At 44.1% G+C, this 144179-nt stretch overlaps 2 protein-coding genes and 1 long non-coding RNA gene across 3 annotated transcripts; 1 reads left to right on the forward strand and 2 right to left on the reverse strand.

Annotated features, from left to right (window-relative positions):
• Positions 1 to 14028: 14028 nt before the first annotated feature.
• LOC125085011 (small nuclear ribonucleoprotein E-like) lies at positions 14029 to 14348 on the reverse strand. Its single transcript, XM_047703118.1, has one exon. It carries the CDS (start codon positions 14330 to 14332, stop codon positions 14069 to 14071), a length of 264 nt encoding a protein of 87 aa, XP_047559074.1. The 5' UTR covers positions 14333 to 14348; the 3' UTR covers positions 14029 to 14068.
• Positions 14349 to 33373: 19025 nt separating this feature from the next.
• On the forward strand, positions 33374 to 102286 carry WDR11 (WD repeat domain 11). Its single transcript, XM_047702098.1, has 29 exons — positions 33374 to 33547; positions 34487 to 34598; positions 39262 to 39415; positions 40349 to 40522; positions 42547 to 42733; positions 44857 to 45022; positions 45898 to 46012; positions 46868 to 47063; positions 47567 to 47670; positions 50857 to 51033; positions 54262 to 54346; positions 59408 to 59514; positions 61413 to 61488; positions 65756 to 65864; positions 67911 to 68035; positions 68730 to 68877; positions 74710 to 74816; positions 75673 to 75787; positions 76091 to 76262; positions 83933 to 84041; positions 85117 to 85179; positions 86656 to 86721; positions 87555 to 87732; positions 88331 to 88426; positions 88989 to 89154; positions 89458 to 89555; positions 90008 to 90153; positions 91101 to 91180; positions 92383 to 102286. The coding sequence occupies exons 1-29, from the start codon at positions 33462 to 33464 to the stop codon at positions 92538 to 92540; spliced, it is 3675 nt and encodes a 1224-aa protein (XP_047558054.1). The 5' UTR covers positions 33374 to 33461; the 3' UTR covers positions 92541 to 102286.
• Positions 102287 to 120584: 18298 nt separating this feature from the next.
• LOC125085221 (uncharacterized) lies at positions 120585 to 127168 on the reverse strand. Its single transcript, XR_007122817.1, has 2 exons — positions 126799 to 127168; positions 120585 to 121457 (listed from the first exon to the last, which is right to left on the reverse strand). It is a non-coding gene; the product is annotated as an uncharacterized LOC125085221 (long non-coding RNA).
• Between the last annotated feature and the right edge of the window lie 17011 nt (positions 127169 to 144179).

The following is a 144179-nucleotide window of genomic DNA, read 5'->3' on the forward strand; positions in this document are numbered from 1 at the left end:
CAGGACCCTGGGATCCTGACCTAAGCCGAAGGCAGAGGCTTAACCCACTGAGCCACGCAGGCACCCTGGAATTTATCCATATTATTTTCCCTATCTTTCTGCTAGGTTTGTCTTTTTTAAGTAGGAATTCTATGGATATTCTCGTTACTGATGTCTTGTCAATTATATGCATTGTGAAATCTGTCCTTTTCATGTTCTTTCTTGACTCTTGGCATAAGAATTTATAATTTTAATTAGACAATTTTATCAAACTTGTTATTTCTGGACTACACTTTTCCTATCACTAAAAAGAATCTGTCCCTACTCTATTACCATAACGATATTTGCCTATGTTTTTATTTATTTTTTTTAAGAAGTTTTATGGTTTTGTTTTTGACAGTTGTATCTTTTACACAATGGAATTATTTTTTAGTGTGGTCAGAGATAATGACCTAATGTTATCTTCTTCCAAAATGAAGACATCTCATTATCCTAGAATTACTAGCAGTTTGGTCCATTCTTTTCCATACTGATTTTAAGGCCAACTCTCATGTACCAAGCTCACATACATATGTGATTATGGTCTCAGGCTGCCAGAGGTCTTCCACTGGCCTTTGTATATATCCCCAGTCCAACGCTGCACTATTTTATTTACCAAACCTGTATGGTAAGCTTTGTTATGTAACAAAACAGGTTTTGTTCACTATTCCAAGTTTCTCCCTTCCCATGCATATGGCCACCTTCTTCAAATTTGTCTTAGCATTTCTTCACCCTTGTCAGATTGTGTGAAAAACTTCATTAGGACTTTCATTAGACAATCATTAAAATAATAAAGTGATGTGTCTTCTTTATGATATCAAATCTTCCTAACTATGAACTAGTATTTAGATCTCCTACATCTTACAGTAAAGTTTTTTGTTCAATTTTGGTTTTTTCCCTGCAAATGTCAGTTATGAATATACAGTTTCAGATTTTTTAAATTACATTTTCTACTTCATTGTCCCTGGGACATAAAAATGCTATGGATTTTTCATATCAATCTTCTGTCCAACAACAATATAGAACCACCTTATTTGTTCTAGTGCTTTTCTATAGATTCACTTAGAATTTATGTCAACAGAAATTTTGTCTGCAAATAATGGTGATTCTGTCTTTGTAACTCTTATATATCTAATTTTTTTTCTTATTTTACTGCATGGAGCTAAAACCTTTTATGCGATTTTGAATAGAAGAAGTGCTTGAAGCAATGCAGATGCTGTTCCCGACTTCAAAGAGAATATGTGTAAGGTCCCACTCTTTCAGTATATTTATGCCTATATTAGACAGACTCTCCGTCAAGTAATAATGTTTTCTCCTATTCCTAGATTTCTACTTCTTTTAAATAAAAGAATGTTGAACTTTGAATTTGTCTCTTTCTTTTTTTAAAAAAGATTTTATTTATTTATTTGAAAGAGAAAGAGAGTATGAGTGGGGAGGGGGTAGCTAGAAGGAGAGGGACTCTCCACTGATCAGGGAGCCCACTCAGGGCTCCATCCCAGGATCCTGGGATCAGGACCTGAGCCAAGGGCTGATGCTTAACTAACTGAGCCACCCAGATGCCCCTTTTCTTTATTTGAGATTTAAGAAGCAGTGCAGTAGTGTACTTGGAGAATGGACTCCGGAGTCAGTTCCTGGAACATAATGAATGTTAGAGGACATGTTCTTTTGAAGGCACATTGTTCTCAAAGTTGTTGGTGTCAGCACATTTTATACTCTTAAAAAAGATTAAAGGCCAGGAAGAGCTTTTGTTTTTGTGGGTTATGTATCTTTCAATATTTATCATGTTAGAAATGAAAACTGAGAAATTTAAAAAAATATTTATCGATTCATTTTAAAACAGCAATAAGCCCAATCCACGTAAAGATAAAATTTTTTAACGAAAAATACCATATCGTCCAAAACAAAACCAAGTGGAGTGTGTATATCTACTATACTTACTAAGCTTATCCCAGGGTGTCTTCAAGTATTTCTCAACTACTCACTTGTTCTGTAGAAACTTACATACAGCACCTCCTAGCCTCTAAGGCTGAGTTCAGAACGGACTTTGTATCTTCTGGTTCTCTTATCACACGTCTACAGGGCACTGAATGCCCCAGTTTTTCCATCTATAAAATAGGTTTATTGGTTACCACAGACCAATCCTGATGATGTTTTAATGAAAACCAGGGAGATTGTCTTTTAGGACTAGGTTATTAGTAATGTGGACAGTGACATAAATTTCTGGGTAATGGGGGAAAAAAATCTATGTTGGGCAAAGTATTTGGATTCCTTCAAAATCTTACTCTCTACCTAATCGTTGCTGGAGAATAATACTATCAATAGACCGTAAACAAGAAAATATGCTTCTTTCATCAACTAAACTATGATTTATCTCCAGTCTTACAGAAGGAGAATGTTTATTTAACAAGAACAGTTGTTGTCATTTATCAAAATCACATCTTTTTTTCTGAAATTATTTCTCTGCTCACATTTTTACATAGCCATGGTCACGGCATTTATGAAATGAGTTTATTTTTATTTCTTTGTTAGCTGGATCAATGATCAGATAGCTGGCTTTGAAGGTATTATTTCAAGATCATGTCAAATAACAGAGGGATCCTGTGGGAGGCATTTGTATGAGCTTCCTCTAACCTAACTTGTGAACAGCAGCAGCCAGTGGTCACAGTGGGGCAGGGAAAGCCTTCTCTTACCCACTCAAATGAGGGGTCTCCTCGAAGTTCAGTCCTTCTTGTTTCCACTGAGATCTGTCCTGGTGGAGAGTTGCACCCAGCCACGCTGCAAAACAGAGGTGTTCTAAGCATGATTTAAATATAACCTCCCAAACACACTGTGGTCATTATCTTCAATTTAGGAAAAAATTGACATTGTTCTCACTCTTCCGACTTGGTAGGAACCTGAAAACACGGCAGCCATTAGAACCACTGGATGCTGAGATTCCTGGGCATGATGGCTCATTCTCAACAGGTGAGGATTTCCTACCCATGGAGAAGGGGGACCTGAGGTGTAAGTGCTCCCACAGGCCCTCCTCTCTGCACCCAGCATCTGGGACAGCTGCTTCGCCTTCGCCCTCCCTCAGACACTTCCTTTCCAAGAGTGACTCCTCCCACCTTACTCCAGCTTGGTCTCCTCCTTCCTGTGCCCACACCAGTCCAAGCACATCCCTCCTGGCACTTCTCTTTTCCATTTCCATCAACACTTGATCACTATCTGCTTTGTGTTAAGAGTTAACTGCCATTCATCCAAGGACCCTAGGAGCCACCAAAATGAGCCACCCCCAGCCACCCTTTCCTTTGAGATTCCTGATAAATGTATACAGCAGACAATACAAGTATTGGACACTTGTTGTTACCAATTCAACATTGTCAGAATGCTCATTTCTGCATGGTCATTAGGGTGACCCTGTGTTCTGGTTTGCCATGGACTGAGGAAGTTTCTGGGACATGGAACTTTCAGCTTTAAAACCAGGACAGTCTTAGATAAACTGAAGCAAATTGGTCATTGTGATGGATTCAGTTGTATCCCCCCAAAATGGTGAAGCTCTAACTCCCAGTACCTCAGAGGATGACTTTATTTGGAAATAGGGTCATTCAGTTGTAATTAAATAATTAGTAATTAGGTGACATCATCCTGGAGTAGGTTGAGCCCCTAATCCAATATGACTGGGGTCCTTATAAGAAGGGGAAGTTTGAAGACAGAAATGCACACTGGGAGAGCACCATGTGAAGACGAAGGCAGAGATTGGGGTGATGCAGCAGAAGTCAAGATAAGATCACCAGCAACTCATCAGAGGGTTGCTAGGAGAGAGTCCTGCAAGATTCTCCCTCATAGTCCTCAGAAGGAACCAACCTGCCAACACATTACTCTTTGATAAAAGTCTGGGCTCACAGAGCAAGCATGCTGGATGGCTGCAGACAAGGGAAAAGATGGGTGAACTTTAAGCAGTTGGGGGATGGTGAAGCCACAGGGAAAGGAAAGCTCATTTAGAACTTCCCCAGGCTCAAGAAGAGCTGCGGACTTTTGAGGATTGCATAGGTAAGAGGAACCCAAGTCCTGTTCCCAGGCTGCACACTGGAACTGGGGCTGTGGGTAGGGCTTTGGCAGGACTTCCCATGAGGATGAGTCAGGGATGAACCTCCCCACCCCAGCAAAGATCTCCATGCACACCCAGTACAAGGAAGCTACCAAGGTCAAGGACACCCCAGTGCACTCCTTGAATAAGGACTATGAGCCAAAGGCCAGCACAGCATGTGATGAATGACCTGGACTCTGCCATATCTTCAAGGCCTGGGTGCAACTCAGGAGGGGAAGGAGGGCTCCTATTCCATAGCCAGGATGGAATTTCCTGCCAGTCTGCTTGGTGGGAGCTCAGAGCTGATTGAAGTTTATTTAGAAAAATTAAAACAGTTTGGCAACCGTGGCCATTGCTGCTATAGACATTGGGGTACAGATGGCCCTTCTTTTCACTACATCTGTATCTTTGGGGTAAATACCCAGTAGTGCAACTGTGGAAAGAACCAAGATGCCCTTTAACGGACAAATGGATAAGGAAGATGTGGTCCATATACACTATGGAGTATTATGCCTCCATCAGAAAGGATGAATACCCAACTTTTGTAGCAACATGGATGGGACTGGAAGAGATTATGCTGAGTGAAATAAGTCAAGCAGAGAGAGTCAATTTTCATATGGTTTCACTTATTTGTGGAGCATAACAAATAGCATGGAGGACATGGGGAGTTAGGAGAAGGGAGTTGGGGGAAATTGGAAGGGGAGGTGAACAATGAGAGACTCTGGACTCTGAAAAACAATCTGAAGGGTTTGAAGAGGTGGGGGGTGGGAGGTTGGGGGAACCAGGTGGTGGGTATTAGAGAGGGCATGGTGTCCCAGGGCCCTTTCCTTCTCTCAGCTGCCCAGCAGGTCCTATGGAGAGAGATACTTCTCCCCACTAACCCCGAATAGAAGTCAGTGTAGAGGACTCCTGCAATGCTACAGCTGTGCTCTGAAGTCCAAGGAGAGGGGAGCCTAGGGTTGCGGGGAGGGAGAGTAGAGGTGGTGGGGGGAGAAAGAGGCTGAGGAGCCTGAAGAATGGCAGACAAGAAGAAGAAAACTGATTGGCAAGCCAGCCCTCCAGAGTCCTCCTGAGCCTCTCTAGCACTCCAGGAGGCCACCTCAACTCCAAGGCTTGCATTTCCGCCCCAGCTATTTCTGGCCTCCACTCACAGACCAGGGTGCCCATCAGACTGGATTATAGCCCACAGCTCACTGCACTGTCACATTTGCCATCTGCAAACAGAAGGCAGTGTATATTTCAGCTGTGGAGAGGGAGAACTCAGGGTTTGTGGCAAGTAAAAATGGAACACGGTGAAGGAGAAAACTCCATTACTAACTCTCTTAAGGAGCCAGGATCATCCATCTTCCTCTTCTGGTTGTCAGTGAGTAACTCAACCTACGGCTTCAACCATCTCTCTGAAGGAAAAAGAACCCCCGCATGCTGATTTTCCTCTTTTATTGTAGAATCAAAGGGATGAGTGACAAAGCCCCAAATCAACTTCAATATCTCATTTTTTTTAAACTTTATCAACATCACATCCTCTACACTCGAGGGAGGGAGAGCCCACCTCTTTTTTATTTTTAAATTTATTTTTATTTATTTTTCATTTTGGGGGAGAGCCCACTTCTTTTCATAAGGCCTCACCCCTAGTTGTAGCCTCTTTACCTTTCATGAGGATGTTCTATCTGCTGGGCCATCTTTCCATGATTAGTCTAAACACAGCCAGACACCACAGACCTCTCCACTACCAAATTACCTCCTGTTGTCTTCTGAAACCCCATGAGCTTTAGCCAGGGATTAGATTTTGAGTTCAAAAGAGAAGTGAAGAAAACAATCTGAGGAACAAAACTAGCGACAACGTCTTCTTGTCTTGCTTGCTGTTTGTGTTCATTTCCCCAGAGACGGGGCACGGCAGAGGGGAGCCCCCCTCACAAGCAGGGTGCTAACACACTAGTGAGTCATGGACAGACTGTGAGATGGGTCACAGGCAGCTTCCCCTACTAACAAAAGTCTCTAGATAAATCTCTTCTCTAATAAAATACACTGGATCCAAGGTTATCCTTATAATGAAATGACTTTCACTCGCATTCTGATACAGTCTTTTGAGGGCAAGAAAAGGAGCGGGGAGAGGTGCAGACTTAGTACCAGAAAACACACCCAGAATTTTTGGACCACCTTGGCTCTTCCTCAGTTCAGGACATACCTTTACTGATACCCTGGTAATAATTATGGTGGTTAGATAGGGTCGTAGTAAAAACGTTTTTAAGTTTTTTTCCTCGAAGTCTAGTCATATCCATGGGGGTATACTTATTTTACTTATTTATTTGAGAGAGAGAGAGAGAGAGCATGAGCTGGCGGGAGAGGGAGAGAGAACTGAAGCAGACCCTGCGTTGAGCGCAGAGCGCATCGAAGGACTTGGTCCCAGGACCGCGAGATCATGTTCGTGCTAAAACCAAGGGTTGGTCACTCAACCAATGGAGCCGTGCAAGTGCCCCCCGACCCCGATTGGGTGTGTCTTTAGAATGTGACACCATCTGACTCCCGTCTCATGACAAAAATAGCCCCCGGGCTCAAATGACCTAGAAACATGGACTCCGGATCTCCCAATTTGCTTTGCTCCTTGGAGGCACCAGGCTTTCCACATCTCAATATACACCTCTTAAAAATTACCATGACACATGACCTCCCTCACAGGGTGCTTGCCAAGGTAAGAAGAACTACAGGAGATCCTCCACTTGCCAAAGTTCAAATGATGACCTCTCGGAAATAGCAAGAAAACTGGCTGTAGAGGAAAGGCTTTTCGGCTCTGCCTGATACCAATGGATGGAGCGAGGTGTCACTCATGTGGAGGAGAGGGGGACCCAAGAACAGCCTTTGGGAATCCAACGTGTCCATAAGCTCTTGAAGGAAACATGCACCTTGAAGTTGGAAGGGCTTGGAGTCATTGCCAAGATTTATGTGGTAGCCTTTCATCTTTACCTCTACGCTGGTCTCTGCCATGCGCCTGTGCTTGCCAGCAAACTCCACAGTGGAGGGCTCGTTCATCCAGGTTTATGCCTGTGGTCATGGAATAATTGACTCCTTCTGGAGTCAGTGAGATAAGTTTGTATGATAAAATATCTGGTCACCCTACCCGGTGGGACCCTTGGGAAACCATTCATTTCAGACTCAGCATCTAGTGACTAGTACTAAGACTGTACTTTGCATCCTTGGATATAACACACTGTGTTGGGAGGGAGCAAATGGTATGATTTTTTTTTTATTTAAAAAATTTTTAATTTTTAGAATTTTAAATTTTAAATTTGAAAGAGAGAGAGAAAGAGAGAGAGTGCTCAAGCAGGGGAGAGGCAGAGGGAGAGGGAGAAGCAGACTCTCTACTGACCAGGGAGCCCAATGCAGGACTCAATCCTAGGACCCTGAGACCATGACCTGAGCTGAAGGCAGATGCTAAACCATCTGAGCCACCCAACTGCACTGGGAATGATTTTTCTACTTTGACTTAGAATCCAATGGTGCTTTTGGTAACACAGGGGTTCTCTGCCTCAGCACTACCGATATGGGCACTGGGTAATTCTCTGTTTTGGGGCCATTTTGTGTGTTGTAAGATGTTCAGCAGCATCCCTGGCCTCCCCCTGATAGATGCTGGGAGCCCCCTCCTCTTCCTCACCCCCATTTGTGACGGCCAAAAATATCTCTGAACACTGTCAAAGATCTTCTGGGAGGTAAGACTGCCCCTCTCTGATAAGCACCAATGTATACTTCTTACAGTAAAATTTAGTGTAAAATCTGAGTAGATTCAGCCTGGGACAGTGGTCCCTGAAATACCTTCTGAATCAGGAAATGAGAAACACTTACCTTCAGGGTTTGGCAGAATATACTGGTTGTCCGAAGCTCCAGGTTTAGGGCCAGACTGATTTGAAGGTGGCTTTGTCACATCCTAACTATGTAGCCTTGTAAGTTACTCAGCCTACTTGAGCCTGTTTTCTCGCCTGTAAATGGATAAAAAAAAATATCCCTATCTCCCAAGGCAGTTACGAAGATTAAAAGAGACATGATACAGAAAGCATTTAATGCATCGGAGGCATACAATAAACACCTGTATTAGTGTAACAATGACGATGCTAGATGTTACTGTTATTAGGCCTAGGGCAGAGTCATGTGAGGTTGAATAGGCTGCTATGTTTGGAAGGTACAGAGAACCAGTCAAGTTTCTTAGGAATGGACCCTTTAAAAGAAAAATAAATACACATTGCTTGTAAATATTTGGAGCTCTCATGTAGTTCTACTGGAAGACTGTGTCCTTGGTACCTGATTTGGTAATCAAGTGGGTTCATGCTTATCATATTAAAAGATTGAGACCCATGGGTTTTCAAAATATCATATAGTCTGTCCTCTGTGACATACCCTATCTCTCCCAAAATCTAACCTAAGCCCCCAACAGAGGACATGATCGCTGCATTGCCCACAAGCCCAGGACTAAAATGTGTCAGCCCTTGGTCAGACATGATGGCCTGTACTCCAGTTGGTGTCCCCTTTGTGTCAAAGTCTTCTGTACACTGTGACTCACCATGAGCCATTCCTGGTCCTAGCATATTCCCTAAAACTCAGTCCTGGGCTTTACCTCTGTCCCCGACTGCACTTCTGAGTCTTTACTTATCTCTCTCTGAAAGTCAACATCCACACCTGTAAGACAGAAACAAAAGTAATACCTACTTCTCAGGTGACTACAAATATTAAAGAAGCTAATTAGAGTGCCCAACATCATGCCTGGACATGCCAGTAAAGGCCCTACACACACTTATGTCTGGCCACCTCTCAGAGGCTCATAGAATATTAAATGACACAATGCTTGACAGAGCGCCCACCAGTTCCTAATAAACTTATATGTCCCCTTCCATCTCTTCCCTCTTCTGCCATGACTGGGTCCTTCTTCCTCCAGTCACCTCAGTGAGGAATTTGCTGGGGAGCCCAGGGTGCCTGGACTGAACTTTCTAGATGTCCTCACCATGAGTGCAGGGGAGTCAACCCCTTCACTGTTTTTTTGCAACAAACAGAAAAGGGGTGACAGAAGGAGACCCACCATGCCCCCAGCCTGGACATATTCCGGCACCTCTCTCGAGGTGAGGTCAGCTCTCGAGGGAGGTCTTAGTATCTAGACCCTCTCTTCACTGATGGGAGATCCCACCTTACTCGAACATGCAGCAGTTTGAAAAACTTGTATCAACAGCTGGGCCAACTTAGGCAGTAAGAACCACAGGACTGGCACTCAGGGCCCATGATCCTTGTAGGGACCCATAAACAAGGTTTAAAATCTCTTAAAATCAGAATTTAAGAAAATAAATATAATCCAGCTGGAATTACATTTTTCTTATACCAACACAGTCATAAATATAACTTTTAAAAAATTTTTATGGAGGAAGTGGGCCAGGAAGGTGAAGTGTGTTGGGACCACCAAAATTATCATGTGGCCCTGCTCTAGGGCTAAATGTTGTGCTGGTCCTCGGAAGGAACGGGGTCAATAGGAATCTGCTGCTAGGAGAGAACATGGGACTTTGAGGTCAGGTGCCTGAGCAACAAAATGGTAGATCAGTTTTTCTTCAAGAGCAGCAGAATCACACTCCGTCTTCATGCTTCAGGTCTTCATCTCCCTGCTCTCATCCCTGCTCTGGGAGAGGGTGTTTTTCAGGAAGCTCGATGAAGACAGAAGACAGCCATTGAGGACTCCACTCACACCCGGGGGGCCACTCTGTTACAGATAAACAAATTAAGGATCAAAGAGTCAACTGTGAAAGTGACATCAAGAGATGTAGGGTGATGGGATGGCTGTGTCATGGGACTCTGACGGTGACTAGGACATTGCTGCCCCCTGTGGTCTCCATAAGATTGTCATCAAATCCCCAAATTCAAAGCTTTTCCCACAAAAAGGGAAACCACTGATGGGCTCAGAGTCCCCAGGTTGCTGGCCCCTTTTATGAAGCTCCTGCTTCTGGCCATGCTGGTTCCAAGCCACCCGTGTCAATGCAGAACGTGGCTCCGATTTGATTTGTGTTTCCACCTAAACTCCATTTGCACAAAATTCACTGGTAGAATCACCTTTACTGAGAAGCTGGGTGAGGGGAGATAAGGGAAGGAATCTTGTAACCCCTGAAGTATGAAGATGAAGGCACGTGATTCTGTTTTAATCCAGGCTGCAAAGGGTTGGTGGGAGCAGGGGGTTGGAGTGACTGACTGCTAATGAGTTTCTTTGTGGGAAGACAAACATTTTCTGGTATTGGTGGTGATGGCTGTGCAAGCTTTGCCAAGATTTTTAAAAACAAAACACTGGATTTCAAAAAAACAAAAACAGGGGCACCTGGGTGGCTCAGTGGGTTAAGCCTCTGCCTTCAGCTCAGGTCATGATCCCAGGGTCCTGGGATTGAGCCCCACATCGGGCTCTCTGCTCCGCAGGTAGTCTGCCTCCACCTCTCTCTCTGCCTGCCTCTCTGCCTACTTGTGATCTTTGTCTGTCAAATAAATAAATAAAATCTTTAAAAAACAAAAACAAAAACAAAAAACAAACAAACAAACAAAAAACAAAAAAAACACTGAGACAAGTCCAGTGCAGACCTTGGGAATGGCTGGGTGTGGAGCCTCACAGACCGTCAGGCCCATCTCCCTCCACCTGCCTCTGGGCTTTGCTGGGGTGGCCTCTCCCTCCTGAACACCTTCTCCCCCTGGGGGCTCCTGCAGTTCCAGGGCTATAGGCTCCCAGCTGTGAGGCGCTCAAAGCCAAGTTCTCTTTCCTTAATACTGCACTGAAGTTTTCAGCTTGACTGTCCATGGTCATCCCTGAACTGGACATCATGGCCAGGGGTATGGGATATGCTGATGGGCCCAGGCCCGAGTCCCTGGCAGGGGAGGGGAGGAGGGTTTGGGGGCAGAGGAAGTTGGCAAATCTTAGGCAAACTGAGGGCTTGAGAGTGGGGGATGGGTGCAGGGGGTTGCTGGAGGATAAAGGGAGTGTCCTTACTAGAAGCAGGAATGGGTATTAACCCCAGCAAAAGCAACAGAGGTTGATTTACTAACCCAATGACCTTGAGGAAGTCTCTGTGCCTTAGTTTCCTCATCTGGAAAATGAGAGTAATGGGAATGCCTGCTTTCCCAGGTGATGGTAAGGGCTAGATGAGAGAAAGGATAGAAACTACCAAGATAGAACGTGGCGAGCACAGCTTAACTAGCACCGCCATTATGTGTCACATCTTCTGTTCCTAGACTTCTATAATTAGTCTCGGTTATTTACTTCCTCAATACAGAGTCTTTCTCTAGTTATCATCAATTTTTGCACGCGCTTTAGCAATACTCAGTAAGCTCTTGTTTTTCTGCCTCCGATAGCTATAAAGCCATTTGTAAATTTCTTACAGAAAATTGAGTAAGAACAGTAATAGCCCCAGTAATTATGATGAGATTAGTAGGAAAGAGCTCTAATCCTGGCCAGCCTTTCTCCTAAGTCTCAATTCCAGACATTCTTCATTCTAAAGTGTCCCTACAATCAGAATCCAGAAGCACATGGGAAAGAATGTTCTAGATCAGGATTGTGCCTTGAAAAAACACTGCACCGTCTGGCCATCCCTGCAGTTCCCTGGAGAGTCACACAATCTCTATTGGAAAAGTGGCCACTTGTGATTCTCATTGATACCAGAGCCTCTTTTCCTCCTGGGTGCTCATGCAAGAGAGAAAAGGCAGAACTTCGAGTCGGTATATGTCACATTGTATTAGTGCTTCTTTCTGGAGACAAACGGCTCCATTAAACACTAGGAAAGCCTTCTGATACCCAGACAACCAGCTGAAGACATAGAAATTGAATTCCACACTCATAGCACAAATCTGTCTTTATAATACAGTCCCCAAAAGAACTCAAATGACTTTGTAGGATTCATTTCAGAGATTCGATGAGAAGATATGACTTTGGAGGAGGGGAAAATCGGGAGGATGATTTCATTAGCTTTGTCAGTTTGGGCATGAGGTGATGATAAGAAAGGAATTAGCATCCCTGGGGACTCTTAAGGGACTAAATAAATATTTTAATATAATTTGTGAGACATTGTAATAAGGCCCAGCATGGATAATCTACTACTGTTGTTATGATGTGCTTATGGTTGGAAGTCAAATATCCAAAAAAAAAAAAAAAAAAATAGTCCTGGTTATTATTAAAAGAGCAAAAATACATATCATTTCCCAAACTGTGATTTGTATAGGGGCTGCTGGCCTCAAGGACCAACAATGTGGTGGGCTTGGGTAGAGCTTTCTCAGGCCAATTCTGGGGGTAGAAGGTTGCTTCCATATATCTGGGCAAGGAAAGAGGAACAGCAGTATCTATCCTCTGGAGGGCCTGCTGTCCTTCCTGGTGGGGCAGGTCAGAAAGACAGGAGGCCATACTCCTAATCTGTAAATATCCTCCAGAGACAAAGTGGGAATCTACCCCATGGATGGCAGAAGGGCGTATGTTTTCACCACATCACAGCTGGGCAGATTCTCAGTCAGCTACCTCCATTCCCACATATCACACACATGGGGCCCACAGAGAGGGTCTCTAACCTGCGGTCTGCCAGCAAGCGCTATCCCTTACTCACTAGGAGGTCTTAGGCAAGTTGCCTTAGTTTACTGACCCTCAGCTTCCTCACCTATAAAATGGGAGTGTTTGGGCATAGTGTGCTCTGGGACTCAGTGACATGACCCACTGAGCATGGTGCTCCTGAGAGTTGTCCCCCAGCTCTCTTGTCCTTTCTAACATAGATGAAGAAGGGAGCTCTCAATTCTTCTTTAAACAGCGCTAAATACCATAGGCTACAAATTCCTGTTTGCTATGGGTTTATGAGAAGCTGAGAAGTATGATTCTTTTGAAGAGAACCACATCCAGTTTTTCTTTCCTCTAAATTTCTCTGTGACACTGAGAAGACTCCTGGTCATTCTGACCTCTGGTGACCTGGACAACTTAGTCTTCACAGTGACTTGCCGCTCTGTTGTTCACTGACTCTGATATTCTGAGGGGGCTGAGGCCCTGGAGCGTGGTAAACCTTTCAGGGATTTTTGATTGAATGCCTTCTTTTTCCAGAAATGTGTCCCCATCTACTCAGCTAGATGGGATTTTTTGGTTACTACGCAGCCTGTCTTCCCTGGGCCTGAGATGACTCTTACCGGAATGTGACCAAAGTGGGTGAATCAGGGTTCTTCCCCATGAGCTGTTCTAGAATTGGGGAAGAGGGACAAGAAGCAATGAAATATAGCTCAAAATCTGCTGATAGCCATCTTGCCAGCCATTTTCTAGAAAACAGGCTGCAATGAGAGAGGAAAAAGCCAACTCACACAGAGAAGCAGAGAGCAAAGACCCAGGGAGAGTTCAATCGAGCCCTTGATTTTCTAATCCCAATATCCTAGGTGCTCACTGCATTCCTCCCCTCTCTATAGCTTGGATATTTCCTTCCTTGGATTCTTTCAGTCAGAGAATTCTCTTTTTGTCACTTGCAACCAAAAATCCTAACTTGGAGCCCCTTTTTATTTGACCTAAACACTCCTCATGTTTATTTGGGATGGCACAGTTGTCTTTATTTTGTTTTGTTTTATTATGGTAAGAACACTGAACATGAACTTCTCAAAAAAATCACTTTGAGCATACAATACAGTATTGCTAATGATAGGCACAGTGATGTACAGCAGATCTTTTGAATTATTCATGTTGTACAACCAAAGTGTATGCCCATTGATTGGCAACTCCCCATTTCCCCCATTCCCAGTCCCCGGCAACCACCATCTTATTCTTTGATTCTATGAGTTTGATTATTTTTTTAAACAAAAAACAATTCCACAGCATTTGTTGTCCTCTGGTAATAACATAGAGGTATTCAAAACAATACAAGCAAAAGTTTTAGAACTACATTTCCAACAAAGGACATCTAAAGAAATAAACAACATGACTGTCTCAAGAATTTCTCACTTTGTTGATCATTTCTAGTTGGAGACACTTTAGAGGAGGGTAATATTATCTCCTTTTAGCACGATCCAACCTAGTTGTTTTCTTGACTTTGTTTCAGAATGAATCTCTTTGGCATCACCTAATATGAGGTTCATGTACTCATCAAAACCAGTGATACAGCCCTCTACCTGCATGATTACTTGCTCATAAGGCCTCACCTGAATCTGAGATCTACTTTGCAAGTATCTGAAGATGAGGTTGATGGGCTGAACCATCACCTTCTGCACTCTTTGGCCCAGGCCACAGTGCACCATGGTGGAAACTGACAAAGACCGCCCATGAGTTTGACTATTTTAGGTGCCTCATGAAAGTGAAATCGTGTTCTCTTTGTCTTTCTGTGAATTCCATGAAGTTGCAGGATACAAACGCAACATATAAAAATCAGTTCTGTTTCTAAACCATAGCAAGGAGCCACCTGAAAAGGACATTAGGAAAACATTTCCCTTTAAAATGGCACAAAAAAGAATATAACACTCAGGAATAAATTTAATTGAGGAGATGAAAGATGTGTACATTGCAAGCTATGAAACATTGGTGAAAGAAATTAAAGACACAAACAAATGGAGTGACATCTTCTGTTCATGGGCTAGAAGAAGAATATTATTAAAATGCCTATACCACTCAAAGTGATACAAAGATTCAGTGCAATCTCTATTAAAATCCCTGTCTTCTTTTTTTTTCAGAAATGGAAAGAAATTCTAAAATTCATATGGAACCACAAAAGACCTTGAATAGCCAAGTCTATCTTAAGAGAGAGGAACAAAGCTGAAGGTATCACACTTCCTGATTTCAAAGTATATTAGAAACCTACAGTAAATAAAACAGTATGATATTGGCATAAACACAGACATATATACCAGTGGTACAGAACAGAGAAGCCAGATATAAATCCATGCATATATGATCAACAGATCTCTGACAGGGGTGCTAAGAATACACAATGGGGAAAGGAGTCTCTTTGATAAATGGTGTTGGGAAAAACTGGATATTCTCTTGCAAAGAATGAAATTGGACACTTGTTTTACACCATACATAAAAATCAGTTCAAAATTGGTTAAAGACTTAAACATAAGGCCTGAAACTATAAAATTCCTAGGAGAAAACAAGGTAAAATCTTTGTGACATTGGTCTTGGCAATGATTTCATGGATATGACAACAAAATCATGAGCAACAAAAGCAAAAATAGTCTCATTTGAGGCTACATCAGACTAAAAACTTTTTGCACAGCAAAGGAAGCAACCAACAGAGTGGGAAGGCCATCTATGGGGTGGGAGGAAATATTTGTAAGCTATATATCTGATAAGAGGTTAATTCTCAAAATATATGAGGAACTCCCACAACTCAGTAACAGGAAACCTAATTACCAAATATTCAAAGTGGGCTAACAGCTTGACTAGACACTTCTCCAAACTGGTCTTACAAATGGCCAACAAGTACATGGAAAGATGCTCAACGTCACTGGTCTCAGGGAATTGCAAATCAAAACCACAATGAGCTATCATTCTCACACCTGTTAGGATGGCTCTTATCCAAAACACAAAAGACTGCAAATGTTGGTCAGGATGTAGAGTAATTGGAACCCTTGTACACTACTGGTGGGATGGCATGGTTTTCAATATTTTATTAAGCCTACTGTTACATTAGCCTTGGAATTCAGCTTCTGTTGCAACATGCTGTTACCGCAGGGGAAAACTGTGATTCCCTCCGGAGTACATAATCCTTACGTCTCTGGGCACAAAGACATCCTCTGTCTGAAGGTCTGAAAAAGAAAAAGAAAAAATCAGGGAGCAAGTTACCACTAGCCCAGCAGGTGGAGAGATCGAACTGTCTGGAATTCCTTAGACTACGCAGCCTGTCAGTTACTGTCTGTTAGTGTGGAATTCATTACAGAGTAGACCTAACTTTCTGAGAAGAGAGCATGAATTTCTCCTTTAGCCAGTTTGAAAACATTTAAGGCAGACTTAAAAGTCAACAATGGCTATGGGCTCTGGAGTTCTGCATTCTAGCATGGCCCAGCAGGGTTACCCTGGGGGCTCAGCTCTTAGATTAAGTTGAGTGTTTTGTGAAGCATCAAAGACCCAACATTTCTCAAAAAGTGCCAGGGAGAATCTTGTTTCCCAGGCAACAGCTTTTCTATTGCTGTCCCTCAGCTGGCTCCCACAAATTAATCATGAATATAAATGAAATGCTTCTCAAGGTAAGTCACTGGTGCCCTGCTCTGCCTGTTGTGACAGCAGTGGAAAAAGGAAGGAAAAAAGAAACAGAATGAGGTCTTAACAAAATCAATGGTGCAACTCAAAGCTAAGTGTCCACAGTATAGCTGAGTGGCTTTAACGCTGGTCAAAATAGGGTCTGCCAACCTCAGAAGCACATACTACAGAAGCATTTCCTACCCTCACAGGAGCGGGTGCTTCCTGATAGGAGGTGTTCTTTCTGCCTTCGATGCCATCTAACAGGGAGCGTGGACTGCTCACACACTCTTGTACCTTCAGACGCTGCTCATACCAGTGGTTTAGACCAGGGTTTCACTTTTGAAGTGCGTATTCTTTCCAATGTCAAAACATGTCAACTTGAGTGTTTTGGGTTGTGGTGATAGAAAGTCAACTCAAGCTGGATTAAACTAGAAATCCATTGTTTGCTGAAGAAGAAGTCCAAAGACAGGGTGCGCTTTGGGTGGGTTGATGTAACTAGGCTCACAATATAATTGAGACCCAGGCTGTCTCTGTGATTCTGCTCTGTGGTTCAATGTCAACGGCATCCTAAAGCTGGTTCTCCTTCTCATCCGAGGGTGGCTTCTGGCAGCAACCAGGCTGTGTGTTCTCCCTTGCTCATATCCAACAGAACAAAGGGAAGCCTGCTTCTGGAAGCCTTTCAGAGGAGCAGGGAAGAAAGTTATGGGAAATTTCCAGAAAAACCTTAGCATATTTCATTAACCCGAAGCATATCACAATACCCATTCCAAACTACTTCTTGGTAAAGAGGAAGGGAGTTCCCTTGGACCAATCAGGCACATGCCTAGAGCCACAGGTGGTAAAGTCAGCTTCTCCTGAGTTATGGAGATTTTTGGGGAAGGAGGTAGATAGCTGAATCAAATCCGAGCACTATTAGAAAAGACACAGGACAAATATGTGGCTAGGCAGTCATGTATTTAGCTACTGTTAACCAGCTAAAAGTTTGAATAGCCCACTTTCCTTTCTAGGTTGCAGTTTCAATTCAAATGCCATTTCTTGTTCAATTCTTCAAGTCCTTCCTCTGGACTTGTTATGGATGGAATGTTTGTGTCCCCCTCCTAAAACTCACATGTTGAAATCCTAACCCCCAGGGTGGTGGTGTTAAGAGGTGGGACCTTTGAGAAGTGATTAGGTCATGAGGGTAGAGCTCTGATGAATGAAATTGTGCCCATAGAAGGCACATGGGGAAGTTTGTCCTTTCTCTCTCTAATTATTTCTAAAGATATTTTTATACAGGTATCAGAAAGTATGGAGAATAATACAAGCTTTCAGATACCAGCACCTAGAACTTTCTAAATGTTAGTTCAAATCTTTTCCTTTATAAAAAAAATAAATGATGATGGTTAACATGGAGGATTCTTTCCCATCCCTTCTTCCCAGACCAAGGACTACTGTGAATTTGGTGAGTATAATTCCAGTCCATTGCTTGGGATGCATGTACATTGTTTATTTGTTTTAATCACTTTTTAGAGCCCACTGAAGTTTGTATCTTTTTTCCTCAGCCAGGCTCCAAGGTCTTTGAGCAGTGAGAAAACCACACTTCCAGAAAGCTTACTATGTGCCAGATACCATCCTAAACCCTTTACATACACTATCCCCTCTAATCCTCATAATAGCTTTATTATTTGGGCACTACCATGATTTTAGTTTTACAGATGAGGAAATAGAGGCACAAACAGGCCCAAGGTCAAGCAGCCAGTCAGTAGCTGAGGAAGCCTATGCTTATGCTCACCGTGTGGGCTACCCCCCTTCCCTTTGTTCTTCCTGACTGTTCACGTAGCTATCACAAAAGGCCAGAGACCAGGGGGTTTATAAACAACAGAATGTATTCCTCCAGTTCTGGAGGTGGGAACTCTGAGGTCAGGGCGCCATCTTGTTGTGTGTTCAACATGGCGGAAGGGGCGACTATCTCTCTGAGGTCTTTTTTTTTTTTTTTTTTTTTTTTTTTTAATATTTTTATTTATTTATTTGACAGAGATCACAAGTAGGCAGAGAGGCAGGCAGAGAGAGAGGAGGAAGCAGGCTCCCTGCAGAGCAGAGAGTCCGATGCGGGGCTCGATCCCACGACCCTGGGATCATGACCTGAGCCGAGGGCAGAGGCTTTAACCCACTGAGCCACCCAGACGCCCCTCTCTGAGGTCTTTTTTATAAAGGCACCATCCCACTGATGAAGGCTCCACCTTTGTGATCAAATCACCTCCCAAAGGACCCATCTACTAATACCATCTCATTGGGGATTAGGTTTTCAACATATGACTGGGGCGGGGGGCGGACACACACAAACAGATCATAGCACTGCCCCTCACCTTGAGCTCTTCTACCGACAGCCATCACACTAACCTCAAGCTATGATATTATCCCTGCTCATCCTCTGGGCCTCAGAGGTCTTGACACACTAGCTTGACTCTTTTATCCCCAGAAGGAATGAACTAGAAAAGAAAATCTGAAGAGGATGTTGGTTACTCAATAGCATCCTTTCTGGAATCTTCCTCATTAACAAGGACCACACAGAGGGGATCCCATGCTAGGCCTTGAGGTGAGGGGTACTGGGAGCAATGCAGGGCCTCCTGACTTCTGGCCCCACACCAGGCTGTCTGTAGCTGTGTGCTTGTATCTCTGTGTCAAAAACCATTACGGCAGAAAATAAATAAATTTTAGGTATATCCCATAACAGTAACATACATTAACATGTCATTTTAATAATATTGAAACAATATTATAATCAATATCCACAATATATATGGCTACAGTAATTATAACCGTTAGCACTTTTATTTTTTTATTTTTGTTAAGATTTTTATTTACTTATTTGACAGAGAGAGACACAACAAGAGAGGGAACACAAGCAGGGGGAGTGGCATATGGAGAAGCAGCTCCCTGCCAAGCAGGGAGCCTGATGTGGGGCTTGAACCCAGGACCCTGGGATCATGACCTGAGCTGAGGGCAGACACTTAACGATGGAGCTACACAGGTGCCCCAACAGCTAACGCTTTTATAGAACTTACCATGTGCCAGATATTCTAAGCATGTATTAATTCAATCAGTCTTTACAACGATCTTATGAGGAAGCTGACCCTCATATTACAGATGAGAAAACTGAAGGACAGAGCAATGGAGAAATAGATGTTTATATTGGGGCACCTGAATGGCTCAGTCGGTTGTGCGTCCAACTCTTGGCTTTGGCTCAGGTCATGATCTCAGGGTCCTGAGATGGAGCCCTGTATTGGGCTCCAGGCTCAGCATGGAGTCTGCTTGTCTCCTTCCCTCTGCCCCTCCCCCCACTCGCTCACGGTGCCCTCCCTCCCTCTCTCTAATAAATAGATAAATAAAATCTAAAAAAAAAAAAAAAGAAAGAAATGTTTATATAGGTACTCATATAATGAACTCAACAAATCATGTGTGCCCACTGAAAACTGAAGATACAAAGATGCCTATGGCAGGTTTCTGTTCTCAAGGAGCTTACAATTTTATTCAATCATTCATTCATTCATTCATTCTTCATTCCATACAATGCATTGAGCACTTACATATTGTGCCTATCACTGATCTAGTGAAGAAAATAAGAGACAGATTCCCTTACAACTGGGTGGGGAAGGCACTCAATAAAGAGATGAACAATAAAGAGATAAACATGGACTATGGTGTCAGGAATGATAAGAACCGTGGCGGGAAAGTGGCAGGTAAGGGGGAGGATCACCAAGGGCTCATCTTCTGGGTGCTGGGAGGCCCCTGTGGGGCGGAGAACTTCATAGCAAGTGTGTCTTTTATGTTGTTGAACTCTGTGGAGAAGAGCACACCAGGAACCCCAAATAGGTTCCCCTCCCTGCATCAAGGGGAACGCTCGCCAGAGGAACCATTTGGAGTCCTGGTAGGAGGGAGTTGCAAGGGACCTCTTGTAGGATATGTTTGTGCTGGATCGTTCTAAGGAGGGCTCAGGGAAGCAGGGGCTAGTTCTGGATTGCGTGTTGTCAAGAAGTGGGTCAGTTCATAGATCCAGTGTCTCGCTCTGTTCAGGAGGCTGAAGAATGAAGGTGGCGGGGGGAGGTGGATGGCACTGACAAAGAGCAGCGATCCCCTGAAGGGATCCTTAATCACTTCTGCTGCTCAGGATGGCCTCATGTAGAAGCATTGTCCGTGTGGCTTCTCCTGCCCACAGAAAACACTGTTCATATCCTGATGATCAGAGGGGCTAATTTTCACTTTCTTAAGGCTCACTGTATGCCAGGCACTGTCAGAAACACATTCAATCCCTACAGCAACAGTGTTTAGTAGCTTTTTTTCTCACATTATGAATTAATAAATTGAGGTTCAAAAAGATGATGTGAGTTGGTCGAGCAGAGTGGTTAAGTCTATGTCTGCCAGGCTCCAAAACCCACATTCTTAACCACTCCACCATAATCCTGCTAACAGCAAAGTATAAAGCAGATTGCATTAAACCTTACACATTTCATATTCTCCCTCCCTCCCTCCTTGCCTCAGCACCCCCCCCCCCCCCGTCCACCCCCTTTCCACTCCTTCTCCTACCTAACCATGGAAGTGTTTAGATATGCCATATGCCCAGACCTTGTTGGTCAGCATTTTGAGGGCTAGAGTTTTTTTTTACCAGGCAGTCTTGACCTAAAAGATACTCAGAAGTTATCTCTGAAGGATGGAGAGTTGATGTAAATGCAGGTAGAGAGGGGGTTTAATCACGTCGAATCTTCTGAAAGCTGACTTGGATTTTATGGGCTTTGCTTACTGTGCGCTGTAAATGAATGCCATGAAGTCAGCCATCTCCCCAAACCAGACTGGTGGAAACAATTCTATTTTAGATTGAGAGTGTGCTACATCATGCTTGGAAGACTTGAACTGAGAACAAACTTGGCAGACACACTCCACCTCACCTCTGTCGAGGGTCTCATATTCCCCGTTGTTCTGGGTTATGTGAAGATTGGTAAAGAAATAACGGAATTCTAAATATTTGAGCAACTGTGTGTGTGTGCTGCTTGCAAGTTTTGGTTGAGTTTTTAGGGTAGAGATCATTGGCATTTCTTTGAGAAGTAAGGCTCTGTTCTAGAACTAGGGATCATGCTTATAAAACCCTAGCACGGGGGTACCTGGGTGGCTCATTAGGTGAAATGTCTTCCTTCTCCTCAAGTCATGATCTCAGGGTCCTGGGATCAAGCCCTGAGTTGGTTTTCTTGCTCAGAGGGGAGTCTGCTTCTCCCTTTCCCTCTGCTCCTCCTCACCCTGCTTGTGTTTTTTTCTCTCAAATAAATACATAAAAATCTTTAAAAAACAAAACAAAACCCTAGCATAGGGCCCCCCCGTGACTGCAAAATTCAACTAAAAATTCTGTGTGCTTCCTCTTCTTCCTGAGCCCTGGGTTCTGCAATTTGCTTCTGTGTTTTGTTTTAAAGAAACTCTGCACCTGGGGACAACCCAACTCTCATCCCTCTGGGAAGACACTGTCCTTTCTTGGAGTCCAGCTACTCATTAAACGTCTGTTTAAAACTCCTTCTCAGCAGCTGCTTTAGGAAAACCCAACCAGCAACCAACATCAGCAGAGGCTTCCTGGAGAAATGTCTTTTCAGGTAAGTATGGGGTGATGGATAGAGTTCAATTCTGGTGTCACCTGGGGCTTCTCTTGCTCTGAGTCGAAAGCTGTCTTGCTAGCATATGGGAGATGATGTAGTTCCTTCACCCAGATAATGAATATTGAGATGTTGTCACAGGAGGACTGGGGAGAGATATATGGGTACACCCTGTGATTGGACCCAGAATATGAGAGTATTTGTGCCTCATGAGAGTTATCAAAATTACCCTCTATGATAGAGTCTCTCGATGGTAGGAGGAGATCATGGGGAAAAGGCCCTAAGGATGTCAGCTGACTTCCTTTTTCAGGAAGCCCAGAGCCTGCTTGTCAAGCAGAGGCTCTGATGAGCTCAACATGAACTTCCTCTCTCTGGAGGTGACCCTAACACTGCTATTTCAGCAACCAAATCTAAAGACCCAATAGGGTAAAGTAAGCTGGCAGTAAATTACACCAGACTCATGCCATCGTGGAAGAGCAGAGCTTCTCCCTCACTGGAAGAGGCCTCTTTCTGAATTTCAGTTTGCTTTTCCTGCCCACCACCCTTCTGCTGGAGCCAACCTCCATGACTCACCAGATGTATCATGGTAGCCCACACAACGTCACTCCTGTTCAAGGAACTTCCTTCTTGATGTGAGAAGTGTTCTTGGGAGATACGAGTCTTAGGGTCCATTGTCCCCCTTACAATCCAGAATTCTGCTAGTTTGGAGAAAGAGAGCTGAGCATAATGTCAGTTTGAACCCTATGAAAATGAACATATTCAACCATTTTTTGAAGAAGAAAAATGGCAATTTCACATGATTCAGTCCAGAAACTGGTGAACTGATTCGTTTGGATGAATCCTTCTTCTGAGTGTGCACTGCGGCATTTTGAGGTATAAGAGGGAATGAACCTGCTTGCCAGGAGCCGTTATTTGTAAGTGTATGTGGAGGAAGAAGTGCACATGGCACCCAGAAGAACAGGCCATGGTAGATGCTTGGTGTTTTTCACTGTCTAGCAACAGACACTTTTTTAAAATAAAAAATTATGAATCATAAACATAGTGGCACTAAGCCTTGAATCTGGAGATTCTAGAAAGACTTCCCAGAGTAGATACCAGATCTGATTTTTAAGGGAGGTGGAAGAGCTAGTCAAAGAAAGACAACAGGGTGTCCCAGACAGAAGAAACAGCATAAGTGAATTCCCAGAAGTGGGGAAAAAAGGGGGCATTATCCTGGCTTACAGTGAGATCCACAAAGCCTGCCTCACTGCTGTATCCCCAGTCCTCACAGATGGGTGGATGGTCTCCAGCTGGACCCACAGCACCAGCCCTAACAAGTGCTCTGTGAACATGTGTGACCTTGAATGAGGATGGGTTAGGTAGGGTGGGAGGAGAAGGGCAGTAGGCAGGGGAGAGCACCATTGCCCAGGACGATAGATTTGATCCAAGAGGGCATTGGGAATGCAGGTTTCAGAGCATAAAGGAAATTTTTACTGTACCTGAAACACTGTTTTAGAAGAGTAAGTACTGTTCAGGGATGGAGAATTTCCCCAGTTTAAAAATTGATGTTGTGTTATTATCACTTCCTTGAATCATTACAGTACCTATGAAGAGACCTACTATCTCCTATTTGTAGATTAATGAGCCCTAAGGCAAGTTCTGTAATACCAATATAACGCCGACATGAACATATTACTGTGTAAAGACTGTTCTTATGGGCTAACTAAAGCAGAGAAGCAGTGGATTCCTCAATCATAAACACCATAAACGTCTTCCATGATGGCCGCTCCAACTACCCTTTCTGTTTGGGCTCTCAGCAGTAACTCACATCCCCCACTTCCAGGGCCCCCAGAGAACGCTCAGCTAGGAAAGGCAAGACTTAAAACGAGAACATTTTAATATTGCTGCCATTTTCCAGATGGCAAGTTATGGTAGGAACTAAAACATTACCAACATTTTTTTTATATCTGTGATTTTATACATACACACACACACACACACACACACACACACACACACATAACATATATGGAATCAGAAGCACGAATTTCCATTTACTATACTGCTTCTCAATAAATAGCAGTATGTAGCTCATCAAGTTTTATAAAATGCTCTTTCCACAATTATGCAAGAATCCTTTTAAAATATCTTAAGTGAGGGCGCCTGGGTGGCTCAGTGGGTTAAGCCTCTGCCTTCGGCTCAGGTCATGATCTCAGGGTCCTGGGATCGAGGCCCGCGTCGGGCTCTCTGCTCAGCGGTGAGCCTGCTTCCTCCTCTCTCTGCGTGCCTCTGCCTACTTGCAATCTCTCTCTCTCTGTCAAATGAATAAATAAAATCTTAAAAAAAAATCTTAAGTGAAATTTAAGCCTGATCCAATAGAGAATTAGCTTTTATAACCGCTACATTCTGCCACGAGAAGATTAATGGTCATTTTCCTTCTCCACTTTCTGTTGAAACCCTTGCAAATGAAATATAATGTAGGGAACTTGATACATAGCAAAGTCAGGCATGGCTTTCCTAGTTAATCTGGCTGGAAACCCCCGGGTATTAACTTCACCTTCAAGAGAGTATCCTTCACAGGTAGAAGCCCACTTGTCATTAATCAGCTTGTTTGGCAGCCAATGGCTAGGTATGTCTTGAGGCAGATGCATGGGTCTGGTGGCAGTCTCCCACTGTCTGAACTAGCCTCCCAGGTGTGGGGCTAAATGACTCACAGGGGAGGTGAGTTCCCTGCAGGATCCACATAGGCAGTGACTAAAGATTCTGGGACGTAGCTCCTGCTACACCAATGCTCCCATGGGAACTGGAGCAGGCCAGTGAGAGGAGCAGGCTGAGAGGGGAGGAGGGCTGGTACCTCCTGCAGCTGCCACCTGGGTCATCACCTGAGGGCTTCCAAAATGGCCCCTTTGCATTAGCTTCTGTGACTGACTCCTGGCCTAGAGTCAGATTCACTGTGACCGCTACAGAACACTGCATTGTCAAATGGCAGTGGGACAGTCAAGCAATGACTGTTTTTTCCATTAAAAATGGTAAATTCCTGTATTTCAAAAAAATTCACCAAAAAAGGGCAGATTAAATTAGGAAAATACTTGCAAATGACAGTATCTTGTTCCCTAGTGGAGTATATTTACAAATAATTACATCGGATTATTGAGTGGGAAAGAGGGGAGTAAAATTAGTGCTTATGGTATGACCTCAATTTTATAAAAGCAAAACATGTATATGCATTTTAAAAGGAAGACACAGTCACTTAAAAGAAGCCCATCTTACCAGTGATCATATAATTGATTTTTTTTGTATTTATGCTTTTCTAAAGCTTCCACAGTTTCTATGTAAAGCATTCCCACATTTACTTATTTTGTGATTTAGAAATTTTTAGTAAAACAGAGATTGTTATACTCCCTCCTATGAATTATTTTAGGGAAATAACCTAATAGGATGGAAACCAACTATAGGCATAAAGATATTTACAGCAGCTTTATCTTCATTATTTAAGAAACTGGAAATGACTTCAATATCAGGCAACAGCAGAGTAGCTAAGTAAGTCCACTCTACCAACTACTGTGGAGTCATTCAAATGATAATTATGATGACTACCTACATATTATAAAAATAATTTTGATAGACTGTTCAAAGAAAAAGATCGACAAGATGTGGAGTATTATGCAACTATGTAAAATACATCTTCATTTAAACAACTGGGAGTAAATGTGTCAAGGTGATAATGGATACACCAGCAAGTGAAGATTACAGACACATTTCTAAAAATTATATTTTTCTTCATATTTCAAAAGAGTGAAACAAGCATTCTGAATAAATGCTTTCAGTATAGGTCAGGGTGGTAGGAGCCCCCTTGGTTTTATGTTGGTATTTGAGTCTCCTGATTTAGTCCATCTGCACTCAAGCCTCATCACAGGGCAGATATGACTTACAAGTCAGTCAGTCACCTACCCTGGGCAGAAAGACAAGTGCAACACTTAGAGATTCAAAGTTAACAGAGACAAACCGGCATTTATTTTTAATTACAACAATTAGTGGAGCCTGTGAAAGACCAGACAGCGTTATAGAGTCTGTAAACCTGTTAGAGCGGGGCGCCTGGGTGGGTCAGCGGGTTAAGGCCTCTGCCTTCGGCTCAGGTCATGATCCCAGGATCCCGGGATCGAGCCCCACATTGGGCTCTCTGCTGGGCAGGGAACCTGCTTCCTCCTCTCTCTCTGCCTGCCTCTCTGCCTACTTGTGATCTCTGTCTGTCAAATAAATAAGTAAAATCTTTAAAAAAAAAAAACACAACAACCTGTTAGAGTGGCTCACAATCTATTTCCACCCAAGTCCAAGCTTGTTAAGAGCAAGAAATCAATGGAATCATATTTCCCCCCAGAAATCATGATCATGTACCAGATACAATCTTGTTAGGTTAATCTAATTTATGAAATGCTATTCTGTGAAGACATTGTTAAGGCACTGTTTACTTGGACTAATAAAATCTGATGAAGAAATCAAAAAAGAAAGTCCTCTAGTTTATTCTTCCTTTAAAAACAGCCAATAACTAGATAAACGTGCACTGACAGAACACATGTGGCCCCAAGAATGAGACAGGCTGGCAGGTCAATTTTGTAGACTGGCTGGAAAGAGATAAAGGGCTAGAATGGGATACTGAGAGGCAAAGGGTGACCTGGGTCCTCACCCTTAGTAGCCAGGACAGCCATTACACTGGAGAATCTCACTTGCATTTTTATCCCCTAAAATCACCCAAAGTCACAGATCTCATGTCTGTCCAACTGCAAAGCCCTCCCCATTTCAAACAACACCCTTCTTCCCCTCCTGTGCTAAGGGTCTAAGAAAAGCACATCCCTCACGTGACCTACTTGGAAGAAATGCATTTTGCCATGACTGCTTTTCTCCAAAAACATCCTTTAGTCTAATAAACCTCTATTACCATGTCACAAAGTGCAGCAACTAATCCATTGCACTGTCATAAGTACTTGCAGTTTGTAGACATGAAAGGCCATCAGTAATGACATTGACCAAATAACAAGTCAGCCTGATGGTCATTCCCAAGGAAGGAAGGGGTGGGCAGAAGTGTTCAAGGAAAAATCCGAGGGAAGACAAAAAGATGCCAAGTCGAGGCTGTCAGGCCAGTGCTCCCTTTAATGGGGCACCCATGTAACTGGGTGCATTTCCTTTAAAATGTTTTGACTGTGCTAAATGTGCTCTCCTGGTCCCCATATCATCCCCTGGGAGAATTTCACAGCTATTTCTGTATCTCACGTGGAGTGGCTCTGTGTCCTGGACAGAAAGAACCTTGACTTTGGAGTGAGAAAACCTGGTGGATGGAGTTTCGCCTCTGCCTCTGGCTAGAAGTGGGATCTTGGGTCAGTCACTTAACCTGTCTGAGGTTAAGTTCCTTCATGAGAACATGGAGGTGGTGATACCTACCAGTAAGAAAGCAGGTTGGGTTTGGAATTCAAGAGCTTTTGTTTAAATAATAGAGGACTGCCCGATTGAAAATACGAATGTGTTAAGAAAATAACAAATGCAGTAAATGTCTTGGCATGTATAGATGCCATGGTTGGTGGGCAACTGAGCAACCAACGTCCAGAGATTTTGAGGGAGGACACAGCCTGAGAAGCGAGGCTCAGAGGACCCAGGTCTGGAAGAGACATGCGGTAGCATCATCCTAAAGGCACTCAGGCTGTACCTCCCTCCTTTAGAAGCCAATTCCCGCAGCCACCCAAGGTGAGCCCCAAGCAGCATCTACTATAATAGTAGAGTGTGGTTCTCAGGACAGCCATCCCTGCCTGTGGCTCCTGGCAGAGCACCACATGGAGCTTGCCTGGCAGCTCTAACAGCCCATGTCTTTGGCTGTGGGAGGACAGCTTCACATTTTAGAAAGTGCTGATTTGTAACCCCCACCCCAGGCCCACTTCAGCATGGTCTGTCCAGAACTGTGATTTCTAAACACTGCCTGTTGTGTTCACTATTGGTGACCCTTAAGCCTTTTTTTTTTTTTTTTAATGCTGGTCGCCATGGTTTTGGTATCCTTATGACTGATAACAAATTCAATGCTTCTTTTACCCAAATCCTTATTAGTACTTCTCTCTCTTTTTTAAAAAAATATTTTATTTATTTATTTGACAGACACAGATCACAAGCAGGCAGAGAGGCAGGTGGGGGCAGTGGGGAGGGGGGAGCAGGCTCCCTACTGAGCAGAGAGCCTGATGTGGGACTCAATCCCAGGACCCTGAGATCATGACCTGAGCTGAAGGCAGATGCTTAACCCACTGAACCACCCAGGTACTTCTATTAGTACTTCTCTTGCAGGCTGTCCTTTAAAGAGGGAAGACCTTTCTTCACGTTCAAGGTGTTATAGCTTAGATAGGCCAGTGCTGTCCAGGAGGTCTAGATTCATTCCCAGCTCTGTCAGTAAACAGGAAGGTGCTTAGGAATCTAAGTGCTACATTAGCCTTTAAAAATATATTGTCTATTGTAATGCTCTTAATCATCCAAGGATAATTATTCCCCTGCCTCTAAATAATAGGAGAAAAAGAAGAGGTTTATGGAGGTCAAGTATTCTGTCTGTCCAAGGTCACAAAAATTGCTTTTCTTTTACTGATGATAACTGTCCATGACTCCCCTAGGAGAGGAGGGCCAGGAGAAGAAAATCCAGAGCAAGGATTAAAAAGCTTAGCTAACTTGGAAAGTCCTTATCTCACTGCCTAACACATGATTAAATCCTCAACAAATGAGACTTTGTTTTAGTAACAGAAGGGCATTAAAAAGACCTGTAAAGGATTACATACCATGCTTGATTTCCACGGACTCATGCACATAGGAGAGCTAGAAGACATTTGGACAAGTGTGAAGGTCAGAAATTGAGCATGTTTACCAACAGTGTGCCTGAAGCTGTTCATTAACCTGCCATTTCAAGTGAAATAAATTAAAAGAAAAACACAAATTAAAGCTGTACAAATAGTAAAATAAAAAATAAAACGAAGGAAATAAGAGATCCACAGATTTTTCTCTTCAATCAATTTCATTATTCCTGGGGTGGGGGGTACCCTGTTCTCATACACAGTGTTTCAGCACCAGAATTATGTTCCCTTCCCTTTCCACAATTAGGCCAGAACCAGGTCACTGCTATCTTTCTTAGTTTGGGGAATAAGATCTTGACTGCACTGCTTAAACTTATTGGCAATATTTGCTCAGCCAAGTGGCTCAAATCTATGTTGTCACCTACAGAATAGGAGAAAGTTTTTCAAGTCTAATTAGAGACTATGTATCTAGAGTATACAAAGAACTTTTACAACTCAGTAGTAAAAGGACAACCAAACTTGAAAATGAGCAAAGGATCTGAATAGACATTTCTTCAAAGAAGATATATAATCAGGGATTGAGCACATAAAAAGATGCTCAGTATCATTAGCCATCCGGGAAATACAAATCAAAACCACTTCACACCCACTAGAATGACTATAATTAAAAAAAAAAAAGACAGAGATAAGTAATGTTGGGATGTGGAGAAATTGGAATTTTTATACTGCTGATGAGAAAGTTTCCTCTTTGGAAAACAGTCATGCAGTTCCTCAAGAAGTTCAACATAGAGTTACCATATGAGTCAGCAATTCCACTCCTTAATATATACCCAAGAGAAATGAAAAGACATGTTCACACAAAAAAGTATACAGGAATGTTCCTAGCAGCGGCGTTTGTTATAACTGGAAAGTAGAAACAACACAAATGCTCATCAACGGGGGAGTGGATAAATAAAAGGTGGTATATCCAAACGATGAAATGTTATGCAGTAATGAAAAGGAATAAGGTACGGATGCATGCTTCGACACGAACAAATCTTGAAAACATTATGCTAAAAGAAAGAAGCCAGGCATAAAGGGCCACATGGGATATGATTCCATTCATATGAAATGTCTAGAAGAGACATGTTTATGGAGACAGGAGAGCAGTGGCTGCCTAAGGATGGGGAAGGGGCCAGGGAGGTCGGGAAGAAATGGGGAGTGACTGTTAATGGGGGCAAGGTTTCTTTATGAAGTGATTAAAAACATCATAAAACTGATGGAGGTGATGGCTGCAAAACTCTGTGAACATCGCCAAGTTGTGCATGTTCGGTAGATGAATTATAGAGTTTATGAATCCTATCTCTATAAATCTGTGTTGTTGATTAATCCTGTGCTTCCAGGCAGCTGGAATTCACTGCAGGTGGGCTGTAGAGTGGGTTGTGTCATGGAGGGCAGCATGGTGTGGCCAGTAGTTAACAGCTTGAGTTTGGGAATCAGACTCACCTGAGTTCCAACACTGGCTCTGCCTTCAGTTGGCTGCATAACTTCAGACAACTCTATGAATCTTTGTTTTTGTCATCTATAGGACACTTGTGATCATGGTCTTGTGAATTTGAGTCGATTAAGGGAGATGATACAGGTAAAGGGTAGATTGTAGCACCTGACACTTCAGGAGTCTTCAGCAGTAAGGTATCAACTTCATCATCTTCATCCTCAACGTCTCCATCATGTTCAAATCTATTTACCATCATTTTTTCTGACATGACCTTGGAAAGTTAATGAAGTAAGTGCTTTGTTCAGTTATCTATTATTTCCATCTTTATCCCTAAGCAGAATAGCAATCAGAAATATCACCATTGGGGTAGCTCAGGTCCTGGGATCTAACCACCCACGTTGGGCTCCCCACTCAGCAAGGAGTCTGCTTATCCCTCTCCCTCTGCCTCTCCACCCCTCACCCCCGTTCATGCTCTCTCTCACTCTCTCTCTCAAATAAATAAATAAAATCTTTTTTTAAAGAAATATCACCATTATACACTCGACACTGAACAATGAGGGTTTCGGGGTGCCAACCCCTGTGCAGTTGAAAGTCTGCATATAAATTTTGGATTCCCCCAAACTTCATTACTAATAGCCCACTGTTGACCAGAAGCCTTACCAATAACATAAACAGTTGATTAACACATATTTTGTATGTTATATGTTATATACTGTATCCTTACAATAAAGTAAGCTAAAGAAAAGAAAATGTTAAGAAAACCACGAGGATGAGAAAATACATTTACAGTCCTGTATTTACTGAAAAACATCTGCATATTAGTCAAGCCCAAACTCGTGTTGTTCAAAGATCACTTGTACTCTCATCTCCACCAACTTTAAAAGAAAGAGAGAAAAAAAAAGTTACTCTAGTTTACGGATGCAAGTGATATAGAAGTGGACAGATGCTCTGGGTCCCCATTACCATGCTTTGGAGTTGATGTCTTCTGGCATGGGCATGGGGCAAAATAGTAGTTTTTCAGGCATGGAAGAGGAGTGTAGGTTCTGTCCTATTAAAGAGATCAATAGTTCAATCTGTTCAATAATCTGTCTCCACACTGGCCAACACAGATGCTTCAGAGAAGGCCATAAATACCCATTAACGTATTTGATTCACACTCATACCAAGGGAGACATATCCTTGCCCAGCCTCAGCTGGCTCTCCATCCTTGCCCTGAGTACTCAACATTCATGTCTTCCAGGTAGCTTGCAGATTTAAACTAATTAATCCCTCTTCCTCCAAGAGGGTTACTTGCTGTTCTTCTCCATCTGTGAGCACCATCACTGACTCCTTGTTGTCACCTCAAACCCTGATTAACCTTATGCTTATGGCCATTTAAAACTCCTGCTCCTTTGATCATTTATTGAGGACCAACTGCATATCAGGATGAGTGGTTGGCACTGGGGACAAAAAAAGATTGGGATTTGGTTCCTTTCTGAAAGGAGTTCAAAGTCTAGTAGAGTGTATTTTTTCTCCGATATTGCAGTTGCCTAAAAATATGTTAGTCTCCCTTGCTAGACATACATATATGCAGATAATAATCATGTGGGGTATGTATATTGAAATAACACAGTATAGCACAGGAGAGTGATTTCTCAGAGGTCACTATACATGATCTCCACTCATATCACATTGGCCAGAATTTAGTCCTATGGCTTGATCTAGTTGTAAGGGAAGCTGGGATAACATGTGTTCATTTCATGGAATGACAATGTGCTCAGATACAATTGGTGCTTCTGTCCCTATGAAAGAAGGGGAAAATGAATTTGGGGACCCAGTTCGTAAGTTCTGTCACAGGAAGCATCAAAGAGTTTTAATAAGGGAGTGATACATTTAGACCTATGGTTATTGGCATCTCTGATTGCCCCAAAAGCAGTAGGGAAGGATGTGGGGCAGGACGGGAAAGGGAAGCAGCAGCAGTTGCCAGAGAACAATTAAGAGACAAAACGCGCTCACTGACTTTAACTACTAAGATGCTTTTGGAGATGATCTTTGAGAAAGCTGTTTTCTCAGAGTGAGAAGGTGCACGAAAAACCCCTGAAGTGACAACATCACCAATTATTTTGTCCTTTGTGTCGAATACATTGGAGAAGAAACAGACATCTGCCAAAATTATTGCTGGGAAAAAATCATGGCAAGTGTTAACAGTAAAGGTATTGTGAAAGATTCAAAATGAAGTAAGGATTGTAAGAGAGTCACTAAACAGAGTAGAATGGATGCTGATGCAGAAGTAGTACGACCTCTGCCCCTCTCCTCCTTCAGTCCTCCGAACACCAGGAACTTCTGACTTTTGTCAGTTCCAACTCCATCACCTCCCGGAATGCATCATTATATTTTGAATCAAAATAAGGAGAATATAACACTTGTTAGCTAGATAGCTAATCATATATCAGATGGTGACTGCAAACTCTGCCAGCACCAATCTTAAATCTTTCCCAACAAGTATGTAACCTTGCAGTTTTTGCCTTTTTCAGACTGAGCTCCCAATCCCTGGCAATTCAGAGAATACATTTGATTTCAGCAAACTCTGTGCTCCATGGATTACAACCCGTAAACCCCCAAATAAATGCTTTAGTTGCTTTACACACTCTTCTTATGGATCAACAGTGTAGATGATGCCCTGAGCACAGAGGAGAGAGAGCAGAACGTGCAAAATGAAAGTTGCTCCCCCCACCCCCAGCATCTGGCCTCAGGAGTCATGTATTTTTTCAAGTATTTTCAAGACCAGAAGTGGAGTGATCTCCATATTTAGAAATCGTTTATTTTAGAGCCATTCATCTCATTCCTTCTATCCATTTCACCCCGTCATATTCCTCTATTTGTTCTATAAACTTCTTGAGAGCTGAGGTTCTCTGCTTCTCCTCTTCGCCTCACACCCGATACCTACGACAGTGCCTGGCATTTGGTCACTGTCCTGAGCTAATAGACCAAAGTCAGAAAGGCTAACTGGGGCTTTCGGCTCTTGCTTTTCAGGATTTCCTGCAGGGTACAGAGGCCTACGCAGTCCCAACGTGAAGAAAACAGTGGAAAGCAGCACAGCCCCTCCCTGCTCCGGCTGGCAGCACCAGGTTGGCGGGCGGACTTTGAAGGAGGCTGAAGGGCTGAACCCGGAACCTTTCTTCGGCGGAATCCAAGGTGGTGGAAACTTGCACTCGACGGAACCAAACGGCGGCGCTCACGGAGCCACCCGGACTCTGTTAGGAACGGAAGCGCAGTGGCCGCCGCTTCCTGGTTGCCGGGGGACCGCCGAGGGCCGGGTTGAGCAGAGGCAATGTTGCCCTTCACTGTGAACTTCAAGGTGTCGGCGCGCACCCTCACTGGGGCCCTCAATGCTCACAACAAGGCGGCGGTGGACTGGTGAGGGCGCCGGGCTTCGAGGCCGCCGGGCTGGGCCATGAGTGTGTAGGGGAAGGGGAACAAGAGGTTTCACTCCCTGGTTCCTTTGGCCTCGCCAAGCCTGGGTGCTGCCCTCGCGCTAGAGGTTTTCTTTAAATGCTGGGTTTTTGTTGTTACTATGAAAACAGGAAATGCCCCAAGTGTGAACCTTCCCTGTGCTCTTATAGTTGCCCTGTTTCTCCCAGATGTGTTTCTCTTTCCTCAAGCCTGCTCGTCTTCACCTGCCCTCCCAGCTCCAGGCTCCTCTCCCTCCACCGTCAGCTCCCCTACTCCCTGTCTCCTCCCCAGTTTATCTTTCCCTTTTCTCTCTTTCATATCCCTCTTTCTTACCTTTCGTCATTCCACAACTTGCCAGACCCTGTGCCAGGCGCCTGTACCCTCACCTGTCATCTCACCTTGACCTTTTCACTGTAAACTAGCACTGCAACTCTGGACGTTAATGCTTAGATATAAAGCGAAATTCTGCAGGTGGGGCTGCTGGGAATGTTGGCAAGAGGGAGGAAACCTTCTGTCCAGTGTTTGTCTTTTTATCTGGTTGGAAGGACCAGGACTAGTCACAGATGCTTACGGAACATGATCTCAGGGACTTTGGTGGTGAGTGCTCAGGATTCGAAGTTGAATAAGACAAGGTACATCTCCTTAAAGACAAATAGACAACAGGGGTATGTTTTTACATCTTCAGGGGTGTATGTGCATGTCACATGAAAAACGAATGTCAGCTTTTCTAGGTTCGCTGGACATTTTATTTAAATGGGATAAGGCAAAAAACTGGCCTGTATGCTTCAATAATGATTTTGTTCATGGTAGTACGTATTAGATTTGTGATTGATTCTAGCATGCCTCGTGGCAAGAGAGAAGTCTTTGTTTTGTACTTAAATTTTAATATCACTGTTTTGTTAGGGGCTGGCAAGGTTTAATTGCTTATGGATGTCACTCACTTGTGGTAGTGATCGATTCCAATACTGCCCAGACTCTTCAAGTTTTAGAAAAACATAAAGCTGATGTGGTCAAGGTAAGTCAAATCCCACTTTCACCCTTACAACATATTGCCTATTCTGAAGTTTTAAATATCACTAGATTCTTATTAAGTGATATATGTAAATGTTAAATAGCTTTTAAACATAGTAATTCATTTAGGGTAGCCTCACATTCCCGTATATATGATTTAATGACAATCCAGGATGAGCTATTAAATACTAGGTCTTAGGTGATTTTAAAGATGATGGATAACACCTTTTCCGCCATTTACCAGAACACTCATTCATTCATTAGTTTTGAGCACTTAGTGTATGCTAAGGATATAGAGATGAAAGCCCTCAAGCAATTCTAGTGAGGAACAACAAAGACACAGACATACAGTATGCTAAGTGAATGCGTAGGGACAAAGGAGGCTACCTAACACCTAGTCGTAGGGATCAGGGGAGAATCACAGCAGTCTTTCCAGTTTAGGGACTGGTAAACAGTAGTTAACCAAGTGAAGAATGGGAGAAGGAGTACCACAGGTAAAAAGAAGACTGTACACAATGGTAAGTAGTGGGGTATAAAGATGGCTAGAAGTTGGGTTATGGCTAAAGGATGATGGAAGAGGAAGCAGCCAGGGAAATTCATTGGTCCTAAAAGTGTTAGAAGGTTCTGAAGGAATTTGGATTTTTAACTAGGCAATTGATAAGGCTGTGTTTGTATTCTAGAAAAATTTACTCTGGTAGCAGTGGAGGATTTCTTGGAGAAAGGCAAGATGAGGCAGTGAGATCATTTAGGAGACTTTTGCAGAAATTTTGGCAGGAAATTCTAAGGGCCTAAAATAAAGCTGAGGCAGGAAGGAGTCATGTTCAGGAGCTGCTGAAGAAATAAACTGGATAGCTTTTATAGTAATCAGCTTAGGGAGAGTCAGGGACTAGAATGATTCCAAGTTCTCTTTGAATAACTGAATGATAGTGTTGCTATGACAAGGGGAATAGGTGTGAAATCAGTGAGTTTAAGTTTTCAACATGCAAATCTGAGACGCCTGGTGCAATTGAATTACAGTGATCTGAAATCTTAGGGAAGATTAGAGATCTGGGGGTTTTGGTTTATTTCTTTTTGATAACAGCTTTGTTGAGATATAGCATAAAATTTACCAGCTTATAGTGTACAATTCCAAGGTTTTTAATATAGTCATAGAATTATGTAGCCAGCACTGCAGTTAGATCACACTGAGAAGAAACCCTGCATCTGTTAGTAGCTGCTCCCCATCCCCTCATTCCTGTCATCCTTAGGTATCCAGTAGAATACTTTCTGTCTCCAGATTTGTCTATTCTAGACATTTCATATAAATGAAATGACACAATATGTGTCCTTTTGTGCCTAGCTTCTTGTCCCTTTCATTCAAGGTTCGTTTGTGTTTTAGCATGTGTCAGTACCTTTTTATTGGTGAATAATATTCTACTCTACCAGTATACCTCATTCATGTATTAATGGACATTTGGATATTTCTCACTTTTTAGGCATTATGAATAATGTTGCTGTGAACATTAATGTACAAGTTTTTGTGTGAACATGTGTTTTCATTTCTCTTGGGTATGTACAGAGGAGTGGAATTGCTGACTCATATGGTAACTCTGTGTTTAGCTTTTTGAGAAACTTCCAGACTTTCCAAAGAGGCTCTACCATTTTACGTTCCTACTAGCTGTATATGAGATTCTAGTTTCTCCACATCCTCACCAACATTTGTTATTATCTGTTCTTTTGATGCTAGCCATCCTGTTGGATGTGAAGAGGTTCTCACTGTGGTTTTGGTTTGCATTTCCCTGGTGGTTAATGATGTTGGGCATCTTTTCATGTGTTAATTGGCCATTTGTATATCTTCTTTGAAAATTGTCTATTCAGTCCTTGGCACATTTTAAATTGTCTTTTAATTATTGAGCTGTTAGAATTCTTTATGTATTCTACATAGAAGTCCCATATGAGATGCATGGTTGGTAAATATTTTCTCTCATTCTGTAAGCTGTCTTATACTTTCTTGATGGTGTCCAGTGAAACAATAAAGTTTTTGATTTTGATGTCCAATTTATCTATTTTTCTTCTTTTTCTTCCATTGTTAAGATTTACACCTTTGTTTTCTTCTAAGAATTTTATCGTTTTAGCTCTTGCATTCAGGTTCTTGATCCATTTTTAGTTAATTTTTATATGTAATGTGAAGTAGGGAGAAATGCAGCTGATTTTTACATATTGACCTATGTCCTGTGGTCTTGCTAAACCCATTAGATCTAGTAACTTTTGAGGGGATTTTTTACATAGACAATTATGTTATCTGCAGATAATGACAGTTCATTATTTTTCATTGATAATCTGTATGTCTTCTATTTTTTTTTCTTGTCATATTGCATTGGCTAGGGTTGATACTATAACATATAGGAGTAGTGAGATGATACTCTTGTCTTGTTCCTGAGCCTGGGGGGAAGGCATTCAGTCTCCTGCCATTAAGTAGGCATAGGGTTTTATTTTGAAAAAATATATTCTCCCTCCCCTCCATTTCCCTGATCTTTTTGGCATTTCTGGCATTTTATTTCTTTATGTGGATCCAAGTTTCAGTCTGGTATTATATTCCCTTTGCCTGAAGAATTTCCTTAAAGTCCTTGAGGTGTTTATCTAATATAGGTTCTCTTGGTTTTTATTTGCCTATGAAGATGTTTTACCCATTTTTGATCTTGTGATACTTGAAAGATATTCCACTGTCTTTCAGCTTGCATAATTTCTGAGAGAAATTCTTATCTTTATTTCTCTACGTGCAGTGTATGTTTTCTTGTCTGACTGCCTTCAAGACTTTCTCTTTATCCTTAGTTTTCAGTAGTTTGATTATGATATATCTAGGTGATTAAAAAAATACCACACACACACACACACACACACACACACACTGCTTGGGGTTTACCTGAATGGAATTCAAGCACTTATATACATAGATGAAATCAATTCTTATCCATGATAGTTTTATTCTGTAAAGTTGCTGCAAACACTGAAATTAACAAATACTGGAATGTTGATTGCTCATAGGGGAAATACAGGTTAGGTTCCTGTGAGCCTCTTGTCACAACATTTTCATCAACTGAGCAATATATAACTTTGTTTTGTGTTTGTTTTGTTAATTCATTAACATTGAACTCACAGGCAGCAGCACTACAACTCCTGCCTGAACAGAGCTTATCCCCCATGTTTGTTCCGTAACGCACATCAGAACTTCTCGTGCTTGGGACTACTAGGCAGCACTTCACCATGTGCTTGGGGACCATTTTGAATTTGAACAGTGAAATCATCAATAAAGAGCACAGAAATGCACCCCCCCCCCAAAAAAAGTGGTGCTGTATAGACCACAAAAAAGATATTCGTTTGCATTATGAGAGCTGAAATAAGAACATTTTGTTTCACCTGGGAATACACATGTATGTTGGGTTACTGAAATTTTTCACCACTCTGCATGTGTCTGATTGTGGAAGTGCTGCAAGTACTACTTTTTTAAATGAAATCACAAATTTCAGTGAGTGGTCAAACACATCTGCAAAGAATGCAGATTGAATATACATACACTAAATATAAATGCACACACAAACACACATTCAAACATGTGCATGTGTGCGTGTACACACTCTTACACATTTTATTTAAAAAAAATTCTGGCCTGAGGAAAAGATGTATTATAACAGAATCTTAAGGCTTATCAATACTGATGTTCAGAAAACTTTTTATTTCCATCTTTTTTATGAATTATTTAGGTATACTATAAGAAAGGCACACGCTTCCTACCTTGGCATTACGTATGAGTGTGCGTTTGCATATCTGTACACACGTGTCTGTATACATATGTTTATATATGTATACATTTGAAGATTCTGTGGTGTTGGGGTTCATTTATTAGACATATGCTCGTTGAGCACTAGCTTTGGTGGTGGATAGATCTGGGGATAGAAATGTGAACAAGGCCTGCGTGATCCTACCCAATGGAGCTTATAGTTCGTGGTCGGTGATGGGTCAGAACCGGGTAAACAAAGCCATTACAAATTGTTGTTTGTTAAATGCTTTGAAGAAGACAAACTGGTTGCTGATCTAGAACAGAGGGAAGGTTGTAGCCATGGAAGGCGATGGCTTAGGGTGAAATGAAGACGTGTGTTTTATTCATGACTCTGTCAATATTTAATGCTCAGGATTAACCTGATTTGTGCTGGAATCTTGTGGGTTTTGTTGTAAAAACTCCATTCTTAGGATATTGCTAGAGGTATGAAGCATATTTTTTTTTAAGGAAAAAATTAACATCTTTTTTGCAGTTTCATGAGAAGGACAGCTAAAGGGCTTTTTGCTTGCTTTGTTTTTTCCATTTTTTCCTCTGCAAGGCTTTGGTAGTTTGAAGTTGTCTCCTTTTAATTAGGAGAGCAGAGTACAGAAAACCATTCTGCTTAATAATTTAGGCTTTTAGATGTTTTGTCATGATTAGATTTTATGATTGTATTGCAACTTAAAAAAAAATCACAAATAATGAAAGTCTGACTTTTGAGATGGAAAACAGTTTCCTGTTAATTCTTTCTAAATATTTTTGTGACATAAGTGTAAAATGTAGTATGGGTTCTGGTTGATGTTTTATGAAAATTGTGTTTAGTTTCATCGAATACAAGTATTTACTTGATATGATTTCTTCTTGATACTAGGTTAAATGGGCCAGGGAAAATTATCACCATAACATTGGCTCGCCATATTCCTTGCGCTTAGCTTCTGCTGATGTCAATGGAAAGATCATCGTTTGGGATGTAGCAGCAGGAGTAGCTCAGTGTGAGATCCAAGAGCATGCCAAACCTATTCAGGGTGAGGAAAGACTGTGCTCTGCTAAGTGTTCATATTAACACACTTAGTCTCAGAGTGTTTTTTTTCCCCTTTTAATTTCATCACTTCCCAATTAACTCTTGATTGTGTTTAGCGTGTTTTATTGATCTGAATCTAGCTTTCTTATCCTTATCAATATATTTCCATGCATATTTCCTCAAATCTCAGCTGATTTTTGCTTTAGTAAATTGTATTAATTTTAGCATTGGCCTCGATCAAGCATGATGAGAAAAATTAAGCTGCTATAAAAGTCTTAGAATCTAAGCTGTGATAAAGTATACTTGGCTGAATTGCTATTTTAAATTAACCCTCAATGCTTACTTTCCATTAGTAGAGATGATCCAGATTTTATTTACATTTTCATATAGACTATTTGCTTATGTTACCTAAAACCAATACAGTATTCTTTTGGCTCAGGGCTTTGACTAAGTGGCTGTCTTGACTGAGTGAATTTTTTAAATGACTATGTAAAAAATATTTGTTGAGTACTTTGTACTAGGTACTGAACAAGATATTTATTGTCTTTATTATCGTGTAAAAAAACATGAAACTCTGCAAAGTTCCATTAAGTAATTTCACAAAGATGTTAGGAGAGTCTGACGTTGATCATGGCCAGCACAGTCTTTGATGCAAAGTTTTAAGTAATGATTTGTGAAAATTGTCTTGTATTTTCTTTAAAGTAATTTTAAAATGTTTATCTTGAGATTCTAATGTCCAGACAGCTCATCTTAATATAAAACTACACTTTTCCTGTGCAGTCTTGACATATATACACATATATGGAACACAGGGAGAGAAGTTAGGATTTTAAGAACTTTGGGGAAAAAAACCAAAAACAAACCCTAAATGTCAAGGATACATTAACCAAGTGTTCTGAAGTGATTTCTGAATTTTGCCTTCATCTGGTCTTTACAGATGTTCAGTGGTTATGGAATCAAGATGCTTCCCGAGATTTACTACTTGCTATCCACCCACCAAATTATATTGTGCTCTGGAATGCGGATACTGGCACCAAACTGTGGAAGAAGAGCTATGCAGATAACATCCTTTCTTTTTCTTTTGACCCTTTTGATCCCTCCCATTTAACTTGTGAGTAATAGATTACTTGAGGGAAATGAGTTCTTTGTAATACAGTTAATGCTTTGTGTATAAGATACAACCCATGTCATACAGCTGATGTGTTCCAACAACTGAGCAAAGTAGAGAAGTCATATATCTGGAGCATCTAATACAAATACTAAATCATAATCCCATATCATTTGCAAGTATTTTGATGGCTAGAACTTTAAATCCGCAAGCTGTACCTTCACTGTGTTGAATTTGTAAATAGACTTTGATTAGCTGGAGAGAGAGTTGCTGTGCTGTTCTAATTTGGGCTTAATGAAATTTGTTTTTCTAGGAACACATAAAGAACTTGAGTCAAAGGTTTCGTTTAGTATGTGGCCAAATTCAGTTCTTCCTTCTAAAAAATCATTTAAATTCATGCTTGTGTTTTGAGTGCCATAAATAGATGCTTGTGTGGCACAGAATAAGCCCAAGGGAATTTTTTCTTGCAGAGGTTATTTTTGCCCGTGTGCTCTTAGTGTTTTCACTGAGCCACTGATCTAAAAATGTGATTTGTTTTTAGACACATGTTTTTGTGATTAAATGATTTGGGAAATATTCTTCATCCAATTGTCCAACAGGTATTCCTTGAGCTATTACTATATCCTAGGTATAAAAGGAATGAAGGGGAATGGGAGGGATGGGAATGGGCAGGTTGTTGTATTAGATAAAGTGGTCAGAGTAGGCTTGATTTTGATATTTGATCAAAAATTGGAAAGAGGTAAGGGAATTAGTTGCGGGAGAGAATGTTTCTCCTGAATTTGAATGACTCAGAATTCTAACTTTTATCTACCAGCATTTGTTATTACTGAGTGTATATTTGTGTGCTGAAGAAGGAAGAGAAATGTGTACCTGCAGAAACCCAACTGTGGAGTTACAATGGTGTGTGGTTAGGGGTTGTGTCTATATACACGTATATGGTCTGTGTATGTGCACGTGTATGTACGTGCACTCACTCCTTAGTGTGCTATGAAATGCAGTGCTGTGGGGACACAGAGGAGGGCTGCTTTAGCTGATCCACTGACTGAGGGAGGGCATCACAAAAGAAGAGGAATGAATGAGACCTTGGATGGGAGTCCTGTCATCTGAAAAGGAGACAAGGCCTCAGGCTGACTTACTGCATCTCTGTAATTTGGCTGATGGAAGCACAGTATATTTCAAAGCGTCCGTTCGCCTAACATCTTTGATTTACTCACACCGAATGTGCTAGGGCTGTCATAACTCTTGAATACGTCTTTGCTCCCTGTGCTTAAACCAGCCTCACTAACTGCAGGGAGTCAGGAGAGATGAGATTTCTGTTATCCGTGTATTAGCCCCAGTTTTGAGGGAGATTATTTTTCAGTCATAAAAAGGCAAAATTTGTATTGCTAAATGTAGTGCTGCCTTCTTGAATACTTCTGTTTCCTTTACACGTAGTAAGCCATTGTTGGCTCTCTATTTTTACTCTGGATATAAAGGGAAAAAGAACACTCTTGTACTTCCTAAGGTTCAGTCTGATGCTCCAAAAGAAAAAAGGAAATGTATATTTAGACTGAGTAACTCATGATAATCATAAAAAATTAGTACCACATCAAATATTTGAACTCTGAACTAAGCGTGATATGCAAAGCCTCTTAGTATGGGATTTTATTTTTTTCTTCTGTGAATTTTATATCCTGAAAAGTCTTGGATTTTGAAGTTATAGGATATAATGAGGAAAGGTTTTTAATGAAAGTCCGTGCACTGAATTTATTTGGAAGAACAAACATTTGTTCTTTCTGCTAGTAACCTTCTGGTATCTTTTTAATATAAAACATTAATTTAGAAAGCTGAGCGTGGAGGCCTCTGATGAATTGTAATGGACCACCTGTTTCACTTCAACTTGGAGAATATTTCAATTATGACTACATTATACTGCCAGTTCTATATTATTAAAATTATCATTACCTTGCTTTCAAAATTGTATTGGAATAAAACTCCGTGCTAAACTTGATTAAACTTTAATCAAAGTTTTGCTTCTCTCAATACAGTACTCACCAGCGAGGGTATTGTATTCATCTCAGACTTCTCTCCATCCAAACCTCCTTCGGGCCCTGGGAAAAAAGTTTACATATCCAGCCCACATTCCAGCCCAGCTCATAATAAGCTGGCTGCAGCCACAGGGGCCAAGAAGGCTCTTAATAAAGTGAAAATCTTAATCACGCAGGAGAAACCTAGGTAAGTTACAAGTATAAAACTAACCATTTAGTTCATCCATTTATCATCCCTTCAAGAAACGTCATTTTTGAAGATGTACTAATATTGATTTTACTCTTTACCTCACCCTTTCTCCTTTCCAGTTTTGAATTTATATGGAGGAGGAGAATATTCTCTCTGTCTCTTCGCCAAGGAGGAGGTTCCACTTTGATGTGGCTCCTTTGTTTCCAGTCATTATGCTAACCTCTCCCCCACTGATTTTTACAGATGACAGTTTCTGACTTCTGATTTTTAAATCTGAAAACAGAAAATGAAGATTCCACAGTTGGCAATTGAATACATTAAAAAAAAATTGGGGACAAAAGCTGGATTTTCATTTTAAATACGTTTTCCTGACTTAAGTGCTCTGTCTCATTAGCTAGTAAAATATGGGTGTTTTCCTTATGCATGTAAAGATGTTTCTCACACTGGTTAAGGGCCAGGATTCTAGGGGAAATTATAGCTGTGTGACTCAGAATTCTTTAATCTTGCTCAAATTTCACTCTCCCAATCTCTAAAATGGCATTTTATAGGATTTTATATGGTGGTTGTAAGGATTAACGTACAGTAGCTTAGGTACTTAATGTAGTGGCTAATAATTTTAGTAACCATTTATATGGTAAATGCTACCTATTATAGTTTATTTCAGAAATGGCAACTGAATAAAATTTTATTTTAAGTAACTAATCTTATGCATTGGAAATAGACTTCAGTTTTCTTTCCTAAAGAGCTATGGTTGTTCTTATATTTTTACTGCTTTGGCAGTTTTTTGGCATTCATTTTAAAAAGACTCTTACTTTTAATATGCTAAGATTATTCTGTCTAGATTTTGTGGGTAATTATCTGAAAAATATATGGTCAAATACAGATTGTTCTGTGAGTATATTCTGAATTTATATATAAATATCATTTTTATATATTAAACCATAGGCTCATTAATATCACCAAATTATCCCTTACCCTGTGCCATAATAATTGGATTGCTCCTTACATATTTTAAGAGAATTTTCTATTTATTTTTCATGGTTCTATGTTACAGATAAATCTTTTAGAGTCTGAATTGTTTGAATTGTTTTATATTATGATTTGTGTGTATTATATCTTCTCATATGAGTCATACGTTCATTTTGAGTTTTGGGGAAATGAATTATTAATCCCTTCAAATAGAACTGCTCCAGGTGCTTTTACATTCATTATTACATGGGATCCTGCTATAGTTCTGGGCAGTAATACTGTGTCTATTTTATAAGTGAGGAAATTGAGCTGCACATTGTTTTAAATATGTTCCTCAAGCTTACCCAACTAGGAGGTGGCAGAGCCAAGATTTTAATGCAATCCATGTTCCTCTTTTTAGTCCTCTAATCTAACTTTATTTTATTTTATTTTATTTTTGGCACAAAGAGGTGGTTTTATTAAAGCCTGGGGACAGGACCCATGGGCAGAAAAGAGCTGCCTAACTTTATTCCTATTGAAATAGGTTTAAGAAGGTTATGATTGAATATATGCAAGTCACAAATGGCTGAAATGATTCTTGAGACTCTTGAACTATCTACAATCTTTATAAAGTTTTATCAGTTTTATTTACATAGAAGAAAATACTGTGATAAGTGAATAAAATACCCCACTTTGTTTCAAAAAAGATTTAAGGTGGTTTAGAAGTGAATGAAGGCAGAGGGGAGGAAGTGACATGCCCAAGGTCATACAGATAATCCATTGACTCCTGGTCCAAGGGCCCTAATTGCCCAGATTGCTTTGTTCTGATGCTGTCTTGATTTCAGCAATCTGTTTGGTACTTCTAATTGCAAAATAAAAATAAAACTACTGGTTTTGTCACTTTATAGACTTACTACTTAAATTTTTCAAAAATTTAGACCTGTATCTCTATCCAGTCTGTGCATTACCATTTGTCATAATTTGGGTTTTGGCACATAGTAGAGATCTTAGTTTTAGATGCTAGTCCCTGTTGGTCATTTCAGGAAACAATTGTATCTTCTCATTGACAGTTATGTGGAAAGGACAAAATTCAGTCCTTTATTAGCTTTTTCTGATATGAATAAAGTCTTTGACTTATTTCTTGATGCCTAAAGTATGTTCACTTCTTTCAGTGCTGAATTTATAACCCTAAATGATTGCCTTCAGTTGGCGCATCTGCCTTCCAAGAGAAACCACATGTTGTTACTCTATCCTCGGGAGATTTTAATCCTTGACCTTGAGGTGAATCAGACAGTGGGTGTGATTGCAATAGAACGAACAGGAGTTCCGTTTCTGCAGGTATGTATGATTTAAGAGTTATATCCCCCCAAGTTGGTTATGAATATTATAGAGAGTAAAAACATAATCTTGCAGAAATCCTTAGTTCCACTTTCTCTCTTCTATTTATTTAAAAATTAACAATGTTGCCTGGGTGGCTCAGTTGGTTAAGTGCCTGCCTTTGGCTCAGGTCATGATCCCAGGGTCCTGGGATCACGCCCCGCATTGAGCTCCCTGTTCAGCGGGGAGTCTGCTTCTCCCTCTCCCCTCTCCCCCTGCTCATGCTCACACTCTCTCTCAAATAAATAAAATGTTAAAAAAAAAAAATTAACAGTATTACTGTGTATTCCTATTTTTCTGCACTTTTGATTCATGTGATTTACCTTAGAAATTCTTCTGACTGATCTGGAGATATTTATTGAACTATTTAAGTTACCTGGATAAAGTCAAATTTTTATGATTATGAATGGATGGTCTTTCTTTGTTTTTTAGAGATTTATTTATTATAGAGAGAGGGAGCGTGCACATGCACATGTGTGTGAGTACCAGCAAGCCGGGGGGGGGGGGGGGTTGGCGGGTGCAGAGGCAGAGAGAATCCTGAAGCAGACTCCCTGGTGAGTGTGGAGCCTGATGGCGGGGCTTGATCCCAGGACCCTGAGATCATGATCTGAGCTGAAATCAAGAATTGGCTGCTCAAGGGACTGAGCACCCCCCAGGTGTGCCATAAATGGAGTTTTTGGGTAATTCATTTAATTTTCAAGCTTGGGGATTATGTGTGTATCTTTATTTTTCTTTTTTCTTTCTGTCCATATTCTCTAAATATGAGTTTATGAGCTTCCTGGCATATACTTTTTAATCTATTGTGTTTTCATAATGAACACATTATCTGTTTAAAGGTGATACCCTGCTTTCAACGTGATGGGTTATTTTGCCTACATGAAAATGGATGTATAACTTTACGTGTTCGAAGATCTTATAATAGTGTTTTTACCACTTCAAATGAGGAACCAGGTGAGTTTATATCTTAGAATAATATTAGAATATTTTTCTCCAGAATTTCATAAGCCTTCATGTGGCAGATACCAGCCAAAGCATAGAGTTAATGGTAATCCTGGCCTTGGGAAAGTAGAATATGATTGTAAAATGGGGCATAAAAGAGCATAAAGCCATGGTTAATTTCATGGTTTCATAATAGTGCCCCTCCTATATGCAGCAAAGAAAGTAATATTTTGTAATTACTTAATTTTATCCATGAGCCAAGTAGATATTATCTTTGTGTCTTTTTCTTCAGCACAAGTGGAGCCTTTTAAAATACCTTTATTATTACACCCTTGACTTTTCTGCTTTAGGAACATCCATTGTAAAATGACATAGGTTAATAAGTCTCCAGGGTATTGTCAGTTTTAGTCTTATCCTGGAGAATGAAAGCACTGTGTTGTAAAATGATGTACTTCTAAAAGCAAAAGCAACTTTCACGTCTTTTGTAGAGTACCATTATTTTCAGGCTTACTGAGGCCACTATAAATTATGATGACCTCTAGTGTACTGTACATTATTTAGTCATATCACTGTTGATCCTTTTTCCAAGCTGTTTTCTTTGTTTTAATAATATTAAAAAGACAAACTATATTGATGGTAGTTTTTATTTTGGAAACTAAACTTGGTGTGGACAGCCATTAAATGAATCATATTTATATTCTTAAGAAATTAGTAATACTTGTAAAAGGAGAAGGCATTTTTGACAAACTGTGTGCTAGTGAAGGAATGATGTTCTTTTTAGTTGAGGTTTTATTTAAATTAAAGCAAATAGTAGTGATATTGCTGTGTTGCTTTCTGATATTTAAAAGAAAACAATACTATGTTAAGATCCAGATCCTGTCCAGGAGCTTACCTATGATTTACGAAGCCAGTGCGATGCAATCAGGGTGACAAAAACTGTCCGTCCCTTCAGTATGGTGTGTTGTCCTGTCAATGAAAATGCAGCCGCCCTCATAGTGAGTGATGGCAGGGTCATGATATGGGAACTCAAGTCCGCCGTTTGTAATCGAAATTCACGGAGCAGGTAAGTGAGTCAATAGGATTGTTTTCTGGTTTGCTTTGTTACCTCTTTTTAGAAAATTACTAGAATCAGGCGCCTGGGGGGTTCAATCGCCTTCTGCTCAGGTCATGATCTTAGGGTCCTGGGATCAAGCCCCATGTCAGGTACCCTGCTCAGTGGGGAGCCTGCTTTTGCCTCTCCTTCTGCTCCTCTCCCCTGATGGTGCACGCTCGCTCGCCCGCTCTCTCAAATAAATAAATAAATCTTTAAAAAAGGTAGCAGAATCATGAAAATGGCAGAGACTTAAAAAAAATTTTTTTTAAGTGAGAATTTAGACTTTAGATTATTAGGGAATTATGTAAACCTGCTGGAAATATTTCACTGTGGCAAGATTAATAAATACTATAAGATTAATAAAGACTATAAAAATGGATAGAATGCTATGATCTGAAACTAGTAATTTGAGTTACTAAACTGTGACAGAGGTTTTAAATATGTAAAAACATGTAATTATTATGTCTTTGCAGTAGTTCTGGTGTATCACCTTTATATTCACCCGTGTCTTTCTGCGGAATTCCTGTAGGAGTGCTACAGAATAAGCTCCCAGACCTCTCCTTAGATAACATGATTGGTAAGCTATTTTTTTTCCTCTAACATTTATGTTAGGTATTTTTCTTGAAGGGCAAAATTAATAGTCACTGATTTGCAATTATTATAAAGTCAAAGTTAATATCTGAGAAAACTGGAATGTGGGATCATTTTTTTACTCAATAAATCAGAGGATATGAAATATATAAGCCGAAAAGCATATATTGGCATTACAGTTATTGGAATTAGAAAATGTTCATTCATGAGAGACTCTTGATTTAAATGAAGGAGATGACATTAGGCATTTGAATACTAGATCTGTGCTGTGTCGAGCTATACCCCACTCCTCAGGGCCTTCCTGCGGTCTGGTCCCCTGGCTTAGAACTGAATATGTACTCCTCTTTCTCCCTTTCTGTTACTCCTAATTTAAAATTCAACTCAAGTGTTGCTTTCTTTAGTCTTGTAGCCTGACTTAAATGTTCTTCATTTGCAGTCCCTGATAGTTATCTGTTGTTGGAATGGTGATTCTGTTTGTTTCCTCCAGTGAATTATAAACTCTGTAAGTGTGGGACAGTGTTTGATTGCACTTTGTATCCCTAGCACCCAGCAAAGAGCCTTGTATATTCAAGATGTGCAATGAACATTTATTGAAGACATAAAGTAACACTGCAGTATTAGAAAAAGTAATTTTAACAGCATGATGTACATTTTTAAACTTTCGTGTTGGGGATTCAGCAAATTTATTTACAGATAAAATATTATTTCAGAGGGGCACCTGAGTGGCTCAGTGGGTTAAAGCCTCTGCCTTCATTCGGCTCGGGTCATGATCCCGGGGTCCTGGGCTCAAGCTCCGTATGGGACTTTCTGCTCGGCAGGGAGACTTCTTCTCTCTGCCTGCCTCTGCCTACTTGTGATCTCTATCTGTCAAATAAATAAGTAAAATCTTTAAAAAAAATTTCATATAAAATTCATATATAAAAAACATATATATTAAAGGAAGAATGAAGATTTGTGATTTCAGATATTGTACAACTAGAAGTTGTAAATATGCCAAGCAATTTTGAAGTCTTAATTCTTTTAAAATTGTGGCCGTGGCTTATAAAGGATTTTATTTGTCGTTATTTGTTCTTTCATAATGTAATTGAAGATCAGTATTATTTTGTTTAAATGCTAGATACATGATAATACTAGGAAGGGCATTACCTTATTAATCTTAATCATAAATGGCATTTATTGCATACTTACTACTGTGTTAAATACTGCGCTAAATGCCCTATGTATTACCTTAATAACCCTGCGAAGTAGGTAATATTATTATTTCTGTTTTATAAAGTGGAAACTGAGATCCAGAGAGATTTAAAAAAACTTGCCCCATACCACAGAGCCAAGAAAAGGTCGCCCTAATCTTGACCCTCCTTGGCTGTGGCCTCCAGTCCCGGCTACTCCACTGTGATCTTAGGCAAGGCCTGATCTCTCCCAGGCCTTGGTTTTCTTATGGTTCTTGCCGTTTGTAAAATCCTTCTGTTCAGTGACACTAACTTGTTTATTTAAAGTTCTTTCTCTTCACCTTCCAGACATAAATCTATATGAGGAAGTTTAGACACATACTTGTTTTGCAAAATCCATTTTATCATTAATACAGTTTTCTGAGTTAATTGACCTTGTCTCCACTTAATATAAAATATTAAAGTGAAAAGAGTTATAAAATAAACACTCATGCACAGAACTAATCAGTAATACAGAGCCCATGGGAGTTTGGAATTTCATGCTGTTTAGGTGTCTAAGTGATATAAATTACATTTTTTTAAAAGACAAAAGGATACAGATTGTATACAGTTCCTGACAATGTAGTTGATTTGAAAGCATTAAATAAATAAAGCTCTGTTACCCAAAAACATTTTAATTAAAACTTTTAATTAAACTTTTAATTTGATATTCACAATGTCCTTAGTGATAGTTGAAAGCAATTCAGATAAATATAGAGGCTTGATTTATATTCATTGGGTACAGCCTGCTGCTTTTTAAGGCCTTATCTGCCCTACCTTGTGAATTGCCTCTTATGGAAGAAGTTTGAAGAAAAATGATGGCCGTTCCCGGAGTCCATTCCAAGCTGTGGAGGGTTTGTAAACATGGTACTTGTCTGTTGAACTCCATGTTCCTTTAGACTCCCATCTTCTGTTATCAAAGTTTGACACCAATCATATGATATCATGGGATCTTTTTATTTGGATTAAATTGATGGCCATTTTTTCTGTACATCTTATGAATTTTAAAATAACATTGTTATTAAAACAACTTTATAGCCTCAGAAGGTTACAGTATTCACAATCCCATCACCCGCTTATGGTAATTATTTACATTTTTCCCTTTCACGGGTGTGTGTGTGTTGTGGGTACATACATACTCAGGTGTCCTTTATTATGTATTTTTGACGACTATATCCCAGTATTCAAGAATGGTTTATAGGCAGAAAATTTGTATACCCTTTTTAGTGAATGGTCTGGGTTTTGTTGTACTCATCATGTTCACGTTTTGTTAGAATGGTTTTACTGAAGCCTTTCAGTTTGAAACTTAATAACCTGAGTATAATCGCTGTATCTGAAAATAATGCCCATTTAAGATTTAACTATCAACAGTGAACTTATATATTCTTTATATTATGTATTTGTATATTCTTATTTATGTGTAATTTATGTTGTATATATTATTTATTTGATATCTTTATGTATGAAGTATTTAATTATAAAGCTTAGATTTTGTAATTACATTGACACATTGAAAAGATTTCTTATTAGAAACCTAAATGAGTTCCTTGAACCTACAGTTGGTGATCACCAGTGTTATGTATGGTTTAGAAAGTGTATTAGATTGAAAAGCAACCGTTTAGAAAGGCGGGTGTTAAGGTGGGAAAGTGCTGCAGCGTGCCACCCCCCAGGAGCTGGTCTCTGACCTGGGTCCCCTGATGTGCCTTGTTTGGTGCCTCATACTGGGAACTTTAGCTGACAAAAGTCCCTGAATTCTGGACAGCAGTCCTCCAGAGTAATATGTCGTTTGAGGTGGCAGACAGTGCAGTTTCCATCCTGGAGCCAAGTACAGAGCCATTCTTCAGCTGCGGCCCCTGGAGTGCCACCGGATACCTTGTAGACCTGAAGAGGAGTGCCGGTGCAATTTTCTTTACATTTCAGAATACATTGTAATAAGTATATTTGTACTTTTGCTCACCCCTCAGGACAAAGTGCCATTGCTGGGGAGGAGCATCCCAAAGGCCCCATTCTGCAGGAGGTGCACCTCCGCTTCCTGCTGACGGGACTGCTTTCAGGGCTGCCCTCCCCGCAGTTTGCCATCCGTATGTGCCCGCCACTGACCACCAAAAACATCAAGGTGTATCAGCCACTGCTCGCCGTTGGTGAGTATTGGATCTATTCTTTTCTTAATCCTTCGTGCCTGTTTTATGTTTTATAAGACATTTAAGTTTGGTAGTTATTAGAAAATCCTTTATTTGAGGATAAGGAGGAAGAGGCCCCATGAAATCATATATATACTCATCTGAAAATATTTTTCTTCTTTTGTTTTTCTGTCCTTTTTATTTATTTTTTAAATTTTTTAAAATTTAATTTAATTTAATCTTTTTGTGTGTGTTCCAAAATTCATTGTTTATGCATCACACCCAGTGCTCCATGCAATACATGCCCTCCTTAATTCCCACCACCAGGCTCACCCAACCCCCCACTCCTCTCTCCTCCAAAACCCTCAGTTTGTTTCTCAGAGTCCACAGTCTCTCATGGTTTGTCTCCCCCTCCGATTTCCCCCAACTCACTTCTCCGCTTCATCTCCCCATGTCCTCCGTGTTATTCCTTATGCTCCACAAGTAAGTGAAACCATATGATAATTGACTCTCTCTGCTTGACTGACTTCACTCATCACAGTATTAACTCATCCACCTGACACCGGGTGATAGAGATACTGACCACAATGGGTACCTTTCTGAAATGTTAGGAGAATAATCTCTGTGTGATGCTAAATCCAGCTTCCTTGTGTTTTTTAGTCCTAGTTAGTAGTCTAGTAATAGCAATGTTCTTCATTTGCCAAGAATTGTATATTGAACATTGTTTAAAATGGCTATGGTCTCTTTAAGATTTGCCTTTTGGGTTGAAATTGCATAGTTTTATATTATTGATAGAAAATTGGTCTTGGTTTCAACCTCCTGTCATTAATTTCATAATAATGTGAGTAATCTAATCTCCTTCATAGATAAAAAAAAAAAATTTTATTTGCTATTATGTACAGAAGGTTAAAATGGATTTCTCAAAAATTTCAAAAAGTAGTATATTCATTTGAAATTGTCAACATTGTTTCTTAAGATGCTGTTCTTTCTGGCTTCTGGCTTTCTCTCTAGGTCTATAACATGATTTGTGGGTTGTTTTTGTTTTTGTTTTTTTTTCTAAAATGAAAGCCTCATCCATATTTATTTTGTTGCTAGTAGGTCTCAGTTAGCTAACAACCTACTCATGAGTACTAAAGGCTCACTTGAGTAATCGGTTTTGGCAGTATTCTGATTTTCCCAGTTTTTCCATTACTGTCTTCTGAAAGTGGTTTGCATTTTAAAGTTTGGTAGTCTGTGTGTACATGTGTCCAGATTTATATAAATGCAGATAAATATTTAGTTTTTGCTTTAGAAACTATTGACTTATATTAAACCTCTTAGAGAAATTTTAATTGAAATTTGTTAATGTACATTATAGTATATGTATATACAGTGTCAGTATACCTAAATTGTCAGTTAGGATTTTGTCAATTTCTTGGAGAAAAGTACTTCTTGCCATAGCTAGATAATTGAGAGCTAAGTCAGGGTCTGAGATTTCTGTTGTAGAATAAGCTGTATTTTACTTGTATAGTGTGATGATCAAGTCATTTATTGAATTTAGTATAATCACAAAGTAAAAAGAAAAAATATAAAAAAAGTTCCTAAATTTTTGCACTCACTAGGGCAAAGAGTCAGAGTTCCACTATGGAATTAACTGCTCCTTGTGGAGCCCCTAGAATATTAGATCACAGGTTCGGCATCATTAAAACCTACAGAATGTAGGGGCACTTGGGTGGCTCAGTCATTTAAGCATCTGACTCTTGATTTCAGGTTAAGTCATGATCTCACTGTCATGGAATCGAGCCCTGCATGGAGCTCTGTGCTATTCATAAAACCTGCTTAAGATTCTCTTTACTTGGGGCACCTGGGTGGCTCAGTTGGTTAAGCATCTTCCTTCAGCTGGGGTCATGGTTCCTGAGATCCAGATCGCATTGGGATCCCTGCTCAGCGAGGAGCCTGCTTCTCCCTCTCCCTCTGCTTGTGCTCTCTCACTCTCTCTGTCAAATAATAAAATATTAAAAAAAATTCTCTCTCCTTCTCCCTCTACCCCTCCCTTTCATCCCCCCCCATTGTGCAAGGGTGCGAACATGCGTGCATGCTGTCTCTCTCTCAAAAAAAACCCCAAAAAACCAACCCCCTCAAAAAGCAAAAAGCTTGCTGAATGCAAAAATCATTTTATTATGATGATCTGTTAATTGAAAAGTTTTAGTAATTCTTTAGATACTGTCTGTGGAATAGATGATAAATGTAAACAAGTATAATACTATATTTTTCTAGAATAGTTCTGTAAAATATTTAATGAAGCATTTAGCAGCAGGTACACTAAAATTGGAACTTGCCTAGTGTTTTTATCTCTATTACTATTCTATCATTTCTACATTCTGTCATTCTGCGTGAATCCATTCATTTTTTAAAAGTCATGTGCAGTGAGAAAGTGATTGTCCAAGCAATTATACCGTTCACTTTCTTGCTTAACTTATAAAAACATTTTAAGGACTAAAACATTACTTTTCCAAGAATGGCCATGTTCCTCCAGATTAAATTATAGACACACACTCTACCTGAGGCCATGAAAAGCTTTAGACATAAAATAACTACAAACTGAATTACAACAATAATAGAAATAGTGATAAACATGTGCTTAGTTTGTGCCAGGTACTAGAGTAAATGTTTGAACTGTGTCTTCTCATTTACTCTTCAGCAAGTAGATTTTCTGTTATTCCCATGTTAAAGGAATTAAAAACACAGATTTAGTGTGGGCAAGTAATTTGTACGAGTGTAAGACAGAGCCAGAGCTTGAACTCGGGCTAGTTTAACTGCAAAATCCGTAGTTAACCACTACACTTGACCATCTCTGTGATTTTTAGAATATGAAGACAAAACAAAAATCTTTGGAAAGAAAAGTAGAAAAGATCTGGTTTCTGAGTTCTGCTGAGGACTGGCTCTTGTAAACATTACTAATCTGAAAAAGTAGAAGTTCCCATGTGTGAAAAAGCTTAGCAAAGTGCTTCTTCAAATTTTTTGTGTATTGAGTTAGATGTTGAAGTCTTTTGTGAAAATCTGTCCCTGGATTTAGGAAGATCTCAGAGCACACGAGACTAGGCCCATTTTTGAAAAGAGAGTAGACAGAGAAATTCACTCTTACACATAGCTTGAGTCCCTTTTATAAAAGATAGATTTATAAAATTATTAAAATCTTGAGAAAAGACTTTTGGGAAAGATCTGGAACTACGGCTTGAGTAATTCTATTCTCTTACATCGTTTTGATAGGTACAGGTAACGGTTCTGTCCTGGTGTACCACCTCACCAGTGGGCTGCTGCATAAGGAGTTAAGTGTCCACTCCTGTGAAGTCAAGTGAGTATGCATTGTGACGTTGAGGACACAAACAAAGCATACTGGAAAGAAGTTCCGGGACACTTTTCTCCATTGAACATTATGCAGTGGTGATTATTTGCCTAAAAGTTTTGAATAATAAACATTCACATTTAAGTAATGGTTATGTTAATCAAGTCTGAACACTAATTGTTTGCTTTGTAAAAGGATATCATACAGTGGAAAATTTTGTCTAACTTCTATTGCGGCATCTGATTGTCGAGGATATTTTCTCACTGGCTGTCCCTGTGTTCCTTTGTTCAGATGGATATAGCTTGTTTTTCATTTCTATAAAGATCCATTGGTAGGACTATTCCTGACAAATTTGAATGAAGTCATGTTAATTATTAACTAATCTCATTTGTTCTTTGTTTAAACACCATGAGAAAAGGACCCAACTGGATACCATTTCTAGTTTCATTTTGAGGTGTTGTGTTTGATGAGTGCTGTGCGAGCTGAGGGAAGAAGGTTGCTTGGTTTGGAAGCACCTGCGTCTCCACAGCATTATTTTGTTGGTGGCGGGGCTGCTCCCCTTCCTTTGCTCTAGCCATGATGGATTGTGAAGTTACATGTGATAACATAAATTTATTACATCTCCCATATTTTTGGGTGATCTTTTAACAAACGTACAAGAAAGGACATTTTCTCTCCTCTGTACGTTATATAATCACAGGTCTATGCACATGTTAAAATTTGTAGTTAATCCTTCCTAAATACTTTATTCTGAGTAATTGTATTTTCTGGATGGGGAAAGGTTAACCCTTTAAGTATGACAACTGATTGTGATGGAATTTCCAGAAGAGTCTTCATTGCCTTATTCTGTCAAGTATGTTGTTTGTGGTGCAGCCCAGGTAGCTGTCGGTCTCCACCTCCTCCCGAGCCCTCCAGTAGCTCCCTGAGTACTTCTGCGTGGCGTCCTAATGTCTTCAGAGTCACTAGTCCCCTGGGTGCAGTGACACAGGTCTGTGTCTGGGCCATGTCAGACTGCTCATCTTTCTCTTCCTCCATGAGACCCTTCTGCCACTGCTGTTACCTGCTATCTCCCTTTCTTTCCTGTCTACATTGCTTTTCTTTTTTCTTTTTTTTTACGATTTATTTATTTATTTGACAGAGAGAGAGAGAGAGATCACGATTAGGCAGAGAGGCAGGCAGAGAGTGAGGGGAAGCAGGCTCCCTGCTGAGCAGAGAGCCTGATGTAGGGCTCGATCCCAGGATCCTGGGATCATGACCTGAGCCGAAGGCAGAGGCTTAACCCACTGAGCCACCCAGGTCCCCTACATTGCTTTTCTTAACATTTCCTTTCACCATTGGCTTGGTGTATAGTGTTTGCTTTTGTGTCCAACATCCACCAGTCAAATTCTCCATTTAGTCAGTACTTGTTCTGGGGACATGTTAAGTGTTAATACTTTGCATGACCATTTCTTTGACTCCCCACTCCTCTATGTGGTGGGCACTAGTTTTATTCCCAATTTATAGAAGAAACTCAGTATTGTAATCTGTGAAATTTAATCTGGGCCTTCCAGGCTTCAGAACTGACCTTTCTACTTAAAGTGCATTTGCTATATCTCCAGCTAAAAAAATGCACCTCAGGCACATTTTGGCAATGAAATGAAAATGTTGATTGAGCCAGGATTCATGCTAGAAATTTATACCTGCTTCTGGAAAATCAAGTACATTTTCATTTTTTTCTGAACACTGAAGTCTTTAATAAAGACTCAATAGCGAGCTTATCAGCAAGCTATTAGTTTTAAATAAGATTTGTTTTCCTGGAACATTCAGATGGTAGATAGATGTCACTAAATACATGACTTACGCATGCTGTGATAATATTTGTTATTGAGTAATACTTGAAATTATAGTGTTACTTGAGATATGAAATAACGGATATGCTACAAAGGCTGATGTTGTGAATGATCACACAAATGTGCTCCATTTTTTTATGTGAATTTTCCCTCTTAATTGCCATTTTGAAGATAATTCACATTTTATATTCAGAGATGATGCCCAAGAGGATGCTGAAATCCTGCTGTCTTTGTGTTTCAATAATGTGATTATAATATTACAATTAAAAGCCATTATGAAAATTTCACAGATGTGTCATAAAAATTGCTGAACTTATTAGCAATAAACCCAACATATTCTAGATATTTATATGCAAATTTAAGGTCAGCTTTTAAAAAGGTTGCCTTTACTTTGTACTAAACGCGTTTTTTCTTTTTTTTTTTTTTCTTTTTTAAAGATTTTATTTATTTATCTGACAGACAGAGATCACAGGTAGGCAGAGAGTCAGGCAGAGAGAGAGGAGAAAGCAGGCTGCCTGCTGAGCAGAGAGCCCGTGCAGGACCCTGGGATCATGACCTGAGCCTAAGGCAGAGGCTTTAACCCACTGAGCCAGCCAGGCGCCCCCTAAATGCGTTTTTTAAAGATCACCCACATACTCGAATCTTATGCGTATGCCTGGGCAGGGACTGACTGCCTAACTGCGGCTGGTTTTGCTGTGGGTTGTTTTCAGAATCATGTGCTTTAGCCAGTTTGGTGTTACAAATACCTACTGAGCGGCTTCTGTATTCCTGTAAACAAAACCTTTGATGCTTATAATCCAGTGGAAGATACCGAGGAATAAATAAATGGTATGTGGAGGTTTTCTTAGATTATTAGACTTTTTTAGATTATTAGTTTGTGTCTTTTTCCAGTAGGCTAAATTTACAATAATATAGCACAATGCTCTTTTCAGTGTCAGACTTCCTAAAATAGCAGTTTACAGGGCTATCAGAACATTGACTGACTCAGTATTGCTTTTAGTAAATTGATTTGTGCAAAGTACAATAATCTCTGTTTTGTCTATAAATTTGCAGAGGTTAGTTTCATAGAATTATAGAACTTCAAGGCCTTCCAGAGGTGGGTGCTTCCTGCAGCCCCCCAGGGTGGAGAAGTAGCATCTACAGCAGCCCCAGGAGAAACCAGCAGGGCCAGCCTGGGAACCTGTGGGAGTCAGAACCACAAATGCCTGCTGACAGTCTACGCTTACGGTTTTTCACTAGTTCAGAATCCAACAGAGCGATCCTATATCGAGTCCTAAAATGAGCTGCTGTGCTCAGGAGTTTTTTGATAGATCTCAGTGTGTAGGTAAACCCAGACAATAGCTTTCTAATTCTGAGACCCCTGGGTGGGTGCTGTGTTTGACAAGAGTTTTCATTCTTTTCTATAGAGGGATAATCCCACCCTTATCTAATCTTCTTTGAAGTCTGACTTGACTTTTATTTTCTTCAAGTGGACTTGACTTTTATTTTCTTCAAGTCGATCAGTAGGACTCAGATACCAGTAGGACTCAGATACGGAAGCTGCTGCTGGAATCTGCTGGAAGGCGGCATGCTAATAGTGCTGCATTACAAATAAAAGCCACTCCATGTTTTGTTCTGTGCTTGGTCCCTAGCAAAGGTGATGTCTTTGTCTTACAGGCAGCCGGGGAAAGCAGGCTGAGTATGTGTGACACTAAAAATCATAAGGAGGAGTGCAAGGCTTTCCTCGGACATCATTCATTAAATCCAACAGAGTTTACTAAGTGCCTTTCACGTGCTGGAGAAGCAAGATGTGGTACCTCCCTTCAAAGAGAATGCAGCCCAGTGCAGTGTTTCTCAGCCACACTATTTCCGCATGCTTTTTAGGCAACACCCTACTCGCCCTTTGGGTCTCAGCGGGCCCTGGAGGCCAGATTCTGTGCTACTCTTACAAGTCCTGATTGAACTCTGTACCAGTTCTTTTGTAATAGGGAGTCCAGGACGCACTGGTGTAATGCCTTTTTTCTGCTAGATCATAAGCTGCAGAAGGATAGCAGTGAGATCGTTCACAGTGGTAGTCCTGGAGCCCTTGCACAGTCATGTGTATACACTAGGTACTTTCCAGACAGATTTTTTTTTTAAAGATTTTATTCATCTATTTGACAGAGATCACAAGTAGGCAGAGAGGCAGGCAGAGAGAGAGGAGGAAGCAGACTCCCTGCCGAGCAAAGAGCCGGATGCGGGACTCGATCCCAGGACTCCAAGATCATGACCTGAGCCGAAGGCAGAGGCTTAACCCACTGAGCCACCCAGGCGCCCCCCAGATAGATTTTTAAAAATAATGAAGAATGGGTGGCGAGGATTCTAAGTGTCCAGAGATCATGGCGTCACTTTATAGAGCATAGGTGTGTAGATTGGCAGCTACAAGTCTTGGAGAGTATGTCTTGGGTTTCTGTGGGTACACAGATCTGACTGACGCTGCCAGACTTACGTAGAGAGCACAGTACAGAATGATTTTGTACAGTGTTCTCCTTTTTGTTTTGACTCTGATGGTCAGTTTATCCTGTGTCTCCTTCTCTGCCCACCCCACCACCACCCCCGGCCTCCATTCTCTACAAGCCATGGTGGTTAACACTGTAGTTAACGTCAGTGGGAGAAACTGCAGACTCACTTGCTATCAGTCCTCATGAAGGAGACTCCCAGGCATCCAGTTGATAGGTTTCTTGCTGTCCTGTCATCATTTCTTTGAGATTTTTCTTTTGTGCTTTTCTCTAATTAAGACACCCTTTGGAATTGTCAGCCACTTCCAAATCTCATTGCTCAGTTTGAATTGTTTACTTCAGGAATTTCTCCCTCTAACCAAATAGGAAATTTGATAAATTCCTCAGTGTACCCATCTTTTTAAGCAGTCGGGCTCAGAATATTTTAATACCACTCTTTCTTAAGGAATGGAATTCTTGAACACTAATGCAATGTGTGACTCTCTTCTGTGCCAGATTTTGATAGTCATGTTAATGCTGCTGTGAATCCTGGCAACTAAACTCTCTCGCCCCCCATTACATGTGGAGATAAAGTGGTTTTAATTAGAAATAATTTCATATGTATATTGGAAACATATAGTAATTTAGTCTCAAATGAAAGGTTATTTAATATTCTTAATTAACTTGTATAATAGAATTTAGATTGTAGGAAAAACTTATTTTTCAAATAAGTTGCTCAGAAAAAAAGGGTATTTGACCGAACTTTATTTAATATCTCACTTTAGGGGTATCGAATGGACAAGTTTGACTGGTTTTCTTTCCTTTGCTACTTCAACACCGAACAATATGGGATTAGTGAGAAATGAACTTCAGCTGGTGGATCTTCCGACAGGTTCGTGTATTTAGGCTACTAAAAGATTGGAAAGGGTTTGTCATATTGATCAAAGATGTTACTACGTATAGAACGTATTCCAGAAAACTTTCTTTCAACTTGGAAGGTTTTTTTTTTTTAAGATCCTCTTTGTATATTCATTTTGTTGTTGTTTTTCTGTAATAATTGCCCTGAAAAGTCTCCTGGTTGTTGTTTGTATGCATATTGTGTAAACCTGAGTACATGGCAAATGGAGTACCATTAGCCTGAACAGACAGATTCATAAGTACGTAGGGTATCACTTCTACTTTTAAGTACATTGTTATAGATAACCAGAAGCACGGTTTTAACACAAATCTTTGTGGTAGGCTTTGTTAGATTCTCTTCTAAAACTTTTGGCCTTTGTTAGGAAAACCTTTATAAATTTTTAAGTAAGGATTGTCTTTAAGAGCTCAAATTTAAAACTTTTGATAGTCTCTGTCTAAAGAGGGAAAGAGCTTAGAGACTTTCCAGGAGGAGGCATTCCAGTAAAGTAACTTGTTCAGAATTGTTTAAAAACCTACAACTCAATGAATTTCAAAATGAACTTTGAGATAGAATAAGGTGAGAGTTTCAAATTATGACACCTACATGACTTCAAATAGAATTTGCAACAAAATTGTAGTGAGTTTCTTTAAAATGGTGTAGCAATAAGAATATATGTAGATAGTCTGAATCCTAGGATATATGTGAGTGTGCACGTGTGTGTAGTAAATCAAGTTATTTTCTCAATACGTATTTCCAATATATGGTTGTTCTTACTTACTGAGTATGTTACTAAACCTCAAGAATTAACCCCACTGAAATCAGTCCAGTGTTATTCTGGTCTCATTGGAAGTGACCTGCCCTGTATTGGGGTCTCTCTGATGACCTGGTAGCCCAGGGGCAAACTGCTGTTTTCTAGTATCATTCACTTAAAAAAAAAAAAAAAAAAAAATCCTTTTTATTTTTTCCAATCCGCTCAGACCTGTTAGATAACTTAAAATCTTTCTTTCACAGATTTATTTTTAAGCAACAAATTTGTAAGTCATAGTTATTAACTTGCTTAAGTGGGATATTTGAGTTCATAGATTATAGACTTTTCTAGCCTGTCTTACAAGGATGTTCAGGAAAGGATGCGGGTGTTTGGCAAGTAAGAACAGAGGCCCCATTTGACAGCACTGAGGAGTGGGGAGGTGTGCAGGCACTCAACTGTCACTGAATTGAACGTGCTTTCTTTTGCTTAATGTAAATAAAAATGTGGGAAAAGTTACAAAAATGTATTTGTTCAGACGTAAAGTAGAATTTGCCTTTTTTAATTAGAGAAGACCGTTTAGCTTCTTTGGTAGTTAGCTAATTCTTATCATTCCCTAGTTTCAGTGTGTAGAGACCTTTTGATAGGAACAGTTCAAAAGTATTTCAGTTGAGCAATTTGTACCTGGGAGAGAAAATCTTAAATATCTGTTTAAAGAGTGTTTTCCCTGCTGGTTAGTATTTATGAGCATGGGAGTGTTTCTGTAACTTTAAATATACCAGTCGTTTCCCAGTAGACCATTTCTTTACCATAGATGTATTGAAACTCTGGAAATTGGTATTTTTGAATTTCTAAAATATAACTGTTTGAAAGAAACCACTGAAAATATTCAAGAAACTCTGTAACAAAGGAAAATATCACTTTATAAGAGATATTTGAATACAAGTAGTATATTATTGGTCTTCAAGGATGATGCTTTTGAGAATACGTTTTGAATTTAGATTACTTGAAAGAGCTTAGAAGCAAGTAGAAGAATGAATGGGAGAGTAGAGGCAGCACTGATCAGATTCCTTTGGTGTGTATAGCTTTTTGTGTCTTAGATGTTTCATCTGATATTTTACATTTTCTTTAATATTTGCAATTAAAGGTAGGAGCATTGCTTTTCGCGGTGAACGAGGCAATGATGAATCACCCATCGAAATGATTAAAGTATCTCATTTGAAGTAAGTGTGAACCAAAAAGAAATCTGTGGTGTTACTACAATAGAACCTTAAGGATTTTTTTTAATCTTTAAGAAAGGAGGACTGTGCTAGAATGCATATAGAATTTCTTAGTGACAGTAAATGGTGCTTTGCAGCCATTCCCAAGAAAATACTTTGATCACAAAATTAAACTGCTATTGCTTTTAATTACTACTTCTTAGAAAGATGAGATAACTTTTGTATGCATCTTAATATTTTACTGGGTGTGGTGAATTTTGGAACACTGAAAAGAAATAAAATGAAAAAAAAATTCATTATATTGGTAAAACCAGTAATGCTGTTTCGTTCTGCTCTAGCAGTAGGGATGTAAATGCCTGTCACCAAGAAGCTTTGTTATCTAGTGAAATTCATATGCATTTCTATCTCAACATGGGTTTGTTGAATCAAGGAACTGATTTTCTTTGTTTATAATTTAGACCTATTTTAATTTCAGTAAGTTTTTGAGTTTTTCATCCCAAGGGAAAGTACATGTAAAGCAAGATTATTAAACAGAGACTGGATGAAAACCAATTGGAAGAACAAAGAAGGAAGGAGTAAGCTCTCTAAAATAGCTTTCAAAATGCTTTAGCTTTTCTAGGATCTTTGCATTTCCATATAAATTTTAGAATCCGCTTATCAGTTTTACCAAAAAAGCTTCCTGGAGTTTTGAATCCATAGACCAACGTGGGAAAGAACGTCGGAACAAGTGTTGTGATTCGTGCCCACGGCGTATTGTTCCACCTGTTTAGGGATTTAAGCCTTTCAGAAATTATTTCTTCATTGTCATTGGGTAATTATTTTTTGTTTTTTTTTCTTCAGTGCTATTATACATGTATTTTTTCCTTTTTTAAATTTCAGTTACCAATTATTCATTACTGTATACTGAAATAGTTAATTTTTTGGTATTGACCTCGTGACCATGCTAACTTAATTATTATTTCTAATTGCATTTTTCTTGATTTTTTAGTATTTCCTCTACAGACCTACCATGTTATTTGCCAGTAAAGACTCGTCTCCATCTCTGTTTTCCAGACAGTAGGCCTTTTTTCCCCCTTGCTGTGCTATATTGCGTAGGACCGCCAGTACAATGTTGAATAGAGCTGATGAGAACTGACATCTTTGTTCTATTCCTGGATCTTACTGCAAAAGCGTTGAGTCTTTGAACATTAAATATGTTCGTAGGTGTTTTTGTAGGTGACTTTTATTACATTGAGGAAGTTTTCTATACCGAGTTCACTGAAACTTTGTATCGTTGAATAGCTGATGGATTTTGTCAGATGCTTTTTCTGCATTTAGGGACATCCTCATAATGATGGATTTTTGTTTTAGGTTGCCTAATGGGGTGAATTACATTGACCGATTTTTTGTATATTAAACCAGCTTTCCATCCCTCGCATAAGTTCTTCTTGGTGATGATATATTACTAGATTTGATTTGCTGATATTTTATTACATCTGTGCTCACGAAGCATATTGATCCAGTTTTCATGTAATATCCTTGCTGGTTTTAGAATCAGAGTAATGTTGACCTTGTAAAATGAGTTGTGAAATATTCCTCTTGTTTTTTTTTTATGGATGAGTTTGTGTAGAATTGGTATTATACCTTATTGAAATAGGAAGAATTCACCAGTGAACCTACCTGGGCCTAGAACCTGCTTTGTGGAACAGTTTTAAGCGCGTACTCAGTTCTTTCGTAGCTGCAGGACTGTTAAGGTTTGGTTGGATGGTTTCTTCACTGAGTTTCGTTAGTGTCTTTCAAGTAATCTGTCCATTTCATCAGCATTGTTGAATTTATTGATTAAAAACTTGTTCATGGTATTCTCTTAATCTTTTAAGGTCAGTTTCATCTGATTGATGGCTCTTTTATTCCTCATATGTAAATTATATTGGTCAGTTTTATTGATCTTTTCAAAGAAACTCTTTTTTAGTTTCTCTCATTTTTCTCTGTGGTTTTCTATTTTCTTTTCATTGAATGCCATAGGTGTCTTTTTCTCTTTTTCTTGCTTACTTCTGGTTTAATATGTTTTTCTTTCTCTAGTTTCTTAAGATAGAACTTTAGATGATTGAATTAAGGCTTTTCTTTAAAATTTAATATAAGCACTTAATGTCACATAAGCACTACTCTTTGTACCTACATGTTTTGATATGGTGAGTTTTCATTTTAATTCACTTTATAATATTTTTAAATGTCCATGAAATATTTATAGACATTGTTTAATTTCAAAATGTTTAGGGGTTTTCCAGATACCTTTCTGTTAATTTATGGTTTCCATTAGAGTCAGAGAGCATATTTTATGTTATTTTTGTCCTTTTAAATTTAAAAGATTGTTATATGGCCCAGACTGTGTGTGGTCTTAGTGAATGTTCCATATGCACTGGTAAAGATGGTGTATTCTGCTGTTATTGATTAGAATATTTCATAAATGTCAGTTTAGATAGGTTGGTAGTTATTCAGATCTCATACTGATTTTCTGCCTGCTTTCCTGTCTATTACTGAATGATGAGTGTTGAAATGAACTTTATTCTGGGGTTTATTTGAAGAGCTCATGTTCTTGCTTTGGGTATTTTAAAACTCTTTTATTAGGTATATACATATCTGGTATTATTTGTTATGTCCTTTTGATTGACTTCTTTATCGTTGTGAAATGTCCTCTTTATTTTTGGTACTATTCTTTATTCAGAAGTAAGTTGGATTTTTCTAATTTTTATAGCCATTCAGCTTTCTTTGGATTAGTGTTTGCATAGTATATCTTTTTCTTACCTTTTACTTGTGTCTGATCTATGTCTTCACATTTAAAGTTGGTATCTTCTAGAAGGCATGTAGTTGGGGCTTGTTTTCCTATTTGGTCATCTGTGTTTCAAATTGCAGTGTTTAAATTATTCATAGTGAGTATAATTATCAATGTGGCTTATATTTAAATCTATCATCTTGCTAGTTATTTTCTTTTTAATTTAAAATGAATTAATAAGGATAGTTTTTAACTTTTTAGACTTAATTTCTAATATGAAAAATGTCAGTTGTTATAAACCACATAAACAAAAGTTCTTTGGGGGAGGTCCTCAATAATTTTTAAAAATGTGAAAGAGTCTTGAGATACAGGGTTTGAGAATTGCTCAAATTATTTGGATTCCAGTCTCTTCTGTGTCCAGTCAGTCTTGACTCTATACACACCTGCTACGTTAATACCTCTAAAGCAACTGAGCACTTTATCCCCCCTACTTTAAAACCTTCAGTGATCAACTGTTTTCTGCAGAGTGAATCTCTGTACAACCTAGCATGGCATATTCATAATGCGATCCAAAATTCACACTTCGATCTTCTTTCTCATGGTGAATGCTCTTACGTGCTCTACATTTTCAGGTAGCAGGTTCCCCCAATCTGTGTCCTTTCTTGTCTTGGCCATTTGTCACATTTGTAACTCTGCCTAGAATGCCATTGCCCAGTTGTCAAAATAAGTCTCCTCTTTCATAGTGAATCTTTGTAGCATTTACCGGATTCTGTCTTACATTAGTTATTTACATATAAGCCATTAGATGCCTTTATGTTAGCTATAATAAAAAATGTAATATACTGCCTTTGTATAATCCATAATGATATATAAAATTCTTTCATGTGTGCTATTCCCTCCTCCCTTTTTTTATTCTTAGAGCATTTAGTGAGGGAGTAAGACAGATGTTATGAACACCATTATAAAGATAAGTGGAATAAAACTCAAAAAGATTACATGGTTTATCTGAGGCCACAAAATTATCAAGTGGCAGACTTTGTCCTGAGCGAGAGAACCTAAGGCCTTCGGTACGCTGATTATATAGGGATCTTCCTGCTCAGTCACATTTCCTCAGTGTCAGCATGATAGAAACTTTGTGAAAACCTTTATCTTTTCATTTAATTTTTACCATAACCTGCACACCAATCCATTGGGATAGGTAGTGGTGTTCTCATGTCATGTATGAGAAAATGAAGCCTCGGGACGGTTACTATAAATTGATAAATTGGTGAAATGTCGACTTGTGCCTTTTTTTATTCTTTCCTCTGACCTGGGCTCCTTGCTTAATTGTGGCTCTATGGCTCTCAAAGGTCGTCTTAGGGCATTACCTTCTTAATGACTATTAATAATGAGAACCAAATATTAATTTATATGGTCTGTGTTTAGAATAAATCATGTGACTTTTCTGATTTACTTAACTGTTTATTTGTATTATGGCAAAAATTTTGCAAAAGGGGGCTTATTTAATAATGTTTATTTTAGGCAGTATTTGGCAGTTGTATTCAAAGATAAACCCCTGGAGTTATGGGATGTGAGGACTTGTACCATTCTTAGAGAAATGTCCAAAAACTTCCCGGCAGTAACTGCTTTGGTAAGTTACAACTGAACAACTAGTGTATCTAGGCATGTTCGGTATGTGGTGAATATTTTTCTTTAGCTTGAGTTGAAACCATTATTATCATTTATTTCCTTGCTAAAAATGTGTGTTGAGAGAAAGAAGATGATCTAAGTACCTGGCGATAACTCTTATTTTCCTGGATGGGTTACGCAAATATTGCATTAGTGCAATTCCAGTTAAGGTTTTACTTCGATATTTTAAGGAACATGGTAAACATATTCATGTTTAAACATGATAAGCATAAAAAGATTTGTGAAAGAATAAACATCATAAGGGCTACATCAACCTTAAAAAAAGGGAGAGGACAACACTGAGAAAATGGTCTCACTTTATGGAGAAAAATACTGGATCTCTACCTAATACCATATTCAGAAGTGGGCTCCATGGGATTAAAGACCTAAATGTAAAAATATAAAGCTATATAATTAATATAGTAAAAAATGGAAGATAATTTTCTGTTCTGGAGCAGGAAAGGACATCAGAAGCTCAAACCAGATGGCAAAAAAAGAAAAAATGTATTTAATTAATCAAGATTGATGCTTTCTATTCAATGAAGGACCCCAATGTCAAAGTTAAATAGAGAAGACAAGTTGGGGACACCTGGGTGATTCAGTCAGTTAAGCGCCTGCCTTTGGCTCAGGTCATGATGCCAGGGTCATGGGATCAAGTCCCACATCAGGGTCCCTGCTCAGCTGGAACCTGCTTCTCCTTCCCCCACTGCCTGCTGTTCTGCCTACTTGTGCACGCTGTCAAATTAATTAATTAATTAATTCAGTCTCTTTTAGAAAAGAGAGAGAGAGAGAAGACAAGTTGGAAAAAGAAATTTGCCAATGTCTGAAACCAGCAAAGGACTAATCCCTATAGGGAGTTAGGATTACGGGAACTCCTGCACATACACGGTGAAAAGACTAACCCCAGTAGAAAGAGGGCCCAAGTACATGAACAGGTCACGAATGGTGGAGAAACCTAAAAGGCCAACAAACATATGAAGAAATAGTCAAACTCAGCAGTTTTTAGAGATGGGCAAAATAAAATAACCATAAAATAACCAGGATGTAACTTTGAAACTAACAAGCTGGGAAGCCAGATGGCATCAGATGAGGGTGTAGTGCAGGTTGCAGGAATCCTTATGCACTGCGGGGAGGAATGCAGACTGGTGAGGCAGGGCAGACTGACAGCGCCTGGGCAAATAGACATCCCCTGGGCGCCAGCTCTTTAGCCTCTGGTCACAAAGGAGCTTCCATGGGGCTGTTGACTGCAGTGTTGTTTGTCCAAGAGTTTGGAGGCGATCAAGGTGTTCTCTGCTGGGAGAACAGGTAGACTACAGGCTGGCGGATGCACTCGCAGAGTGTCTGGTAACAGGCAGAAGCAACAGAGATGGGCCTGCCCCTGTGCTGAATGAAAAGAGTTAGAAACAGGGTGGGATATGACGAAGCCCTATTTATGTAAGTTACGAATACAGGCATGTAAAATAACTACTGGGAAGAGTTGATACATATGAGAGGATATTAGATTGAATGTATTAGAATAGGAGGGAAGATAAAAGAACAAATCAATCAAATGAGAGATATGAGGTGCCTCTGGAGGACAGTTAGCCATGGTTGGAGGAATGTGATTGTCTCACCCTGTGCACCTATGGGGGACGTCTAGAGGTAGGGAAGAGAAGATACCATAATTGCATTTATTATTTTTGTTTTGTAAAAAAGAAACCAAAAACAAGGCATCAAAAAGTTAGAGCTTTTGGAAGTTTGTCATTAAACTCTTCTACCTTAATCTCTCATTAAAGATTAGAAGTAGAAGGAGGTAGAGGGTAGAGTATTAAAATCGGCCTTAAGCACTAATTAAAATGCATTTGCTCAGCCTTTTTATGAATAGATAAAACCTAAGAACAAATTATAAATTCTTGTGCAGTCATAATAAGTGATGTCAAGCAGTGGCGAGAACGCCTAGCTGTTCTGGAAAGACTGTTGGACAGAAGTAAACTGAGCACTTGTAGGTGTGCCTGTCTTTGCTTCTCAGGAGTGGTCCCCATCTCACAACTTGAAGAGCCTGAGAAAGAAACAATTGGCCACCCGAGAGGCCATGGCCCGCCAGACTGTGGTCTCAGACACAGAGCTGAGCATCGTGGAGTCCTCCGTAATCAGGTGCGGTGTGCTGTTTCCTGCCTCTCTCATTCGTGATACCAGTGTCCTTGTGGGGGAACTTGCCAAGTGCCATCCAAAGGCATCAGTAGTACCTTGTTGTATTTCAGTCCATACCTGGACAACTGAAGAGCTAATTTTATTATTTCATTGCTTAGCGCAGTCAGTAATGTGTACAGTAATAACCTCATGTCAGCATCCATTAGCAAGCATGACCATTCTCACTACCCTTCTGTTCCCTAAACTTCAGCTTCTGGAATTCAAATGAATGTCATGTGAACATCCAGGTAGATCATATTGTCATTTATACACAAAAGCAAATGTGTAGCAAAAGCTAGATTTATATGGACTGTCCCCATTTCTATCCCCACGAGTTTTACAAATAAAAAAACCTCAGCAAGAATGATGGGTGAAGGTAAGGCCTCTCTTTCTGCAGCAGAAACAGTGAACAAGTTTCTTGTGTGAAGTCTAGATGACGACATTTCTCTGTATGGGATAAATGACCTGTTGGGTGTAGTTTGTGCTTTCCTATTATTAGTTGGGCCAAGATTAGTGTCAGTGCTTTTTCTTTTTTTTCTTTTTAGGTAAATAGTTTTGGACCTTTTGTTAATGCATCTGTATTTTGGGCAAGTTAATTAATGTGTGTGTCACTCTAGGGAAAAGAAATATCTTTATCTTATTCCTGTCTATCCCAAAGCTTGTTGCAGGAGGCAGAAAGTAAATCTGAACTCAGTCAGAACATCTCTGCCCGGGAGCATTTTGTGTTTACTGATAATGACGGCCAAGTTTATCATCTCACAGTGGAAGGAAATTCAGTGAAAGATAGTGCTCGGATTCCACCAGATGTGAGTCCAACTCTTGATTACATCTTCATGAAGGGTTCTTCTCAAAGATTTTGTTGATTCCGTTTCCACTGAAGCCATAGTTAAGTTGTGAAGCTATTCCAGGAAGGTTTAACGTAAATAATAAACTTGATTATTTAAGGAGATATTATCATTGATTAAACCGTTAGAGAATAACATGTAACTACTTAGAGTAAATACTTACCATGTGCTACTTATTTTTTTATCCCCTTAATAATCCATGAGGAATTCTTTCCATTTTAACTATGAGAGAATCAAGGGAGACTAAGTAACTTTCTCAGTGTTACCCAGCTTAGTGACATGACAGTTTTTAACTGAGGTCTGTCTGTTTGATTCCATTATCTCTCCTCTTCCTACTTCAGGCATTACCTTGGAGGATTTGACTTACACTCTAGCATCATTTTGGGGTCATAGTAATCAGGTTGTAGGTGCAATAGCATTATTAATATTTACTAATTTATATCTGTCCTTCTAGGACCTTGTGAAATCCTCTGATTGAGGTTCTCTAGTTTGTAATTTGTGTCCACATGTATCTTATAGGTTGTTTCTAATGGATAGATAAGAAGATATTTTTGTTAACTAGTACTGTTCTAATGGTTAAGTGGAGGCATGAGATGATCTCATAAATGTATTTATTTAAAATGTCATCTAAAAATAGACAGTTTTGGTTGAATGTCAACCCCTATATCTTGCAGGTGGCTCAGGACGGTGGCTGGGGTGGGAGGGTCCACTTCCAGGGCGGCTGACTCACCGGCCATAAGTAATGCCGGCTCTTGGCGCGTGGCCTCAGTTCTTTCTCGCAGTGACAGTCTCCATAGGGCTGGCTGAGTGTCGTCACCACATGACAGCTGGCTTCCCCCACAGTGAGTCATCCAGGAGAACACAGAAAAAGCTTCAGAGTCTTTTAGAACCTAGTCTGAGAAATCACACTCTGTCGTTCCCTCAGTGCTGCTGGTTCACGGGTCAGTCCTGTTCATTTGGGAGGTGACTGCCAAGGGACATGAATAGCACAAGGCAGGATCAGTGGGGGGGGTCTGTGAGAGGCTGCTGCCACATTGTCCTTAAAACAACATGAGAAGAGTTGAGGCCATCCAAACCACCTTCTCTACTAAAAATGGAAACTAACATGTGAAAGTTTCATTTTTACTATTTTTTTAAATATTATATAGAACAAGTCATACCTGAGACTTAGTAATGTCTGTTTTGAACTTTCTCTAACGTCACTAGTTTGAAAGGTGAAAGTAGTAATGCAAATATGAAAGGTTGGTATTTGGTCATAATAGGAAAAGGAACTTACTTTACGTGTATCGGAAGAAAAACTGCTAAGGAGAGCAGACCTAAGAGTTGCAGTGTTAGTGTAGCTGTCCTTTGAAATACCAATTTGCTGTCTTAGGAACATAGAGAGTTCCTGCTCTAGAACCGCGGAGAAGGCCGTACCTGAAGTCTTCCAGCGCCTCGCACAGGCAGCTCTGTCTGTGTCTGATCACTTCACACTTGCGATTAGGATGTAGAAACAATCTGGTAATTTTTTGAGATGCCAATTCCTCCTTAACCCAGAAAAAGTTTAAAGCTTTTAGACAGTAGACCCTACTTTTCCTTTTTTTTTTTTTTTTTATTATTTTTTTTATTTTTTTCAGCATAACAGTATTCATTATTTTTGCACCACACCCAGTGCTCCATGCAATCCGTGCCCTCTACAATACCCACCACCTGGTGCCCCCAACCTCCCACCCCCCCCCCCTTCAAAATTCTCAGATCGTTTTTCAGAGTCCATAGTCTCTCATGGTTCACCTCCCCTTCCAATTTCCCTCAACTCCCTTCTCCTCTCCATCTCCCCTTGTCCTCCATGCTATTTGTTATGCTCCACAAATAAGTGAAACCATATGATAATTGACTCTCTCTGCTTGACTTATTTCACTCAGCATCATCTCTTCCAGTCCCGTCCATGTTGCTACAAAACTTGGGGATTCATCCTTTCTTTTTTCTTTTTCTTTTTTTTTTTACAGCTTTATAAACATATATTTTTATCCCCAGGGGTACAGGTCTGCGAATCGCCAGGTTTACACACTTCACAGCACTCACCATAGCACATACCCTCCCCAATATCCATCACCCCACCCCCCTCTCCCAACCCCCTCCCCCCATCAACCCTCAGTTTGTTTTGTGAGATTAAGAGTCACTTATGGTTTGTCTCCCTCCCAATCCCATCTTGTTTCATTTACTCTTCTCCTACCCCCTCAACCCCCCATGTTGCATCTCCTCTCCCTCATATCAGGGAGATCATATGATAGTTGTCTTTCTCCGATTGACTTATTTCGCTAAGCATGATACCCTCTAGTTCCATCCACGTTGTCGCAAATGGCAAGATTTCATTTCTTTTGATGGCTGCATAGTATTCCATTGTGTATATATGGAACAAATAATCCTAAAATTTATATGGAACCAGAAAAGACCTCGAATAGCCAAAGGAATATTGAAAAAGAAAGCCAAAGTTGGTGGCATCACAATTCCGGACTTCAAGCTCTATTACAAAGCTGTCATCATCAAGACAGCATGGTACTGGCACAAAAACAGACAACATAGATCAATGGAACAGAATAGAGAGTCCAGAAAAGACCCTCAGCTCTATGGTCAACTCATCTTTGACAAAGCAGGAAAGAATGTCCAATGGAAAAAAGACAGCCTCTTCAATAAATGCTGTTGGGAAAATTGGACAGCCACATGCAGAAAAATGAAATTGGATCATTTCCTTACACCACACACGAAAATAGACTCAAAATGGATGAAGGATCTCAATGTGAGAAAGGAATCCATCAAAATCCTCGAGGAGAACACAGGCAGCAACCTCTTCGACCTCAGCCGCAGCAACATCTTCCTAGGAACATCACCAAAGGCAAGGGAAGCAAGGGCAAAAATGAACTTTTGGGATTTTATCAAGATCAAAAGCTTTTGCACAGCAAAGGAAACAGTGAACAAAACCAAAAGACAACTGACAGAATGGGAGAAGATATTTGCAAATGACATATCAGATAAAGGGCTAGTGTCCAAAATCTATAAAGAACTTAGCAAACTCAACACCCAAAGAACAAATAATCCAATCAAGAAATGGGCAGAGGACATGAACAGACATTTCTGCAAAGAAGACATCCAGATGGCCAACAGACACATGAAAAAGTGCTCCATATCACTCGGCATCAGGGAAATACAAATCAAAACCACCATGAGATATCACCTCACACCAGTCAGAATGGCTAAAATGAACAAGTCAGGAAATGACAGATGCTGGCGAGGATGCGGAGAAAGGGGAACCCTCCTACACTGTTGGTGGGAATGCAAGCTGGTGCAACCACTCTGGCAAACAGCATGGAGGTTCCTCAAAATGTTGAAAATAGAACTACCCTATGACCCTGCAATTGCACTGCTGGGTATTTACCCTAAAGATACAAACGTAGTGATCCGAAGGGGCACGTGCACCCGAATGTTTATAGCAGCAATGTCTACAATAGCCAAACTATGGAAAGAACCTAGATGTCCATCTACAGACAAATGGATAAAGAAGATGTGGTATATATACACAATGGAATACCTACTTTTCCTTTTTATAGAAGTTTCTTTCGGGATGGTAATTGTGCCTCACAGCCTTTAAGATTCTGTGTATTTTTGTGGAGGTCCAAAGTCAGGGTATAGCAGGTCCCCAGCTGCCTGCCCGAGCCTTTTATTCCACAGCTGGAAGCAGCTTTCTCAGGGAGTGAGCAGCCTAATACAGATGCAGCCTCCAGTGAAATTAGTGCATATTTAGGGAAAATCCCTTCCCCTAAAACCAGCTAGGTTGCCTTTAGGGAAAGGTGTTTGAGCAGCTACTGAATAATACACGAGAAATTGGCTTTGGTTCATTATTTTTATTTTCTGTAATTTAAATATTTCCTAGGGACTGTCCTATAGAATTTAGGCAGAGGTTTTGTTTGATCGTTTTAATCCAATATTTATCTTACTCTCCTCCCAAATGTAAAGTATTAAACATTTGCTTTGAGTTGACTCCCTCTGCATTATGGCCCCAGAGCTATAGAGTATATAAAAATGGTAAAAAGAAGAGGAAGACTTGGCATATTTTAAATTTTGGAGCATCTGTAGTTGACTGTCTTTATTCAGAAAACTGGAACAGTGGGAGGGAATCAGTATCTCGATGTTGCTGTCAGCCTTCTGATCTTTTAAACATCACATTTTATATACAGAAACATAACAGTGTCAAGTAATAATACTCTGTTGAATTTTAATCTTAAATTGATTCTCTTGGGATTATTTGGAGCTACAAAGCAACTTTATGCCACATCCTCTGAAAGCTCCTTGGTATCTGCAAATGGTTGTATCCTATCAACAAACCCTCAGGTAGAAAGGTCTGGATTGTTTAATTATATAGTCATATTAATATGTCACCTACAAGCTGACTTCTGCTCTTATTTAAGCTTTAATTTTTAGTTTTAGAGGTTAGGAAGTAAGATTATAAAATGTGGGAGTTTTCAAGGCTAAAAAAGTAAACTGAAAGGCAAATTCTGAATTAAACATTCTGTTAATGTGGTCAGGAAAATGGAAATAAGATCTTGAAGTGCGGCTTCATATTATATAGAATTCTATTTAACATAATTTTCTAAGTTTTTTATTATTGAATTCTATAAAATACTCATTTTTAATCCAGTTTTTTCTTTTATTTCTTGACTACCACTAGGATTTGTGTAGTATTTGATGCATGGGCCAGTCTATTAACAGTCTGGCCATCCTGGAGCTTTCCCACTATGAACTAAGCATGTGAATTTTTATTTTTATTTTGTTTTATAAATGCAAAAAACAAGATTTCTGTTAAGTAAAAAAGTAGTTGAACAATATTATTTAATAATGAGCAATTTATTGACTGCTGTGTAGCAGGCGTTGTTTTGAGCCCTTTCCTGTATAAATGTATTAATACTAATAGGAACTCCTCAAGTTTCATGAGCTTAACTTTCTTTATTGATGACAAGTCTAAGACTCAGAAAGATTAAGTAAATGTGCCCCAAGCCACACAACAAATATACAGGATGAAGCCCAGATCTGAGCCCCAGTATCTGACTGTAGAGCCCAGGCTCTTAAGGTCTTTCGCACTACCTCTATGCATTTGTTAGATAGAGCTGCAAGCTCCTTTCTCCCCTCTCTCCCCCGCACCTCCCCTTGGACTTACTGCAGTACTGTTTCATTCTTATACTTGGGTTTCCGTATGTCTTTGCAGCGTCTTCTGTGAATTCAGATTGTGCAGATGCCTTTAATCTACAGTATCTCTTTACTGTCATTATTCCAGAAGGTATCAGGGAAGCTCTGGATCCTCTTTTCAGTAGAAAAACTGCTGCACAGTTCATTATGAAACAGCTCTGAGTTTCTTCTGGAACAGACTGATTTATCCTTTTGCAGTGAGTGAGAAGTTGGGAGACAAGGGCCCTTTGGAAAGGGTTTTCTTTTCTTCTCTTTATTGCTTTTAATTTGCTTTCTTTAAGGTATTTCTTCCTCAAAAAGCACCTCTTCTCTACAGATTTAGTTCAGATAACTTAATGGCCATCAAACTGAAATCTCTGGTTTCTTTATGGTTGAAATTGATAAGCTAGGTAGCTCTTCTAGTGTCCCAAGTCTGTTAGTATTTTATGGCATACATACCAAAGCAAAACCATTTATTATTAAGTTTTATTAAAATATCTTTATTATTTTATCACATTTATTAATTAAAAACATTACTCTGCTATGATGGCTTATAAGTAGTGAAAACTATGTGTATCTATTGCTTTTGTTTTCTAGGGAAGTATGGGTAGTATTACCTGCATCGCTTGGAAAGGTGACACATTAGTTCTTGGAGATATGGATGGAAATTTAAATTTTTGGGATTTGAAAGGCAGAGTATCCAGGTATGAATCAAGAATTCAGTATTATTTGGGGGCACCTGGGTGGCTCAGCGAGTTAAACCTCTGCCTTCGGCTCAGGTCATGATCTCAGGGTCCTGGGATCGAGCTCACATCGGGCTCTCTGCTCTCAGCAGGGAGCCTGCTTCCCCCTCTCTCTCTGCAGGCTTCTCTGCCTACTTGTGATCTCCTTCTGTCAAATAAATAAATAAAATCTTTAAAAAAAAAAAAAAAGAATGCAGTATTATTTGGGGCACCTGGGTGTCTCAGTTGTTTGAGCCTCTGACTTTGGTTTTAGCTCAGGTCATGATCTCAGGGTCCTGAGATCAAGCTCCTTGTCAGGCTCTCTGCTCAGTAAGGTGTCGGCTTCTCTCCCTCTCCCTCTGCCCCTACCCATGCTCCTGCTTGTTCTCTCTCTCTCACTCTCTAAATAAAACTAAATAAAATCTTTTAAAAAGATGCAATATTATTTGTTTAAAAAGAAAAAGTAACTTCTTGATATGGATGCATTGGAGGCTCTTGACCTGTTAAGTAGGATCATTAAACATGACCAAGTATAGCTCAGACCCTTGGGTCTCTTGTTGCTCAACTTGGGAGGAAGAGCTTGAGCCAAGCTCTGGGTCATTCATAGGAGACACTTCCCTGCAGGTGGCCCATGACGAAGTGTTGGGGCATTATTCCCTCATCATTAAAGGGCTGACCCTTTCTGTCATATGGGACCCCTCTTCCTGAAAGCAAAATGGTTCTCACGTCACCAGACCTTGTCAAAAGCAGACCTAGAAAAAGTCATCGGACATCGTTTCCAGTGACAAGGTATTACTCTATGTCATATTGGCATCTTGTTTTTTTTGTCTGTTTTCAGAGGAATACCTACACACCGAAGCTGGGTGAGGAAGATTCGTTTTGCTCCCGGTAAAGGAAACCAGAAATTAATAGCAATGTACAATGATGGTGCTGAAGTGTGGGATACTAAAGAGGTAGGCCCAGCTCCATGAGGGGACACTCAAACCAAGCTGCTGGTCACAGGAGCTGTAATTTTTTTCTTCCTTCTGATTTAGAAATAAAGCCTATGAAATGGGTTTTTCAGACTTCTTAAAATGATTTTCTGGCTTTTAATGGTCTCACTGTCTTTGGGATCTTCAAAATGCAGTCTGTATGTGGAAGAGAGATTGCCAAAGGCTGTTCAGTTTTAACTTGCACTGGGTCTTTGCCACTGGCATTGTCTGTGATAAACATCTTCCTTTTCTTTCTGAAAATGACCACCAAATTCACTCTTGAAGGTTCAGATGGTGAGCAGTTTAAGAAGTGGAAGAAATGTGACCTTTCGGATATTGGATGTGGACTGGTGTACATCAGATAAAGTGATCTTGGCATCAGACGATGGGTGTGTCAGAGTCCTGGAGATGTCTCTGAAGTCCACTTGTTTTAGAATGGATGAACAAGAGCTAACCGGTACGGAGTGCCAATGAAAGGCTCAGTGACGCCTTCTTTATTTTGCACAGGCTGCTCTCTTCTGTTTCATTTTAGTCTTACTTTCTAACAATCTGAGTTTAAGGAAATAGATTAACTTCAAGCTTGAGGGTTTTTACCGCTGAGATGCTGGACTCTGTAACTGCAGATGTCTGTCATTCTCCGTCTCCAGGTTGGCAAGTGCTCCTTGAGGAGTGCTTTGTCAAAGATCAGAGGTATTTACATAAAAATGGTTCACTTAGAATTTAAGGAGAACTCAGGGCTGCCTGGGTGGCTCAGTTGGTTAAGTGCCTGCCTTCAGCTCAGGTCATGATCCCAGGGTCCTGGATCAATGCCCACATTGGGCTCCTTGCACAGCAGGGAGTCTCTTTCTCGGCCTTCCTCTGCCCCTCCCCCCTCCAGCTCATGCACACTCTCTGTCTCTCAAATAAATAAAATCTTTTTTTTTTTTTTAAATTTTTAAAAACAGAATTTAGGAGAACTCATCAGAGGACATGAATCTAGTGATAAGGTGCCACTGTTTTTTTAATAATGAGCTTTCTATCTTTTGCAAGCATATATCGCTGGGTGCACCTGGCTGGCTCAGTCAGAAGAGTGTGCAACTCTTCCTCTCAGGGTTGTGCGTTGGAGCCCCACATTGGCAGTAGGATTACTTAAATTAAAAAAAGAAAAGGGCAAGCATCTGTCACTGAAAAGTCACTTCGGAAAGTGTTCTCAGTGTCGTGAATGTTGATGCCTATCTTAAGACTTGTTAAATGGCCCGTCAAAATAAAATTAGATGATCGTGCTATTGTACCTTTTTTGTAAGGTTGTTTTGAGATTATTTTTTACCAGAATGAAGAACATTTTAGTAAATGTAACCTCATATGTGACTTAAAAAAAAAAAAAAAAAGAATAGGGTTGTGAACGCACCCATCAGTCATTTTGAAAGTCGGCTTTTGTCTGATGAAATGCAGTGTTCATCCTTGCAAGATACTTTGGGGTAGAGACAGACATTCTGACCCTCATGGGAGTGAAGCAGGAAACTTCCTACGTTAAGTCTTCTCCAGGCGTCCCTTTGAGTACACACCAGCCTGCTGAAAAGTTTCAGAGGAAACTTTAGTCACTTACTGGGTTTCAGCCTAGAGCTTTCCTCTCTGGGAACTGTGTGTACCTTTGTCGGATTGGTCTTTGGCACCTTCAGGGGCAGTAACATTTTAGAAACCTGTGCTTTCCCCTTGTGTTTGTACTCAAGGCACTCCCAAGTCGCTGCCAGTGCCGGCTGGGCTCCCTTGAAGTTGTGTTAGGTATGCTTTTGTTTTTGTCGATGTCCCAGCTCTGCTAGCAGCTTTGGGACCGCCACTTCCCCCTTTGTGACCTTGACCACCACTCGCCAAAGCCAGAAGCTGTGTGATGCTTTCCTGTGTCTGTGCCTGAGATGCTCAACGGTGCTGCGGAAGTGGCAGCATCTCCTCCTTCTGAAGCAAACTTAGTTATTAAGGAAATGGAGGGAACTTCAAGGGTTGTTTTCCTTTTTTAAATTAGCTACTGGTTCAAGGTTAAAGAGGTGTGTGAATGTAATCAAAATGTTTGGAAAGCTTTTCTACCCCTTTTAATTTAAAATTTCAATCTACCAAGGCCAGGGCAGCTTTTTCTTAAAGTGACTACAGAATTGGAGCCCATCATTAACACTGTGCTTGAACATTTGACCTGCAGATCGATTTTAGATTACATTTTCTTTTCAAGTTTTCAAAAAAAAAATCATTCCTACCCAGTCTGTAGTGCTGCAGCCTCAGCCAGAAAGGGAATATTTTTGAAATAGTAACAGGGAAGTTCAATATTGACCTTTAAACTCAGAACAACATTTGATACATATTAAAGAGTAAAAACTGGTGGTATGTGTAACTGCGGAGTTAGCACACAGATGTCTCTGTGTTCTGTTACATGCTGATTTGATCTTAGAAAGATATGTTCAATATATTTCTATTCTGGGGAATTAGAAATAGAGTTTAGACTTATTGATATGGGATAAAAATCATTTTAGGTCATATGCAGTGATACATTTAATAAATTTTCTTTAATTCTCCTTAATAGCAAGTAGAAAATACCCTAAAATACTGGGTCAAGTCTGTCAGTTTTCTTAGAATAGCTTAGATGGCCTGTTCCTCCCCTTCCGCCCTGTGTTGACATGTGTCTCAACCCTCCTCTAGCTCTAGTAACCAGGAAGGTCAGACACATGTAGATGAGGATCCCTGTTTTTGAGTTGAAGAACCCTTCTTGTCTGCTGCCTTATTTATCAGGGTCATAAAACAGCATAAAAAATCATAATACTTTTTTTTTTGGCAGCCTCTGGAAGGAATCAGAGAGGGTGAGACTTGTTTAATAGCATTCAAGTTGCAGTTTCCACACACTTTACATAGTATCCACAGGGTATTAGAGACTGTCTGTGCAACTTCCTCACAGCTGCTCGGGCCATTGCCTAACACGCCCCCATAGAAAGAAGCTTTCTACAGTCGGATTTATATGCACAGCTTGCCTCTTCATCTGCCTCTGCTTTCCACTCATTTCCACTGGTTTTCATCTGGGCTGTCTGGAAATGTGTCAGGATGTAGAGGTGTTGGGGCCGGGGGACATCTGGGGTTACTAAGCAGCATGCAGTGCAGGGAACGACCTGGGCAATGAGAAATGGTCTTGCCCAAAATGTCAGGTGTGTACCTTATCTTCCCTCTTCCCTCCCGCCACCCGCATTGTATCACAGGGACGAAATTACCCAAGCAGGGTCCCCTCCTTCCCAGACTGCCTGCTTACCGTGCCGTGGGCCACCTCCAGGTGCTGGGGGAGCAGTTTTCCTACTGTTCTTCTTGGCTCTTCGGTTCCTGATTTTCTGCATGGCTGTCACATAGGCAGCCAACAGTCTGGGTGTGTTTCTGTTTAACACCTCAGATAGCTGTAGCCCAGACTATGTAGAACCTGTGGGAGAAAAGTTAACAGTGATGCCAACTGCCTTTTTATTCTAATTGTAATGTCTAGAAGTGAATGAGCGTTTGTAGGTGAGTTTCTCCAGCTGGAAGATGATCACCTATTATTTTTTCATGGCTGTTCTTTGTCTTTGAGGAGAAAGATCTAAATTTATTTGAAGGTAGGAGGGAATAGAGTTCACTCTCAGTTTGTTCATGCTCATTGGGATGCTCTCAGCAATGTTTTGTTTTGGAGAAATAACACATTTGTTTTAAAGATCAGATGTTTCCCTCCGTTTACTCGGGCTTGGTCATTGCTGTCTTGCTCACGTTATGTTAAAAACTCTGGAGTGCTGCTTTCTCAGAACATTCTCTTGTGTCTTTTCACTGTCCGTTGATTAAGAAACTACACATATCACAGAAACTTTCTCTGTTTCCAAGCTTAATTTGTACCATTAAGTTTTTGTCCCCTCACACTATTTCCAAACATTTTGTAAGCTAACACTAGCAGCCACTGTCATCTTGAGAGCTGGAGCGTTCCTTGGTTCTCATCTAGTAAGGATGACTAAAGAGAAAGTGCTAAGTAAACCTGCCTTTATCCTTTCCAGTGCTGGTTTTAATGGTTCTGTAGGTATGTAGGTGAGTCTCATTCTTACCAGGTATATTCTTCCCTTTATAACCTGAATGTAAAAGATAAATTTGACTGAATAGGAAATGGGGAAAAAACAACAACAACAAACAAACCAAAAAAACCTTTCATAGAACAAAAACTATAAGCAAAGCAAAATACATATGATAACCTGGGAGAAGGTATTTGCAAGTCTTTAGTAGGCTGTCCACAGAGAAGAAAAAAATATATACAAATGGCCCTTAAACATATGAAAAGATGCTCAACTTTATTCCTAATAAGAAAAATACAAATTAAAACTATACTAGGAAACTGCTTCTCAACTATCAGATTAATAAAAATTCAGGAGCTTGAAAACATGCTCTTGCAAGTCTAAGAAAACAAGTACGGTCATTCAGTGTTCGTGGAGGAGTTCCTGTAGGAAGGAATCTGGCAGTACTTAGCAAAGCAGCCTGTATATTTACCTTTTATATTCATTGATTCCAATACCAAGAATTCACGTTAACTTGGGCATCCATATATGTGACCATAGCAAAATTGGGGAAAGAATAAATCTGGAAACATCCACACAATGGAGTAGTCTGCAGCACTTAAACAGAATGAGGAATGTCTCTGAACCGTGGAGTGATAGGGTATGAATGGGTGAGAAATGCAAGTGTTCAAGGGTGTGTGGTCTGCAAAGGCGTTTGCTTATTTTACAAAACAAGACAATTTAAAAAACCCAGAATAATCCAAGAACTAAGAAAATGATTATTTATAGAAGGTAGACAGATTAAAAGAATGAGGATGGGGTGAAACTTCAATGAATACACTAATATTATATAGTTTCAGCTTTTGAGTCATTTAAATGTTATACATATTCAAAAAATACAGACTTGAACAGCATGGGGGTTACGGCTGATGAGGTTACATCAGGTTCCTGCTCCTGATGGCCTGCCATTGCCGGAAGCCTTACCGATGACGTAAATAGCCAACAAATACATATTTTGTATGTTACATGTATTACAGGCTGTATTCTTATAAAGTAAGGTAGAGAAAAGAAAATGTTATTAAAATCATAAGGGGTTTTCATAAAATCATCATAATTTGAAATCATAACGGAAAATACATTTATAGTACTGTGCTGTATTTATTGAAAAAAAATCGTCTATGAGTGGACCTGCATAGTTCAAACCCATATTGTTCAAGGGTCAACTGTATAATGAAAACAAGAAGGATGAAAGAAAAAACAAACCCTAAAATTGGACAAAGAGACCATTGAACTTAACCGTATGAACAAATTGGTAAGAATATAGTTCTCGTAACTGAAATGCAGGGTTCTCACAGTGCCCCTTAGTGGTTCATACTTTGAGGATGAAAAAGAGCCGTCTGGGGTTTTCAGCTTCAGTAGTTGGCAGTAGTCGTTGTGAAATGTTTTGTGCATATTATGGACTGGAACAAACTAGTAAATAAATTGCAATTTAGGAGAACCAGAGTTCCTGCTGAGGGAAAAGGGAGACACAGATGTGGGGGTGGAGGGGTGTGAGGAGGAAGAGCTTTTCAGGGTGGGTCTGAATTTGACTTTAAATATTATTTCTTTATTTCCTGGCTGTGTGTACTAATTTCAGGCATAGAAGCAATGACATTTCAGTGGCAGGGAACTCTCTTAGCACCCAGATTTGGTTTATAAATTCTGTTTCTTGACCTAAAAGAACCAGGGCTCCTTGGGCAGTTTGCTCCAGGACAGAGGCGAGAAAGCTGCGAAATGAGTCTGGGACATTTTGTGGTGCCAGCAGCTAAGGAAGGAATTGAAAAACCAGGGAGGGCCCGTCACAAACATACAGAAACGAGCATTTAGAGGCTTCCGCTGCCAAAGCTGGGGCAGTCTGAGGGTCGTGAAGAATAACATTGGTATCGACAGCAGTGTTGGACTTCTTTTTTTTTTAATCCTTTATTCCATAGTAATATTCCCAGCGAAAGAGGAAGGGGCCTGGGGAGGAAGGGAAAGCTCATGTTTACAGAAGAATGCCAATTATAAATGTAGACAGAGTGATAGAATTAGAGAATCACCAATTCCCACTCCTAATGTAAGAGTTGATTCAAGCCAGGATCACTGGTGGGTGTTAGATCACTGGGTGGAAGGGCATTGAGGAATAGGAAATTTGGTCTCACAGTATCTCGCCATAATTGTGAAGGGGAAAAAGATGCCTTGACTTCGAGAGAGCCCATGAGTTCACCTTAACCAGATGACCACATTTCGTGTTACCCGGTGGCTAGCTAACATGCCCCTCTGCCGGGATGCAGTAGGAAGTACGCAACATCCCTTGTGTCCACTTCTTGCCCAGAATGTTTAGCCTGAGTCTGATGCTCAGTGGAGATCATTTCCTACGACACTCAACAGACCAGACTTTTCAAAAATGACAACATTGTGTAAGACCAAAGACAAAAAGATGAGAGGACTGTTCTAAATTAAGGGAGACTCAGGAGACATGAGAAGCCAGTGCAGGCAGAATATAGCCCTCACGATAGGGAGTAACAGAGGACCTCTGAATGTGGACTGCAGTTTAAGTGATTTTAATGAATCAGTATTAAAACTCTTGGGTGCAAAAAAAATATATAGTATTAGAAATATTTCTGGCCATTTTCTGACTCTGAAAAGTCCACATAAGGTATTTTATTTAAGATGTAATACTTAGCTAACTACATACAACCATGGTTTCTAAAGCAGTAGTCTCTAACAGAAAAGTAACGTGAGCCACATATGTTTACATTTTCTGGTACTCGGTGTTAAAAGTGAAAAATGGATAAAATTAATTTTAATAAAAATTTTATTTAACCCAACATATCCAGAGTTTTATCATTTCAACCTGTAGTAGGTATTAAACAGAACTGATGAGATATTTCAGTTTTGCACGCTCAGTTTTCAGAACCCAGGGTGTACTTAACATTGGAACATGGATCATGGGGCGCCTGGGTGGCTCAGTTGTTAGGTGGCTGCCTTCGCCCGGGGTCATGATCCCAGGGTCCTGGGGTAGAGCCCTGTGTCAGGCGTCCTGCTCATTGGGGAGCCTGCTTCCCCCTCTTCCTCTGCCTGCTGCTTCCCCTGCTTGTGCGCTTTCTCTCTCTCTCTCTCTCTCTCTGTCAAATAAATAAATGAAATCCTTAAAAAAAAAAAAGAATCAATTTAGGGGACACATTTTTTCAGCAGAAATACTTAAGCTGCATTTAGATTTTATAAAATTGACAACTGAAAAAGCAGTTATGTATCCCTGAGTAGATGTAAAAGTTATCCAATGACTGAATCAAGTATTTTAAAATTTAAGTTAGTTAAAATTAATTAAGGTTAATTAGTTAAAATTAATTAATGAAGTCCTAAAGAACTCTTTTTTTAGTCCTGAAGAACTCTTTACTGGTTGAGCATCTGACCTGGTGGGGCTGTGTTAGGTAGCCACAACACGGTTGCCTGGGTACTGGGACCTTTGGGCCTTCGGCTTCCTTGAATTAGAATATGTTTAAAAAAAAAAAAAAGAAGCAAATCTTGTTTATTATGTCCTAAGTAAGCCCACTGCTGCATGTAGGGGATGCGAGGGCCCCTGGTCTAGGGGGATAGGAGCTGCCCTTTTAAGTAAGACCTGAGGATGCCTTTGATGAGCGGGGTGACCTGATAGCTCTAGTGACAAGCTCAGGGTTGATGGGCTGTGTTATTTGAATAGTCTCAGAAAAGCAAAGACAGCAAATGGTGTAAGAGGATACAAGTAAATATTATTTTTAGTATTTTAAAATAATGAGCTTTATTAGTATCTGTTGAGTCGTTGCATTAAACCTTTTCACGTAGGATCAGTGTTTTTAAACCATACAGGACACTTAAATTTTAAAAAGGGGAAGAAAGAGCTATTCATCAGTTTGAATGAAGAGAATCTCTGCACGCTTAGCCCGTTTGTCTTTAAGCAGTGACAGCATTGAATGTACTCTCAGCTGCCACCAGACTTAATGCGTCGTTCTTTGTTGACTTTTCCGTAAACTGCTGTAGCTGAAGCTTCACAGCAAACAATAAAATTCTGTTTTATTAAAAGAAAGAACTTACTTAATTTTTTAAAAATTTTATCTAGAGCCTGTGTGGTGCCCCTATCTCCTTGTTCCAAGGGCCTCCCTTGCCTTGAAAGCTTTCTTACTACACCAGCCATGGAATGGACAGTATTCTTTGGACATTTCTCAGGTGTAAGTTTTTACCATTTTTATTTTCCTTTCGTAATTTGCTTGGGGTTAAAGGGCACCCACGAAAACCAGCAGGCGCCTGTACTCGGGGGTTTAAAAGGATTGGAAAAAAACAAGCTGAGGCAGAAATAGTAGATGCACTGAAAGATCCTTTATCCTGCCTTGCTGGGGTCTTTGGGAGCGGGCAGGCGTGGGGCGCTGGGGTTCGTGAGCTGCTCTGGGCAGTTGTAGTCAGAACACGGGGATGGCACAGTGAGTGCGGAGAGAGCCAGTTAGGCCAAGAGGAATTTGAGGCCAGGCTTCAAATTCTTTTTAAAAGCAGTAAGAGGGCTCAGTCGGTTAAGGGACCAGCTCTTGATTTCAGCTCAAACCATGATCTCCGGGTCCTGGGATGGAGCCCCACTTCAGGCTCCACGGAGTCTGCTTGTCCCTCTACCTCTGTGCCCTCCTCCCACGCTCTCTCTCTCTCAAATAAATAAAATATATAAAAGAAAAAAGCAGCAAGAATGAGCTTATTACAGAGATATTTTCTGTTTTATGAATCTTACTGCCTGCCTCATTACAAAAATATATTCACAGTAACTATTATTAGTAGTTATTAGTTAAACCGACAAGCGTTACTGAACTTAGGCCATGTGGAGAGCACAGATAGGCATGGGTTAGGGGAATACAACAAATACTGGGATGAGGTATCTGGATACTTCAGGAAGTATCTTCTTAGAGAAAGGAATGTCCATTTTGCAGAGCAGAAGAGCACATCCCTTCAGTCATTGCTGGGTTTCTTATTAATGTGAATCTAAGCATGATGGTTTTTAGAGCCCGCTGATAAATTTTCTGGTTTCTTGAAAGCCAGAGAGACATTCATTACTCATTCTTTTGTTTTACCTAAACGAGGTGAAAGCAGACATGAAAGGTGGTTGGTGGGTTCTTGAGTAATTGCTGTTTGGTCTTTAGCCAGCTTTTTAAAGCAGGGACTGCTGAGAAGTTATTTCTCTATTGGTACAACTTTTTTTCTGGTGAAGAAATGTGTGGTTGTAAGTGAAAGAGAATGAGCTTATTCAAAATCTTTTCTGCACAGTGATTATCCAGAAAATGAAGAAGTAAAGAATCTCCTTCAAGAGCAGCTGAATTCATTATCAAAGTAAGCATCCCAGCTATGTTTTAATAGAGGGTATGACTATGAAAAAGAAAATGCAGTCATTTAGGCTTTTTTGAAATTAGAGTAGGTTTTGTTTCAGAAAATGTTAGGAGCCCAAGGAGGAAGGTTCTGTTCAGAACCATTCTGTTCGGAAGCTTATTTCCCTTGAGAATCTTTGTGTTGTAGAAAACATAATTATTTAGTAGTTACGGTGACAGCATCTGCCTTCACCAAGATCCTCAGTGTTAGACGGCTGTGGTCCCGTATCAGTGCAGGAACGGAAGCTGTGGTGTGAGCGTCGCCGTAGCTCAGCCTGCCTCGACCACAGATGCCCCACGAAGCTCCTCAGGTGGGAGGCCACGCACAGTGCCGTTCTTCTGTGGCAGCTGCCTTTTCTAAAATAAATTCTCCGCGTCAGGTGCTGTGTGTGCACAGTGCTAAGAAATCAGTATGTTCCCTAGAGCCAAGAGCATTTAAGAGGATGTATTGGGAATAATATTGCAAAGGAAGTAGAAACATATGGGTCCATCAGTTCTTGATTAAATAGAATACATTTTTGCAATCTTAGAATCTATCACATGTAATCACAGTATGTAATACATTTTCCATGTTTTATTGACACCAAATTCAAAATAATTATTGTTTTCTGTATCCAAAAGGTAACATTTATGTTTAAGGAGAAAAGATTTAAAGAGCATCTTTCCCCCTCCCGACCTGAATATTCTGTTTGTGGCTATTTTAGGAGTATCAATTTATAAAAACATGTCTTTCTTCCTTAAATATTTTTTGGAATAGTTTCTGAATCTCTCTTTTCTAAAGTGCATAGTGTTTCTGATGAGTAGCAAAGTCATTTTGCCAACCGTGACATTCTTATTCCTATAGTGAGATAGCTGTTCATGTTTCCAAAACCATGAGTTAAACTCTTGCAGGACTGTAAGCTAGAATCAGAGCCTCACCCCCTGTGATGGTTGACAGGTACCAGTTCTCCAGGCCTAGACCCACCGTGAGCCTTTTAAAACATTTGTCATTTCACGGTCACGGCAAAGTAACTTCCTTTGTCAGTTCTAAGCATACTAACTAGTTCAAAAAGAACGAAATATTTCAGGAATAGCAAAACTTGGGCGCCCGGGTGGTTCAGTTGTTAAGCCACCTTCGGCTCGGTCGTGACCTTCGGCTCAGGTCATGATCCCAGGGTCCTGGGATTGAGCCCTGCATCAGGTTCCCTCCTCCTTGCTCCGCAGGAAGCCTGCTTCTCCCTCTCCCATTCTCCCCTGCTTGTGTTCCCTCTGTCTGTGTCTGTATCTCTGTCAAATAAAGAAAGAAAATCTTAAAAAAAAAAAAAAAAAAAAAAGGAATAGCAAAACTTTAAGTAGATTAACAATTTTGAGTGGATTTCCCCTTTCAAGAGTATACTGATTTATCTCCTTTATTGTTCGATTAAAAAATTTGCCTTCCCTTTGTCTGGATGCCTGTTTTCAGTGACATCAAGAAGCTCTTGCTTGATCCGGAATTCAGTCTCCCGCAGAGGTGCCTGCTGGTTTCAAGGTAACAGTCCGTGTTCTGTGAGAGACACCGCACTTCAGCACTTCAGCACTGCAGAGGAACTCATTTCTCTTATTAAGGGTTTTTAGTTAGCACCAAACAAACCCTTTTAGATTTTAGAACAGCGCATCAGTTCATCCTTTATATTTGCTTTACAGTTAATTTTGAAACTAGTAATACAAATAGGAAAAAAAAAAATCACATTTTAATGTGAGATCTAGGCCTTCTCTACTGAAAAGGCTGCCTCCTACAGACAACTTTTTAAAATTTGTGTTTCAAAATATCAGTTACAAAGAGCATGTCCTTAGTTATACCGGTAAATTATATTTAGAGGCAATAATCTGTACTTCCTCTTTGAATGGTCAAGTTGTCACTTACCAAAAAGACATTTCCATCCATTATGCCCCAAAGAATAAATTGCAGATATTTCTATACCTTATTTAGCAAATTTTCCCAGAGGAACTTCTTCCTTAATGTGAAGCTGTGGTCCAGATTGAAAGGTGTGTGTGCTCCTGACAAATCAGGAGCCCTGACAAATCAGTCCTGACAAATCAGTGCCCAGGCCTTGGAACCATCATGTTGCCCTTAACACAGCACAGGTGGGTTTGGGTGTGAAGGGGCTGTGCCCTCAGGCTCTTGGGTTGTCTGAGACCCAGTAATAGGGCTGGAGAATGGGCTGCTTCCTCTGTCACCCTGCCGGGCACAGGCCAGCATCCCAGATGGTCTTTCATGGGGCAGTGCCGTGCTCCTGGTCCCTGAGGCTTTTATGGAGAGCCCCCGTCCACGCCCAAGTCTGCCGTGTGTGCTCAGTGGGACTTTGCTGTCACCCTTCTCAGGCTTTATGGCGATGAGTCAGAGCTACACTTCTGGACCGTTGCTGCCCACTACCTACACAGCTTGTCCCACGAAAAGCCAGCAGGCACCCCAGCCTCTAAAGAAACTATGCCTCGGGACAAAGTGAACAACCCGCTGGATATATGTTATGATATTCTCTGTGAAAATGCCTATTTTCAGGTACTGTGTTGCATATATTAAACTCTTTAAAGCTCCCATCTTGTTGACTTACGTCTTTGTAAGAAGTATCTTAAATTTGGGAAACTTTCCAGCTAAGTGAAGGTGCACATAATAGAAATAAGTCTGTTGGCGCCACTGCATTAAAAAAGGCCTGACTCGGGACTTGAAAGCTCATAAATGCTCATTGAGTTTTTTAATACACATTAGAATTTTACTATTAAGTCCTTATTTTTTTCTTTGTCTTAAAATTATTAACTTAGAAGATTCACTATTATTCTCTAATTTTATTTTCTATAAATAACAAACATTTCTTTCACTCAATTTGAATTTGTTATTCTGAAAAGGTACTTTCACCCTGTTTTCACTGCAGGAGAGTCCTTCAGTATGTGGAGGGCCGGCTTCTGTACACGGGCAGACTCGCACACAGATGAGAATTCGTTTCAACATTTCTCTAATCAAACTCTTACTATGTTGTGAAGTTGATTAGCTAATAACTTCAGAAGGCAAAATAATATTTATAAAAGGATTTTATTATAGTAAAATTTAACTCAAGTCTTGGATTGACTCAATTTTTTCTTTTTTTCTTTTCCTACCCTAGAAATTTCAGCTGGAAAGGGTGAATCTACAGGAAGTGAAGCGGTCAACTTATGATCATACAAGGAAATGCACAGACCAGCTACTTCTCTTGGGTCAAGTATGCCAGTCTTTACAATCCATTCACGTCTCCTGGAATCGCTAGCTGATGCGTGTTTCAGAGCATCATGTGTATTATGCGCACACGCACGCACACGCACACACGTGTGCATGCGCGCACACACGTACACACATGCTCACACAGATAGTAGATCATAGTATTTCCCTGAACGAATACATGTAAATTTCAGCTTTATTTCAAAAGACCAACAAACCTTGTGAGAAAACAAAAATCTATGGTTGACTAGCTTAGGATTTTGGCTTGCGTAATGTCAGATGAGACCTGACTGTTTGGTTTGTTTTGGTTTTGTGTCTCTGAATTGATGCAGAGCTAGAGTAAGCAGTTTCTTGAGCGTCTGTGTTAACCAGACTGTGGTTTTACCTTTGTTCCAAAGAAGCAGGCAGACACACTGTGGTCACTATATATAAGCAAAGCATTGACAAGCAAATTTTGAAAGTGAAAGTCTTCTCTAAGCTATTAAGTTCAGTGTTCAAGTTATAAATTCACTAAGATTATGGTGGAAGAAAATGGTCTCATAATTAGAAAAACTCTTTCTCATTAGACAGACAGAGCTGTGCAGTTGCTGTTGGAAACAAGTGCGGATAACCAGCATTATTATTGTGACTCCCTGAAAGCCTGTTTGGTCACAACTGTCACCTCCTCGGGCCCCTCCCAGAGCACCATTAAGCTGGTGGCAACTAACATGATCGCCAATGGCAAACTAGCAGGTGAGGTACACTTTGTGGTGTGTTTGCGCGTCCTCTGGACAATCAGGCCCGTTCCCAGCAAAGCATTTGATTATGTAGATAGTTGTTTCCTTTTTTCTGTATGAACCCGTTTCTCGTGTGAAAGGGGCAATAGTCACACTGTCCAAGAGCACAGGCCCGAGGGGATGAAGCCAGGCCGCTGACAGAGCGAGAGCACTGAGCCCGCGCTTTCCCGCTCTGCTGTCGGGGCTGTGGCGGTGCCGCCTCCACTCCTGACTCCGCGGGGCCGTGGTGTCACCTGGGGGCTACCGTTCTGTCTTCCAGAGGGGGTGCAGCTGCTCTGCCTGATAGACAAGGCTGCAGATGCCTGCCGCTACCTGCAGACGTACGGCGAGTGGAACCGGGCCGCTTGGCTGGCAAAGGTAGGTGACTTCCTGAGGCGCCTTGAGCATGTGGGGTAGAGTTCAGTCTTGAACTTGGACTCGTGATTGAGAAGCAGTGTTTTGGCTGCAAAGCTGCTATGCAGATACTTTCTTGCAACTCTAAGGCTCCCTTCTTTATGAAGAAATTACATTTCTTCTTATGGAGCAATGGATGTCTTCGGTAACAAGTAAGTGAAAGCAGCTGGCCTCTTTCCCTTCTGGGGTGCTAGGGTGTGAGCCCAGACTCTGGCCCTGAGATGTTGCCAGGGCCCCGGCTCTGCAGGCCTGGGTTGGTACCGCTGCTCCCCACAGTGAGCAGCAAGGTCCTGGCATGCGCTCGCAAAGCCACGCCTGGCGTTGGTCGCACAGGTGCAGATCCCATGTTGATCCCGTTACGGTTTTCTTTATATAGTGCAGGACGTCTTTGTTTTTGACGTGGGCATCTCTCTCAGGTCCGTTTAAGCTCTGAAGAGTGCGCTGATGTTTTAAAGCGCTGGGTGGATCACCTTTGCTCTCCACAAGTCAACCAGAAGTCAAAGGCCCTCCTGGTCCTCCTCTCCCTGGGCTGCTTTTTCACGGTGGCCGAGACACTTCACAGGTACATCCAGAGTGCTCTGCGCCTTGGTCGGGGTGACGGACTGCTTCGTGCTCTGTTGAGTCTCTGCTGGAGGGATGGAGCACTCAGTGTGCGGAGTGAATGGAGAAACTTACCCTTTAGGGTTATTTAAAAACAAAACAAAACAAAAAAATATCTCTACAGAGAATGGAACAGTCATAGTCCATGTTAAGTTGTCTTCATTTGGCCTAGGAGCTCTGTTTTCCTACCAGTATATTCTCCAAACCTAACAGGTGTCTCTTTAAAAAGAATGTAAAAGAAGTCTTCAGGAGCAGTTGAGAGGAAGGGTAGAGAGCAGTCGGAAGGACGGCAGAGAGTGTTGCCAGTGGGAGATGTCCCCTCTGAAAAGAATACCTCGTACTGAGGGGACATTTTATTGTATTTATCTTAAACTAAGGGATGTTGAGGCAAATATGGCAAAAGACTCTGTGTTAAATCTGGACAGTGGGTATGTGGGTACGTGTCTTATCTCCGTGGATTTGTGTATATTTCAACTATGTTACAGTTTTTGTAAATATTAGTTAGAAAGAGCCTGGGGCTGGGGTGCTAGGTGGCTCAGTCGATTAAGCATCTGACTCTTAATTTCAGCTCAGGTCATGGTCTCAGGGTGGTGAGATCGAGCCCCGCATCAGGCTCTGCACTCAGCATGGAGTCTGGTTGTTCCTCTCCCTCTGCTCCTTCCCCAGCTCTGTCTCAAATAAAAAATAAAATCTTTAAAAAAGAAGAAAGAGCCTGAGGTTAGGGACATGAATATTGTCGCCTGCTTTCTTCTGTGAGCCAGGGCTTGGAAAGGTGCTCGTGTAACTTACTGGCACTCAGGTTTCCAGGGAGAATGGGTACAACTCTTTATTTGGAGATACGCCCTCAGGTGGGTCTTCCCCCAAACGCGGTAAATCATGAAGCCTGACTCCCTGTGTTCTCTTGAGCAGCATGAGATACTTCGATAGAGCCGCCTTGTTTGTGGAGGCCTGTCTCAAGTACGGCGCAGTCGGGGTCACTGAGGACACGGATATCCTTTGTTGGGATGGCTGTGCCAAGGAGGAGACAGACGGCACATGTGGGTTCCTCTTAGTCGTGCCGCCTGGGCAAGACCTGTGTCGTATCAGCGGCGACGAGCCGCACCCGAGTTGCCAGTCACAGAAGAGCGAGAAGTGACCGAGAATCGGGGAGAAAATGGGTGCGTTGGTGGCCTCAGCTCTAAGACGGATGGGGAGGCAGCAGAGGCTGTAAAGGGATGGGACTCCGAATTTTGTGAAGGTTTGTTTGAACGTAAAAAAAGATAAAGGAAATAATTTAGGAAAGGCGTAGGAGCCTGATACTTCAAAACAGTACTATTTAAGAGAATGCACTCCATGAAATTAAAAATATATAAAATATATAACACAATATATAAAAATTTATATATTTATCTGGAATATACATTCTGGAATAAATAAAAAAGCCATTGTTATCCACAGTGACAGTCTAATGTGGAACCAGACTCAGCACTTCAAAGATACGTGTCACGCAGGCAGGGCCCAGTGGCCGGCTGCCAGCGCCTCTTGAGTCCCGCATTTCTCTTTGAAAGGGTCAGTTGCTGAGTTTGCTGAGTCTCGCATGTTCGCCTCACATCTTCATTTCTACACATCAGATACTTGCTCTTCTGTGTGTATGTTGTTTTGTTTGTTATAGAAAATGAAACTGAACTTGAATTTCATTAGTGTCCCATATGCAGGCACTGGTGGAGCTGCCTCTAGTTGGAAGGGGCTGCTTGGAACGTCAGGGAAACAGGGCTGCCCGAAACCCAACGCCTCCAGGCAGGCTTTGTCCTCAGAACCTCTCGCTGAGCGGTGTCTGCCCCCAGACCACCCACGGCTCAGCCTTTCCGATGCCAGACAGTGTGCACGTGAGTCCTCTTTCTTTGTGTAGTCTTTAGTTGTGTTAGGCTTTGACGTAGTCTAGGAGAATGTTAGCTGGATTTTCTAGAAGGAGGTGCTTTGTACTCAGCTTCTGCAAAGTGTAGTGGGTGACATTGCAGACCCAACCAGGAATCACCCTCCCCCAGGAAGGGTGCCCATGCTCAGCTGTGTTGTTCTCGTCTCCTGCTGCCCTCCTGTGGGCCCCCTTGTCCCTCTGAGTGGCCCCACAGAGCTGGTTTTTTCCTGCCTGTGGGAGCGTGGTGGCGTGTAATCACATCTCTCTCTGACCTTCTTTTCCTTAACTGTGGCTTACAGAAACTCATCTCTGCTATATACGCAGATTATGCCCGAAGTTTGAAGAACCTTGGTTTTAAACAGGGAGCAGTTCTTTTTGCTTCAAAAGCTGGAGCAGCTGGCAGAGATTTATTGAGTGAGCTGGGGTCCCCCAAGCAAGAACGGACCGAAGAGTGACCGGTCAGTGTGTGCTGGGGAGCCTGGCCTTGCGAGCAGGACGGGGGCCAGTCTGGCGGTGGTCAAGGTCATGGTGTGGGCTGCTGACGATGCCGTCCCTGCCGGGGTCCCCGTGAGCTGCTCCCCATGTTTCTGAGGCTGCCGTGGACAGCAGCAAATGAGCATTTACAGAGTTAGGAGCAAGTCCCATGTCCTGTGTTTATCTCCGAAAAAAACACGAATGTTTCAGATTTTGAAAGGGTAGAACATTTTATACTTTTGGAGACAGCTTTAAGAGTCCCTGGAAATACTTTTAATTTTTTTAAACTTAAAATTCAGGTGACTGAATTGTTTTTCTCATTGACTGAATGGAAAGATATTTGAAAAATCTAATAATGAGAGAAGTTTGTGAGATTTACTCTCAAATCTGTGCTGTGCCTGTGTTACATACAATCATTCAAAAGGTGGCAGACGTATTTCAGTAGTAAAGATGATTTACCAAAGCATTCCTTGTTTCTTACCTTGAGAACATAGAACTCATGATTCTCTGTTTTAGGCAGTTGCTAAATTTTGTAATTTCAGGCTCGTAGGCTCATAGGGAAATTTTAAACTTTATGTTTTGTTCTAATATGTGGGGTCTTGGGTATTTTGAATTTTAACTCTTGATGTATTATAGTAACCACCTTTTTTAATTCTCTGTGCTTTAATTTTCTGTCTTTGTGTTTGTCCAACAACTAAAGTATCTGAGATGTGACTATTATAAATTATTCCTGTCTATAACTTACCAAAATGATAAATAAAAAGGAAATTCCAGCCAGGCATTTGTGTTCCCCAAGCTGCTGTGCAGGAGGTCAGGGGCCATGCTGGCTTCTCAGGAGTCATTCCAGCTTCTTACCCTCCAAGAAGGAGTCCCAGGATTGGACCAAACGCCCCCACCGTGGGCAGACCTGCCTCAGTTCCCAAGGGAGCAGGGCTCTTGGAGGGAGGTGAGGGAGTGGCATTCCTGTCTCCCCTCCTGGGTGTCCAGGGTGATGCATCTCCTCACACCCACCAGGAGCTAGGATTTTCGAATAGAGTCATGGCCTCTGCCCTTAGGCATCAACCATCCACTCTGACAAGGAACTGAGATCCACGGAGGGGATGGGCTTACTCTAGGAATGCCTGTTCCCAGGCTGGCACTTCGGCTAAAGTTGTAGAAGAAATCCAGGATGCATTCATTAGTCCTGTAACTGGCTCACTTTCTTTCTGTGCCTGGGCGGGTTACCCTGGAATTCCTAAGGGCCACGGGCAAACACAGCCCTCTCTGTATTGCCTGTGGTTAAATGATTGCCCATGTATGTTTTGTTTATGCAGCCATCAGCTACCTAAAGGGAAAAAGAATGCTGGCCTTAGTAAGCAGAGAGGGAAAAAGAAATCTTACTCTAGAGTGGGGTATTTTGAAAATTAAATATGTTTGGATTTGAGGCCAACAGCTAAGTAGTGAGGCACCGCCTGCTGGGGTTGGAGGTGGGCTGGAGGCGGGAACCTGCTGCGTGCCTGACGCCAAGGCCCTGAAGTATGCCCAGCTGGGTAGGACGGCGGTCACTGCTCATCACCACAAGACAGAGACCCGGTCTGTCAAAGTACAACTGGAAGTCCCATCCAGACAACCTGAGAGCCCCTCTCCCTGGGGACCTTATGGGCCGGAAGCTGAGCGTGCAGGGACAGAGGCTAACGAGGATGAATCACGTTCTCAGCTGCACCTCACCTGTCTTTTCATGAAGGATCGTTAGGAACCTCATGTTATTAATGCATGAGCAGAGGAGGCTTCCCAGGGTGAAACCCACAGCCAGAACTGGGATGAGAGTGACAGTGACTTTGGAGCAGCATGGCCCTCTCTGTGGCCGTACCCATGGGATTGCCATCAGGGTCCTGGGCCCTCCCTTGGCAGCCAGTCGAGCGGATCTTGAAGATGTGGTGTGGAGGGGGGTTGCTGGGTGACCCCCTCCTCCTGGCTGGTCTCGCTTTAAGTATTTTCATTGCTTTGAAAGTGGTAGCAGGACCTCCTGTTCTAAAATAGAGCCAATCAGAGCAGCGTCTGTACAAGCCAATCCCGCGCTGCTTCTCCCAATCAGCTTGTCCATGGAACAGACCTTGGTATGAAAACAGTTCCCCTCTCAGCTGTTTGCTGCCTGGAGACGTCACCTGCATGAGGACAGTGTTAGGTGCCGGTGATTACCCCCCTGCATCACATTCTCCTCAGCAGTGGGGCAGGATGGAAGGGGAGTGCTGAGGCGCAAACTTGTAGGTTGTGCAACAGTGAAGCTCTGGCAGGCCAAGGTGCTCCGGGAGCACACTGTAGCAGCCTGCAGGCCTCCAGTTCCCGTTCTGCATGCAATCGATGTGACTGGTCCCAAACAATTTGTGCAAGAGAGGACCCTTGCCATTCAAAGGAAAAGGCATTTTGAGTTGATGACACTTGAAGGTGTTACTGTTTTAAAAGAAGGGAAGGGAAGAAGCTGGGCTCTAGGACTCACATCTGAGACCTGCGGGAATCAGACCAGCTGGGCAGGCCGGAGGGAACTTGGGGAAGCAGATCGTCCTGCTGTCTTTCCTGTCCTTAAAGGATCCTTCTGTGTGTTTGCTTTTCCAGCTGTGCAGGACCCACTGAAAACAACCCCGGAAAGCCCCTCTTTTCTCTCACTCAGGATGTCCCGTGATTCTGAAGCTCTCACATGAGTCCCTTCAGGCAGTTTAAGTATTTTCCTTCAGCGTTTGGCTCTCTTCCGTAAAAAGTCCAAATAAACACTTCTACCACCCCTTACTTTTGGGGGGACCCTGAGAAGAAAGTCAGAGTCACGCTAACTGTTCTAAATACCAGAGAAGGAGAGACATTCTGGGTTCCATAGGCAATTTGGGTGGTTTTAGCTTTCCCTTCTTCCATATTTATTTGACAGAGAGAGAGAGAGCACAAGCAGGGGGAGCGGCAGGAGGAGGAGAAGCAGGCTCCTCGCGGAGCAGAGAGCCCGGCCTGAGCCACCCGGGCGCCCTTCCTTCTTGCGTGTTTATATGTAGCACAACCAAGTGCTGTTAGGGAAGAGGGTTGTTCCAGACCCTGAGATGCACTACTTAAGAAAGACTGGGCTGGAACAGGTAGTTGAGAATTTAAGATCAGATAAAAAGACATTCCTCAGTCACTGCCTCAAAAATGTAGTCCATTTTCTTCGCAGTTAAACGGTATTTTTAAAGCTGAAGTAAAGTGGGCTGATGTGGAGGCAGAAGGAGGAGGCAGAGCGGCGCAGGAAGGGGCCTCTTCACTGTGACCATCCCTCTAGGTTAAGGGTCTGCGGACAGACCTGGGGAGCAAATCCCAGCTCACTGCCCATTTTGTAAATAAAGTTTTACAGAAACAGTCATGCCCATCTGTTCTTTGTGGCTGTTTTCATTCAACAGGGACAAGTAGATGGAGCAGAGACCATATGGCCTGAAAAGCCTACAATACTTAAATGTCTGGCTCTTACAGGAAAGTTTACCCACTCCTGCTCAAGGTCCCACGTGCTTGCTTGGGATGAACTTTCACGTGTCCGGCTGCCCTGTTGGGTGCAGATCGGTACGGAGCCCTTTGCGGTTTGCCTGTAAGCAGGTGCACGTGGACCAGCCTCTTTCCAGAAAGAGGATGTTTCAGTGTCATCCCACCTGGCTCCCCGTAGAGGCCCAATTTCCCATGGCGCTGGGTCTAGGAAACTACGTACAACGTGAACCACCCGGGGTGACCTTAGTTGTATTCCTGACAATTCTGAGATAAAAGGCACTAGTAGATGATAGAAAAACTTAAATCCAAGAGCTGTTTCATATCAACATGTTAAAGCAAATGTCAGTTTTATTCCAGACACCTCCTAACCCGTTCTGCTGTGATAAAACCCTCGTTGTGTTCCAGTCTTCTGACCTCTGAGCAGCATCTTTAAGCCCTACTACTTCAGGCAGGTAGAAGCCCCAGAATACTAACGTCCTAAGCCGGTGGTGGGCCCTGCCGTCACTGATGTGAATCTGTATGACCACACTGGGGAGAGAATCCCGGGCCGGGGAGCCCGGTGTCTGATGCACGGAATCCAGCTGGAGGACCCGGGAAGTGGAACAGAGACCGGAAGTGAAGGATGGACGAGTCTGCGGTATATGATCAAATAGAAGAGCTCGGGAGGAAACTGGCAAACTGCTGCTGGCGGAGACACATGGAAGGGAGTGAGGAAAGGAGGAGGCAGACATGAGTCAGGGATGGGAAATACCTGCGCGACCCTGGTGCGGCTGCTCTGGTGGGTAAGCGCCGCCCTGGGAGCCCACGCGTCTCCGCTCCCAGGAAGCTGCGTGCACATCTGCATGCCCTGCCACGCCGGCTGTACCCTGACTGTCAGCTTCGTGGCCGACAGTCTTGCCCCCGCTCACAGAAGCAGGAACTAAGGTTCAGAGATGTTGGGGACAACTGGGGTGACCCTCTGTCTTGGACTGTCCCCAAATGAGGAATTTCCTGTGACTCTGGATTTGGGATGTGAAAACCGGGATGTGTCAGGTGACACGGGACCGTTGGTCACCCTCCTTGTAAGTGACAGAGCTGGGAGGTAAGACACAGGCCTGCCTGACGCCTCAGCCTGCACGGCCTCCACCTGGTCATGTAAACGTGTGATCGGGGACATTTTTGAGGGCTTCCCTCTGCAGCTGAGCTGCAGTCCTGAGCGCCCTCCTCATCTGGGGCGAGGCCAGCGTCAGTCCGCAAGCTAGGCACAGCAAGGCCCAGCCATCACCAGGGCCAGGATTTAAAGAACTGTCTTCTTAGCCATCAGCTACTAGAAAGAATGTGATTTTCAAAACATTATTTTAAAAAACGTGTTGAATGTTTGGATGCTCCGAGTTGATTTATTGGTCTGAAAGAGGTTATACTGTTTTGGCTGGGGGCACTCTCCCTTTTGTAAGGAAACTGCCGAAGGATGCTCTTGCTCTATTTTCTGTCCTTTTTTTTTTTTATGGAATAGGAGGTCCTTTGGGGGAACTGAAACCTCACCTGTCGGCTGAATCTAAACGTCGGTGTGCAGAGCCCGCTCCATCCTTCCATCACAGGCTCTGGGACAGACGTGGCTTCCTCCTGCCACCTCGGAGGTGGCTCCGTTTCCAGGTATGGTGCAGGCAGAGGACAGCGTTTGCTCCCTGTCTGGTAGGGCAGGGCCTGGGACGGCTGGTCCTTGGAACCCTGGTCTCGGTGATTCTCCTGTTCAGCAGCTCCCACTGCCTGGTCTGCTTGGGAGTCCTGGTGGGATTAAAGTCACTCAACGAATCTCCAACAACCTTGTGGGCCCATGTGTTGTGAACAAAGACTAAGACCAGGCAGGGCTTCTGATGAGTGGTGGGGACGCAGTGTACATTTGCAGAGGGAGAGGGAGACTCCAGAGACCGTTCCACAGACATTGTCCCTTTCACTGGCATTTGCCTCCACACCTTCCTCCTTCCCCCCTCCTCCCCAGTCCCCAATAACTCGGCAGCTGGCCCTTCTAGGTGAGAATTGAGCCTTAGGAAGCTGCTGGAGGCCACTAGGACACTGAACGGAGAAGTAAGTCCCTACTGAGGCAGAGTAACTGGAGCTCACTGCCCCGTTCCCAGAGAGGGGCAAAGGCTAGTTTGATCATCCATAAAGATCCAACTCCCATCCGAAGGCACAGGGCGGGAGCAGCTCACTTCTGCCCTTGGAGAACCAGTGGCCAGATGCGGGGCCAGGGAAAACCTCCCTTTGTGAGCCTGGGTCTGGTCCAAGCATTTGCCGCTTTGTCCCTTTGATCATGTGACTGACCTCTCAGTCTTTTGGTCTTGAACTGTCAATGGTTGTGGCAACTTGATCCTTATACCACAGATGCAGTGGAGGGAAATGGAAGGGCCGTGTTTGGGAGGTGAGTAGCCAGTGGCTTTTTACAGAGTAGTAGCCATGCTTGGAGAGTCTTGGGGCTGCGTGGGCAGCCCAGCCCCTGAGCTCTGGACCCTCGGACCGGGATTGAACCCAGTGGATCCCGGCAGAGAGAGAGCCTACGGCTGAGACACACACAGAGCCCGCAGAGGGGACTGCTGGCTCTCCTGTAGGAGCTGAATGGTGAATGGCTGAATTCTGGGAGATGCATGTCCGTCTCCTAGAATCTCCGAACCTGTCCTTATTTGGAAATAGGGTGTTCGTAGACCTTGATGATTAGATCATCAAGCCACATCTGGTGTCCCTAAGAGGAGAGGACACAGAGACACACAGAGAAGGTGGCCCTGGGAAGAGATTAGATGGATGCAACAGACAGCCTCAGAACACCAAGGAGGGCTGGAAGCCTCCGGAAGCCAGGCAGCCAGCCTCTAGAGCTGAGAGAACACATTTCTGCTGCTTTCAGCCCCCAGGTGTGAGGTGATCTGTTACAGTGGTCCTAGGACACGAACTAGCTGCCACTGACCAAAACCAAGGACCCAGAATTCCTCAGGTACTCCCCGTTGCAGGGCCTGTACCCCCTCCTCCCAGAATAGTAGGAATTCCAGCTCTACTCCCCTGGCGGAGAGGGCCTTTGGCTTGCCTTTGTTTTTCTCAGGCCCTGCTTTCCAGAAAGAAAAGAAAGGCTCCCAGTTGTACCTCTGGACCTAGAAAGTTCATTTTCAAGCAACTTTACCGAGCCAGGCTCTCTGCCTTCTGCGTTCTGCGTTCTGCCCCTGGTCTCAGCAGCTCTCAGCACACGTTGCTGGCTCGTCTTTCCACTGCCTGCTGCTCATCAGAGGGAACTACAGTTCCAACAGTTCCTAAGCCCACAGCCCAGGAAAGTCCTGTGTGGCCGTCAAAACCATCCAGACCCATGACTGTGGCTTGGGGAAGATTCCAGAGGTGGGACTCTGGTGGTTTTACTTTTCCAGGCTTCTAAAACCAAGAATTTTTTTCCCCCAATATATCGCAATCTGTGTTCCTTGGAACCATAATGTCCTGCAAAATATTAATAAACATTTTTAAAGCATCATAATCAAGTAAGTTTGGGAAATGCCAAAATAAATACAGTTAAATAAGTTCTTTTTTATTGTAGACCTTCTCAAGGCCTTTAGTATGCCAGATACATGTTGTACCCCTCTAAGCCAAGGATTATGGAATTTAAGATTCCTAAAGCTATTTGATCACGGTCCTTACCACGTTCTGCCTGCTCCTGCCTGATCGTGCTCTTCTGCACTTTGGCAGTGCGGACCTCCCTCCCTTCCTTCTTTCCTGCCAAGGCTTTCTCTTCCAAGTGCAAAAAAACAAACAAACAAAAAAAAAACAACAACAAAAATAAACCACCCTGCTCTTCCAGCCTGCCCCATAAATGAGTGGATGATGCCATTTTCCAGCTGGGAACCCTTTGCTAAGTCTCTCCCTGCAAACAGTTCACTTTCAAATGACACAAAAGGTCCTCAGTGAACGTCTCCCACTCAGCACCTGCCATTTGCACTTTGTGACCTAATCAACCGGCCAACATACTGGTCGTTTCTGGCACCACGGCGTCACTCTTGCTGTCTCCCATGCCCTTCCTGCCTCAGCTACCCCTCCCCATCTCACGCCTCTGAGCTTACCACAAGATCTCCCGCTCAACTCCGTAATGCCGCATTCTTCAGTCGGTCTCCTCTCCCGGGCTGGAGGCCCCAGGAAGACAAGGTGGGTCTCATCCAGACGGCATCTCTAGCATTTGCTACAGGTGTCCATACACCTGCTGCTTCGGGATGGGTCGGGGTCCGGGACAGCCACGGGCCATGTGTTACTAGAGGGCGAGGTTCCTGCCGTGACAGGCTGTTGGGTCCATATCCTACATTTCTGGGGCCCCTTTGCTTCCTTCTTTACAGATCCACTGTGCTGGTGATGAGTACAACTGCATTGTTTCTCGTGTCCCCCGAGCCTGGAGAGTTTTATGTTTAAGGGGTGTCCCTTCTAAGCACCATGGACTTGCGTTTTTTATTTTTTTTACTCTTTCAGTCGGGAGTCCTAGACCACTCACACACAGCGGCGCGACTCCATGCAATGCAGTGAGTATCCGCCATCTGCACTGTTTTCAACTTTCCCTGTTCATTTTATATCTTTTCCCCCCACTCCCTGGACTTTGGGATGAGTATTTTTTAATATCGCATTTCCCCACTATTATCTTGTTACTTATATATTCTATTCATTTCACAATTATCTGGGGGATTACAACACTCATCCCGACTCGTTATTAAAGTCTAACATAAATCAGTATTCTTTCCACTTTCCGGACAGTGAAAAGGACTTTAGAACGTGCTAATTCTGCTGATCCCTCTTCTGGCTCAGGAGGTATTGTTACCTGTATTTTAATTCTATGTGTTTGCAGACCTCCTCAAGACATAATTACTGTTTTACGTGGTCAGTATCCATTTAGACTTGCCCACGTCAGGATGGGCTCTTCCTGTCTTACCCAACTGCCGTCTGGACCCTCTCCTCTCCCTGAAGAACACCTTCCACTGGGGTCTTTACTCTGTGTCTACCGGTAATGAATTCTCTCCGCTTCCCTCTGTCTACACTGTCTTCGTTTTGCTTCCATTTCTTTTGGGGAACATTTCAGGCATACAAAAATAGAGAAAACAAATGTAATGAACCTCTGTGTACCCATAACCCAGTTTAAACAATCCTCTCTGAGCTCCGTTATTTTAAGGATATTTTCACTGCATGGTCCAGCCTGGTGATCATTTTCTTTCTGAAGACCCTCCATCAGCTTCCCGCGGCCACAGTTTCTACGGAGAAGCCCCTATCAGTCTTTGATATGCCTGATAATCTTTGATGGTCAGATGTTCTATATAAAAAACTTCATGTAGTTTGAAGCTTTGGATGGGGCTGTCTTCCTCCAGGGGTTTTTCCTTTAGCTTTTCCCAGGCAGCCAAGGGAGATGTCCTAGCAATCCCGGGTTACGTTGATCCAGCTGCAGACTGAGATGATCCCAAATGGGCCTTGGGAGGGCTGGTCTGTTTCTAGTTGACTCTATTTTTAGCATAAGGAGCCTTTCAGGGTCCCTAACCCCACTCTGTCCACTGAAAGGTCCACGTAGGTTCACAACCTTTCCGTCACCTCTTAAACACAAAAAACCATTTTAGACCATTCTTAAAGAAAGGGGTAAGTTTCCAGTGTCCCTGGTACCTCCACTGAGCGGGCCACAGCCCACAGCCGGCTAGGCAGGAACTGGCAGGCCAGGCACCTTGCTCCCCACTCAGCAAAGGCGTGTCATGATCCGATCTTCCACCAGTTCCCACGATGTTCCCCTTGCACTCCTCCTCATGGTATCTAACAGGGCACTAGGGCACTTGGAAATGACCCATAGTGTTGAGGTCTATGGCTTTTTTCCCCCCCCTAGATTTGTGGCTATCGTATTTAAAAGATGAGAACATACAGTGTCGCTGGCTCAGGGGTGGGATGAAATGTGCACATGTTTCTACTGCAGCTTGATTTGTGTTGCTTGATTTTAGTATAGACTGAGTTCAGATGCACCAAGACTTTTTATTTTACAGAAAACAGGGTCCCACAGGCTCTAGAACAAATCAGAAAATCGAATGCTGCGAAGGAGGCAGGGAGGGGGTCAGTCACAAGCGTGACCGAGACAGGCAGGGCGCGGTTGTGAGGAGTCTGGGGGCCCCAGGCTCAGGAAGGAAGGTTCGTAGCAGGAAACGGAGGCCCCGAGTGTCAGATCTGAAGTTTCAAAAGAAGCTGAAAGTCCAAATAACCTCACAGAATATCCAGACTTTTAAGTGTTGGCTTGATTTAGGAAAAAAAAAAAAATCCCGTGCAAGCCGAACAAAATACACCCGAGCCGAAATCGGGTGACAGTCTGTGACTCTCACAGTCGTAGAACCAGGAAAGTACCAGCACGGGGCTTTACTTGGTAACTTCCCTATGTTTACAAGCAAAGAGCTGGAAGATACTCAGCTCTTGGGAACACCTTGGTCTTACTGCGCTGCCTGCGGGGCACGGTCCCCCGCCCCCCGCCACGCTTGGGCTGCTAGCCTGTGTCCCAGGTGTTTCTGCCTCATGCCCGGTCACCTGAGCTGTAGGTGCAATTGTAACAATAAGCACGACCCTGCAGCCTTGTGCACTTGGAGGACCGAGGGGCGGGGTGTGAGCGTCTGAGGTCTGCACGGTGCCCAGACCATTTTATCCTGCTGTCAGGGTTGAGGGTACTTTGCTTATCCCTCTCCTGTCCTCCTGTTGGAGTGAGAGCGGACGTGCCCACGCCGACCTCTCCATTCCTCAGAGGGCCCCCACACCGGCTTAGAAGGGGCCGCCTTCCCAACATCGGGGTGCATTGGCCCCTCCACAGCCTCGTGGGCCCATTCTCCAGGCTCATTGCAGGGATGGGGTGGGGGAGGAGAGCACGGGACGCGGTGTCGGGAGTCAGAACGGCGTGCTTCCTGTCACTCGCTGGCGGAATCAGGCATTTTGCTCTGCGATCTGAAATTCCTCGCTCTCAGCATTTGGGTGCAGCGAATGCTGATGGAGTACAGCAGAGTGCAGAGTGCAGTGCAGACGGACGCTGGCTTTCTGGGTGTTCTCCTGCCCCCAGACCTGTCTGTGTGTCTGAGCTCACCCCGCCCGCTGCTCCCCAGCAAATGCTCCCACGCTGCTTCCAGCTAGCTCTTGGCCTGGGGGCAGTTTCCACCCTCCTCACGCCTGCCCCGTGGTCCCCAGGGCCTTGGGGGAAGGCTGTACCTGGTCCTGGACACAGGGCTGGCACATGGCTTCACCGATGATCGGCACAGCCTGTGGGGAGGAGGCTTTGGTCCTTGTTACTGATGTTGACATCTTGAACGCCCCTCAGAGTGGTCCTGGGTGGTGAAAGCCTCGCCCCCACCTCTCTGCTCCCCTCCCAGGCTCCTGCCAGCTCTGGCTCTCGCAGTGTGACCTCACCTCCCTACCCTCCTCTCCCAGTCGCTGCCCTCCTCCCGCCTGGACCTCTTAGATCCAAATTCTCTGCTCTCCTGGCCCTCGGGGCATTGTTATCTCTGAGCATGGGATCATTTTCACTTCAAACCCCCCAGGGCACTGCCACTGTCTTCTTACAGTGACTATATTCTTTTTAATGTTTTTTAAAGATTTTATTTATTTATTTGACAGAGAGATCACAAGTAGGCAGAGAGAGAGGAGGGAAGCAGGCCCTTCGCTGAGCAGAGAGCCTGATGCGGGGCTCGATCGCAGGACCCTGAGATCATGACCTGAGCCGAAAGCAGAGGCTTAACCCACTGAGCCACCCAGGCGTCCTGTGTCTTCTTTTTTAAAAAGAGATTTTATTTATTTAAGAGAGTGAGAGAGAGAGCACAAGCAGAAGTAGGGACAGAGGGAGAAACACGCTCCCCACTGAGCAGGGAGCCCAAGGAGGGACTTGATCCCGTGACCCTGGGATCATGACCTGAGCTGAAAGCAGCCGCTTTACCATGACTGAATCACCCAGGCACCCCAAAGTGACCATACTTTCAATAAGGAAAGTCCCTCCAGTCCAGACTACACTCGGGAGCTGTGGGAGGACAACCTGGCAGGTGTCAGAATGGAATGACACTGGAGGCACCTGCATGGACAGTGCTACAGAGTGGTGTCCGCAGGTGAACAGAGGGCGGAAGAAAGTCTTCACGCCCTTCACGTAAAAAGCGAATTACTAGCTGGGTGTTGGACGTGAAGGAGGACACGTGATGTAATGAACACTGGGTATCATATAAGACAGATGAATCCCAGGTCTGTACTTCTGAAGCCAATAATATATTACATATTAATTAATTGAATTAAAATGAAAAAAAGTTTTAAATGCGAATTACTGTGGTGCCTGGGTGGCTCAGTCGATTAAGTGTTGGGTTCTTGGTTATTGGCTCAGGTCGGGATCTTGGGGTGATGAGGTCAAGCCCCGTGTTGGCCTCCATGCGGAGTTTGGAGCCTGCTTAAGAGTCTCTCTGCCTCTGCCCCTCCCCCCACTTATGTAATTAATATAATGTAATGTAGTATCACATATTATGACATCAAAAAAGTCAAACCTCTACAACAAACTCTTGTTGGCAGTTATGTCTACATGGTGGGATTCTGGGTGGTTTAAAATGTTCACCTTATCAGTATTATCTATATTTTCTAAATTTTTTAACAATAAAATTTTTCCCATAATTAGTAATACTGTATTGTTTAATTCTGATGACAAAAAGACTCAGCCCGCCAATCCCCAACCTGTGCGATGTCTTTCCTGCTTCCTCCTCCTCCTGGTGGGGGAGGGAGGAGGTGGAGTCTCCCGTGTCCCACGCTCCCCCACAGCCCCAGGACCACCTCCCTCAGAGGTTGTGCCATCCATCACAGGGCTTTACAAGCCTCCCTTCTGCTCAGCGGTGCCCTCCTGCCTACCAGCACCTGTAGAACATCCTCATCACAGTTCCGATTACAGCTGGGACCCGCTCGTGTCCGCTAACTCTTTCTCAGGTGCAGTTTCTGGTCTACAGTCTGTCTTCCCCATTGGGCTGCCTCCGCAAGGGTAGGAATCCAGTGCCCCAGGGTTAGCTCCGTCTTTAGAACACATGGTGAGTGCTGAGTAAAGTCACTAAGTGCGCAGGTGAATGCACTCGAATCAGGACTGTCTGAAAGTCCAAATCCCTGTCCCTGATGTCGTTGGCCATAAGATGCATCCCGTTGAAATGCAGAAACCCTGCTGGACAGCGGAGGCTCTTTCTCACCGGCTGGAGCAGCACACCTGTCACCTAGATCAGAGAAGAACTTCTTAAACGTTTGTCCCCAAGGAGTCTTGCTCTCTGCAAAAGCTCCAACCGAGCCCACCTGTGTGATGTGGGGACCCTGATGTTCTCAGAGCACTGGTCTTCCCAAATATGAAAATAAGCTCCTACATTTCTTCATGTCTTAATTTTGAAGGTGTACCATTCAGTTAAAATACATATATACTATTTTCCCTCCGGACTTCGTTTCCAAAGAGAGAGCAAAAGTTCTCCTCCAGCCTGTGCGTCAGCATCACTGGGAGGGCTTACTAAAATGCTGAGCCCAGAGCCCTATCCACAGTTTCTAACAGAAGATCTCAGCAGGAGGCTGAGACGGCTGCCTTCGTAGTCTGTTCCCTGGGACCGCTGACGCTGCTGGTCCTGGCATCCCCTGTGAAGGATCGCGAGCCATCCACTCTGCCCCGCCGACTGGGGGAGGGGAGCAGCAGCCCCGCTGTGTGGCCTGGAGGAAATCCCGGGCCCCTTTTAAGAACCGCCTGGGAAGGTGGCCCGGGGCTGCCCGGTCAGCATGTCCTAGCCAGCACTGGACAGCAGGGGGCAGCAGAGTTTGGGAAATGGAGTTCCTTGGGCGGCTCAACTCCTCCACTGAACTCTGTAGACCACTGGAGTGTCTTCTGCTGGGTCTACCATCTGGCAGCTCCGCACTTCGAAAGACATTAACCAAAGGACCCAAAAAAAAAAAAAAAAAAAAAGTCCTAATCCATTTGCGCTTCCTTGTCACTTGGAGCGGTAAATTGATGCTTCACATGGAAACCTTTGTAGTGGTCACAGGTGGTACTAAACCACCTTTACAGTCCTGCACACGGGGAAAAATGAGGCCTGGAGAGGGAGAAAGGGCCCATGGTCACACACTGCCACAGGCTCAGGATAAGGCCCAGGCCTAGCACTCTGTCCCATTGTGAGTTTTGCGTTTGCTCGTAGAAGAGAACCCAGCCAGGTGGCCTTGAAGGCTAGTTTTCTGCCATGGGTCTCGGGGGTGGAGGGGGGGCGGGGGCTGAGAAGAGGCCTGGGTGTGGAAAGGATGTGAGTGGTTTGAGTTGGGCCCCATGAGTTTAAACCCCCTCCATGTGCAGTTGGAAAAGAGTTCCCTACTAATATTTGCCCCGGGGTCCCCAAACATCTAGTCAGAGACAGCTCATGATTCTGGTCTGGCCCCCGTCCAGCAGGTCTTCCAACAGAACGCCCCATGCTCCTTTCCCAAGTGTGGATCTGCTGGTGTGGGCCCACTCCCCAGGGACTCTGAGTCCCCTGACCCCACTCATCAGGTCTGGTGGTGGCCCTGGGATGTGTGTGTTAGGCTCCCACGAGACTCAGGCCAGTCTTCCCCAGCCACACCTGGAAGAGCAGTGTGTCGAGGTTAAGCCTGGGTGCAGAGAAGACCAGAGCCCAGGCCAAGACTGGAAATCTCCTGTTTCTGGCCTCAGAATCACTCACCCTCCGGAAGGAGCATTCCTTGTTTCTGGTAACTTCCTCCAACTGTCTCTGAGCGTCCTGATGTTTGGGAGGCCCAAGAGCAGAACGTGTGTGCCTGTTACTGAAAAGGCATTAATCAAGATAACAAGCTGGTAGATAAGACATATGTTATTTTTCTACCTTGATAACTACGTCTTCCTCATCATCTGGAAGGCCAGGTTTAAATTTAGAAATCTCAAGAGTTGCCTCTCAGAACAAGCAGTGCAGAGAGCTGGACATCGACCCGCCCCCTTTGAGGTTCACCCCCAGCGCTCTGCTGGGCCACCAGGGGCCACGTGAACGGGTGTGAGTGCTCATGCACATGTACCCGCAGCCGCACACATCCAAGTCCCGTCCATCCCCACCACTCACACAGCCGGCTGTGCTGCCGCCCACAGGAGAGAGGTCCACACAGGCCTGGGGTCGGGTCAAGGCTCCAGGTACCCAAGACGAGCTCTGGGAGGTCAGGATGAAGGGCCCGGGAGGCGTGTCCCTGTCCCGGGAGGCCTTACTCTGGAAGCAGGCACGTCCTCCCCCTCCCGCCAGGGTCGTTGGCCAAGCCCGCCTCAGGGGTGCCCATGCTGCCTGCTCCTCCCTTGAAGACCCCGTGTTCAGTGCCCATCAGCACACTGCACCCTCGAAGGCCCAGCCTCTCCCCTATACGCCTTGGGGTCCCTAAGTGTGGGCATGTCCTCCTCAGCCCCCGGGCTCCCAGCTGCTGCCCTGATTCCCACAGGTGCGATTCTCAGTTCTTTCTGAGAGGAAAAGGATGGGGGGTCAGAGCCCCAGGGCTCAGAGGACCCCATGGAGATTTAGGGAGTCTCTGGGAGGGGTGGTGGTTGACAGGACCATTCAGTGGCCCTCCAGCTCTGCCCCCAGCCCTAGGAAGCTTTCAGAGACCCCTCCCCGCCCCCTTAAGGAGAAGGCCAGATGCATTTGTCACTTCCAAGGCGGCTGGGGCTACAGGCCTTGGGTGGGCTCGTGTCTTGGCCACGCTGAGGCTGGGATGCCCCCGTCCCCCGTCCCAGGCCAGGCCTGGATGCTGTCGGCAGGATGGGAGGTGAAGGGCCTGGGTTATGAAAAGCTCCCAGCACAGCCTGCTGAAGGCAGCACTAGCTTTGGGCACGCAAGGGCTTTCTCGAGTCTCTGGCAGCCTGGCGAGTATTTTAACAAGTGCCGAGAAGATTCAGATGTGCACTAAAGGGTGAGAGGTACAGCTTGGAAATCGTTTTCTATTCATCCAGTCAACTGGTCTTCACCAAGCGTTCCCACCCCGGACACCACCAGACTCCTGTCTCCCGGGACTGAAGAACAGCCAGCTCTCCCCACGCAGATCCCCTCCCTCCCTGGGTCCCAACTGCAATTTCAAGGATGCCCCTTCCAAAATGGCTGCCACCTCCAGGCCCTCTCCACCGCATCCCCTCCTGTAACTCCTTCTTGGCCTTTACCACAGGCACCAGCTAGCTCGTTCTTCTATTTATTTTACTCACGGCTCTGCCTCCCTCTGGAATGTAAGCCCCCCTCCACGGCCCCAGGCAAGGGCCTGATGTGTCAAGACCACTCCTCCCTCGCCAGTGTTGCCGGCATTTAATAGGCTCGGTGAGTATCTGCTGAATGATGAATGGGGCCACCACGACTCAGCGGATGCCTGTCACTTCCCAGACCGAGACAACGGGACACGGCGCCTGCTGGACAAAGAGGGTGTTTGAAAGGCAAGGTGCAGGTGGCAGAAGCCTCGGGTCTTGAAGCCCCAGCATGGTGGGCGGCCAGCCCCTCTCTGGGCCACGCGCTCATGAAAGGCAGAGAGGAAGAGAGACGGAGAGGTTCCCAGACAGGGCGTCCCCCCTCGCGAGGAAGGATTCAGGGCTCAACACGCTTCCTGGGGTCGGGTCTGTACAGGTAGAAGGAAGAGGCCCCAGCTGGCTCCCAGGCTGGGCCAGCCCAAGGCCTGGCAGGAGGCTTCGCTGCAGACCCTGCTTGTACGTACTTGCTCGCTGGCATGCCTTGAATTGTTTTGGCTGCCTTGTTAGCAGATGAAGCTTTCTTTTAAAAAGATGAAGAAGAAGAAAAAAGAACCTCTAGCGAGGGCTTGACTGGAGCTGACCCCAGAGAAGGCGGAGGCCGTTACTGATGGGCGCTACATTTGTCTAATTAATCTTCTTGTCAACAAAGTTGTTCGCTGCCGGTGCCAGCCCCTGACATCACCCCGCAAGCTTGCCACACTGGTTCGTACCCAACTACAAAGGCCGCCTCTGACCTGGCCCTAAGCTCACCAGCCCCCCCACAAATGCCCCCTGGACTGGACTCCGAGGAGGAGAACAGAGGTCCCTCACCCGCCAGCGTAGGGGGACCCCGAGGAATCACAAACCTGGAAGGCTCAGGGGGTTCTGCAAACCTTAAGGAGCCTGATTCCCAAAGAGAGTCAGAGATCCTGGGCTTCAGGTTACATTCGGGACCTCTGCTATCCGCCCTATGGAACTGAACCCAGGCTTTAGGAATTCGGGGCAGTGCGGTCAAAGACCGGTCCTGCAGGCGGGAGTCCAAGGTGCAGACTGTGCGGTTTGTGGGTTTACCTGCGCCCCCTGGTGGCCACTGCCCGCCACTGCAAGAGCCTCTTAAGAATTCTCATGCGGGCTCTCCCGGGACCATCGCCGCCTGCTTTCATGGTCTGGATCCCCCTGCTGATTGCCCGCAAAGCGTCCAGCACCGTCTACACTCACCCTGTTTGTTTACTTGTTAATCAAGCTGCTCACGCACCAGCTTCTTCACCAAGTCGCCCCTGGATGAAATCCAGGGACTCTGATTCCTTTCCCTAACCTCTCATAGAAATTTAACATTTTCTTTAATTATGAACACAGGCAATTCGTCACAGCATATCCGCAGAGCCTGTGACTTTGTCACTGGCAGAAATCATGGCTATTTTCCCTGTTGGTGCACTTGTCTCGAAATACCATGTGTGTGCATCACCATACGGAATAACAATAGTTAGCATTCTGGTCTGTAGATCTTGCTACATCGTGTACTACAGAGAACACGACTATGTCACAATTTAAGAAAATATTTTGGGGACTGTGTTTTAGTATAATTGGTTGCTTCGTAATTCTGTGTACCTTATTTTATGTGTTTGCCAATGTTTTGAGAAGGAGCCCAGGGGTTTCCCCTGACCGCTAAAGGGTTCTCGGGATCCTTTGCCCCCTTTGCTCCTTTCTTCGGGAGAAATAAATCCATTGCCCCACCTGGGGTCGGGGGTGGAGGGTTTGCTTCTTCCACGGAAGACTTCAGGACTGACCAAAGTGTCCCCTCTGAGCAGGACCTCACCGCGCAGTTCCTCCTGCTGTTACAGCCACACGGACCGCCTGAGCCTAGAGCTGGAGATCAAGGGATGTTCCCAAAAGGACGGTTTGGTCCTTCCCCAACCAGGCATCACCCAACTAACTCACTGGTCCCGGAGAGGGTTTGAGCGCGCGGTCCCAGCTGCGCTTCCCACTCCAGCCACGCGATGGCGCTGTGCGCCCGGCCGCGGGCTCCGCGTGTCCAGGCCTGCAGCGCGCTAGCTGCGGACTCCTGGGCCCGGCTCCACGCCCGGGATTCCCGGTTCGGTTCCCGCCTCCGAAGGGCCGTGGGACCCCAGCTCTGGGAAGAATGCTCGCCGAAACCTCGCTGAGGTTAATTGCCCATCAGCAACTCACCGGTTACCGATAGGTTACCATCAGTTCCACGGAGCTGGAGATCAGCCCCAGGGCTGAAGGTCTGGGAACTCGGGGCAGGGGCAGCGGCCCTGGCCTGGCAGGAGGGGCGGGTTCTCACTGCCCTCGGGCTGAAACTCCAGGAAGCGGGCTTTGAGAGCCTCTAACTCACTGCCCAGAACACCCCGTGCCCTCAGAGGGGGCCATGGCGTAGAGGCCACAGCCCTGTCGTGGGAGCGGGGTGGACTTGAGTTCCAATTCCGTCTCAGCCTTTGCTTCCCTTTCATCTTTGCAAAGTGAGGATAACAAGAGTCCCGACCAGTTGGCAGGATGAGGAGATGATGCTAGAAAAGTCTTCCTGGGGCGGGCACCCTGTGCTCAAGTCCCGGGGGGATCTGAAATCATCATCCCTTTGTGGCCAGGCCGGCTTTGGTGTCGTTTTCCCAAACAGGAAGAACCTCCTGGTTGTGAAATTCAGTGAGGGGCATGCAAAGCTCCCACAATGGCAATGGGACAGGTCATCCTGATGTCGTTCCTGAAAGAGGACTGAAGTGCCCGCTGGTCCACGTCCGCTCTGATAACACAGCCCCTCGGGCCCTAGAAGTTCATGCCAGGGAGAAGGCCTACACAGGCTCTCCCATTTCTAGAGAGGACTGGGGCTGTGGGGATTGCTGCTTCTAGAAAGGAAACTCACTAGAAATGAACGGGGAGATGGGTCCTTGGAAAACTGGTTTCTGGTCAGAGAGGGTCAGCACAAACCCAGCTGAAGTGTTTCAGGAAAGTCGTGGGGTGACCTTGTTCTGGCGGCTGCCCTGGCCCTGTCCCGAGGCCTGTTTCCCTGTGCGGTGTCCCCAGCAGACAGCCCCTGGCCTGTGCCTGTGCCTGTGCCTGTAGTCAGTGGGCCGTGCTGGCCTGAGCCCGGCCCTCTCTGAATCGGCCAGGGCCCAGGGTGTCCATAATTAAGAGACACACGTCAAGAATGTAAATTCCTGTGGTTCCCAGCCTAGAAAGGGTTCATTTGGTGCCTCGGGACAATTACAGGCTGAGAGAGTCTGAAAGAGCCTGTGTTACTGTTTAAAGTGTTATCAGTTTAATGAACTGCTTATGAAGTGTTAATGCGAGCGTAAACACGGCATCTGCGCTTGCATTTTATTTGTAGACTTCAAACCTGGTGCTTAATGTTTTGAAAATGCCCATTAATGGTGTAAAATCAAGAATTTCTAGTAGGGAAGAAGGAGATTCTTTTGTGGTGTGTCCCCAAACTATTTCAAAACATATGTAACACACACATACACACACGATCTGGACACAAAGACCAAAAAGATTTTTTTTTTTTTTTTTAATTATAGAAGCAGGAATTTGCAACTCTGTTCTGTGTTGTTGCAATGACTTGGTGTGTTTTTGCTGGAAGAAAGAATGAAGAACTTAAAATCAGAGGTACCATCAACACAAATTTCCTAAAAGTTGTTCTAGGAAATCTGTCATTTCTACCCACGTCTTCCAGGCCAGAAAACAGTCTACAGTAATATTTACTGTGTTTTCATGAGAAGAATTTCCAAGCTACCCCTTGAAGCAATGAAGTTGGATTTGGAGCAAATGGAAACGTTTTGAAATTGCTTATTTTCTTCCAAAATTTGTATTTTTCTTCCTTATTTCCTGTTAAATCAATGGCACTCATTAGCAACCATATTTTTACATTATATACTCAGCAGAATTTTCTCTCCATGACTGTATTCCAAATTAAACTTCTAAGTTTCCAGGAAAAGTGTAACAAATGTTTGAATCAGTCAGAAGTCATACTAATGAGTGAGAGAGAGAAACATACACACAACTTTCTTCTTCTCTTGGATAGCTATCCCTTTTTATCTGCTTCACGTTTTGGGGTGCTTTTCTTCCTTGGATCTTGAAAGGAATGTTCACCAAGCAAGAAGGCTCTGGGAAATGTGAAGATGTCTGAACTCAGAGCCATTGAACAGTTCTGACAGATTCTGGCTTCAGGGAAACAAAGGCAGGATTTGGATGGGGCTGCCTATGACCAGTTGCACAGCATTACAGCGGGAAGGCAGTCCAGTCTGGAAGCCTCATTTTACAGATGTGGCACAATTCCAGAGTGCAACAACAGTGTTCCCGAGATAATTTCGTGATAAAGTTGCAAGTAGAGCCCAGTCCCTTTGCTGAGTGTTCTTGAATGAGCAGCTACTATTTTCAATTTTGGGTGTCTCACTGCTGGGAGACGGCAGAGACAAAGCTAAATGCAAGCTGTTGCGTTCTCGCAACAACAGGCACATGACCCTTAATAAGAAGAAGGTGACAACTCAAATGAATTTCCTGTCGAGGTGACCTCATGAGGCCCAAACTCTCTCTTTACTCACTCTTGTTTGCTTCTCCATCCCAAAGCCCAAGACCAGGATGAGCAGGGAAAAATTAAAAGAGTGGTTTCTCAGGGAAAAGTTGTCACTTGCTCTGATCAACAAGAATTCTAATCGGAGGAGGCCTGAAGCAGGAAGTTTTGGTAGCTTGATCCAGAATATTTTGAGAAGAAACCATAGTAAACGTATTATATTGTTGAGGGAAAAGAAGAAAAACAAAGATATTATAAAAATTTCAACAGCCCAGTCAAAGCATCAGCAAATGGAGGGGGTATTTTATCTAATAAAAATACTATAGATAAAAAACTAGTACATGGTTAAGATCCGTGAGGAAAGGGAGGTCAGTCCACAAATGATGTTAGGACCAACCATGTGGAAAAGATTAAAGATAATTCCTAGTTCTCCCCATATATCAAAATTAAGTCTATAGGCATTTAGCATACACATCGAAGACGTACATAAACTTCAGATCTTGAGAGGGAAGGACTGCGTAGATATAAAGGTTTAGATGTGAGTTAAAAAGTAAGAGAGGATTGTGACGGACCACAGAAACTGGAACTCAGTGTAGCTGTCTGTAACACTGGGAAGATATGCTAAATATCACAAAGAATTGTATTTTGATGTGGAACGCTATTGCAAAAGCTCATAAAAGGGCTGAGATGTCTGTAAGGAAAGGGACAGAGAATGTGAGTCAACGGCAGAAACACACATGGTCAGCAAACATGTACAATGCTTCCGTATTCATCAAAACTGGAGATCCCTTGGGGCGCCTGGGTGGCTCAGTGGGTTAAGCCGCTGCCTTCGGCTCAGGTCATGATCCCAGGTCCTGGGTTCGAGCCCCACATCGGGCTTTCTGCTCAGCAGGGAGCCTGCTTCCTCCTCTCTCTCTGCCTACTTGTGATTTCTCTCTGTCAAATAAATAAATAAAATCTTTAAAAAAAAAAAAACTGGAGATCCCAAGCCAATCATGCAAATTCATGTTGCCCCTTTCACTGTCGTCGGACCTGTGCGGGTGTGCCTCCCCGGTGGGAGCTCATACTGGAGAGCAGCTTTCTGCAAAACAGTGATGTTTCTCAAGAGCCTTAACAATGACGCTGTCATTCCACCATGTTCTCCTGTTGCTCCAAGTGCGCCACAGTCTGCTAAGAGCACGAGACGGACGTATGAGGTTTTCCATCATGGAAAAACAGAGTTAGCCTCTATAGCCAGAAATAAAAGTTGTTTTCTTCCAAATGATGGAATATTATGCACCATTATTATTTTTAAAATTTTTGTTTATTTTGGGGGGGGGCACGAACAGAGAGAGAGGGACAAGCAGATCCCGCACTGAGCGTGGAGCCCAACATGGGGCTCGATCCATGGCCCCGCGATCATGACCTGAGCCACAACCAAAAGTCAGACACTCAGGCGACAGAGCCACCCTGGAACAACAACCCCTCATCGTTATTTTTTGAGATTTAAGGGCATGGGGAGATGGCCATGGTGTGATCAGTGCTACAGGAGAGACTTTGAGTATAAAACCTGTACAGACTGTATATTCTAAAACACTGTAAACAAAGCCAGAGTTTTTAATGGGCAGAGCGAGGGGTTGGGTACAATTTTTATTTTCTTCTTTTATGAGTTCCCCTCCCCACAAATGCAATATATTAATTTAAGATAGAAACCATATCTTTGCAAAGAGCATGGCCTTCTCTGTCTGACCCCCTCATGCAGACTCGGGCGTCGGTGGGAGGGGGTGGGTATTGTCCCAGGCGGTGGGTGCGGGCATGTTGTCTCAGTAGAAACCGGGCCACGCTGTCACAAAGTGGGCCCAGTCCTCCCATGGCTCCTTGCCCAACAGTGTGTTCCACGCTAGCCAAATGCCTCAGGGCAGGTTTTCTTAGCCCCGTTAGGGAGGCAGGGCCTTCAGAACCCCAGAGAGCTGAGGCCCCAAGCTGCCCACGGCCGTCTGTGTGTCACCCCTCAGGAGGCCAGCCACTGTCCACAACACTCTTCTGTATCATGGGAAGAGAGTGCCCAACTAGGGGTCCTTTTGGATGGCTTAGAGGTTCAGTTCTGTTTGTCTACTGTGAAGCTAGAAGTGTCTCGTTCTCTGCCTTGGCCAGAGGTAAGCACAGGTAAACCCCACAGATTTCAGTGCTACCTGGCTCTGGGCTCCATCCCATAAACAGGAAGGAACTTTGAAACACGCCGAGGAGCACCTGTTGGCCCCACAGAGCTGACCTCCTCCAGGCACTGCAGCAGCTCTGGCTAGGGGGTAGGCTGGGGACAGTATACCCCTTGTGTGCGTCTCTTTCCAATTCTACGTTCACCACACTGACGGGTGTGGGGGTATTTATACCGCGGAAGTGGTCAGGGTCCTTACATGGTGATCTGGGGGCTCCAGTGAGGGTGTTTGACTCACACGGCAGAACCGAATTCCCTTTTATGACCCCACACTGAAGTCCGACAGCATCGCTTCCCTGCCTTCTGCTGATGACAAGTCAGAAACTCACCTACTTGCAAGGGGAAGGGGATTAGAGTCCACATCTCAGTGAGAGAGTGTCAAGTTTCTTGGAAAGTAATAGGATAAGAAATAGGAGGAGAGGTACAGCTTTTGGAAAATATAATTTGTCATAGAGTTTTGAAGTGTAATTAAGGATTTTCCTTCAGAGGCTATGGCACGTTTTTCTAGATAGTCCATAGGCATGGTTACTCTCTTTCTCTCTGTTGAGCATGTATCTGATTTCTGAGAACACACAAAATGTATTAAAAGCCAACGCTAGTGAACTAATGGATAACAACAGTACCAGAAAAGACGTTACAGCGGTCATGGGGTCAACTTTCAGATGCATCCTTACCCAGGGCCTGAAGATATTTCCAAAAGAGGATGTCAAGACTCTTTTCAGCTACATCTCAGAAATAAGCACACCGGGGCGCTGGGTGACTCAGTGACGGTCATGCATCTGACTTCTGATTTCAGCTCAGGTCATGATCTCAGGGTCATGAGATCGAGCCCCACATCAGGCTCCACACCAGTTAAAATTCTCTCTCTCTCCATCTCCCTCTGCCCGTCCCCGCCCCTCCCCACATCGCTCCCTTCCCCACTCTCTAAAATAAATAAATAAAATCTTAAAAAGAAGGAAAGAAGTGTGCAAACTTCTAAAAAGACTTTGAAGAGTGAGTTTTTCTGGGCTATTTGTAAATATTACCCAAGTGGCATGTTTGACTATAAAACTTGTCTCGTTGCCTTGTAGTGCATTGCACTGTTCCTTCACAAACATGGAAGTATTCATTATTCATTAGCATTGTACCAGGCACATGCTAGGGACAACGTAAATATCTGAGAGACTGATTTGCCATCCAGAGCAAAAACAGGCCAGCCCCTGGTTCAACTAGATCCTTGATACTAATTGGAATTGGCCAACTATAAAAGAGAGAAGCTGACCATTCCTCTAGTCCAACCTCTAGATAAAATCTAATGTGTTTAGACTGGAGGACTCAGGATATAAATAATGATCTACATTTCTCTTGATACATATTCTTGAGTCCATCTCTTTCCAAAGTCCAAATTCCAAATCTGTGTGTGCATTTGCTCTCAACCTTATGGGAGGACTGGAGTGGGTAGAAGAGTGGGCAGGGACCACAGGAGCTGCCCCAGGTTTCCTCGTGGCTGGAAGTCAGAACCGGATGGATCAATGGCCCTATTTCTCCTTGGGCCACTATCTTTTTTCTTCTTTCTTTTTTTAAAATTTCCAGAGAGTACGATCCCAAATTATAAGATTGGTTTGTGGGTTTAGGATCATGACCAGCGTGTAGAGAGTCTAAAAGCCAATGTCTGAGCAGCTAGGAGGACCCCCAGCGTTTCATTTGAGATTGACACATACCATTAGCATTTGCGCACATGCACGTGTGTGTGTGTGTGTGTGTGTGTGTGTGTGTGTGTAAGTTCCCTTATAATAAATAAGGGTATTATTGCCCCATTTGTAGTTGGCAACCCAGTGGACCTACTCTAGAAGCTAGTATCAAGCAGTAGATTTTTATAAACAGGAAATGAAGGAAGTCAGAAAAACCAACTTTAGGGGCGCCTGGGTGGCTCAGTGGGTTAAGCCACTGCCTTCGGCTCAGGTCATGATCTCAGGGTCCTGCTCAGCAGGGAGCCTGCTTCCCTCTCTCTCTCTCTGCCTGCCTCTCCGTCTACTTGTGATCTCTCTCTGTCAAATAAATAAATAAAATCTTTAAAAAAAAAAAAAAAGAAAAACCAACTTCAAAAGAAAGAAGGCCAGTCATTTATTGAAATAGTGGGGAGAAAAGTATATTATTAAAAGCACAGGATTGGAATGCTGAGTGCCCGGGCTACAGTCTTTGTTTCAGCCCTCCTTGGCTACACGGCCTTGGGTTTGTTACGTGATCTCTACCGGCCTCACCTGGAAAGTGTTGATGTCACACTGTTGTTATAAGGTTCAAAAGAAATGACTCTTAAAGGTCTGTATTGTGATTATATTTAACCATAACAGAAAACAGTGGTTTAAAACAAAAGAAAGATAGTTATTTCCTTCAAAAGACCATGGCCAGGCCATCCAGGCTGGTATATTCCCCACTGTCAGGCTCCTTCTCACCTGTCGCTCTACCTTCTTCAACAAATGGCTTCCACCGCATGGCCCCCTATGGTCACTGAGCCCGGAGTCATCAGACCCTCACTGCGGCTAGCAAGAAGGAACGGGAGAGAGAAACAGAGGCACAGGGCTCATCTGTGCATCTCACTGACCCAGCATTAGTCCTGAGGCCACACCTGGGTACAAGGGAGGCACGCAGATGTTGTCTCTATACTGGGAAGCCACATGCCTCACTTACAACCGTGGCTTCTAGAAGGAAAGGAAAGGGGAAAAGCAGATGGCAGGGTGTGCAATTTGCGGTCTCAAGGGCTTGACACTGTGCTTGGTACTTAGTGGATGGTACAGGCAGACTCATCCTCTCATCAGAATCCCGCAGAGTCGGAAGCAGCAGTCCTGTTTCTAGCCCATCTTAGACCTCCCGTTCGTGCTCGGGACACTTTACTTCTGTGCTCAGGTCCGTAGACAGACTGTGTTGTCTTTGCAGCGTAGTAACAACAATTTAAAAATGAAAAAAGAGCAAAAAGCAAAACCGGGGAATCGACTGACTCTCACGTACCACGTGAGAGAGGATGGGGTCATGAAGATGCTGGTGCAGCTGGCGCCTGGGGAGCCCCAGGAAGGGACTGGGGTGCAGGCTCTGGGGAAGGGGCCCCCCAGCTGAAGGAAGGATCCGTGGGAAATGCAAATGAGAACTGACCTGGTCCTCCCCAATGACACACAGGGTGGCATGTCACCTGGCTTCTCTCCCCCAGCTCATGGAGAAGGTAGAGGGGAGGAGAAATTGGGAGGAAAGGCTGGGACCAGGGGAGGAGGAGCTGTCACCTCTGTAGCCCTGCCTGCTTCTCTCATGACTTTGGCTACTGGGGTTGCAAGTGAGCAGCTGTCCCCAGCCCAGGTGTGAGGGGATAGCCCGGGCTGTCCTAACCTTTTCCATCTCTGAGACTCTGCTTACTTTGTTGGAAGCAGGGGCAAAGGTGTGCTCTTGGCTCCAGCTCAGTCAGCCCTCTTACAGAGACTTCACCCTGTGAACACTGTTTCTAAACCAGCAGTTCTCAAAGTGTGGCCTAGGCACCCCCTGGGGTTCGCCAAGAAACTTTCAGAGGATCCACTATGTCAAAACTATTTTTTAAAAGATTTTGTTTATTTATTTGACAGAGATCACAAGTAGACTGAGAGGCAGGCAGAGAGAGAGGTGGAAGCAAGTTCCCTGCTGAGCAGAGAGCCCGATGCGGGGCTCGATCCCAAGACCCCGAGATCATGACCCGAGCCGAAGGCGGAGGCTTAACCCACTGAGCCACCCAGGTGCCCCAAAACTATTTTTGGGGCTACTACTAAGATGTTATTTTTCTTTTTTTGCCCTCATGGTAGAGTTTTCCACAGGCTGTGTCAGGTGTTATGCTTCAATGGAGTGACCCCGGAAGGAATGATGAGAATCTCCTTGTCTTCTATTCACCCAGATTTCAAAGAGATTTGCAAATACTTAAAATTATGCCACACCTCTCCACTGACATTTTTGCTCTGGAAAATATAGGTTTTTTTTTTTTTTTTCATTAAAAATGTGGTACGTATATTAATATGATGTGGGATTATTGTGTTATTTTTCAGTGAATTAATAAATTTTTAAGTGCTTCATAGATTTAATTTCAAATGTGGCAGATATCAATAGACACAACCCACATTTTGCAAAAGCTCTCTTAGGTCTTCAGTGTTTTTCAAGATGGAAAAGGATTCTGCGGCCAAGGAGTCGGAGAACCGCTTTTCTCAACAAAAGCATTTTTGCGCTACTCGTGTCTCTGTGTACACACACGTACAATTAAAGTATGCTGTCACCAAGTAGCCTACCTCTAGGCGAGAAGTTGGCAAACTTTCCTGTAAGGGCCAGGGAGTAAATATTTTAGGTTTTGGGGCTGTCCCTTTCCCATAGGTACTACTCCACTCTGTGGTAATACAAGGGAATCAGCCATAGCCGATCGGTAACAAATGGGCGTGGCTGCATTCCAACCCCATTTTTATGGACACTGAAATTTGAACTCTGCATAATCTTCACGTGTCACAAAATATTATTCTTCTGCAAATATTTTTCTTCTTCCACATAAATAGATTTATAAATCAGGTAACATCGTTGTTTCCTACTTTTCAGTTGGGAAAATACGATTATCCATGCTACATCAATGCCACTGGTGGCCTTACGATTTAATGAGTGGTAAAAGATCAAGGGTGACATCTGGAGTTTGCTTTTCTGGAAGGGGTGTTTCTGCCTGCGAGAGATGCCTGTGAGAGCCAGCTGAAGGCAGGACAGGGAAAGGTACTGGTTAAAAAAAGAGGAAACAAAAACTCCAGGATCTTGACCCAGGGTCCAAACTGTATAAGAAAGTCCCACCTCTGACTTTCTTCCCATTCATCCAAGATGCACTGCATTTATTGAGTGTTTACTATGTACCAGGGGGATCACAGGTGAAAAGATAAAAAGTTTGGGTCGTCTTCTCTATAGAGACTTTCTGGACCAATTCTTGTGAATACGAAAACTCAGAACCCATGAATAGTGAGGATCAAGGCGTGTCAAGGTGTTGTTGACACCCGAAAAGATGTCGGGAGGGAAACTGGTGTGCTCCTTCTGGAGGGCAGTTGGACACTGCGTCCCTAAAATCTTTAACTCTGACAGCCCAACTGCTGGGAACTATCCAGAGAAAATCATCAGGCAAGAGAGTGAAGGCTGGGCAAGGATGTGCGTCCTTGGGCAAGGATGCTCATCGGAGAGCTGGTATGTTATTACAGAATGCTTGTTACCACCAAGAGGAGTTTATGGAATGACCCACAGCGGAACTGGAGTCAAACAGCACCTACGCTGCGATCCCATCTTTGCGAGTAGATCTGTTCCACTTACGGTGTGTGATATCGACGTACCCAGTATATATGATCGATACGTTGAGTTTCCAGGTAGAAAAAGATCTGGAAGGAGATAGATCCACAAGGTGCCGTGTCTGGGAGTTTGGATTATAGATGAGTTTAATGACGTCTTTGTAGGTCTCAGGGTTTTACAAGTTTGTTTACAATGAGAGAGCTACCTTGATAGCCAGAAATGTACTCTTTTGATAATGACAACTTTGGGGACACTTACTCGATACCAGGGACCGGGCTGTGTTCCTCAACTCTTCAATTCACAGTAAAGCTTGATGAAAAATTAGTTGTTTCTCCTTTATGATTTGTAGTAAAAATAGAAAAAAGTCTCAAGATTCCTGAGCTTCGCTCCGGGGACTTGGAAAGCTCTGGAGGGCCGGCTCCCGCTGACGTGCCTTGTGGCCGCTCTGGGAACCAGAATCATGGGAGGAGATTCTGGCCCAAATCCCCGTTTCTCAGAAAAGTGCTGAGGTCTGTCTGAATCTTCCCTGCCAGGGCAGAATTCCTGGGGCTTGGCCACAGGGGCAGGGTGAACGGATTCAGGCAGGAATTCTGTCTGTCTCCTTCTTTGTTTTTAGAAGAAAGAGTCACTGCCTAAACTGGGTTGAGCCCAGTATTATCTGGTTTTCTTCAAAGGTTGAGCCCAGATGAGCTGATGCTATTTAGTTCTGCGGGACTGTCTGGGGAAAGTGGTTTCTGGGGGAGCCTGTGCTCAGCCCAAACGCGAGTCAGTTGTCCGCAGGGCCTGTCGCTGCGCAAGAAGATGGGCTTAACAGACGCAAGCGTATCGGCGTGAGAGTTTCTGCTTGTAATTTATCCTTTGCAGCAAGCCTACGTCCCCAGCCTGGATTTTTTTCTAACAGTCAACAAATCGAAAAATGACCAAAGGTAATCAGGGGAGCCGACTTCAGGCTCCCGCCGTTTGTGGATCAAACCGTTCCCTAGTCCCGGCCTCTGCAGGACGATGCTTGACGAGTCCTCAGCGTTCCAGCTTCTTCTTTTTCACTCAGCTTCTTAGAAACTGCAGAGTCTGCTAGATTTGAAGCCGGATTTGGCTGCTGTTCCCACTCTGCCACCTTTCTGCCCGTGTGATCTCGAATGAGGTCCCCAGCTCTTTCGGGTCCTCAGTTTACCCACAGGAAAAACCAGACCTAAATATTAGGTCGTGTTTTGATTTGTTGACTGTTCAAAAAAAAAAAAAAAAAAAGACAGGTTGGGACTACAGCAACAAGGTGCCATCCTTGAGACTGGGTGACTCTCCTTCCCACTGAGGTGCAGCGTCTGGCAAGGCAAGCCACAATGTTTGGATTCTGGTGATGTTAAAAGCACCAGAATTAAACAGCTATACGGTTTTCAGCACCAGTGCGCTGAGCTGGGGTATTTCCATGGGCAGGAGCAAGGGAGGGGGGCTTCCCAAATCATACCACACAGGGGTCCCCTGACCTACATAAAACAAGTCAGTACCCCCTGGGGCCGGCCGATTGGAGCTCCTCAGATCACGTGGCAGAATTAGGCATGGTTTATGGTTCTTTTCAGGGAGCGGATTCTCCAAGAACGGTGTAAATGTCAGTTTCATGAAAATCCATTCTCAAAGCCCTGATGAACTTCTCAATCATCTGCTCCCCCTTCCTCCCCCCACCCCAAGCTTTCCCGGAGTGCCTGAGGGGCTTCTGAGATCAGAGAGCATAATTACAAATGCACTGGGGGGCTCTGGGGATGGTTTACAGCTTAATTAGCTCTGTCTCTGCACTCTCTCTGCTTCTCGGCCTTACGCTTGGTGCCGGAGTCCTGACTGCCAAAGCGCTCAGAGCAGGAGCCTCCTGGCTTGCTAACACACTCTCCCTGGACCCTCCCGACGCACACATTCAGGTTGCAATTACGCCCAGTTGAGGAGAGGGAGAGGCCTCTGTTTGGGCATCCGGAGCTGGGGGGGATGGGGGTAGCTGCTTGTCTGAGCCAGCCCGGAGGTGAGGTGCGGTGGAATGTGGAGTGGCGGGGCGCCGGGAGCACGCACCTGCCTGGCCCAGCCCAGGTCAGGAGGCTGCAGGCTGCAGGTGTGTTTCCTGGGGTGCCGGGCAGGGGCCGGGCATTGAAGACACCTGGGGTTAGAGGGACTCATAAACTTGCGGGTGGGTTGGGGGAGGATGGCCCCCCGGCATGAGCACTCTGGGCAGCACCAGCCAGGCCCCTGGAAGGGGCTTTGGGCTGTACAACACCCAGGATCAGTTGTATAATCCCACCCGGAGGGCCGCTGTCAAACAGTATGCTGATTTCTTGGTCATGACTTCCCGGTGGCTGTCACTGAGCTCCTGGCTTGAGCTAAGTTACTCTACCCTGAAGGGAGCTCCCTCCCTTCCCCCTGGAAGAGAAGGGAGCTGGAGGAAGAGTTCAGCTCGGAGGCAGAAAAGAGAAGCCACTAGCTGCTCTAGACGGGCACCATTGCTGCTCCACCGAGAGGACAACGGAAGAGGAGAAAAGGCTTCCCTTCCTGCCCCTGAGCCCCCACAGCCCCCCTGCCCCCGATCCCCACCCTGGGGGTGTCTGTAGGGGCTCTAGAGGGACTGGGCTGACTTAGGACCCGGACCCTAGGGAAAGGCTTAAGCCACACCCCTCCTTCAAAGAGAGGGAGTGAAAAAACTACAAGGAATTCATGTTGAATTTAACGCCAACAGACCATTTCACATTGAGAATCAACCCTTGCTTGACTTCAATATTCATACAGAGACGTGTTCCAACATGAGCGGAGATGGATTTTAACCCATTTGACATCATAGGTGAACGTCTGGCCTCACTGTTGGGGACATGCATCCTCGTCAAGGGACTCTCAGCATCAGGTTCCCACCAACTGGCCCCGCTCATGGGGCTGGCGGCAGACATTGGGCTTCCTCCTTCAGGAAAGAGCAAGGGGAGTGTCAGAGTGAGCGGGAGAGCTTTACAGCCCCTCCTCTCTGGGCAGTAACTCTCCACCCTGCCCCCTGGGCCCCCTTGAGCTAAACCGGGTGGCACTTCCCTGTCTTGTTAGGATTTCCGTCTTGAGCAGGCATCGGCTGGATGCCGGCCACAGGCCTGGTGGGTGGTCTTCTTGAGGTGCTCAGAGGCTGGCAGGGGAGACAGGGACAGCACCCCAAGAAAAGCTCCAGAGATGGGCAGGGGTAAGAAGCATTCCAAGACCCGGAGAGAGCACAAGAGTTCTAGCCGAAGTTGGGGAGACCACACAGAAGAAGTGTCTGTGGCTGGGGCTCTGAGATGATGGGGTGTCCCTGGGCTCAGGCCTGAGAGTGGGTGGGACGCCAGCCAGGGGCTCAGGCCGGACAGGGGGACCATCCCCTGATGGAGGGTTGCTCCAGCCTTTGGGAGGGGATGGCCTAGCCTCCGGGAGCCACAGAGAGAGCCGACAAGGGAACAGACTCTGGTTTCCCTGCTGCACAGGAGAGTCTGGCAAGGAGGGGAGGGAGGAGGGAGGCCGCCTCTGCTGATGGCTTTTTGGCAACATCATTGCTACCCGTGATCTGCAGCTGCGCAGGGTCACGCCGCTATGCATCCCTCCATGCACTCTAGGGCTCCTTTTCCCGCCTCTACACTAGACATTTTTCCATGGAAGCTCTAGCTGGGCTGGGACCCAGCTCTAGAGCCGGTCAGAACCGACCCCCCACCAAGGCCTTGCTGCCCCCAGTGTGGTTCACCCCAGAGCAGGCAGCGTCAGCAGCCCCTGGCGGGCTTGTTAGGAACACGGAACCTCAGGCCCTAGAGCCACTGGATCCGATTTCTCTGGCTCACCAGAGCGATGTGACTTCCCCAGGGTTTCTGGGCCAACAGTAGTCCCTGCCTGGGGCAGCATGATCTCAAGGATGGACCATCCCATGCCTGGGCTCGGACCCCAGAAGACGGGTTGGGGGGTGCAAACCAGGAACTGTCTCCAGGTGCGACGCAAGCCTTCAGCTGAGGTTTTGCCATACTCCGGGCCGGAGGCCAGGTGGGAAGCGCTTGGTCCCTGCCGGGCACACGGCGGCGTCGGGCGCGCAGTCAAGACACACAACGGCCCAGGCATGCAGGTGAGCTCATGGGCCATGGAGCAGCGGCCATTCGTGCCTGGACAAGTTTCCTGGGCTTCCCTGAGGAGGTGGCCCGTGGAGGCGGAGTCCTGCGCCCCTGCCGTCACACTGATGTTACCCACGATTATCCGGATTCGCTTTCCATTTGACCCCAGAGAAGGAGCCGCCACACGAAGAGTTTAGCTGGGTGAAGTCACTGGCCTCGCGCTGGAACAGTATCCACAGATGCAAAGAGTCACCAGTTTCATGTGTATGTGTGGGGGGGGCAGGGGGCACCCCTTGTGGAAGAGGAACTGGCAGGGAGACCCTGCTCTTCTGCAGGTCAGAGCAGGAGAGAAGTTTCGCATCGCATTTAGGGCCTTGAGCATTTGAAAATAATAAAAAGGAAAAGTTTTGAATTAAAATTTATGGTTGAGCCTGCCTGTCTGGAGGAGCTGGCTTAGCTGGCAAACTGACGCCAGCCAGGCTGCAGGGGCTGGAGAAATCGGACTCCGGAGTCCCCCAGAGCGAGAGGGACGCCTCTCCCGCATGGCCCATGAGTGAGGTGGCTTCTCTTGGCCAGCTCCCCCCAGCTCCCCCCAACTCCCCTAGCTCTCCCCAATTCCCCTAGCTCTCCCCAGCTCCCCCCAGCCCCCCAAGCTCCCCCTAGCTCCCCCCAGCTCTCCTCAGCTCTCCCCAGCTCCCCCCAGTTTCCCATCAGTTCTCCCCAGCTGCCCCCAGCTCCCCCTACCTCTCTCTAGCTCTCCCCAGATCCCCATCAGGTCTCCCCAGCTGCCCCAGCTCCCCCCAGCTGCCCCAGCTCCACCCAGGTCTCTCCAGCTCTCCCCAGCTCCCCCCAAGCTCTCCCTATACTGGCCGCTGCTGCAGGAGTGTTTATAAGATGCTGGGGGTCAGGCCGCCCCACAGACCAGGCCAATCTGTGTCTCCGAGGTGGGGGCCCGCTCACTGGCAGGCTTCCAAAGCTCTCTGGGTGCTTTTATGTGACACCAGGGTTGAGAACCTCTGACTAAGGCCGAGGACCCCAGCTGTCCCGTGGCCCTCCCCTCTGCTGGGTGCAGGAGGGGTGACGTTGGACACTGAGGTCTCTGCGAGTTTTCTCCCCCTGGAGAGGAGCCTAAATAAAGAGGGAGGGCGAATCTGACACTTTCATCGTGGGGATGTGGTGTCGACTCGGCAGACGTCCCCAGCCCTCCTGGCCTCTGAGCAACAGGGACCCTTCCGGTTTCCATCTAGACAGCACTTGTCAAAGAACTCGTACACCCATGATCTTAACCCGTGTATTAGTTTTCTGTTGGTGAGGTAACAAATGGTCCCAATGTCCTGGCTTGAAACAACACTAGCCTGTCTCACGGTTCTGTGGGTGAGAAGCCCAACACAGGCATCCCAGGCTCAGCTCAAGCTGGTGCCTGGGGGCAATCCTTCTGGAAGCTCTTGGGGAGAGTAGGCAGAGGCCCTCAGCTCTTCCCTCCACCGTTTCAGCACCCCCCAGAAGGAGAGGGCCGTTGCAAGCACCACCAATGCTTATCCATGGAGCCCCCACCCAGAGCTCAGAAAACTCTTAACTTTGCTTCCCTGGAGCATGTAGGGCTCTCGCTCCATCTCCAACCCGGAGGTTCAAAGAGGACAAATTTCAAGTATTAGACCACCCTAGCAAAATGAGGACAATTACTCTTTCCCGCTTTTGCTTGCATGTTTTTGGATTTTAAGATCAAATAATAGCGTGCCAAGCCAAATCCTTGGGTGTGTTTTGGACGGGTCTGAGCCCTGTTGGCTGTACCGCTGGCCCACTGGAGCCAAGGGACAGGAAGGAGCCCACACATGGAGGCACTGGGGCTCCTCTGGAGGCGATCACCCCTATCACTGGGTGGTTCCTTTTTCTCGCTAGTCTCCGCGGCCCCTGAGGTACCAGGTGGGGCTGGGACCACCATTACCTACAGAAGGTCTGAAGTATGGAAACAGGACTTGTCTCTTTCCTCACAGCCTCAGAAGCTTCTTTACAAAGCCCTCCAGTTCCGAGGTCAAAAGTGTTCACCGCAAGACCTAAGATATCCTCGGAACGTTCCAGGCCCCAGTCAATATTTATGACCCGGGACTTCAGCTCAGGTGGCTTCGGGAGACTGTTTGAGCTGCACTTGAGTTCTGCACACGGATCGTCTGCAGGAGACCTTTTACCCGCTGGCCCCTCTCTCTCTGCGCAATTGGGAATACACTTGACTTTCAAAGCCTCAACTTGGGCCATTCAAAGGAAACGTGCCCACCTCGTTCTTAAACCCTATCTTGTTCCCCTGCGGTCTGAATAAACATTACTCAACAGCCAAAGTTACTCAAGCATCAATCACTTCCACTTCAAGGAGAAGGTAAAGGGAACAAAGATGTAACAGCACAAAAAGATTGAAATTTAACCACCGCTGGGTGCTTTCCAAGCTTGTTCAGATTAGTTCTTCAAAAAGAAGCCCCAGAGAACGGGTTACCTCAAGTTCGCTGAAATTCTCTTCCTTTCAAGGATTACACTTGAGCGTGAAGCGAGTCATTCCGGAAGACCCAGGCAGGTGGCAAACTCGACTAGGATGTGTTTGTTCTCTCTCCCTTCTGGAGAAATTTCCACACACCTCTGACGTTCCTTTTCTCTTTGATGTGCCCTCCCTTGAGTGGCTCTCTGACCCGGCCCCCCACAGCATCTCCCTCCAATACATGTCCTGGTCCATGAGCTTCCGTGTCTCTCTCTTTCTGCTTCCTTCCTTTCCCTCTGCTCACCCGCATGCTCACTGACGAAGGTCCGTGGCGAGCTGCGCACGCAGAGCCAAGGACTGTGGTTTTCCAGCCGCGGCTGCAGACCACCTGCCCTCCACCCAGCGGGATTTTTTAAAGCATGGAGACCCCCCCCCCCAACCTCACTGCCTTGACTCAACTGGACTCCAGGAAGTGGGCCAGGGAATCTGTATGACAAGCTCACTGGATGACCCTCCTACCCAGTTAGGGAATCTGCTTTTCCTGAGGGGGAGCACGGTTTTGGAGTCAGGACAACCCTGGCTGGTTTCTGCGCTTGGCTTACTGTGTGTGGCATGACTTTTTTTTTTTTTTTAATTTTATTTATTTGTCAGAGGGAGAGAGAGAGGGAACACAAACAGGGGGAACAGAAGAGGGAGAAGCAGGCATCTTTTTTTTTTTTTTTTTTTTTTTTTTTTTTTTTTTTTTAAATTTGTTTATTTTTTTCAGCATAACAGTATTCATTATTTTTGCACCACACCCAGTGCTCCATGCAATCCGTGCCCTCTACAATACCCACCACCTGGTGCCCCCAACCTCCCACCCCCCACCCCTTCAAAATTCTCAGATCGTTTTTCAGAGTCCATAGTCTCTCATGGTTCACCTCCCCTTCCAATTTCCCTCAACTCCCTTCTCCTCTCCATCTCCCCTTGTCCTCCATGCTATTTGTTATGATCCACAAATAAGTGAAACCATATGATAATTGACTCTCTCTGAGAAGCAGGCATCTTGCTAAGCAGGGAGCCCGATGCGGGGCTCGATCCCAGGACCCCAGGATCATGACCTGAGCCAGAGGCAGATGCCTAACGACTGAGCTGCCCAGGCACCCTGGCATGATTTTTTAAAACAGCTTTATTGAGATACATGCAGCACACAATCCACCCATGTACTTTGTACACACAGTCCGCTGGGTTCTAGTATATTCACAGAGTTGTGCTATTATCTGTACAATCAACTGTAGAACATTTTTATTACCCCACGTGAAAAAACCTGTGCCCATTAGCAGTTGTTGTCCATTCATCCTTAACCCTTCAGCCCTAAGCAACCACTAGCCTGTCTTTTGTCTCCACAGGTTTGCCGGCAAGAGATGTTTTGTATTGAGGGAATCATACCTCAGGCAGCCATTTGTGTCCAGGGTCTTTCATGTAGCCTCAATTTTTCCAAGGTTCTTCTACATTGTTGCCTGTCACTTCTCCCTTCTTTTTGACGGCTGAGTAATATTCCAGTGCATTGATATACCATCTTACATTTACCCATTTATTCATTGACAGACGTTTGGGTTGGCTCCATTGTTGGGCTATGGCACATAGGGCTGCTGAAAACATTTGTGTGCCACATTTCACTTGGATGCACTTACATTTCTCCTGTCCCTGGGAGTCCAGTGGCTGGGTCATATGCTAACTCAATGCATATACCATTTTGAGGAACTGCCAGATTGTTTTTCAAAGCAGCAGTCCCACTTTACTTTCCCACCAGCTGTGCATGAAGGTTGCGACTTCTCTACAGCCTTCCCAATACAGGGTTTGTCCATCTATTTTTCTTTTTTTTTTAATTGCAACCATCCTAGTGGGTGTGAAGAGGCCTCTCACTGTGGTTTTGATTTGCCTCTCTCTAACAGATAAGGACACTGAGCATCTTCTCATGCTCCTATTGGCCATTTGTGTATCTTCTTTGGAGTAGCTACATGATGTGGGAAGGTCTGTCCTCCTGAGCTGTGGTTTCCTTGCCTGTGAAACAGACAGAATCACAAGGCGATTGGATGAGGTAACGGAGCAGGGGTCCACAAGGCATAGCAAGCACTTAATAAATGCTTACCCTTTCACACCATTGATTTGAAACATAAAAACCTACCTAGGCTCAACCATGATTCCCACAAGTCCCTTTTCTATATGGCTCTGGGTTCAGATTGACCACAGGACACATCTGTGGGAAATTTGGGAGACACGATGGAGCAGCGGCCATGTTATGCTCTTGAAGGTTGGTATAGGGCACTCTGTTGGTCTGGGGCAGCTTTGTCAGTGCCCTCTGGGTCTCCTCCTTCAATGTCTTCAAGTCCTGGACTGGGTGCCTATGACTTCTGTGGCTCAGTGCCCAGTTCCTCTGACAGGGCACCCATGTCCTCAAAGTTGCCCAGGAGACAGGTTTGGGTTCCAGCTCCCCTGGTGGATTCCAGCCGATTCCTTCTCTCCTACACCTCACATCAGCTTTCCTCCCTCACTGCTTGTCTGGTTAACCTAAAATCCACTTCAGGCTCAACACCAGAGGCAACAGCCTTGCACAGAATTTTCCACCAGATTCTGTAAAACCCAATTCCTAGACTAAATCTCTGATTCTCTATCCCTCAGAGGAAATTTACTCTCTGAGTGAATCCTGGGTAATAGGATCACCAAGGACAGTTATCGTGCCTTCCCCTCTAGAGAAAGCAGCAACCAAGACTCGTGAAATGTGGTCTTCCCAGAGAAGGTAAATGTGGTCGCCTGGAGTCCTTCTGGGACTGGTGACCCCATGTCTCCCCAGGCAGAGGGAGGGAGACAGAAACACCACCTGCCCCTCCTGTGTTAATTATTACTGCCAGAAGAAATTATTGCAAACTTAATAGCTTAAATCAACACATATTTATTATCCTACAGTTCTCGAGGTCATAAGTCCAAAGTGCGTCTCATTGGGTTAAAATTATGGAGTCCTCAGGGCCACGTTCCTTCTGAAGGTTCTAAGGAAGAATCTGTTTCCTTGACTTTTTAGCTTCTAGAGGCCTCCCACACTCTTTGGGTCATGACATTTTTCTCCATCTCCAAAGCGGTAGCATCTTCAAACTCTCACAGTGACCTTCCTGCCCTCCCTTATAAGGACTCTTGTAATTATATTATGCCAACCCGTATAAGCCAGAACAATCAGTCCATCTCAAGCTCCTTAAGCACAGCGGCAATGTATTCATGGGCTCTGAGGATTAGGACCACCAGATCTTTGGGGGCTATGATCTCGCTAGCCACCCCCCCCACACCCAGATTTATACTCCTCACCTCCTCCAAGCTGCTCAGTGTCCCTGGAGGTTGACCCATAGCAATTGCATCTAGTGTCTCCCTTGTCCTTTCCTTTCTGGTGGGACTCAACAAATGGAAGTATCAGACAAGATCAGAAAACAGAGAAGATCCCCCAGTTTCTCTCCATGGTGGGCTGTGGTTGGGTGCATCCCTCTCCCAGAGCACATGGCGCCTGGAAGTCCGTCCCTTCCCCTTTACAGCTGCAGACTTGGCTCCACTGGTCCTCTCTCTCTTCTGTCCCCAGATTTAGAGACTGTTAACAGCACCCCTGCCTGCCTTGCCCTAAGGTCCTGTTCCATTCCGCATTGGTTTCCCTTAACTCTGCACACACTTCTTGAAAAATTTCCTGTCAGGGATGCCTGAGTGTCTTATCGGTTAAGCATCTGGCTTTGGCTCAGGTCATGATCTCAGGGTCCTGGGATCGAGTCCCACACTGGGCTCCTTGCTCAGCAGGGAGCCTGCTTCTCCCTCTGCCTGCTGCTTTCCCAGCTTGTGCTCTCTCTCTCTGAGAAATAAATGAATAAAAATCTTAAAAAAAAAAAAAAGAAAGAGTTCCTGTCAGACATAAATATATAGCTGCTAAAACTATAAAACCCTTAGGGGCAAGTCTTCGTGACTTTGGATTTATCGGTAGACTCGTAGATGACCAAAAACAAAACAAAACAAAACCCCCAGAAAACCCCAAACAAAACAAAACACACACACAATTGACAGAAGAAAAAAAGTAGATAAATGGATTTCATCAAAATGAAAAACTTTGGCTCATCAAAGAACGCTAATAGGAAAGTGAAAAGACACCCTACAGAGCAGGAGAAAGCATCTGCAAATCAGATATGGAGAAGAGCCTCATATCCAGAGTATATGAAGAACTATTACAACTCAATAATAAAAAGGCAAAGAACCCAATTAATTAATTGGGCAGAGGATCTGAGTAGGCATTTTCCAAAGAAAATATGGCCAGCAGGCCCATGAAATGATCCTGACCATCCTTATCTGTAGGGAGGTGCAAATCAAAACAGAGTGAGATACACGCACTAGGATGGCTGTCATGGAAACAAAATTAAAAAACCAAGCATGGGTGAGGATGTAGAGAAAGTGGAACCCTCATTCCTTGCCGGTGGGAACATCCAATGGAATGGCCACTGAGGAGAACAGTCTAGTAGTTCCTCAACAAGTTAAACATAGATTTGCCATATGACCCAGCGCTTGTATTGCTAGGTATATACCCCAAAGAATTAAAGACAAGCATTCAAATAAAAACTAGAATGAATGTTTACTGGTAGAATTATTAGCGACAGCCAAAGGGTGGAGGCAACTCAAATGTACGTCAATGAATGAAAGGATGAACAAAATGTGTGCTGGCTATACAGTGGGATATCACTGGGCAATTAAAAGGCATGAAGTCCTGGTAGATGCTACACAGAGATGAGCCCTGGAAAGGGGTGCTAAGTCAAAGAAGCCAGAGAGATGTGGCCACATACTGCTATTATATGATTTCACCTATATGGAATGTCCAGAATAGGCAAGTCCATAGAGACAAGAAGCAGATAAGTGGTTTTCAGGGGCTGTGGGGAGATAGAATGGGAGTGATTGCTTAATACATACATGTTTCCTTTCGGGGGGATGAAAATGTTCTGGAACTAGATAGTGGTAATGGTTGCACAACGTTGTGAACGTACTAAATACCAATGAATCACACACTTTAAAATGGTTTATATGGTAGTTTTATGGTATGTATACAAAAATTCCTTTTTAAATTACTTTAAATATGCCATATGATTCCGGCCAGGGAGAAGTCCCCCTGGACTCTGGAGATCCCACTAAGGTGACCTCACTCCTATGGCCAAACCCTCTACCTCAGCTGGTCCGGCCCATGATGGGAGCCGCTGCTGTTGACTTCCGGAAGGACCCTTCCTGTAAAAATACGTCTTCTCTTGGAAATGTCAATAAATCCTCTGCAGAAGATGGTCAGTTCATCTCAGCAGCCTTTGCTGACCAGAGCATGGCATGGAGAACAGAGCAGCTGGTTTGAGGCACAGATTCCAGAAACTTCTTGAGTAATATTGGAAACATACTTGAGGCCACCCTGGGCACTTTGGACATCCCCACCGGGGAGATGAAGACAGTCTGTTCTATATTCTCCTCCAGGGTCAGGGGTGAGTAAACAAGTAATCTCACACTACCCCCAGATAATCTGCCCAGAGGAAAGATTGTTTTGCTAGAGATGAGGCCTGGGCGGAAGGTTCCAGAGGTCAGCTTGACGGAAAGCTCTTGTTTTCTAAGTCTTGTGGGATTCCTTGTCCAGGACAGCCTTCCCTCACTCCTTATCCCCTCTACACACCCCCTGCCAATAAGGACACCAGGCCCTTTCTGGCTGGTCATTCAGGTGGAGGCCCTGGGTCTATGCTGACATGGCTCCTTGGGCAGGGTCTTGTCTGTCACCTCTCCTTACTGACTCACTTACCCAGAATCTCCAGAAACACACTCTCCTCCCAGGCTCAGGTTAGGCCAATCTTTCCTTGTTTTAAAACATTCATCTCCGGCCATTCACTATTCACTCCATTTTGCTTCCTCGCTGTCAGTTCTCTTTTCTTTCTTTCTTTTTTTTTTTTTAAGATTTTATTTATTTATTTGACAAAGAGAGAGAGCACAAGCAGAGGGAACGGGAGAGGGAGAAGCAGTCTCACTGCCAAGCAGGGAGCCCGATGTGGGGCTCAATCCCAAGACCCTGGGATCATGACCTGAGCCAAAGGCAGATGCTTAACCAACAGAGCCACCCACGCGCCCCTCTCACTGTCATTTCTGACCTGTAGTCAACTGTATTTCTATTTCCTTGCTCCCTGGCTAAGAGGGCTAACCCCTCAGTTCATTACCCATGGATCCTATCAACCAGCTCCATCATGGGAGCAGAAAACACCTGCTTCTAGATGCTTCTTACAGTACATAATACTTGTGTCCTGCAAAAGAGCCAATGCGCAGAGCATACAGAGTGGAGGCCTGCTCACTGTCCAGGGCTGTTTATCACAATGTGACACAGAGTTCAAGGTTTCTGCCAACTGGGCTACTTCCCAATGTGCTGGGGGAGGGGTGCACTTCAAATGCCTAGAGAGACCTCCAATTTATGGGGGTTTAAGATCAAAACAATATCAGAGGGAAATTGGCCAACCCACCATGAATCCAAACTGATTTCAACTCACATAGGTAGAGGAGAAGGGTTCACAGAAAAGGGAATTCCAGATTTAGTGTCTGATGTTCCATCTCCCCAAAACAGGCAACCTCCTGGGCTCTAGTCATGGATTTTTCTTTGCATTGTCTCTCTTAGAGCTCACTGTGCAGATGTTTCTATACTAAATTTCTACCTGACTACCACGAAGCCTCTGTTGAGAGGCACAGCACACTTGAAATGCAGCATATCCCTAACTGAATTCATTCATTCATTCATTCATTCATTCATTCACAGTGCTTCCCTCGTCTTCCTCATTTCCAAACTTCTCTGCATCCTGACCCCTTCTATTTCCTGCCTCCAATGACTACACTCCCCAGCTGCGGCCAACACCAACAGATCCTTGCGTCCTGATTCCCCCTGCTCCAGTCTACCCAAAACCCAAAGTCCAATGGCTCTAAGCTGTCTGTCCCTGCTGTCGGCCTTCAGTTCATCAGCATGAAAAGCCCAGTGCATTCATTCTGCATCTGATATTTCTTAAATATCTATTACGTGCCAGGCATCGTGTTAGGAGCTAGGATTGGAACAGTGAACAAGGCTCTGGGGGCTCACGATCCAATAGGGGAGACAAACAGGGAGCTGCACCATGGGGTAAGGAGTTCAGTAATAGGGAGAGAGGGATTGGGTACGCTGGGGCCACAAATAAGGACACAGCTACAGACTCAGTGGGTCAGGGAAGGTTCCAGTAACTGGCAGGACTGAGTCCTGCTTCCTCAGCGAGTGCACAAGACTGTTCATCCTGGCCTGGGCTCCTGTTCCTAACCTCTGGTCTCCCGTGTTCCAGGAAGCACCTGTTAAGAGCTCCTGTCTCCTTCCAAACAGGCCAACCTTCCTACTGCTAAGCTTCTTTTCTTCTCATTCTTCTCTCTTCCTGGATTATCCTCACTCTTCCCCTCTCCACGGTGAGCCACTACTGAGTCCTCAAGAGCCACAGAAATGCCACCTGCTCCCTGAAGCCTTCCCTGGTTTCTGGATTTGTGCATGTTCTCTTCCTCTCTTTACTGTCCTTATCTGCTTCTCTGTGGCCTACTGGAGGGCTCTGGATACTTCTCCATGCTAAAGAACTCAGGCCAGAACCATATTTTGTTCATTTCCGAGAGCCCCGGAGGACCTACCAACCAGAATTCTCGGCACTCAGGTGAAGGTGCAGACAAATTAAGGAAGAAGCCCAGCAGGATCCTTGTTGCATCCCCACTGAAACATGAATGGGCCACGTAGGGTCGATCTGGAAGGTTCTGCGGGCGCTGCTTGCTTGCTCCGAGACCCTCTGACAACTCATCTGCTCCCGCACTAGTCTGGGAAAAAGTCAAGGGCAGGTCACATGCACCCGTGTGTCCGGAGGGGCCTCAGCCTGCGCTTTGCAGGCCACAGTAAACCCTTCCTGCCCATGACTAAGCAGATACTTCAAAGTCTGTTGCTTTACCATGCGCGCTCTCTCATGTGCCCACGCTGAGACACAACTAAAGTCTTGTACAGACAAGCGCACCTTTCTCTCTCACACATATGGTGAAGGAGAGCTTGCTTTCATTCTAGGCTCATCACTCTCTGTCATCTTTTAAGCCCCTCCTTTTCCGCTTCTCCACACACTGGCAAACCTTCCCTCCTAACCCAGTTTGAACAGACCTGGCCCAAAGCCCAGTCCGGGAGCCCTTCATTCTCTCCCCACCGCTCGCACTTGGGCCCCTCACCTTGGGTTGGCTTTGGAAAAAGTTTAAAAAGCTAGTTTCCTCCATCTTCTTTAATTCTATTTTATTATTTTGATCAGCATTTTTATTTTGTATTAAGCATTCTGCCTTGAACTCTGACTTCACCGGGGGAGGGGAGAGGCCCAGAAAGAGGACTGTTGGTGATGGCTGTATTTGACTACGTGTGATGGTCATGAGTTAGACGTGCGGTTCATCAAGCTTGGGGCTGGGGGTGGGGAGGGAGAGAAGGGCACGAAATACCATAAAGTCACAGTGCAAAATATTTTTGAAGGAGACATCAAAGCCTTTTTCCATGGTGCCTTGCCTTGACCCTGTTTCACACTGGCAAAACACAAACTCAAGTTAAAATAAAAATACCAGGCTGGCTCCATTTCGCCAGTTGGGCCGTTGGGCTAAGTGACCGATTTTATTAAAGGCACCAAATGCAAACATTCCAAGATTTATTTTCCTTGCTTATAATTTTTCTGCCCTTCCACTGGTGGGCTGTTTATTTCTAATAATTTGGTAGGAAAAAACATGCGCTCATACCACTGGAGGTCTTGTATGCCAAGCTGCAAACCAGAGCACATTTTATTGTGGAATAAAACCCTTGGAAAACAGGCTCCAGGGGGGCCTGCCGAGGGCAAGTTTACAAGCATAGTACAATTGACGCCATTATAATTAGTCCCCCCCAAAAGTCTTATTTTTTAGGGCAGAGATCTGAATCTTTCTCTTTGCACATGAATATCTCCGGACTAGAGCAAAAACATTAAAGGGAGTGAGTCATAGACCAGCTTTGGGCTTTAAAGACTAACGCAGATCCTATAAATCTAACCCACATTCTTTTACTGGGAATGACTGACTTTTATGAAAACGGAGGATTGTAAATCAGAAACCTAAATAGCTTATTTTGCAGCAGATAAACACAGATTTATGTAGTGGCTGAGTCCTAATTTAACCCTTTTGTGGGGCCACAGTGGACCTGGTGGGGGGAGGTCTGTCAGGAGTGGGGGTGGGGGGTTTCTTACACAGAGCACTGGTGTTTCTGCCAAAAAGCTGGCCTGTGGAGATGAGAGGTCTCATCTATCTGGAGCGGCTGCAGGTGGGGTCCTCGAGGAGCATGTGTCTCTCTGGCCGATTGTGTTCCCACTCATTCATCTCAACTGGGTGCACCCCCAGCCGCCAGCAGTCGGTCTCTGGTTATTCCAAAGGACAGTCCCCAACTTGATATGGTGCACGCAGAGAAGCTAACTAGAAGGGGATTCTGTGTGGGTGCTTGTATGCAAGGCTGTCCCAGCTCGGGCTTCTGATCCTTCCGCATGTGACTTGTGGCAAGTCACCAAATCTCCCTGAACGTCACTCAACCTTGGCATCCACAAAATGGTCTATACGGAATGTTGCAAGGATGAAACAGAATCAATTATGCTAAGTGCTTAGAACGATGCTGGCCCCTGACAAGTGCTCAAGAGGCTTTAGCCCGTATTGTTACTCCTATGACCAGCACCTCTGGTTTGCTGGTAGACGGCCTTCTCCAACCGCAGGGCGCGCAGCAGTCGCCTGGGAATCTAATGAAAGCGCAGGTTCTGATTCAGTGCACTAGAGATGCCGCGTCTCTAACAAGCTCGCCTGTGGTGCCAGTGTCGCCGTCCCTGGACCCCGCTCTGAGCGGCGGTGATGCAGAACTCGGAATTCACCAACCCAACCGTGTCTACACCCTTTCTCATTCAATGCTCATTCCGGCGCTCTGCCCTGTGGACGAGTCAAGCTTTCTTCTGCAGCGGTGGGTGTTACTGTTACCGCCGTGCACGTGATCCCAGGCTGAGAGGTAGGGCCGGCCCTAAGCGGGGCGTGATCCGGCCGGAGGGGGCTGCCCTGGTTCCCGCGTCAGATCCTTGTGGCCAAGTCCCCGCGCGGCCCACTCCTTCGCTTGCTTCTGGTCCGCGCAGAGCCTGGCCTGCAGGGCCCAGGTGGCCTCGCGCTTCTGTGCTTAAGCTGGGCGCGCCTGACTTAAACTTTAAAGGGAAAGAGGGCCTGGCGATCCGGTCCCGGGAGGGAGGAAGAGAGCATCTATCATTTTTATGTGGCATTTCAAAGGAGGAGGCTCCTAGGCGGCCTGGAGACAAAGGCTGGCGGCAGGGTTAATGGAGAACCCCGGATTTAATCATTAACGCTTAATACTAAAGCAGCCCCAGGAGGCCCGCCCAAGTGGGGGCGGAGGGCGCCCGGGAGGCTCTGGCTCAGTGCTTGGGGGTGGGGGCTCTCCGGGCTTCCCACAGAGTCAGGGCTCCCACGGAGGCAGTGTCTCTGCGGCCTCCTGCTGACGCCCAGGGTAGGTAGATGCGTCCCTTAGGTTCCAAGTGCTTGAGAATCTAGACCGAATGGGGGGCACGGAGGTGGCACCGATCTGGGAAACTGGATCCTTTCCGCCAGCTGGCCTAGCCCTGGGAGGGCGGAGGCATTAGCCCACTTTTTAGGCCAGACCTGAGATATAGGTGCTGGTGCGGAAGCAGCCCAAAGCCGAGGCCTGGTTGCTCCAAGACACCCAGGAGGCCTCAAAGCCAGCAACCCCCATGGAGCCTGGGGCACCTCCCCCACCCCACCCGGCTAGCTCCCAGCACTGTGGCTCCTGCTCTGACATCTGCTGGTCCCCCAGGCCCCATCCTTCTACCTGCCTCCTGCCGGGGCACTCACTGTCTCCAGCTCCCTACCCAGAACTTAGGGCAACCATTTACCTGGAGCAGAGGGTAGGCTGCCTCCTTCTGCGTTTTCCCAAGTGCTGGGACTTGAAATCTCACCTTTGACCCTCCTTCTTGACAACAGGGAGCCGTGGTGCTGGGCTCAGAGCTCCTAGCCCAGCATCCTTTCCCCTAGACTTTAATGAACACCTTCCCTGGTTCACTGTGTTTCCACTGACTTTTAAGTTTTTTAAATATTGAAATTTAGCACCATAAGTGGTGTTCAACTGGACGAATTAGCACAGACTGAATGATCTGTGAAACCAGCAGTCAGATAATTCTGAACTCAGAAAACAAAATTTTCTGGGCTCCCGGAAGCCCCCTCCCCCGGTCCCTTTCAGGTCACTACCTCCCTCCCCAAACAGCATAGGTTACACCTGCCTGTTTTTCACAACATTCGTGCAAATGGAACCGCCTGGGCCCAGCTCCTGCGCAGAAGCTTTCTGCTGGTGAAGTTGATCTGCATTTCTGTGTGGGTTGCTCCTCGTGTGGCCGACAGTGTTGATATTATTTATCTTTATGGTGACTTTCTATGTATAACACATGGATACTGGTTCCACGGACCTCTGTTGATACTTTTAAAAATGACTAAGGAATAAAATAATAGACTTAAGTAAAAATTGAAGCAACACTAGTGGTGGAATGCAGATGTGGCAGAAATAGCAAATACCGTATGTGTATGGATTACGACGAGGTGGCCCTTCAGACCTGCTCCTTGACAGAGATGGAGTTTCTCATCCTGCGCCAAGTGAACCTTGCCAGAGGAGAGCCAAGTGAACCTTGCCAGAGGAGAGCTTAATAAACCTGACAATGATTTTCAGCTGTCTGGCGGGCCAGGTACCACGTTACTCAGGTACCACGATACCCCCCACTCAGAGCTCCCTGGTGTGCTTTAGAAGGACACAGGGGCCTGAGTGGGTGGAGGCTCCAGGACCACACGTGGCAGCTCCAAGACCTCTGCCATAGCCTCTCTGCAGCAGATGGGATTCAGCCTACTCAAGGCCCCGGGGACACACAGCTGACCTTTCCCACCTTCCTGTGGGAAAATTCCCCAGGAGGAGATAAGATCAGTGTAGTTAGGGCCTTGCAGGGGGCCTCCTGCCTGGGCAGCAAGACCCAGGGAAACAGTTCAGATCTGGCTTAAGCCAAGTACCCCCAGGGCTCTCCCTCCATCCGGAGTTCCTGTCAACCTGCTCTAGTTTCCCTGCCAAGGGGGAGGGGGACCCTCCTGAGAATAGCACCCAGCCAGGATCCCCAGGGGGTTGGAAGCGAGGTGGCCCCAGGAGAAACCTGAGCTCCTGCCTTGTGCTCCTTTAGGTATAGATTTGCCCCCTTGCTCTCCCAAGGGAGGAAAAGTCACTCACAAACCCAAAGCGGGAGGTGATACTGACTTGTTTACCTTCAGATAGTGCTTTGAGAGTCCTGATGACTCATTAATCTTGGAGACCTGATCACCCACTCAGCAGTTGATGGCTCACACTTAGGAGGCCAAGAAGAAAGGCTTGTGGTTCTCTCCCAGTGAACCCACATTGGAATCCCAACTCCCCTGTCCCTTCTGCTGAGTGACCTTTTGCTAGTCCCTAACCCCTCCCAACCTTAATTTCCTGGTCTGGAAAGCGGAGGTAGCAATACCCTCAGCTCCTCACAAGGCAGTGGCGAGAATTACATGGGCCAGTGCCTGCCAGGCCTTTAGCAGAGAAATTCAGTGACCTGGCAAGTGGTGTTGGTCTCCATCTGGGGAAAGAGGGTTGGGGGAGATGTCTAACACTGCAGCCTACTGCCTTTTTTTTTTTTTTTCCGTGTAATTGACATACAATATTATGCTGTTTCAGGAAAACAACATGATTCAGAATTTGCATATATTGTGAAATGATCACAATAAGTCTAGTTAACACCTGCCACCACACACACAGAATTTTTTCTTGTGATGAGAACTTTTAAGACTTACTCTATTAGCAACTGTCAAATATGCAATACTATGTTATTAGCTACGGCCACCAAGCTGTACATCACATCCCACTGACTTATTTGTTTTATAACTGGAAGTTTCTACTGTTTGACCCCTTCACTCCAACCTCTGGAAACCACCAATCTATTCTCTTAATCTATGAGCTTATTTTTTTTTTTCTAATTTTTGTTTTTTAGGGTCCACATACAGTGAGATCATATAGTAGCTATCTTTATCTTATTTCAGTTAGCATAATGCCCTCAAGGACCACCCGTGCCTTTGCAAATGGCAAAACTTTTATTCTTTTTTATGGCTGAATTCCATCTGTGTGTGTGTGTGTGTGTGTGTGTGATCTTCTTTATCCATTAACCCATCAGTGGACACTTAGGTTGTTTCCTGTATATCTTGGCTATTGTCAATAATGTTACAGTAAACATAGGGGTGCATGTATCTTTTCAAATTGATGTTTTCATTTTCGATGGGTAAATACCCAGAAATGGAATTTCTGGATCATATGGTATTTCTATTTTTTTATATACTTTTTAAAAAGATTTTATTTATTTGAAAGAGAGAGAGAGAGCATGAGAGGGGAGGAGGTCAGGGGGAGAAGCAGAATCCCCATACATGGGACTCAATCCCAGGACCTTGGAATCATGACCTGAGCCGTAGGCAGTTGCTTAACCAACTGAGCCACCCAAGCACCCATGGTATTTCTAATTTTTTTTTTTTTTTTTTTTTACAGAGAGAAATCACAAATAGAGAGGCAGGCAGAGAGAGAGAGAGAGAGGGAAGCAGGCTCCCTGCTGAGCAGAGAGCCAGACTCGATCCCAGGATCCCGAGATCATGACCTGAGCCGAAAGCTGCGGCCTAACCCACTGAGCCACCCAGGCGCCCCAAGTATTTCTAATTTTTTGAGGAACCTTCATACTGTGTTCCATAATGGCCGCACCAGTTTGCATTCCCACCAACTATGCAAAAGGGCTTTTCTCCACATCCTTGCCAACACTTTTTATTTCTTGTCTTTTTGATACTAGCCATTCTAACAGGTGTGTGGTAATACCTCATTGTGGTTTTGATTTGCATTTCCCTGATGATTAGTGATGTCGGACATCTTTTCATGAGTCTGTTGGCCATCTGCATGATTTCTTTGGAAAAGAAGCAAGTTGCTTCATTTTTAACCCCAATTCTGGGCATTTCTTCACTCAGATCCAGTTTTTTCTTTGAACAGAAGAGAGAAATGAAGGAAGTGGAGCTCTGCCTATCATGCCAAGGGTGTTTCTGGTTGGTTTAGGATCTCAGACTCTCCCCTCAGCATGATCCCCTCAGGGCCTCTTTCTTTCCCGTGCAGGGTCTCCAGGAGGAGCTGGGGTGCTTCCAAAGGGCTGTCTTAGCATCCTCAGCGAGGGCCCCAAAGCTGAAATCTAGCAAAGGCTTGCTGAGGGATAGAGCCTTTGCTACTCAGGAGACCCTACTCCCTATTCGCTAAGGGCTTCCTTTGTACTCTGTGACTTGTAAACAAACTTTATGTAACACTTCAAATATTTTTTTTTTAAGTGCCCCCATGTTGATGCATGTTGATGGCAGCATTAGTCCTAATAACTAAGAGGTGGAAGCCACACAGGGGTCCCCTGACAGATGAATGGCTGTACAAGCCGCGGGGTAGCCCTGCCGCGGGGTGCCGGCCAGCCTTAAAAAGGAATGAAGTTCTGACACCGGCAGATGCCACATCGATGCAACCTGAAAGCATTCTGCTAAGTCACAAAAAGACAAACATTGTAGAATTCCACTCATAGGAGGTGCCAAGAGTAGTCAAATTCCTATAGACAGGAAACAAAAGGGTGATTGCCAGCAGATGGCTGCGGGGAGTTGTTTTGGTTTCAAAACTGAAAGTTCAGATCCTGGAAACCCCCTCAACCTTAGACAAACAGGGGACTGGTCACCCTAGCAAAACTGCCTTATCATAGGCTGCTCTAGGAACTGCCCGCCTCTCCCTAATTAGTGAGTATGTTGGGCGCCTGGGTGGCTCAGTCATTAAGCGTCTGTCTTTGGCTCAGGTCATGGTCCTAGGGTCCTGGGATCGAGTCCAGCACCGGGCTCCCTGCTCGGCGGGAATCTGCTTCTCCCTCTCCCACTCCCCCTGCTTGTGTTCCTTCTCTTGCTGTGTCTCTCAAATAAATAAATAAAATCTTAAAAAAATAAATAAAACCGTTATTGGGCAGAGGTTGCCTTAAGCACACATTCTACATGATTTCCCTTGATTTCTCCAATGATCCTATGGGGTATTACTATAATTGATGCCAACATACTGTACCATTCCTGTACCAGACAATACTGGGACAAAGCATACTTTCCGGGTTTTGTGCTGGGATAAAACAGGACTGTGCAAAACAGTTCAGCTGCACGCTCCGGGAAGTACTTGCGGCTGGCAGTAGGTTACAGACTGATTTTCTTTCTTCTTTTTTTTAAATTTTTCTTTTTTTCCTTTTTTAAGATTTTATTTATTCATCTGATAGAGCAGAGGCAGGGGGAGCTGGAAAGGGAGAAACAGTCTCCCTACTGAGCAGAGAGCCCAAGGCGGGTCTTGATCCTAAGACCCTGGGATCGCGACCTGAGCTGAAGACAGATGTTTAAGGGACTCAGCCACCCAGGTGCCCTGATTCTTCTTCTTCCTCTTTTTTAAAGATTTTATTGATTTATTTGAGAGAGAGCGCACACACGCGCATGAGCAGGTGGGAGGGCGGAGGGAGAGGAAGACGCAGGCTCCCGGCTGAGCAGGGAGTCCCGATGAGGGGCTCGATCCCAGAAACCTGGGATCATGACCTGAGCCAAAGGCAGACACTTAACCGACTGAGCCACCCAGGCGCCCCTGACTTTCTTATCCAGACCACACGCTTGCTCATCGATACTCACTTCAAGACCCTCGCCTCACTGAGCTCACCAGTCAAGAAATACTGTTATAAATTCTCAGTTTTTCCAGTCCTCCCAGAACTGCCTTAAAATCACCTGGGACTTCAAACCCTGTCACTCCACTCCCCTGACTTCTCCCCTTCGGAGATGCTGCTAAGATTGTCAAGGTGATATGCTCCCTCATAAACTCGCCTGGTGTTTGTTTTGAGAAACTCGACAGCTGGCGTTATTTTTCCCGCTGTAGACTGAGGCAGCTGAAGCTCAGAGAGATTACGTTTCTTTTTGGATGAGCAATGAGTATTTACTCTTTTGAGGGCCTGCCTTGTGCTGGATAAGGTGAACAGCTAACATGGTATTTCATTTGATAGTGACGAGAATTCTGAGAGTATTAACTGCAAGTGTTAATCCCTATTTTGTAGATGAGGCTACTGAGGACCAGAGAGGCTAAGCAACTTGCAGAAGGTAGAACAGCTCGTAAGTGATAGAGCAGGGGATTAAAACCTCCATCCAGTTGGCTTGAAAGCCTCTTCAGTTATCCCCAGTGGCTCCCTCATATGCCAGAATATGGCTCTTGTTCCTCCCGTGGGTGTCTGAAGCTGTCCTCAGCCTATCCTCTTCATGGCAGTACCTCCCTCCTGCTCCCTTGACCCCTAACCCGCACCCCCGTCCACGGATACCAGCTGCTTACGGTCCCAGCCCTTCTCCTGGGAGCCAACGTGCTCCCACCTGCAACACCTACCAGCCTTCCGAAGTCCCCCCGACCACATCAGCCATCCGGAACCTTCCCGCTCTCCAGATTCCATTCATTCCTTGTATGCTCTACATTTGCCTTTTCACACGCTCGTGACTGATTTTTCCCAAGAAAGCTGCGACCTTCCAGGCTTCCAGAGGCTGCTGGTTCGGGCCACCTGTGCCTCAGCCACACCTCGGTGCCTCTGAGCATGGCTCTCAGGTTAGCTATGAACCTGGGTCAGTCCCTTCATACCTCTGAGCCTCAGTTTCGCATCTGTGAAATGGGGATGATAATATCACCTCATGAATCGACTGTGGGACTCTGCCAGCCGATATCTGTGAAAATACTTTCAATTTTAACGGACATTTTCATGAGGTTACTCTCTCACAGCAAAACCCCACAAGGATGGGACAACCTTACCGATTGTCACAAATGCCTTAGAGAAAACCCTGGTCCCTCCAGGTACGGCTCTCTCAAACTCCTGTGTGGCCAGCTCCAGGGTGAGGTCAGAGGCAACGGGAAAACTTGTCTGTGGGGTGTCCTGGAAGACAGGCCGAGAGAGCCCTAGCACCTGGCTGAGTATCTGGGGGCTGACTATTGCTAACAGGCCTTTTATTCTGTATTTTTCATGGTTTGACAGATTTCGGACCTTGCTGACCCTGGAGGGTCTGCGCTCCCCGGCTGGCCCGTTCTCAGAGACTGCAAACAACTGGCCCCTGCAGGTGCCCAATCAGCTCCTTTACTGAGCTCCACACTCCACCCCCCTTCCCCGCCCTAGTCACCCAGGCCCGCTACCTCACCGCTGGGACAGTCC

The sequence above is a fragment of the Lutra lutra genome, chromosome 14 (assembly GCF_902655055.1).
Source record: "Lutra lutra chromosome 14, mLutLut1.2, whole genome shotgun sequence".
Lineage (NCBI taxonomy): Eukaryota > Metazoa > Chordata > Mammalia > Carnivora > Mustelidae > Lutra > Lutra lutra.

Coding starts and splice junctions, on each gene's coding strand:
- WDR11 (XM_047702098.1), top strand. CDS start 33,462: ATGTTGCCCTTCACTGTGAACTTCAAGGTGTCGGCGCGCACCCTCACT. Junction 51,034..54,261: donor TCAGCCACTGCTCGCCGTTG/GTGAGTATTGGA, acceptor TCGTTTTGATAG/GTACAGGTAACGGTTCTGTC. Junction 61,489..65,755: donor ATTAAAGTATCTCATTTGAA/GTAAGTGTGAAC, acceptor TGTTTATTTTAG/GCAGTATTTGGCAGTTGTAT.
- LOC125085011 (XM_047703118.1), bottom strand. CDS start 14,332: ATGGTGCACTGTGGCCTGGGCCAAAGAGTGCAGAAGGTGATGGTTCAG.